Here is a 144,179-nt window from a genome sequence, read left to right as displayed (position 1 = left end):
ATAGCAAGGAAATAAGGGAAAATTTTCGTCCTCAATTCTGAGCTGTCTATTTTCTGCTGTCTAGTCTGTCCCGAGAGTTTATTCTTCATATTTCAGTTCCTCATCTCCAAGTAACTAAGCTTCACAGAAAGATCAGAATTGTTTTCAGAAATTTATCACTTTTAGTGTGCTCTTAGATGGTATATAGAACATCCTAAGATCCTAGAATAATGCCTTTGCTCTTGTGCGTTTAGTTTCTAGCTGACAGGGGCTTCCCTCCCCTTCTTTTCTTTCTGCCTAGAAAGCAGTTCAAACAATTGTAAATTTCCTCAGCCCAATACGAATAACTCTATTACATAAACACTCCTACCTATGCCACTCAACTGCTAACAGTTTAAAGAGGTCATGCAGAAGGAAACCTGTGCTTATGGTAGCTCACCATTGAATGTGCCACTTTAACCTAACCTAACCTTAAATCCAGTGTTCTGTTTCCCTCTGATGGTCATACTATCCACCTGTTTTCTTTGAGCATTTAGGGATAACAATCAGAGCAAGTCTATTAATACTAAAATAGAAAAGAAGTCATGTTTTCAGAATTATTCTTGTTTAATATTTAACAACTTATTTTAGTTCCATTATCATGTTAACTTATTCACTAAGAAAACAGGTTTGCTTTTTGTAATTTAAAACAAGTAGTACTCATTTGTACTCTACATTCCTAGTTTCCATTTTATCAGTTGTATTGCCATTTATATATCACTCTTAAAAAGTTAAGATCCTGGGTAAGTGTTCTGAAAAGTTTAGGAAAACAGTAACCCTAAATCAAGAGATTACTTCCCATGGCATCATAAGTTTTCTTCTAGCCTCAAACATCTGTAAGTTACTTCTCAGAGAGGAGGTTTACTTGAACTGCAGATAGGTGCTGGATATTGATGCTTTCTAGTCCGAGAAAGTGCCAGTTGTCGCAAGTTGGATCACTGTTCTTTTATTTTTGCCCTTGTCATATTTACAGACAAGTTCTACATTACTGACCAGACTCATTTCACTGGGACTTGAATTTGCAAAGCAACTAAAAAAGTCCAAATTGCCTGCCTGTTTACCTTTCTAGAAAGTCTTAAGCCTTTCTAGACTTTTACCCTAGACATAGTAAATATCCAAAGTATAGAATAAATTGCATTCAAATACATAAGTGCAATTTTTAAACAAAAAATATATATATTTTTCCTTCTCTTCTAGGACTATATTTTGAGCCTGAACCAATTTCTTCTACGCCCAATTATTTTCAACCCCGAGAATTTTCCAGTTGTGTTTCTCGTGAAGAGAACCCAAGCTGCCTCGACCAGATCTTTGATTCCTACCTTCAGACAGAGACACACCCAGGCCCTTCACTCAATTCCTTGCAAAATACTCCACACTATTTCCCTGACAGCTTCCAGGCTGCCCCTTTCTGCTTTAACCAGAACCTGGTAATTTATCTCAGTTCTTTACAAAATCTGATTGTTACTTACTATGGGGTAGTAATGCTTTGTAAGAAAGTTTGCATCATCTCATGAGAAATCACACAAACACTATCAACAAGGAAATTATTCAGGAAAGAAGCAGAGAACCATTTAAAACTTAATGGAGATAGAAACAGCCACACATTGCAGGGTGTACACTTTTGGATACACATGTAATTATGTGTGTGGCAATAAACTGAGGTTTCCTGGCAATATTCATTTAATGTTTTTGAACTGTAAGTTATGACATCAACTAATTGGAAATCACTGATTTAAACAATGGTCCATGGATGTCTGAGTTCTTGGACATGGAATTAAGGCTATGTCCACACAGTACCAAACTATCATTCTGGTAAGGGGTTTTTGTTTTACTTTGACATGTAACAGGCCCTATTAACTGGTTGTTTTGGTCTGGCATAGGCACAAGGACTCATTTGGGCCTCAGATGGTTAGGAAAAAAAGCCAAGTGCTACATTATTGAAAGAACTTGGATTGTATGTTCTTAATGGACCTTAGGTGCCTAAAAAATGTGTTACATAAATGGAGTAAAATTTCCATTAGTAGATACCAGTTGTTTTACATATCTTTTAGATACTTATATAGTTTTTTAAGCCTTGAAAAGTAAGTTTCTAAAGTGAATAATTTTTCTTTCAACTTGGCAGAAGTCTGTGTAGGTATCAAGACTAAATTTTAAGGGGTTAGGAAGTTAACTCCACAGAATATGCATACAGGGTGCCAATCATCCAGTTCCCTTCCAGCTTCCAAGTTAGGCTTTCTTACTAATAACTGTAAACCTTCCTAAGAGAAATAGAAGGTGTTACAGTACTCCTCAGAGGATAAGACCTTGACGCCAGTAAGAGTAGTTCCCCATCACGGAGTCTCCTGGACACGGGATCGTTGATAATGTGTGTGGTCACCTTGTCCTCCATAGCCAAGGGTGTGGAGGCACAACCACGGTGCTGCCTGCAGCATGTATTGTGGCTCACAGCAGGATTTGATGTGCAGGTGACTTGCAGAACAATGGAATTTTGTGGTTTAAGAACAAAGTATCCTCCAAAGTATGGTTATGACAAAGGAAACCAGTGAAGCAAGGTAACTTATTGTTTGGAAAGAAATAGGTAAATATAGAATGTGGTGTCATGAAATCCTGCAGTCAGCAAATAAATTACATCTGCAGACTTGGGCTGGGTTGAGTGTTATCTTGTGTTTTATCCCTAATGTTCTTACTCTGAATTAATAAATCCACTCTATTCTATCCTTTTAATCCTAAATTATCAAGCTCTTTGCTCCTTGGTTTTCATTTCTCTAGATCCCAGGATCGCCCTCAGATTCCTCCACTCTCTCTGGTTCCTTAGACTACAGTTACTCGCCGGCTCAGCTTCCTGCATGTGCTCTGGAGAATTACAATCTCCTGTCTTCTCTGGACACCAGAAACTGTGGCTATCCCTTAGAAGACTACTCCTACTCTCACCTGCCCTCACATGCCCAGCATGACTGCTTCTCCTCAGCCAGCACTTCAGTTTGCTACTGTGCATCCTGCGAGGCAGAGCACTTGGACACCATCAGAGCATCAGAGTATTTTTCCTATCCCAGCATGGACTATGTGAACTTTGCTCCTTCAGCAGTAACGACCAGCGATTTCTACAAGAGGGAAACAAACTGTGACGTCTGCTATAGTTAATAATTTAGAATATGGCATGTGTATATCTAGTTTTCTACCAAGCCAAATAATAACTCAAAATACGCAACCTGGTAGCAAAACATAACAAGCACAGCTTACATGTCACCATTTCCAGTTTTCTGATGCCAACTAATTTAGGCACTAATTTGAAGTCCACAGACCCAGTCATAGTGCCACTCCTACTTCGTATGCTTATGGTTAAAATTTTCATAGGGAACGGTCACTTGTTTAACTTTTCTGTGTAATGAACAAATTCTAATTTTTTTACTAATAAATAATTTTGTATTATTAAATATTGGCTTATTTTTAAAATTTTTCAAATGGTAGTTGCCATTTGGCTTGATTAATATCAGTTAATTCTGGAAGTCACTAATTACCCTTCAATAGTTTAATCTCATTTATTCATGAATTTAAAATTATTTTAATGTGGTGAGATGCTTCGGCTCCCGTAGGGATAGAGGGTAGACACGGCTGCTGCGAAGGCTACAAGGGGAAGTCAGCCTCACCCCTAAATGAGGTTGTCCTTGGGGCAACATCAGAGGAAGACATTCATGAATCATCAGTGTCATATCTAATATTAGTCTATGAAATGTTAAATGACCCAAAGCACATCTTAGCTATGGCAAGGTTAACCTGAAGATAATTCTCTTTGATTTCCAAAGTACTGGGCATATACATGATCTTTCCCTTGAGAGCTGCCATGTAGTTAATGATCACATTTATCATTGTTACCAGCAGAAATTTCTGAATTTCTGCCCTAGGTCCTTAAATATGCATGAGTGATCATGTTTACAGGTTGGTTTATTGGACTCACCATGTTGTTTACAGATGAATTTCAGAGTTTACTTCCTCTGATTAATCTATTTGAACAAGCTTAACCATCTTTCAAGGTGAAGAGGAGCTACTTAAGCTACCCAAACGGGATGATTCTGTTAAATCCTCTGTCTTGAGGGCAGTAAGGCACAAGGCTTCAATCCCTGCAGTGAAGCCTGGGGACATTTTCCATGTCCCAAGGTTCAGCACAAAGGCAGCAATACTGGTACCATCACCACTGGCACTGTCCACAGCTACCATTTTTAGCCCTTCCTCTGGGCCAGAATAGTCTAAGGGTTTTCTCACACATCATTTCATTTAATCTTCACAACACTGATAGCAAAGTGAGGAGTCTCTGGCTCAGAGAAGTTAAGTCACCTGCCCAGTGTCACTCAGCCATTAAGCACGAACTTTCAGGTCTGAAGATGCCAAAGTCATACTTTTAACTCTCTAATGGTGAAAAGTTTGAGCATCCATTTGTGAAAGACCATTCAAGAGTTTGTGTGATCACCCCATTAAATGCAACTTCCTCATATGCACAAAGGTGTGCCTGCATCACAACTGTAGAACTTTCCAGAAGGGCCTGACTGGCCACCACGCGACACTAAGATGCCAAGAGTAAGTTGCCAGAGTCCCTGACTCTGGGAACTGAGGGGAGAAAGCTGACCAATGCCACCAAAGTGAGCCTTTTTCTATCAGGGGCCTTTCCAAGTAACACCAATCTGATTATCCCTTCCCTGGGGGCTCCATTAAGGCTTGGGCAAATTGGACAAGTTGCAACCTCCCTCATGGAATAGCTGTGCCAGGGAAACAAAACAATTGCTGCCTTTATAAGATGCCAATAAAACTACATTTTGAATCATTCCAGTTAAATTATCTAGCTGCTCACACAGGCCAAAGTCCCATCCTCAGCAGCTGTCCCCAAAGGACAAAAAGCAGAGAACCAAAAGATGCCCAGTGGTTGGTACCAAAATATCCCTTTCCTGGATGCCATTCTTTTTTTTAACTCCCTACTCTCGACTGTCTGCCTTCTGAATCAGTTCCTTTGCAGATCTAACAGAAAGCATTTTCTACCTCCTGTTTCTTGTTCTTCCTTCAGCTGACCCTTAGTTATAGTACGCCTAAATATAGTGTGGGAAATAACTCTTAAAAGGATGTGAAACAAGGGCTAATATAACTACTGTGCATCAAAATAAATAACTCCACCTTAAATTGGTCTTTAAGATCTTTCCTCCTAGCACACGATGAAGTGGATGCACACTGTCCACCCAGTCTCTTAACTGCTGCAGCTCACAGGTAAAATATGAGCCAGTAGCATAATCTAGAGTACCTCTCATCAACATACCTGGGAAGCTGGATAAAATACAGGTGCCTATGTCGCAACATGATTTGAGAAGTGTGCAGGGTCCAGGAATCTCACTTTTAAGTGCACCTAAGTCAGTTCTGATATTAGATGGTGTTCTGTCTATGCTTGAAAAACACTCACCTACCTATTCCAAGCCTGAGTTTTTCCCCTATAGGAACTAATAGCACAGTAACAATGGCTTACATGGACTAAGCTCTTCCTATGACCCAGCCCTGTGGGCATTTATCTCATTTAATTCTCAAACAACCACACAAGGTGGCTACTATTATCATCATCTTCATTTTTGTCAATGATGAAACTGTAGCTTGGAGAGATGAAATAACTTGCCCAAGGTCACACAACCTTCAAATCAGGATCAGAGTTCTCCAACTCAGGTTGTGTTATGCCAACAGCCACGGTATATTTTCCATGCATTATATCTGGAGGAATAATCTATTTGGAATTTGACCTTTGGCCTGAAAGTCACCTGTGTATCTGTAGCCAGTTCCTCATACCACAGAGGGCTAATAAGACTGTTAAATGGGAGTTTAAGTGGCTGAATTGTTTTATCATTTAGAACTATTAGAAAGATTAATAAAATAAAATATTAATTAAATACCCGTGTGCGAGATATTACATGCCTTTAAAATGCAATCACAGGGTAAAAGAAGATGTGCTTTAAAATATTTAAAACTGGGGAGATTTCAGCTAGCATGCACATGGACTGATTTTCAGACCCTTGAGAAATCTAAATTGCGGGTCAGCCTTTTGAAGCCTGAGAGAGATAAGATGAGACAAAGTTGAAGGTAGTAAACATTTGCAAACTATTACCTCAAGCAGTGGCCTAAAGCAGTGACATCTTGGCAGCTGGCCTGAGCCCACAGGTGGACATCTGGAAGCAAGGTATAGATAAGGGTAATACTGGGACTGGAGGCAGGGACAGGAGGAGGGACTTGGAGATGGGGTGCTACCTTCTGATAGAAAATATTTTTTTAAATTATTATTCAATTTAGAAAGATCATAGCTAAGAAGAGAATCAAAACCAATGAAAAGTGTGAGAAGTATAGGTTAAATAAACACAGACCCATCATTTCCAAATCCTTGCACCCTCTGCAACCCCAGCACAACCCCTGTCAGGGCTGCTCAAGAAAGTAATTACCCTCACACTGCCTCCCTTCGCATTACAGATAAAGATATGAAGATGCCCTCCTTAGAAAATGAGATGTGGTCTGTGGCTATTTTGAAGTTCTGGGGACTATATCTTAGTGTGGCCAGACAGTGACCACAGAGCCAAGGGACTCTGCGCTTTAAAAGGCAAGGTAATTGAACCCCTTTCTTATGCTCCAATAGGCCTCTGGGTAAGACATGAGCTGGATGATGAGCAAGTCTGAGAGGACACAGATCTGCATGATAATAAAGCATCAAACACGCTCAGGACAGGAATATGTGTCCACTTAGAAAACAATTGCTCTTGCTTAATATGGCTAGAGAACATGCTGTTCATCCTTGGGAAATGTGGAAGGATGTGTGTGGTTGGTGGGGGGGTGGGCGTGGAGGGAATTCATTTGTTACCACCTTGATGATCAGGTGGAAAGAGGAGACATCTGCCCTTTAACTTGTCCGGACTGGACCTGGAGTACCAAGGTTCCCAGGCCCCCACTTCCCTCCCCATTGTGTAATTCTTAGTTGAATAAGCCAGATTTCAAGTCCTAGGATCTCCCTGATAAGGGAACTGGTGAGTCCTTAGGAGACATCAATTTGTGGATAGGTGACACTTTTCCTAAAGGAGGAATAGGGTAAGAATTTCATCATTGTTGTGCAAAGGGTATGTGCTCTGCAAGGAAGGCTCCTCAGAGGACAGGGGATCTAGACTACAGTGAGGGGCTTCCTGTGATAGGCTTAATTTGGGGGTTTTGGGCTGTGAGCACAGTCCCATTCAGCTTTATGTTTGGATTTTCTCCTCCCACATCACAACTGCTATTGGTAACCCCAACTGTTCAGTGAAGTCTGATTCCTCACAGAGCTTTGGGGGGAAGTAAGGGGACTTGAAAGGAAAGTGTGCCCTGCCCCACTCACCCCTCCCCTCTGAGGCCCAAGCAGAGCTGGCAGCACCTAGTACACAGACTCGGGCCAGGGTGGGCAGGAAGGGACCTGCAGCCAGTGAGTGGCGGCCACAGTACACATCAGAATCACAGCAGAGGGCATCAGGTGAGACGCAGCAGCCCCGAGCAGCCAGAGGGTGACAGTGCTTGGACAGAGCTTAGGTCACTCAACTAGTAACTTTAGGACAAATTAAAGGAAGTTTTACCATAGTGGGTAATAAACTTAAAAAAAGTATTACCCCTACAAGTTGAACATTTACAGAGTTTCATGAAGGGTTGAGATTAATTTGACTGGTAATATTTTGGGCTGGAAAGGGACCCAGAGATGATATAGGTTAGTGGTTCTCCACCCTGGCTGCACATTACAATCACCTGTGGAGGTTTTAAAAAACACTGACGTCCCAACCCCAGACCAATGAATCAAATCCCTGGGGTGAGAGGCATTAGGAATTTTTTAACTATTTAATTTGAAATTACAGGAAGTTGCAAAAGTAACACATGGAGTTCTATGTCCCCTTCACCTGCTTTCCTCACTAACCGACATCTGAATAGCTATGTATACAGTACACCAAAATCAGGAAGCTGACTGGTACAGTGTGTTACCTAGACTACAGATGTTACTGTTTTCATCATTTTCTCATGCACCCATTTATGTGTTGTAGGTGTCTAGGGGTTTCTATGAAATAAGCATTTGTATTTTTTTTTTTTGAGAGTGCATCTCTCATATTTATTGATCAAATGGTTGTTAACAACAATAAAATTCAGTATAGGGGGGTCAATGCTCAATGTACAATCATTAATCCATCTCAAGCCTAATTCTCGTCAGTCTCCAATCTTCTGAAGCATAACAAACAAGTTCTTACATGGTGAACGAATTCTTACATAGTGAATAAATTCTTACATGGTGAACAGTACAAGGGCATTCATCACAGATACTTTTGGTTTTGATCATGCATTATGACCTATAAACAATCAGGTCAAATATGAATATTCGTTTGATTTTTGAACTTGATTTATATGTTGATCCCACATTTCTCCTATTATTATTATTATTTTTATTTTTAATAAAATGCTGAAGTGGTAGGTAGATGCAAGATAAAGGTAGAAAACATAGTTTAGTGCTGTAAGAAGGCAAATGTAGATGATCAGATGATCAGGTGTGTGCCTATGGACTAAGTATTAATCCAGGCTAGACAAGGGCAGCAAGACATCCACGGATGCAGAAGATTTCTCTCAAAGCAGGGGGGGTGAGGTTCTGAGCCTCACCTCTGTTGATCCCCAAATTCTCACCTGATGGCCCCCCTGCGACTGTGCCTGTATTAGGTTGTTCCTCCCTTGAGGAATCTTACCCGTCTCTGGCTAACCAGTCATCTTCCGGGGCCATACAGGGAAATGTAAAGTTGGTAAGTGAGAGAGAAGCCATATTGTTTGCAAAGGTTAGCTTTTTACTTCTTTGCAGATTTATGCCCTGTGGCTTCTATGCCCAGCACTTGTCTCGAGGTATCTTTACCACCTGGAGGAATTATGATACTCGGTAAATTCGATATGAGGCACGAATTCTATTTAAGGGTTGTAATTAGGAAGGAAGAAGAAAAGCTATAGATGTAGCATATGAAGGAAACATGGGAGGATTGATTATTTCTTTGACATATCTTCTTGTATAGTACCTTAAGTATGTATAGGTTTTAAACTATTAACTAATTTGCACACACATATTAACATAATAGGAATACGGTGACATAAACAAAGCAAATCTATAATTACCATCCATCTCCAGCGAAGCCAAGAAAACCATTTAGGCACCCTAGGCATTTGTGAAAATTTGTCTATGATATGATGGATATTGTCCAACTGTACTTGAACCATCAGACAAATTAAAGCAGCCCGTTTCTGGGATCTGTTCACATCCCATATGTTCTTTTAACCATAGATAGTCTATAGTCATGAGATTTTGGAGTGCTACAACTTGCACCCCTCCCAACTCCTGGTTGAGTTCCAACAGTACAGCTCCAGTCAAATTCATTGTCTCACTGTATGCACATGCCGGCCTAGACATCTCCCTCCTCATTCCTATAGCAAGTACAGGAGACGGTGGGCTGGATGCAGCCACAACCGCAGCATCGTCCGGATACCTGTGGAGGCTTTTTGATGATCATCCCCCGGCACAAGTCCTCCAGAGAGTGCTGATGCCGGAAGCTCCTCCTCATATCGTATCTTAGTTCATTTTCTGGATATCCAAGCTAGGCCTTGATCTTCTGCATAGAAACAAACAGACCCTTTGCCCACACTTTGACATGCCCTCTATACCACTGTGCAGAACTCACTGGAGGTCAGCACACAGTAACTGCTTTTTTTTTTTTTTTTTTAATTAAGAGAAAGGAATATTATCAGAAAAGAGTACCTCCATACCTGATCATCTGACACCCTTTAAGTGATCAACATTAAGGATATTTAAAGCATGCGTTGATCTTTGATTTACCAATAGTTTTATCCTGTTAAGGAGTAATCCCCCTTTTCTTTCTTTCTTTCTTTTTTTTTTTTTTTTAATTTTTAATCTACACTTACATGAAGAATACTATGTTTACTATGCTCTCCCCTATATCAGGTCCCCCCTAACAACCACATTACGGTTACTGTCCATCAGCTTAACAAAATGTTGTAGAGTCACTGCTTGTCCTCTCTGTGTTGTGCAGCCCACCCTCCCCTTTCTCCCTCCCCCCATGCATGCTAATCTTAATACCCCCCTTCTTCTTCCCCCCCTTATCCCTCCCTGCCCACCCATCCTCCCCAGTTCCTTTCCCTTTGGTACCTGTTAGTCCATTTTTGGGTTCTGTAATTCCACTGCTGTTTTGTTCCTTCAGTTTTTCCTTTGTTCCTATACTCCTCAGATGAGTGAAATCATTTGGTATTTCTCTTTCTCCGCTTGGCTTATTTCACTGAGCATAATACTCTCCAGCTCCATCCATGTTGCTGCAAATGGTTGGATTTTTCCACTTCTTATGGCTGAGTAGTATTCCATTGTGTATATGTACCACATCTTCTTTATCCATTCATCTACCGATGGACATTTAGGTTGCTTCCAATTCTTGGCTATTGTAAATAGTGCTGCGATAAACATAGGAGTGCATCTGTCTTTCTCAAACTTGATTGCTGCGTTCCTAGGGTAAATTCCTAGGAGTGGAATTCCTGGGTCAAATGGTAGGTCTGTTTTGAGCATTTTGATGCACCTCCATACTGCTTTCCACAATGGTTGAACTAATTTACATTCCCACCAGCAGTGTAGGAGGGTTCCCCTTTCTCCACAGCCTCGCCAACATTTGTTGTTGTTTGTCTTTTGAATGGCGGCTATCCTTGCTGGTGTGAGGTGATACCTCATTGTAGTTTTAATTTGCATTTCTCTGATAATTAGCGATATGGAGCATCTTTTCATGTGTCTGTTGGCCATCTGCATTTCTTTTTTAGAGAACTGTCTGTTCTGTTCCTCTGCCCATTTTTTAATTGGGTTATTTGTTTTTTGTTTGTTGAGGCGTGTGAGCTCTTTATATATTCTGGACGTCAAGCCTTTATCGGATCTGTCATTTTCAAATATATTCTCCCATACTGTAGGGTTCCTTTTTGTTCTATTGATGGTGTCTTTCGCTGTACAGAAGCTTTTCAGCTTAATGTAGTCCCACTTGCTCATTTTTGCTGTTGTTTTCCTTGCCCGGGGAGATATGTTCAAGAAGAGATCACTCATGTTTATGTCTAAGAGGTTTTTGCCTATGTTTTTTTCCAAGAGTTTAATGGTTTCATGACTTACATTCAGGTCTTTGATCCATTTTGAGTTTACCTTTGTATATGGGGTTAGACAATGGTCCAGTTTCATTCTCCTACATGTAGCTGTCCAGTTTTGCCAGCACCATCTGTTGAAGAGACTGTCATTTTGCCATTGTATGTCCATGGCTCCTTTATCGAATATTAATTGACCATATATGTTTGGGTTAATTTCTGGGGTCTCTAATCTGTTCCACTGGTCTGTGGCTCTGTTCTTGTGCCAGTACCAAATTGTCTTGATTACTATGGCTTTGTAGTAGAGCTTGAAGTTGGGGAGTGAGATCCCCCCTACTTCATTCTTCTTTTTCAGGATTGCTTTGGCTATTCGGGGTCTTTGGTGTTTCCATATGAATTTTTGAATTATTTGTTCCAATTCATTGAAGAATGTTGCTGGTAATTTGAGAGGGATTGCATCAAATCTGTATATTGCTTTGGGCAGGATGGCCATTTTGACGATATTAATTCTTCCTAGCCATGAGCATGGGATGAGTTTCCATTTATTAGTGTCCCCTTTAATTTCTCTTAAGAGTGACTTGTAGTTTTCAGAGTATAAGTCTTTCACTTCTTTGGTTAGGTTTATTCCTAGGTATTTTATTCTTTTTGATGCAATGGTGAATGGAATTGTTTTCCTGATTTCTCTTTCTATTGATTCATTGTTAGTGTATAGGAAAGCTACAGATTTCTGTGTGTTAATTTTGTATCCTGCAACTTTGCTGTATTCCGATATCAGTTCTAGTAGTTTTGGAGTGGAGTCTTTAGGGTTTTTTACGTACAGTATTCATCTGCAAATAGTGACAGTTTAACTTCTTCTTTACCAATCTGGATTCCTTTTATTTCTTTGTTTTGTCTGATTGCCATGGCTAGGACCTCCAGTACTATGTTAAATAACAGTGGGGAGAGTGGGCATCCCTGTCTGGTTCCCGATCTCAGAGGAAATGCTTTCAGCTTCTCGCTGTTCAGTATAATGCTGGCTGTGGGTTTATCATATATGGCCTTTATTATGTTGAGGTACTTGCCCTCTATTCCCATTTTGCTGAGAGTTTTTATCATGAATGGATGTTGAATTTTGTCAAATGCTTTTTCAGCATCTATGGAGATGATCATGTGGTTTTTGTCTTTCTTTTTGTTGATGTGGTGGATGATGCTGATGGATTTTTGAATGTTGTACCATCCTTGCATCCCTGGGATGAATCCCACTTGGTCATGGTGTATGATCCTCTTGATGTATTTTTGAATCTGGTTTGCTAATATTTTGTTGAGTATTTTTGCATCTACGTTCATCAGGGATATTGGTCTGTAGTTTTCTGTTTTGGTGGGTCTGTGCCTGGTTTTGGTATTAGGGTGATGTTGGCCTCATAGAATGAGTTTGGGAGTATTCCCTCTTCTTCTATTTTGTGGAACACTTTAAGGAGAATGGGTGTTATGTCTTCTCTGTGTGTCTGATAAAATTCCGAGGTAAATCCATCCGGCCCCGGGGTTTTGTTCTTGGGTAGTTTTTTGATTACTGTTTCAATTTCTTTGCTTGTAATTGGTTTGTTTAACTTTTGTGTTTCTTCCTTGGTCAGTCTTGGGAGGTTGTATTTTTCTAGGAAGTTGTCCATTTCTTCTAGGTTTTCCAGCTTGTTGGCATATAGGTTTTCATAGTAGTCTTTAATAATTCTTTGTATTTCTGTGGAGTCTGTCGTGATTTTTCCATTCTCATTTCTGATTATGTTGATTTGTGTTGACTCTCTTTTTCTCTTAATAAGTTGGGCTAGAGGCTTATCTATTTTGTTTATTTTCTCAAAGAACCAGCTCTTGGTTTCGTTGATTTTTGCTATTGTTTTATTCTTCTCAATTTTGTTTATTTCTTCTCTGATCTTTATTATGTCCCTCCTTCTGCTGACTTTAGGCCTCATTTGTTCTTCTTTTTCCAGTTTTAATAATTGTGATGTTAGACTATTCATTTGGGATGGTTCTTCCTTCTTCAAGTGTGCCGCATTTGTATTTTTTTAAAAACTTTCCCAGAAGACCCAAATGTACAGTCAGGTCTGAGAGAGAGTGGTTTTGTTCAACAAATCCGCATTCCACAGGCAAGGAAACTGGGTGCAGCGTAGGTGAGTGACTTGTCCCAGGACACCCCCAGCTCTCAGTGAGGAAGACAGAAGACTTCCCTGAACAGAGTTGCTACAGGTCGACAATGTGCTGCTGAAAAAGAGCTGATTGTCTGAGGGTTGGAGCAAAAGATGGAAAGGGTATGTGGCTAACTTAGAGTCACGTTAAGGGGCAACACAAAATGTAACCGTTGGTAGCCCTTCCGACTTTATAAGATCGTTCAACAACATTTCTAAAGATTCATTGACGGTATGGATGTTGGTCAATAATATGCCTCGCCACACTTCATTATTACTGTCAGAGAATTTCGGCCTGAGGGAACGCAGATCTGGCAGCGCGTGGAACTCGTGTTCTTTGACTTCCTCTCCATGCGGCTTTTGCCTCCTGTTGCCAAGGGGCTTTCGGTGGCTGGGAACGCAGAGTCAGGCCGGTTAGAGTGACTACTGCTGCGCTCTCCCCAAAGAACAGTGTGCAGGCAGGTGGGGGAGCCCACTCACTTCCTGTGGGGGTGGTGTCTTCACTTTATGTGCTTTCTGGCCTGATTAGGCCACAGAAATGTTTCCCCCTTCTCCCAGAGCCGCCTGGTCCTGTGCAGGAGGCCCTGCACTGCCCTCTCTGTCGGACGTGGTCCGCCCGGCCTTTACCTGCAGCTGGAAAATAGAGTGAGGACACCCATCTAGACTTTAAGCGCAGTCCGGGCCCAGGGCAGCCACGGCGGCCGGAGGGTCTCCGGAGAAGGCGCGCCGAGCAGAGCTCGCCGCCCCTGGCTCGGCCTCTCGCCTCGCGGCGCCCCGGGAACCGCGCGGTAGCCCCTGGTGCAGCCGGCCTGAGCTGGCTTCCAGCAGCCAGGCCGTTCACGACCGGCGTGGCTCTGCCACAGGCCCAGTGGGCGGAACCGAACGTGGTCTGCGGAGAATCTTCCTGCAGCTTCTTGAAACTCCTTCAGGAGTTTACGCACTCATGCGCAGCCAAGGCTTGTGAATAAGAAAATGAAAAGGCCGCACTCTCTCCGCCCCCAGCATTTTGGAGGTGCTCGGGGGAGGACGGACCAAAGCTCCGACAGGCTTGGCGCGCCTTCCCTGCGGCTTTGCCTCCTGCTCGGCAGGAGTGGCTGGGGAAGGACCCCCGCCCAGGAGCAGCCTGTGTGCCGCCCGCACCCAGCGCTGGCACTGGGCCGCCCGCGGGCCAGGGGGTCAGAGCCCGCGGTCACCCGGAGGAGGCCGTCTGCGGGGCGGGGGGGAGCGCCGTCTGGCTGGTCAGCCATGCGGGCCCGGGCCTCGGTGTTCCCGCCCACCCCCGCTGCAGGAGGAGAGCACTTTGACTCCAGTGGTTCTCCTTCATGCGGCAGGAAGCGGGCAGTGGGTGTCCAGCTGCCGGAACATTGACGCCGTCACTTCCACACAAAGTAGTACAGCCCATGCTTAAAATCTCCGGAGCCAGACGCACACGGGTTTGATTCCTGGTTCCACGATTTATTTGCTCTGTGATGTTGGACAAGTACCTTAACCTCTCTGGGCTACAATTTACTGATCAAAGCACACAAATAATTGGAGTAAAACTGCTCCTTCTGAAAACCTCTTCAAAACTGGTTTTGTCCTGAGAACAACTTGTGGAAGTTATCATCCTAGGAAGCCAGGTCATTGCATGACCAGGTCATCCAAGACCTTTCCAAATCCTCCAAGGCATTGACACAAGAGGTCTTCCTGTCTTAGAGGGGATGGGGATTGTGAGAGCACCATCAGTGGCACAGATGTCTGAGAAAAGTTGTTTCCTTCCTTTGGAAAAGACTTCACTGCTTATCTGGTTTTTATGAGGGAACTCTCTACACATTAGGAAAAACATGGTTTTCTCCAACTTCAGCTGGTCACCCCTACACAAGGAGCTCCCCAGCTATTTTGTGTCTGCTAGACAACCTTCCTACTGCTACCTCATTTGGTGCCCATAACCAGCCAACGAGGCAGGTATTGCTATCCCATTTTATAGATGAAATTCAGCTACTAAGTCAAATGCCCAACCGAGAAAATCAGAAGACCATAACTAAACTTAAATCTGTCTAATCCCATAGCCTATGTCTTTCTCCTAGAAAAGTTCCCAGATGCTTCTAGAACAGAATTCTCCTGAGGTGGGTAGTTCACACTACTGACGCACTCTTCATCCATGCTCAGCATTGTCTATCAGCAGAACAAGGGCAGCACTGACGCAGATAACAAAATGCTGAGTCGGAAAGCCACACAATAAAACATGGTGCAGAACAGAAAAAGAACAAAGAGACTTTGATCATATATGATCATGGCCTCTATGGAGAAACTGTCCCAGTATAGCTTGGTTTCAAATGATACCATGGAATTATTATTTTAAATATCCAAAAGGAAAGTCAAAAGGCCACTTTAGGAAGGATTCTTGGGAAGAGCTTGGAAGGCTGTTCCACATTAAAAAGACATTTCTTGTGCAGCTACAATATACAAAATGCTGCAACAGACACCTTGCAGGAAGAAAGGTGATTAAGATACAATCCCTGTCAACGAAACCTCATGATCCTATGTGTAATTAATTCCCTTCTATAAAATAAATCAGAAGATATGCAAAAATTGAAGTACCAAATAGAAAAATAATAGAAATACAACTAAAATACTATTCACTCTTAGTAGAAGTACTGAGAAAGTAGTTGCTATCTTTGTTCTTCTTAATGAGTGCATATAGGTGGCTAAATGCTTTTGCGGGGCTATTTTCAAAGACCTCATCCTATGGAGTGACTCAGAAAGACTCCAGAAGCTGACTGGAAACAGGTCATGCTCAGTGGATGGGATACTTGAAGTGTGCCCAGGTATTTGGTTTCATGTAAACTTGCCTGTTTAAAAGAAGTGCTTTTAAATGACCAGTTCTTATGAGTTAGTCATTGTTATTAGTTATATCATGAGCAGTTAAGTATTTTTTATTAATAAAAAGTTATGTTCCTATAGGGAAACGGATGTATTAAATTGTGAAGCAGTTATCTCTGCTTTCTACTCTTGAGAAAAATCTAAGTTCAAGCCACAGCCACAGCCAAGACTGATCCCTTCTCACTCTCATGTGCACACAAGTCACCTGAGGCTCCTGTGAGAAGGGCGATTTTGACTGAGCAGGTCTGCTGGGGCCTGGGGCCTGGCTTCTGACATGCTCCCAGTTGATGCTGGTGCTGCCCGTTTCTTGACCAAACTCTGAGCAGCAAGGGACAGAGATGCTTGTTCACCAGGTGGCAGCGACCCGAACTGTATTAATGGTATCCAGAAACGAACAGCACAGTGCATAGAACAAGTCTAATGAACTCAAACATAAAATGAAAATAAGCATCATAATCCTCTTGTGATGATTTTTTAATCTGAAAGTTCATTTAGGCTAGATTGCTTCACTACAGGGCCTGATTCCTGAGAGCTTGTAAACTTTGAGACTATAGTTTTCTTTTTGGAAGTAGTGTAACATAGAGGCTAAGAGCATGGGAGCCAACCAGAGTCATCTCATGTTTCATATTTGAATCCCTAGACATGTAAGCTTCACTAAACTACTTAGCCTTTCCTAAGCTTCAGTTTGCTCACGTGTAAAATGGTCATGACAAATAACACTTGCTTCTACAGTTGAGGCCTCAGTGAAAACGTGCATGAGCAGCTTGCCCACAGCAAGAGTGCCATTGGCACTGGCTATTGGGCGTGAAGGTTTCCGCTGACTTTCCGTGGAGACTTCCTGACCACACTCATGCATCTTTGCATTGTGATCACAAATGGTCATTGCAGTAAAGAAAATCCAAGATTTCCCCCTTTGTCTGGATAAGTAATGAGATATGTAGAATTTCATAGAGAGTAGAATGCAGCAAATTCTTTTTTATTTCAGGCAAGTGGAGTCAGAAACTTAAGTCTCATTTTTTTTTTTTTAGTTTTTCCAGCTACTAAGAATTATCATTGCCAGCAGGGGAATAAAGAAATGCAGAGAAGGGGCAGCTGTAAACTTGCGTGTTTGCTTCTGAAAAAGGGCCTGTACAGTGAAAACAAGTAGCTGTGGATATAAGCCTGGGCTGAAGACAGGACAAACCATCCAGGCCAGAGAGTAGCACCCTCAGCTACCAAAGTTGCCCAAGTAGCAACAGGAGCCAGAGGCAGAGAAGGCAGCCCAAGAGGGCCTGGGGGCGAAAGTCAGTGTGCTCCTGCCTGCTCTCTGCAGCACCGCGGGCAGATGGGGCACAGACTCACTGAGAACCGTGTTGGCAATTGTTTCCAGAAAGTCTCTGCCTGTTGCAGGTGGGGTGTCAGTTCAGGGTTCAGGGAGCCCACAGTTTTGTGAGGAGTAAGACTGTCTTTGGTAGGGACCAAAATCAATGTAGACAAAGAAAGAGAGGAAAGAGAGGACAGAAAAAGAGGAAAATTGAGGAGACAGAGGAAGTTAAAGGAAGGAAGGAAGGGAGAAAGAGAGAGAAAGGGATGAGGGGAGGAAAAGGAAAGAAGAAGAATAGTATGGTCTCTAGTCCAAGAACATGGCCCAAATGCTGATTAAAAAGAAAGAACAAATGCAAGGAGTCTGAACCCTCCCCTGCGGGATGCATCCTTACTCCTCCAGGTGAAGGGAACAAGTCACTGCATAAGTCAGGAGGAAGAGATAAGACACTCAACCAGAAAGTTGGTGGGCTTTGGCAGAATGTTGTACTGGGAAGGGCAGAATTGGGTTGCCTTTTCTTTCTTTTTTTTTTTTCGTTTGTTTATTCTTAAATTTTAATGAGCATATGAATCATTGTTAAGATGATTGTTGATTAAATAGTTCTAGGGTGGGAGTGAGCTGCATTTCTTTTTTTATTGAGGTATAATTATATTAGTTTCAGGTGTGCAACATAAGATTCAATGTTTGTATACATTGCAAAGTGATCACCACAATAAGTCTAATTAGCATTCATCACCACATAGTTAAACATATTTTTTCTGATGATGAGAACTTTTAAGATCTACTCTCTAAGCAACTTGCAAATACATAATGCAGTATCATTAACTATAGTTGCCAGGCTGCACATCACATCCCCAGGACTTATTTATTTTATAACTGGAAGTTTGTACTTTTTGATGGGTAACCTTTTCTTCAAGGCAACTTTGAGAAATTCCTGTACCCTCTATTCCTCTCACAGCCCGTGCAGCTAGGAAGATGGTGCCCACCTAGGGGTAGAGGCTGGGACTAAGTAAGAGCTGGCTCCTGAGCCCCATTCAGATGGCTCCCAAATTACCAACCAAACCACTGTGTCTCCAGCTCTGGGCCTGACTCCTGCAACCATTACTGGCATCTTTCTCCAGCCTCCTCTCCCCAAGCAGTGTGGGATTTGTACCTGAGTCTCAGCTGCAAGCTGGGTAAGCTAACATTAAGCAGAGGTCTCAGAGTACAGTGCAATCTGATTTGCAGAAATCTGCTCCTCCTGGCCTGGTGCAGGTCACTGTGCAGCCCTCTTCCTTCCTGGTGCCTCCCAGCGATTGGCCCCCTGCTGACAATTACAAGGCCAAGTGAAAGAACAGAGCTAAGGTTACATTGAAAAAAGCCATAGCTTCTCTTCCAGCCATGGTGAATTTTTCCTTCATTTGCTGAAAGAAAATAAAATTATTGTTTGAGTCACAGGTCTGCCACTTCTAAGAGGTCATTCCACTTTTCAAACTCACAGAGAGTCCTGGATGAGTCAGAGCTACCCGCTCCCTCTCGCCCAGCTCTGCGCTGTGCCCACCTGACTGGGGCACTGGGGCTGGTCAGCCGGTGTTTTGAGAACAAAGTTGATTTCAGACTGAATTGATTAAAATCAAAACTCCAGGCCAAATGGGAGTATCCTTTAGTGACTCTCCATAAAGCTAGACCCACCCTCCCAAAAAATGTCCCCACAGAAACACCTTGAAGTCCATTTTAGAGATTTTTTTGGCAATAGCTGTCCGGGGAATTTTTACAACCCACTGAAATAGCTCAATCTCTCCTATCTTCTCCATGGCAGCAGACCAATGGTGCCTCGTATAATTAGCCAACTTCTCATAAAACGTCAGAGTTTTGGCCTGAGATTGTTCTCAGAGATACACTATGCAAATATCTAGTCGGTATCACCAGAGAACAGGAATCTAGCTTAGAAAAGCACAGTGATTAGGAAGCCAAAGGGCAGGCTCAAGGTCTCAAACTGGACCACTGGCCCAGAACGTCTTTGAGAGGCCACCTGGGACCTGGCTGAGGCTTCTGACCTGGGAGTCTTGATCCCAGTGTGACACCTTCTTCTCACTCTTAGACAAATGATGCTGGATTAATCACTTAGGCGATCTGAGCATGTTTGCTCACTATATTAATAATCACAGTAATGCCAGCTTCACAAGGCTCTTGTAAATGCCAATGGAATGAAAGAGACAAAGGAATGCAGGCCTCCTGACCTGCGAAAGGGCAGAGAAATGAAGGAACTTGCCCTAGGCCACACCGTGACACGCTGCAGCTTAAACCCAGTGAGTGTGACACAGCACATACAGTGAGTTCTCTTTACACTAAGCCCTGGAGATGATGAAATAGAAATATACATGCATTTGTAGGTTTGGGTTGCTATCGTTGGGTAACATTTGAGCAAAACTCTCCTCAAGCCTACTTTCAGCTCAACAGAGACTTTTTAGGAGCAAAATTGTGTCATGACCACATAGCCCTTTCTGAGCAATCTGGTGAAGCAGTTTTTCCTCCCACTCAACTTCAGGGCAAATTCCTTCCCACAGCTTAGGATGTAAAGCTGGGGATCCCCTGAGCCTGAACAGACAAGATATAATGGCAGCCTCACAACACCCTCTTGTACTACTCATCCCTGCCCACTCCCCTTTGAGCACTATTCCAGAGTTCAGAACTCTCAATATTCCAAAAGCAGCTAAGAGCACTAAAAATAATGATTATTAATTTTATATAAAACTTGTTATTCAAAAGGAAACTCAAGGTTAGTATCTTTTTCCATCCCCATTTTATGGTAAACAAAACTGAGGCCTAGAGAGGTGAGATGACCTACCCAAGGTCATACAACCAAGAAAGATGAGCCGGGCCCAAATTCAGATCCTCTTATAAGAGGACCATGTTTATCTCAGATGCCTGACGTCCAGGTGGTGCTGAAGAGTGAGCCGCAGCCAGGCAGTCTACCCAGCACACCCACCTGCCCCCAGACTTCCAAAATGTGAGAGTGAAGAGCAAGCAGCAGCCAGGCCAAACTCGAAAATATAAAACTTGCAGGACAGGTAGCAATGCAAATGCACACAGAGTCCAAAGTGGATCTACCCTGACAGATGCCATGGCCACTTGGCCATGGAATGTGCCCAGCCCAATAAGAAGGAAAATGCCTGGCACCCTGCACAGCCAGGATACGTGTCAGATTTCACTGCCTAGCTGTGGCAAGGCAAAAGCCGAATGTGGTCTCTACCTGCCAGGACCGGCTGGCCCTGATGCCCACAGTCTGCCAGGCACAACAAGCCCACGGTGTGCCCTGAGAGGGCCTCCTCTTGCTCTAGGCAGCACTCACAATGTCTTCCTAGTGAGGCCCAGTTCCACAGTCCTATAAGGCAGTAAACCAAGGAAGAGAGCTCTCCCTTGACCTCTGCCTCTTTGCACACTTACCCCTCTTTCAAGGTCAGTCCAAGGCCATCCTCCATTGTACAGACCCCAGTGCTAATGCCAGCCCATTCTAGCTATAAGAATCAGAGAGTGCCCAGAGTCACAAGTTCAGGAAGAGGAAAAAAATCAAGATTTGAATCCACACCTGGCCCACTCCAACGCTCATGTTTTCAACCATTATCTTAATCTCAGTCACTTGGCTAGGGTCTATTCTGTTGCACCAGAGTGTTCCACAAAAACAGCCCATTAGGAATTATAGAAAAAGAAAAAATAGACAAGGCAGGACCAAAACAAGTTCTGGGAGGAGTTGCCTGGCATCTTCCTCTCTGATCCCAGATTGAGCAAAGTGTCATCCAAACGACAGCCCCCAACCCATCTCCTACTAAATTCACATACAGAAAACAATGCGTCCTATTCAAAAGCTGGGAAAAATTCCTTCTTAGAATTTTCTTCTTAAATGTTTTCCTTTTCAACACCACAGCCTAAAATTGCCACAAGGTGGAAAAGACTTGAGCAGTTTCTACCTTGCTTTTTAGTGATCAACTTTATAGCAGGATCTACCAGGAAAGTGCTGACTTTTAAGTATTAATTCCACCTGTCTGTTACAACTCAATTTAAAACTATGTGCATGTTGGCTAGAGGCCTTTGAATTCAGAAATCCCTGTGCTATAGCTCAAAAGCCAAAAAAATCAATCAAAGCCAGCCAGGACTCATTCCCAGGAGATATAACTGAAATGTACACCCCAGCAGTCTGGGGAGTTCACCTGCAGGAGACCGTCACCATTGTCTGGGTCTCAGCCAAATCTGGCCTCCCTCTCAAGATTGCCAGGCAGGGAGCCCAGCCTGGCTTTGTCAGCCTCTCTAAGCCGGGCTCCAGGCATGGGGCCAGCTCAAGGTGCTCTGCTTCTAGACTTAGGGAAGGCAGAGCTGGCTGCCAGAGGAGGTAGCCCCAGGACCCAAGTCTTAGACAGACAAGTCTTGATTCTAAGGAGGGACGTGAAAGGAGCTCCTGTTCTATGCCAAGTTTTTTGACTTATGTGCTTACTTTTAATGGAACCAACCGCCAGCTCAGAGCTCAGTGATATCAACCTCATCCTATAGATGAAGAGACCAAGAGGTAAAGCGACTTGACCAGCATCAGCAGAGTCAGGATCTGAGCCCCGGCCTGGTGGCCCCAGAGCTCACCTCATTGCACTTGGTCACCTGCCTTCGAAAGCCAGCAGGGGCAACCTGCAGACATGTGCAGGAGCACCACCTGCACATACCACAGCCAGGCAGCTCAATCGCTTCAACCTGGGTCTCAAGTCAGATGGAAAGATAACTGGGGCAGAAGGTCAGGTGAGGTGGCCTCAGGGATCACTGTCTGACTGGTTTCATGTCCTCCCAATGGCACTTGGCGTCTGGCAGCAGACACAGGGGCCAGGCACATGCCAAGCCCACGATCCAGGACAGAGGGCAGGCTCATAAAGCCCCTGAAGCCACCCAACCCCTATCTCCCTGCTGGCTGTAGAGCCCTGGGCTTTACAAGCCAGCCCCAGGCCCTGTTATCTCTCTCCAGCTCTCGGCCTGTTGAGGGCTTGGCCCACCCTGGCTTGGAGACACACAGAGGAATGCAGGTGGCCAGTCCAGCATCCCCACTGCCGCCAGCCATGCAATTTGACAAACACATGTACAGAACAAAGGCCCCCAGATAAAACTTCCTTCCTAGGTGCTGATGGTTTAATAATAGTGACCAAACCATCTGTGGCCACATGCCTTATTTTTAATAACAGAATTGAGCAAGAAAAAGGAATTAGCAAGTAGAGAGTGCCTCCTCTTTGCCAGTCACTCTGTACATAAGGTATCTCTTTCTATCCTCCCATGAATTCAGCAAGGTAATCGGTATGATAACAGCCCCATTTTATAAAGCTATATATATATACTATATTGACTATAGTAGTTAGGAGCATAAACTCTGAAGAAAGGATTGCCTGGGATCAATTTTTGGCTCCTTTTCTTACTGCTGTGCACCCTTGGGCAAGTTACTTTACCACTCTGTGCCTCAGTTTTCATACTCATCAGTTTCTGCCTGGTCTCCAGTCTGACAGTCTTCAGACTTGATCTTCATCATTGGCCCTTCTGATCTTCAGCCTGCTGGCCCACCCTGCACATCCTGGAATTGTCGCCCTCCTTAATCACAAGAGCCAATTCCTTAAAGTAGATCTCCTGCTGGACCCTAGTGGATCAGAGCCAAAGCATCTGGGTTGGATTCAGCATAGGGCCAAGGGGCAGGAGGGTCTTGCCCAGGCCTCAGGGAAGAGAGTTTGGGGAACAGTTAAGATGACCAGCTTGTCCTGGTCTGCCCAAGACTTTCTCATTTCTAGCACTCAAAGTCCCACATTCCTGGAGGCTCCCTGAGTCCTGGGCAAGCTGGGACAGTGGTCACTGTAGGTACAGTGTCCTGGAGAAATGGAGACCTGGAAACCCAGAGGATTTTCACATTCCATAGGACCCTTGGACTCACTAGCATTGCTTTAGGACTTTTTAGGGACTCAGTTTCCAATGAAGAGATTGTTGATTTCACTGTGGAAGAGACAAGCCTCCTTGGCCAAAAATGCTTAGAGCTCTTCACCCTTGCACACTATGGGCCAACCATCACCCATACTTAGAGGGACAAGCCTCTCATGCTGCAGACAAAGAGACCTACCCAAGGTTCCCTGACAACTTAACCGCAGGCTCGTCACCCACCCCTGTGCCAGAACACTGTCCACATTGATCCTGAGGGGCAGCTTAACAAGCAAATGGCCACAAGAAATGGTGTTCCTTTAAAGATGCTGATGGGCCATGCGCTGCTGGGCGTGACTGTAGAAGGGTCCTGGGGTCTGCAGGCTCCTGCTGATTAAGAACTCCCGGTGCCCAGACAGACCACCTTCCTGCGAGCAGCACCGCCCGGGTCCTGCCTCTCTGGAAGCCCTTGAGAAGGCAGTGCTCCCATGGGACTCCTCTGCCCGGTGAGTCCAGTGTGACTGCTGCCACATTCTGAGAAGGGAGGACTGACCTGGGTGTCCCAGGGTGAAAGGTGAGACAACTGAGTTACCAAGACATAACGCTTTTCTTCAGAAGCTCTCTCTCTCTCTCTCTCTGCTCTCTCTGTCCCGCTGCTCTCTCTGCTGCTCTCTCTGCTGCTCTCTCTCTCTCCATGCTTAGGCATGGTCCTGTTTTCAGCATTCCCATCTGACAGAAGACCAGCTCCGACAGGCTCCAAGGGGCCAAGGTGCTAGGGTGCTTCCCCTCAGGGGGAATCGCTGCCCTGGATCTCAGCAGGGTTTAGGAGCTGACGAAAGAGGAACTAGGCCTTAGGCAATCCTCTGACCTAAGGGAGTTGGGCATTCGAAAGGATGAGGAATGGGAGAAAGTGGTTTCAAGATGCTCATAAGGACTCAGGAGCTCTGGTTTCAGTCTGAATCTGCCGCACAAGTAGCAGGTCACCATGACAGCTTCCAAGAGACAGATATGGGACGTATGACCTCCTTCACCTCCTCTCAAGCCGAGGATTGCCAACACTGGTCCCACTTACTAAAGCCAAGAGAAGCCCACTCCCCAGGAGAGCTGGGCCCAGCCCTGGCCTTTAGGGTCAGTTATTGCTCTCCTGGTTATATTTACCTAGGTTGTCACAAGGGCCTCTGTCCCCCTGGCCTCCAGGATCACATGGTCCATGCCCAGAGTGGGACCTAGTGGGGGGCATCTCACACAGGCAAGTCCAGCACCTATTCCCCCTTTCTTCCATCACAGTCAGGGAGGGGCCTTCTGAGAGCCCATGGGCTGTTTTTGGAGTCCAGCATATCAGTCCATTGCCCTTCCTAACAAAACTTTCTGAGCCACAGAGATACTGGTCACTTGCCCAAGGCTACAATGTTAGTGGATTTCAACCCAGATTTGCCTCCAGGGACCACCACTTATTTCTACTAATTGTGAGCATTAAATTAGATAACCCAGAAACACATTAAAGTGGTTAATTAGCACAGTGTCTGGTACATTTTAAGTGTTCCATAAGCATAGGTTTTCATATAGATACTATCATCATCCAATTTTTACAAAAGATTGAGACTTAAAGCAGTTTCACAATTTTCCCAAAGTTACTCATATTAAGAGTGGGTCAGGGGCAAAATGACTCTGCCATCCTGATAGGAAAATAAAACCCACCAAATGAAAGATAACTACTTTGCTGGCATTGTCTTGACGGCCTAAAATCCTGCGTATCTGCCATAAAGAATGCTAAAGAATTTAAGGTTAAAAGTTAAGATATTTCAAGGGCAAAAACATCAAGAGCACTTTTTATGAATTTGTAATTTTCATAAAAAGGTAATGCATGTCCATGCTGTGTGAACTTCTACCTTTCCTAGGCTGGCTTATCAAGCTCAAAGTCATGGTTTGTGGCTTACAGTGCTGCTTTGAAACTGGCTGGACATTAATGCCATGTCATCTAGTCCTCTGCCACTAGGGGACAGCACCCGGGCCCAGTGCAGCTGTGAGCTTGCTCTCCCTCAAGATTTTCCAGGAAACAGCCCCGAGTCTCCCTTGTCCTTGTTTCCTTCCCATGTAACTAATCATAAGTGTCATCAAGTGCTTCATATGCACATGACCATATGTATGAGTTTTTCATGGATCATCTCAGTTAATCCCCACAACAGCCCTTTGAGTTAATGAGGTTGTTGTCTCCATTTGGCAGATGTGAACAGTGAGGCTCAGAGGAGTTGTCGCCCATGCAGCTAGAAGGCTCTAAGGCTACAGCCCAAATCTCTCACCGCCTGTTGCCTGTGTAGGTCCTATTGCTGTTTAAGCCCACTTGCTCCTGTGCTGTTCTCTTGGAGAGAGGGTACTTTCCCGAACATGTGTGTAGCAATTGTTAAAAGTTAGTCATTGGTGCAGCCACTTCGGAGAATCATTTGTCAGTGTCTATTAAAATTCCTAATCTGCATATTCTATCAGACAGCAATTCCACTTCCTCTGCTCTAGAAAAATACTCACAAAAGTTCACAAGGCATGATGTTCAAGGATCTTCATTAAAACATCATGATAATGGAAATTTGATAACAACTCAAATGTTCACCAGTAGAGCAATTAAAAAAAAAACAGAAAACAGAAAACTATGGTAAATACCCATAATATAAAATTCTAGGCAGTAGTAGAAAGGAATGGATTAATCTACATATGCTTACATAGGAAGAAAGTCAAGACAAATTGGGAAGTGAAATAAAAAGCTCCAGAATGTTGCTTATAAGTATGATTCCATGCATTAATGAACAGCAAGTGATGCTGGTGTTTTCTATGCATGTAAATATATATATATAGGACAGTGTCTGAAATATGTTAGCCAAACATAATACCCACTGAGTGAGGAAAAGTGACATAAAAAGGACACATAATAGAATCAAAGGGGATTCTATTCATATGGTTAATTTTTCACAAGAATGACATACTCATGTGTTACTTGTGCAATTATAGTAAATTTAAAATAAAACTTAATTATTTACATTAAAGAAATGGTAGCATATGGTGCTAAAGAATGCAGTGCAAACTAAAACAGATCTTGGCTTCCCTCGTGGCTTGATCGCTCAATAGCATGTAACCTTAAATAAGTTACTAATGTCTCTGTGTCTCTTTAGCCTCATCTATAAAATGAAGTTGATAAAAACACATAGTCACAAGTGTAGTAAGGAATTAAATGAAGTAATGGATAAAACACTTAACCCTTTGCCTGGAGAGTAAGTGATCACTGATGACTGGTAAATTGTATGCTTCTAAAGACCTGTGAGGAACTTTGGTTCATGTGGTGGCACTGGCAGAACTGTGCTGGGTAGCACTCGATATCCCATCACCGCTGCAGAATTCCTCTCGGAAATATCGACAGCTCATGAACTCCAACAGCCCTACATGCACACATACAAACCAAGAGAGAAGAAATGCAAAGGCAAGTAAGATCCAGTAATAAAGCTGGCTGGACAGCAAGGCTTCTGTTGAGATCAGAGGTGGTTTATGGAAGCAGGGCCTGAGGCCCAGGACTTGGCCTCAGACTGTCTAAGGTTCTATCCCCAGCACAGCAGAGCCCCTTAGCTCTGAGGGCAGGAGTTCACCCCCAGGAAGACCGAATCCCTAGAATAAGTCATTTAGAATTAGAAAAGAAGAACTAAAAGAGAGCATCTTCCTTCCTGTAGGGCCACCACTTAGTTGGCCCTACTGAGTAATGGCTGATTCCGGACAGTGGACAGAGCAGGTCAGGACCACAAAAGGCAGTCTGGGAAGGTTCTGGTGAGAAGACTTGGGGCTTTTTCACAGAGAATAAGGGCTACATTCTAGGCTCTGTCCCTCCACAAGCAGAAAGCCCCAGCAAACTATTAGAGATGTAGGAGTCTAGGAGGGAGCTACACAGTAGGGTGTATTCATCTGAATTCCTGCAACTGACTTTGGGAAAAGGGACACTGTAATCTTGCCCTTAAAGTGAGGGAGGGACTAGTACTTTACTTGACACTTAGCCAGATTCTGCAAACAGGTCCTGAGTGTTGCTTTTACAGAGCCGAATCCTTTGTATCCTGATTAAATATTGATAATAGCGCTGCCTGCCTTATCTTGACTCAATGGAACCCGGTCGCTGACGAGCTGCGCAGGGAGGAATGTACTTTGCACTCCACATGCCACAGAGTTTCTCATGAGCCATCTCTGCAAAGAAACTGCTCTAAATACATAAAATCCAAACCCATAGTCCTCGGTAAAATAGATTTTCCAAATTCTTAAACCCTAAACTAAAAGTCTCCTTTAGCTATCTGAGGTTTGAGGGTGAATAGCAGGAATGTTACCTGCAGGACTTAATAAATTACTCATTAATGGTGTCCTGCAGGTCACCTTGCAGGTGTGGGGTGGTGGAGATTGGGAGACGGAAAGGGCTGGGAGCTGATCCCCGTGCCTGAGGCTGCTGACCAGAGCCAGGCCCTTCCGGTGTGGTGCAGAAGGGCCTGCTGGCTCTCAGATTGTCAAGAATGCCAGACCCAAGAGAAAGGGCCAGCCTGAGGTGACATTTTGAAGGGGCAAAAGTTATCATCAGTCCTAGCTTGCTGTGCTCCTGGTCACAAGGGGCCTTCAGACTATTCTGTGCCATCTGGGACCCCTGGCTTTTCACTGTGTCTTCTCTGGGAACATCCCAGCTCCCTGCTCAAGACCCCTGTGTCCCTACCCACTGCTAAAGGGTCAGGTAGAATACACTATCTCCCAAGAAATGAGCAGGGAGTAGCCCCACACCCTAGGTCTCCCTGTTGACTGCGCCGAGCAGGGTCTTCCCCCAAGAACGACTTCGGATGGCAGGGATCACTATAGATAAGGAGGGTTGGATATTCAGAAGGGCTGGCTCTTGTGATTCCCTCCGATAGGGTCCCTGCTCTGTGGTAAGTCAGAGGTTTTGTTCCCACTGGCAGAGAAGTGAATCTGATCAGAAGCACAGATGCACAGGATTGAGTTTTCTGGTTAGACAGTAACTGCAACACTCTCCTGGTGGGAGATTCAATGCCATCACTTGTTCCCTTCCACCCCTCAACAAGCAGCAAATTGCCTAAGGGGATGGGGGTCCCCACATAGGAGGGAACCCTGCTCACACCCTGCTGGAGTTGCAGAGTTCAGTGAAAGGGGGGCCACATGTCTATAGAACACTGAAGATGGTTCAGGGGACAATATTTTCACATCAGATCCTGTAGGCTTCAGGGAGGAATCTCTGAGAGATCAAGTTTTCTCTCTCATTGTTATCATAGCCACCAGCCACTCAAGATGCCAGGCCTTAGGCTAAGTGCTTTGCATATATTATATTATCTCATCTTATCTTCATGACAATCCTTTGAGGACCCATTTTCTGGATGAAAAAACTAGGGCAGAGGGGCACCAAGCACCGTGTCCCTTGGTCACACAGCCTCTTATATGATAGAACCAGTATTTGAAACTAGATATATCCAACCTCATAGGCCATTTCCTAGCCAGTCACAGATCCCAGAGTGGGACTTCTGAGGTTACTATAGGATGAAATGAGCTGTGAAGTACTGTGAAGTACCTGTAAAGTACTCAGAGCAGCACCTAGCTCATAGTAAGCACTGTGCACGTGTTTACTAATTAATAAAAAGCTTTGTGGGGTCACAGGAGAAGATGACCTCGAACATCTACCAGGTCAGGAAGAAGCCTACAGATGAAAGGGGTAACATGGAACTAGACTGAAAAGCCCCTCAACTGTCTCCGCCCCTTTCAAACTCCTCACCTCACCCCTCACCCAGTGTGGAGAGAAGGAGTGAGAGTGACCTCCAGCAAAATTCTCACACGAGACATGAACAGTTCTCTGTCTCTGTGTACTTTTGCTGTCCCTGTGGCTGTAGAGGGCAAGGGTGACCTCCTGAAAGAGCTCCCAGGAATGGTCCAGTCAGCCCCCAAGCCTCAGAGGGTAACACAGCTGGAGTTTGTTTGCACTGGGATTGAGTACACTGCTTAGTCCAGGAGGTAAGTCTGCAATACGCAAACTATGTGTGACAGGATTCTCCAGAAATTACCATGCCACAGGAGAATCGCCTAACCACTTAACTCTTTCCATGCCCTTTTAGAGTGAAAACAGACACCCCTGATCAATGCAGAGTTTTCCCAGGACATGATAGCCTCATGACAGAGGGTGACTGCTCAGTACTGGTATGACAGACACACAACTCATCCAACAGGTTTGTCCATACAGTGGGTTTGAGGCCCAAATCCTGCTTTCCCAGAACTTTTGAAGGGGAATGTGTTTCCTCCAGGGGATGCTTAGGGCTCACTGAAGGTGGGAGGATTCCTTCAATGGACCTTTACGCTGACTGACCAGATGGTGGGAGTCTCTCAGAGAAGGTAGTATTTGAACTGGGCATTGAAGTTGAGACAACAGGAAAGAAAGAGGCGGGAAGGTCCACAGCTTATTTCAGGAATAGCAGTGATTGAAGTGAGGTAGACTAGGTGGCAAACAAAGGCAAAGCAACTTTTCTGTTTGAAAAATAGCTGTAACAAAGCTAGGATTATTTAATAAAATCACAAGTTCATGTCTAAGAGTTATAAAATTTGCCACTTGAACAAAAAAACAAATGAACAACAAACAAAACTTATTGTCAAAATTCCCTAGACAGATTCCCTTATGGTGGGCATTGGAAGTTTAAAAGCAAAAGGTACAAATAGAAACTTGTAACTGTTATTTGCATAGCTGAGCTCCTGTGTCCAGCTGGAGCAGCCAAGCCCCAGGAAGACCAACAGGGTGGCTGCCTGGGACTTAGACTGCTGGGTGAGAAGCAAGGAAGAGCTCCTTCAGGGAAGGTCCATCTCCCCAGGTGAATGGCAGCTTGAGACATCAGCTTCTTTTATGGCTTCCACAGAAGTAGTCATGGACTCCAAGGCCAGGCAGCCAACTAGAGATCATTGTATCCATCCTTCTGCCTCCAGGCAAACTGTATTACATGTAACATAGTAAAGACAAATAGCTGATGCTCATAACATGTGGGTCGTAGCAGCAGTGCTCACAGCCCAGCCTCTCCTCTAATACTCAGAGATCTTGATGATTCCATTCACTCTATGTGACAATATGTCACCACCTTAATAACAAAAAGCTCTTTCTTCATCGCCTACCTTGAGCCCCAGAGTGGCACTGTGAGCATCCCTGTCTTTAGATGGCAGAGAACGAGCCACCTTCCCCACATGGCTTCCCATATCTGCCCCTCAGTTCTCCTTCCACCTGATCTATGGAGAAAAGCCCATCAGGATACTCCCAAAATCCAGGCATTGGGGTAAGACAGAAACCAGGCTCTGGTGCTCACTAACCACCATGCTCTTGGGAAAATCACTCAATTCCTGTGGACTCAGTTTCATCTCTGTAAAGTGGAGGTAACATCATCATTTTCCTGTTAAGATTGATATGAAGATCAAAGAAGAGCATAGAAGCTAAATAGTTTCATAAATAATGGACTATAGATATAAAATACTGTATTTTTATTTCCACTTACAAATGAACAGCAATACCATTTAGCAAATAGTAAGCATCAGGAGGCTAATGTGGTTATATTAACATCAAATAAAATAGATTTCAAATAAACAGTATGACCAGAGATAAAGGGGGCATTTCATCATGATAAAAGCATCTATTTATAAAGAAGGCATAACAACCATAAATGTGTATGCACCTAATAACAGAGACTCAAAATACATGAATCAAAAATCAACAGGATTAAATGGAGATAAACTCACAAGCACAGAAATGTTAACATAACACCTTCCTTTCAGCAACTGATAGACTAACTAGAGAAAAATAATCAGTAAATACATAGAAGATCTAAGTAACACTCAGCTACCTTAACAAAATAAACATTTATAGAACAATACATCCAGCAATTTGCAGAATTTGGCTTTTTTTTCCCAAGAGAACAAAGAATGCTCACCAAGAAAGTCTTTTAATGTTGGTCCATAAAACAAGTTTAGATACATTTTAAAAGACTGCATTCTTACAGAATACATCCAATCACAATGAAATTAAATTGTAAAACAGTAATATTATGTTATCTAGAAAATGCCAAAATACTTGGAAATTGCACAAAACACATGTAAATAACCCATAGGCTAAAGAAGAAATAACAAGACAAATTAGAAAATATTCCTAACTGAATAATAATGAAAATACAATATATCAAAATATGTAGAAAACAGCTAAGGTAGTATTAAATGGAAATTTATCAATTTAAATATGTATATTAGGAAAGGTATTAAAAGAAAAATCAGTGACCTTAGGATATATCTTTAAAATATGGATAAAATATAATTCTCAACCAGAAGACATCATATTTCCTAGAGGACATCTGCCAATATCTGCAGACATTTTTGATGTCACAGCTGGCTAAGACAGAGTTACCTGCATCTAGAGGGTAAAGGTCGGATTTGGTTCTAAGCACACACAATGTATAGGACAGACTCCCACAACAAAGAATTACCCAGGCAAAAGTTCCAATAGTACTAAAGTTGAGAAATCCTAATTAAATGTGTCATAAATGTTTATTCCTGCAAAGAAAGCTATATGCCCAGATACTTTCACTTGTAAATTATATCAAGGATTTCAGGGAAAAATTGCCATCAATCTTATACAAACTATTATAGAAAATAGAGAATACTTCCCAACTCATTTTGTGAGACTAGCATGACCTGACACCAAAACCTGACACAGGCTTTACATGAAAAGAAAATTACAGACCAATAGCCCTCATGAACAAAGATGAAAAATTTTTACCAAAAAAAAGTTATATCATGTCCACTGAGATTTATCACAGGAATACAAGGTTAATTTAACTCTCAAAAAAACCTCTAAATGTAATTCCCATATTAACAGAATGAAGGAGAAAAACTGCATGATTACCTCAGTGGATAAAAAAATCATAAGAAAAAGTAAGCACTATTGTGACCTTTTAAACTCAGCAAATTAGAAAAAGGGTGTTTCTTCAATCTGACAAAGGGAATCCTTAAAAAACCTATAACTAATATCACACATAATGGTGAAATATTGAATGGTTTCTCTATAAGATTGGGAATAAGGCAAGTATATTGCCTCTCACCGCTTATATTCAACATTTTACTGTAGATCCTAACCTATGCAATAAAACAAGAAAAGAAAATAATCCATCAGATTGGAAAGAAAGAAGCAAAATCTCTGCTCAGACATGCATGTTTACCTATAAAATCCTAAGGACCAATAAATGAGTTAATCAAGATTTTAGGATATAAAATAAATCCATAAATGTTAATTATCTTTTTATCTAATAGTAGCAATTAGAAAATGAAATTTAAAAATACAATTGCTCTTAAAATAGCATCAAAACATAAAATACTTAGGAATAAATTTTTAAAACGTGTAGTATTAGTACACTGAAAGCTATAAAACCTTAATGAGAAAAAATTTAAAGCTCCTAAATATATGGAGAGATATAGCACATACATGAATTGGAAGGTGCAGTGTTTTAAAATGCCAATTATCTACAAATTGTTCTACAAATTTAGTGCAATCCCAATTATAATTTCACCAGGCTTTTTATTTTTGGAGGAATTGACAAGCTGTTTCTAAAATTTACATGGAAATCAAAAAGACCTAAAATATTCAAAGTACTCTTGAAAATACAACAAACTTAGACTAACATATTTGATTCCAAGATTTACTATAAAGCTACACTAATTAAGACAGAATTGTTCTGGCATAAGAATAGGTAAATGTATCTGCATATCAGAAAAGAAAGTCCAGAAATAGAATCATACTTGTATAGTCATTTAATGCCAACAGAAACATCAGAGAAATCCAGTGGAGAAAGAAAAGGCTTTTCAACCAATGTTTTAGAAACACCAAATATCCACATAGGGGAAAAAAGAAAAAGAAAATGACTCCTATCTCATACCACACCAAGAAAGTGGATCTTAGATTTCAATGTAAATCATAAAACTACCAAGCTTCAAGAAGAAAATAGGGTAATATCTTTACTACCTGGGGGTTTGACAAAGGTTTCTCAGATAGGACACAGAAATAAACACCCATAAAAGGAAAAAAGAGATACATTATACTGCATCAAATGTAAAAGTCTGTTCTCAATCAAAATAGACTATTAGAAAAATTGAATAGGCAAGCTGCAGCCTGGGGCAAAATATCCACACAATGTATATCTGACAAAGGAATTGTATTTGGAATATATAAAGAGCTCATATAACTCAATAAAAAGAAGACAAATTACCCTATTAAAAATGGGCAAAATATTTGAACAGATATTTCATAAAGAAAGATAACTGAACAATAAGTAAGTATAGGACAAAGTATTCATATCATTAGTCACCAAAGAAATGCAAATCAAAACCAAAGTGAGATACACTAAATGCTGGCAAGGATGTGGAGTAAAATGGCACAACCATTGTGGAGAAAGAACAGGCAGTTTCCTTATGAAATTAAACATACACCTACTGAATGATCCAGTAATTTAGTTCTTAGATATTTTCCTAAGACTAATAAAAACATAAGTATACAACACATGAAAAATAAGCCAACTTGCACAAGAATGTTCTTAGCAAATATATTTATGATAGCTGAAAACTGGAAACAGCCCAGGTGTCAATGTATAGGAAACTGGATAAACAAACTGTAGTATATTGGTGGAATATTACTCAGCAATAAAAAATCTACCTATATATGCAACAATACAGATGAATATAAAAAATAATATGCTGGGTGAAGAATAATTATACAAGACAGTACAAACTGTGTGATTCCATTCATGTTAATTCTACAACAGGCAATATTAATCTATGGTGAAAAAATAATGGTGGGTTAGCTCTAAGGAGGTGGTGGAGATTGAAAAGGGGCATGGGGGAATTTGGGTATCAGTAGTAATGGTTTATATCTTTTTTTTTTGGTATCTTTAATCTACAATTACATGAGCAACATTATGTTTACTAGACTCCCCCCATTGACAATAATGGTTTATATCTTGACAGAGATTTGAGTTACACAGGTGTACTCACTGAATTTGTTTCACTGTATGTAAATTTGGCCTCACAAAAAATAACAACCCTTACCTGATATCAGTCTAATATATGCACCCTAAAGTATTTAGAGGTAAGTGTACTGATATTTGCAACTCATTTTGAAATGCATCTGAATATAAGGCAGATTAAGGAAGAAATAATGGATAGATTAAATTTATGATAAACTAGAGATTAATGTTAATTGTAGAATCTAGGTAGTGCATATATGGCTATTCACTGTACAATTCCTTAAACTTTTGTGCATTTTTAAATTTTCATAATAAAATGATGGGTAGGAAAAAAAAGTAACATTGACATGTAATACCAAACTTTTGCTGGTGAATTCAAAGAATAATTCTGAGGAATTCAGCCCCTGGTAGATGTTCCTCTCTCTGCTGCTTCCCAGCTTGCCAGTCCACCTGGACCATGGATGGGGCCAACACACAGGTTCCTGATGAACTTATGTCATTGAATTAAACTTTCCCAGAAGGATATACAGGGTTTTTGGTAAGTCTGTCTGTACATTCTAATTTTAATAACTGTGGTAACTACTATGGTAGAGTTTATGACAACTACATTATTTAGGTATATGAAAGATAATCACACTTCAGACCTAAAACAGATAAAAATAAACTGCTGTAAACAGTAAGGTAAATTATTCTGCAGCCAGGAGATTCTATTTTAATTCATCTCTAAGAAAACTAAGTTGCCTTAAAATTTTGTTTTTAAAGTGTTTCTAGCATATTTGTGAGTTGTTTTTAAATTTTACAAGTTTAAGGTAAGAACTTCTAACCTCCTACTTATGAAGAAATAACATTTATGGAAGGTTTGTGGTATCTCAGACATTACATTGGACACTGTAATTATATTATCACATACATTATCCCCATTCAATCCTAGTTTGGTCTGCTCCAAACTGTTCTTTCCACAGCACTCCACTGCCTCAGATGACATAGTAATGTCATTTGACAAGTGAACGAGCCTGAGAGAAGGGTAGAAGAACAGTGGTTCACAGCTTTGGCTGCACATTGGAATCCACTGGAGAGTTCTAAAAACTCCTGAAGCTTGGTTCCCACTACCAGCAATTCTGTTTTGGTTGATCTAAGGCTCAGTCTGGACAGTAGGATCTTGAAACTCCTCAAATTATTCTACTGTACAGTCCAGATTGAGAATTGCTGTTACAGCTTCCCACCTAGTTGAATTGGGTAAACTGACACTTTGACCATATGAAAAACGTCCTTCCTCTGAGGATGTTCCCAGATGAGCTGGCATTGTCATATCAATACAGGTGTCACTTTAGAACTAGACTGAATAAAGAAAACCTTTTGTGAGAACTTGATTTTACTTTTACGGGAGAGTGTAAGGACTATGTATCTCATGCTACTACTACACATTCTCTCAAATGAGAAATAAGAGGATCATTTCTGGCAGAACCACTGGTGTTCCCAGAGCTGGTGCTGACTTAAGACACATCATGGTGGGTTCTTCAGGCCCGAGGCAGCTTCCTTCATGAAGTACCCTGAGGAGATTTTAGGGAGAACACTTGCAAGCAAGAATCTCTAATACAAACTCCAGAGTGGGGTGCATGTATCCTAGGGATTGTATGAGACAATCCATTGGGGGCACAGAAAGAAACTACTAATTTATAAGAAATTAAGATCTATTTGTATTTAATATATTGACTGAGGTGGCCATATATACCAGTTTGCCCAGGACTGAAGGATTTCCTCAAATTCAAGACTTTCAATGCCAAATCCAGCGAAGTCCCAGAAAACCAGGATGGACTGTCACCCCAGTGTGGATTAACCTGCCGCCCCCTTCGTTATGTGTGACCCGTGGTTCTGAGAGTGTCTCCAGAACAAAAGGAAGTTATACACGAGAGGAGGGGAGATGGTAGGGGTGCCCTCGTTCAGTTCATTCACTTCTATCATATTGCAACCTACGGAGGTTTACAGGATGATTGTCAGTGTGATTAGCCTTACAGACACACACCTTTACAGACAAAATGATACAATATTTATATGGAAATGAGACTTTTGTACCACAAAGAGAATCACTGATTATCTCATGGCAAAAGACTTCAAAGAACTGTCTAACTTAAAAATAAATTTTATACATATATATTTCTTAATACAAATATAATCATACTGCTTGTTGACATTTTTTTGGTTGATAAGTTGACTGTCCAAAATATGCTACCTACAGATTTTTTTTAAAACAAACAGAATTTGCATTTAATCTGGTCCATCAAGGTAAAGATGACATTTTAATGGTGCTTTTCAAAACTTATACAATAGGGAAAACACTTAGAAAGTGGAAATTTAGTAGATGTTTAGGAATGTTTCTGTCATCATGTGATATCGTTGCTAACAGCAACATGTGTGTGTCAACTACAAAAACTCTCTTATTTTCATACTTTAAAAAAAAAGGGTAGAAGTAAAATGTTTTCAGATTGTTTAAAAATTTTCCAAATACTTTGAGTGTTTTAATTTAGACTATTATATCTGAGTATATCACAAAGATTTTAAAAAGGAATGAAACATATTCAGTAACATTTCTTCTTCTAAATTATTTGTAGTTAATGAGGTCAAAGGACTTTTATACTATTAATAAATGAAATCATTAGTTAAAATATTATCTATTTTATATAATTCACTTCATCTTTAAAATTTCCATTATTGTCACTGTCTTATAATAGATATTATATTCATGGAGTAGTTCAGGGATATGATTTATAAATAACTAAATATACGTATATAAGAATGGATACTAATACTACAAAGAGATCACTAAGATAGAAAACTACTTCAAAGCACAAATCTGTAATAATTTATGCCTGCTTAGCCCAGAATTGGCAGTCAGTAATACATATTCAATAAATTCACCCTTCTCAAAGTTCACTGATGTACCATATTGCAGGATTTCCTTTTTTAAGGCTGAATAATATTCTATTGTATATGTATATCACATTTTGTTTATCTACTGAGGACATAATGCTAAGTGAAATAAGGCAGTCATAGAAGGACATGATTACACTTACATAAGATAGTTCAAATAATTGAACTCATAGGAGCAAAGGATAGAATGGTGGTAGCCAGGGGCTGGGGGGGGGGTGGGAAAAGAGGCATTACTAATCAATGGATATAACACTTCAGTTATTCAAGATGAATAAGTTCTAGAGTTCTGATGTACAGCATTGTGCCTATGTTTAACAATACATTTAAAAATCTGTTAAGAAGGAAGATCTCATGTTAAATGTTCTTACCAAAATTTTTTAATTTAATTAAATTAATTAATTTAATTTAATTTAATTAAAAAATTTTAATAAAAATAATTTCAAACCCTTACACAGAAGCCATAACTGTCCATGGAAGAACTGACAAATAGATTGTGAACAACAGCTTATAAAAGTTTCTAAGCATTCAGAAAAAACATTTGAGAAGCACCATGTGTCTGTAAGTCTAATAAAGGAGACTTTAATCAATTACAAAAATCTATATCAGTACTTCCTAAATGGAATGTAATAGAGAATCTCCCAAATTATTTCAATGCAATGGGGAACTATTGAATGCCTCAAATTTGATTTACAAATAAGTTACTACAAAATATTATCTATGATTTCTGATTTCAAGAAATTCATGTTTAGCTTTGAACATGTCTTCAAACTTCCACTTAATGATGGGTACACACTAATGTTCGGAACATTTGAGCAACTTGGTCAGTGATTATATTATTTTGTAGATGTCCAGCTTCTTCATATTTCCACATATTCATATTTCCACATACTCTCTCCCCTGTTTCATGCTGGAAATGGACAGGCTATGGATCAGAACCTGTAAAGCACCAATCTACAACAAGCTGGCCACTCTCTTCACATTGCAGACCAGGAGGGCCACACTTCTATCACAAAAGAGGCTGAGTAATGCAAAGTGCACTTTTAAAACATTTTTTCCTACATTTGAGCCTCAGTAAAGCTGGAGGAAAAAAACCCTCAATTCCTTTCCTTCCATGTCTTTTTTTCTGCCTTATGATCCTCATAGAGAATAAGAAAAAAGAAAATGGTGGTGACAGTCCAAAGTGAGCTAAGTAACTGGACATATTATTGTCTCCAAACATCTGGAAACAAAACAAGTGGCAGAATAAGCTGGATCATTAAAAATACAATTACCCTAGTAAAAATTAGCAATGAGGGCAGTGAGTTCAGAAAACCACCAGGAAAAGGAGATTCCCTTCAAACTGTTACTCACTCCAGGGACTGGTGTTAGAGGGGATTGGATGGCTTCTTGAATCTCCATTTTATTGTGATGTCTGCCCCTAGGAGATGGCTTCCTCTGCACATAGGCAGCATGTCACATGCTCCTGGGTTGAGACTAGTGGAAATGCCAGTGGTTGAACTTATCCCTGGACATGCAGCATCATGAGGATTCACTCATTTAACATGAATAACAGGAAGAACAATAGAATTAAAAAGATTTCCTTCCTCTCCTCAGATCCCTGCTCTCCTGGAGACCAAGCTCTATGGCCTTGCCTGTTCTGCTTGGGGGAACTGGCCTGCAGGCAGAGTGCAGCTGGTTTATCTTCCTTTGCAGCAGATCAAGTTGCAAAATCAGTAAGACTAGTGTAAGCGTCTTCCTATAATGACACTGCCTGACAAGAGACTGAAAACTAAGGGGGCTTTATTTGATAAGATATAAAATACTTCCGCACAGAAAAGTCTGAGCAAATCCTCATTGAAAATGTTGCCATCTTAGTAGAAAAATCCAGGAAGAAAACTAGAGGGGCTACTGCAGCTGAGACATTTTACCTCAAATAAGAAAGAATAAAATACACCATTTAAATCTTAAGAAATACTTAAAGAACTTTATTTGTTTTGGTAGTTTTTTTTGCCAATTTAAACTTATGGAGATTGTTTCTGCATGCTCTCAGATCCTCAAATAATAAGCTGGAAACTCTTGCATACGGGGTTTTTAATAGAAAACTAGGGCTTTTAAACAGGACTGAGATCCCATCTCCCTTGACTACTCACCATTGCTACCAACAGAGATGTAAGTTTGTTATCTAAAATTGGAAGCTTTTAAATCTAAAATTTAAGTCTGAATAAAAGTAACTCAAGATATCTGTATTGGGAGTTCCAGCAGATACTGAGAATATGAATCAAAATAGATTCACAGAAAAAAATCCATAAAAAAGTAACTTCTCTGGAGATTTTATATAAAATGGCAAAGAAATTGTGCCACTGAAATTGTCATTTCCCAGAAAAGTCCATTACTTCTGCATGAATTTCACAACAAATGCAGCTGCCTAACCGCGACAGTGGTGTCTATAGCAGATGATGTGCCAGCTCTTACAGCACCCAGCCACCGTCAGGAGTGAAGCACCCCCACTGACACTGTGGTCAAGACCCTGCAGATCTGAAGTTTCTCCAGTAAAAAAATAAAAATAAAAATGGTGCTTCGGGCTAAGGCCCTAGAAGATGCCAGGGAGGATGGTGCTTGGAGAGCAGGCCTTGGCTTCATGGCTTTTAAGACACTAAAGAAGCACGTGTGATAGCACTAAGCAAAGACCCCTGCCACTGCTGGGTGTTGCTGAGTCTCAGCCTCCACACAGCTCCACAGAGGGTCCTGACGTGGGAAGAAGCAGTCAGATGCTTCAATCACCCTCTTCACTAGAGCTCAGCTTTTCCTGCAAGTATGTTCAAGGAAAACAGCAAAACCACCTACTAAAGTAACAGTTTTCTTGAGTTTATTTGCCTTCTTAATAACCAAGTAATCTGGAGCTAAACCATTCCTCAGCCCCCGTTATCCCCCCAAAACCCAACCTTTCCCTCCTTTGTCCCCCACATTCCCATCCCTCCTGTCCCTGCCCCTACCCACTCTGTTCTTTTTTGTCCCCCACCCAAACCCCCATCTCGCTGAGCCCCAGGCCTTGAAACTCTGCTGCCTAGACTGTAAATCTGGCCAGTGCTCTGAACTGCAAACAAAGGAGCAGCCCTGGTGACCCACAGCTCCAGGACTCCGGCATCGGGCTGGCCCTGGAGGAATGGCAGGACCGACCTTCCTGCAGGTCACCCCACGAATCACAGAATGACAGAGGGCAGGGCTGCACTGACCCCAGGACAGCTCAGCAGGCCTGTGGCTGCGCTAAAACAGCAGGCACTCTGAAGGGGCCTTCTCCAGGGAGCAAGCATGGCAGAAATAAAAACATCTGCTTCACATATTTGCAACACTTGACATCAGTATTATCTGTAAAATCCTTGTAATTCCCACTCATAAAGGAACAAAATGGAAAAAGAAATGGGAAAGGAAAAGGAAGGGGGGAGGCTGGAATGGATGAAGGGAGGGAGGGAGGGAGAGAGGGACAAAGGAAGGAAGGAATGAAAGTCTACAGTTTTAGTTTGAATAGAAAATGTGGTAACGAAATGACTACTCCAAACAAATATGAATCTGAGGATGAATTCCAGGCTCAATTTAAAATCCCAGTTTCAGGGACAGGATTCTCGGGTGGGAGCCAGCCCTAAAAGCCTTCCACAGACAGCGGGTTGTTGAGCGTGTAGCCGTCGTTATCCTCCTCCTCCAAAAGGAGCTTGTCGATGGTCAGGGAGCTGACGGGTCTCCTGGGGTCTTCCATGTCCTGAAGGGCTGGCTCGGGGATGGAGATGGGGAACTGGACAAACTGGGGCCCGGGCAGAGCTGGGGCTGGAGGCTGGTACTGAAGGGTGGAGGTGGGCAGCGTGGACAGGGGCTGAGGCCATGGGAAATAGGTCAGGGGCGCCTGGTGCTCGGGGCCCTCCAGCTGTGGCCCCACTGTTGGTGTGGCGGCAGCTCTCGTCTGTGATGGGGAGACACAAGTTTGAGGGTTAGCAGCCCTGGGGCATCCATTGCCCATCCTTGTCCTCATGAGGGTCACTATTTCCCCCTCAACTCAGCCCTTTCCTGCTGCCTCCCTCTAAGGCGCTCCACCTCCCCCTGCTCAACGCCTCCCCAAAGGAAGAAGCAGGACTTTACCTGGAATCCTGACTCTGTCACTCACTAGCTATTTGTTTTTGCTTTATGCTATTTCCTCCATTTTCTCATCTGTAACATAGGTCACAAACAAGACTAACAGCACAGGGCTGAGTGAATTAGAGATACTTTTCCAGATTTCATTAAATATAAGATGCGTCCTGATTTCAGAGATATTAAAATGTGGGGGAAAAATGTACATCTGAAAAATCAATAAAAATACAGCATGTTTAACAGCAAGCCTGCTGTGTAGCATAGTAGCTCTATCACAAAGTGGCTGCTGTCCTGCCAGACACTAGGACAATCCTGTCCCCATAAAGCAGCTTTGGCATCCCAAGGTCCACGTGAGCCAGCATCCCTCACCTTCCAACCCCTCTGGTGGTGAATGGCACAGGGGTGCCAGGCCAGACCTGGGGACCAGGGAAGCCCTGCTCTGCTGACGGACTTGGCTTCCCTTACAGCTGCTAGAGGCTTCCAAATGCTCATCCCCTTCCACCTCTGGGCCAGGCCTCCCATGGCTCTCCCAGGGACCTCCAAAGGTCAGGAGCATTTTCTCAGGTGCACTACAAACAATACCTCTCGCCTTCTCAATGACCACCCTACAAGCCTGCAAGAGAGGCAGACCCCAAACTATCTTCCACAGCTAAGGAAGCAGGTGGAAGAGGAAGGTCCCTGCATAGAATGATGCAAGAAAGGCCCAAATCTCCCCCTGCTGCCCCTGCTGCCCCCATCATCTCTCTCTCCAGTTGCCACTCTGCCTTGAGAATAAACAATGAGAGTCATTAGGGAAGAGTTTATTTCAGTCTCTGGGATCTTTTCTGGTACCCAGATGCCTGGGAGTGGGGATGGAGCTGGGATCCTGCCATCAGATCCCAGGTGATACCTGTGCAGCTGTGCTAGTTTGAGTAGCGAGACTTCAGGGTGTTTTTCTGTAGAATGATGGAGTAGAGAAAGGGTCTCAGAGGCCTTCCAGCCTCCCAACAAAGCCTTATTATTTCAGTGTTTCAAAAATCCAAATGGGGATCCTACTTTTTAGAGTCATAAACCTGTTGAGGTCTGTCTATACTCAGGGATAGAAGTACACCAACCCTGTGCTATAATACGTCTTTATCTCCTGCTGACTAAGAATGCTGATTAGTAGCTCTAACCAACTTTGATGAGTTAATTTACAAAGTGGCAAAACAAATAAATTATTTCTTAATACATACAGTTTGATATGCAGAACCTTTCAAAGCAGAAGGTGGGGTGGCTGATGAAAGGATAAACAATGAAAAAAATCCTTGGGATTGAAATAACTGGGAACTATTATGTCCACCCCATTCTCCACCACCACCCAAGGCCCCCTGATATGGCAATGAGTTCCCAGGAAAAGGTGTTGAGCTAACTCCTTCCTGTCTACCATCTGTCAGCACCACAACTGGTTTGCTGGCAGCCAGGTGGGCCGGGTGGGGGAGGGCTCCTCAGGGCCATGCCTGGATAGTGCTTGAAGGGCTGGCGCATCAGGGCAACACTGGACCCTTGGGGGAGATGGAGGGGACATGGGGAACCAAAGCAAGCTTCACCATCAAGTAGGAGCTCTGCAACTACTCACAGGGCCCCAGCACTGCCTCCTACAGCTTTCCTTGGATGGGGGCCACATATAGCTGTACTCACAGGCCTGCTCTCCTCTGAACACTTGGGGAATTCCTATTCCTTCAGCTGGACTGGTACCATTCACATGAAACTATTTCTCTTCCTTTCTCCATTCCTGAGGTAGCAGGCCCATTCTTTCCCGTCCGGCACTTGAAGGCAACCCTTGGTTAATGTTGTGGGTCATTTTTAAGATAATCATAATAACTAACATTTCTTGAGTGCATTCTGTATGCCAGGAACTATGCTAAGCCCTAAACATGCAGGGTCCCATTTGATCCTGACATCATGTTAGTATTCCCATTTCACAGATGAGGACACTGAAGCTCAGAGAAATTACATCACTCAGCCCAAGATCACACAGGTCGTAAGTGAAGGGGTGAGGATTTGAACTTGGGCAGTCTGACACTAGAGGTGGTATGCAAAATATTATACTGCATGTGGGTCTCACTCCATCAAAAGTCATTTTCTACAAAGTTGTGTCACCTGTTGCTTAGCCTAAAAATCTTCTGGACAATCCCTTTGTTAAGTGAACTATCACCCTCTAAGTTATCTTAGATACATAGAAAGAAAATGATGGCTCTGGCATGAGACCCCACCCAGATCTCACTTTGTACTCCATTCACTGAAAGCTTAGACCTGTGAACGAGATGCCCTGCTTTTGGAGCAGCCAAGGAGGTTTAGGGAAGAGAAGGGGAGCCCTGTCCCAACCCACAGCAGCACTGGGCATGACAAGGGAGGCTATAAGCCTCCTTTGTGAAAGGTATTTTAGGTCAGTGAGGATAAAAGCAGGCCTCCCTGGTACACAGGGTAGGCTTAGATGACCTAGTTATCCTGGGAATCAATAGCAAGGAAGATCAGGGGTCAGAAAGTCAGCCCACATTCTAAAGGGTGCCCTCTGCATGAGTTGGAGCAGCAATGCCTTTGTGTGACATACCGTGACATTAGTGATGAGCGGCTGGGAGGCGTAAGTCAGCACGGAGGAGGGCCCCACTACTGTGTAGCTGGGGCACATGGGCTGCACATACATGTCAGCTGAGTAGGGGCAGCTGACAGCCTCATGGGACACATACTCAGTGTAGGGCGTCCATGGGGCCAGGGGCTGGAGGGTGGCTGGGGCGGGTTGGGAAAGCCAGCCAGCACACAGAGCCCCCTCCTCTGATACTGTGGATGCAGAGACCTCCATGTCAAGGCAGGAAGGACCTGTGGGGAGAAGGAAATTACAGGGCTGCTGGTGTCACCCAGGTGAAGGGCCTGGAGGAGGCCAGGGCTGAGGGGAGCTCTTACCCACTGTGGTGTAGGTCGCCAGGGGCTGATGTGGCAACACCACCTAAAGGGAAGAAGATAAAACCAGGATTAGTGATAAGCCATCTCCAATTAGACCTCTGCAGGATACCAGCCCAGAGAGCCCCAGAGAAGGAGAGCATAGGAGAATTTCTCTTGTTAGAACAAAACACCCAACCCATGTCCCAGCCATCACCACCTATACTTTTGAGGGATTCCTGTTTCCTTTAGCAAGAGAGTTGTGCATTTAGGGAACTGGCATTGTCCTCTTCCCATGGGGAGCCCCCAACTCACACCAGCATGTGTGTGTCACTTGCTCACTTGTGCCCTGGCAACATCTTAGTTCAACAGGTCAAGTCAGCCAGCCCATACCCCTCATTCCATGTCAAGGGACCGCGGCCTTGTTCTACTCTCCGTCCATTCTCCAGCAGCCGCACCACAGCAACGAGCTGCCTTCGTGGCCTCAGTGAGTATCCCATGGAGCAGGGAAGTACAATCTTCCCTTACCCCTTGGCTCCCCGAACCCCAGCCCACCACTGGCCACAGTGGCCCCTCACCGCAGTAGATGTGACCCCTGCCCCGCCACTGGCATGGCCACGCTTCCTCCTGAGCAGTTCCTTCACCGGCTCCTTCACACGGACGCCCTGGTATGGCCGGGGCGGGGCTGGGGCTTGTTCTGGAGCTGTGGCTGCAAGAAAGCAATGTCACTGGTGCTCATGTCCCCTCAGACAAGCCCCTGCCCCACTGTGCCCACTCTCCCCAAGGGCCTGCCTGCTCATCTAAGTCATGCCTAATGCAGGGGATCACATGAGGCTTCCTAGAATATTTCTCTCAGTGTTGTCACTCCTCCTGCCCCAAACTTTCTATGGCTCCCCTCTACCCAGGCAATTAAGGCCTGGCAGCCTAGTCTGGAATTGAAAAGTCCTCCACAGTGTGATCTCAACCATTTTTCTATCCACTTAGCACACTAACCACTATATCAACCCTGACTTTGGCCATAAGGTCTGCCTAGACTTCTCTCCATGTTCCTTGCATTTCTCACCTCCTCCTCCTTACTTGAGATTCCGTGGTCAGGATTCCCTCTCACTGTCCTCAACCCTTTGATTCTTCCTGACCCAAGACTAGTGCAGCCCTCCTGGTTGGCCACTGCAGCCCACAGAATTTGCTTCCTCCTGTACTTCCTCCTTCCTCTTAAACACTTCCAGACGTGGTTAGTATTCATTATAGGGGGCAGCAAAGGACAGCCTAAGAGCAAGGACTCTGAGTCAGGTGGCACAAGCTTCAAAACATGTTCTTGGCACATTCTAGCTCTGTGATCCTCGGCAAGTTACTGAACCTCTCTGTGCCTCTTACGGGAAATTTCTTATTGAAGGAATGTTGTAAGGAGTCACTGACACAGTAAATGGAAATTATAGCATGTGCTTAGTATAAAACTCATGCACAGAGTAAGCATTCAATAAATGTGCGGTCCTCTAGGTAATGTAAGTAATCCTTTTGGTATAAGTCTCTTATGCCCAAAACTAGATTTTAAACTTCTCAAGGTGAGATATTGTACTTTATTTCTCTATATCTTCCCAAGTAGCATGTCCATAAACAGCTCAGTAAATTATTTATTAATTAATTGGTTGGATGACTATTTAAAATGTGCGGCCATTCATCTTCCTTTGTCTCTCCTGGACCTCTGGAATGGGCTGCCATGGACGGCTCCCCAGTATTCCGTGGCCCCCAGGACACAGAACAATACCCAGTGGCTACCCCTGTGCCCTAGGCCAGAGAGTGCCCAGCCTGGCTTCTGATAGAAGCTTCCCTCTGCCTTTTGTTATCAAAGCACCACATTAAAACACAGGGCTCTTCCTGGCCTGGGAGAGCTGCCCAAAAGCAGCCATGGCTGGGCAGTGACAATCTGCCTACTCAGAAGGCCTAAAGCACAGGGCCCTGGGCCCTTGGAGGGCAGGCCTGGGTCAGCCACCAGGAGCAAGGAGCACTGGCCCTTAGGACACACGTGGGGACTCCATTATCATCCATTGATAAGGGCCCTACAGACCTGGCCTCTGAATCAAAAGCCCGGAAGCCTGGGTATACATTAAACCCGGATCCGCAATGTTGCCTAGCTGAACTTTGCTCAGTAAATACCCAGCTGATAGGATCCCAGCCCTGACTCAGCACCAGACCTCCATCTATGCTCCTGGCCCGCACATGGCCTGGCCTTGAGACCCTGCAGGCAGAGAGAGGCAGCGGGAAGAGGGAGGGGTGTCCAAGAATGCTCAGAACCCATGATGCAGAGTCAGCCCTAGACTCCATTGCATCCCAGGGAGCTTCCTCACCTGGCCAAGAAGAAGGATTGACCTGAGGGTGATACAAAATGCAGATGCCCAGGCCCTGCTCTGGGAGAGTCTGAATCTAGGGGCCTGATGTGGGCCTAGAACTCTACATTTATAAAATTCCATCCGGTTATTGTGAAGCTCTGCTGGGATTAGAACTACCAATAATTCATCCCTAATCTAATAAGAATCCCCTTCTAACAACCCAATAGGAGATTTCTTATCTTCTGTTTAGCTTACCCTGTCATAATAAGAGATCTCTACTGCTATTACTTCAAATACTTCTGGGCACTAGAAATACAGCATTGACCAAAATAAATGTGGTCCCTGTCCAAATGCTCCTTGCAGGCTAGTGGAAGAGATGAGCAATGAAACATAGGAACTTGTAAAATTCAGGCTGAATTAGGAGTGCATAGCAGAGAGCCAGCCTGTTACCTGTGCCCCAGGACCATTTGTGTGCTGTCACCTTTGTTTAAGTTGCAAAGACAATGGACGTGAGAGACAAAAATAGCTGAATTCAAATCTGGGCTATCACTTACTGGTGGAAAGGTCTCAGACGATTTATGTAACATCCCTGGGCCTCATTTCCCTCATCTGTAAAATGGGAGTGATAATTCTGTTCTTACACAGCTGTGAGGACCAGCAAATAATACACGGAAATTTCCCAAAGCCATGTCCAGCATATGGTATATGTTCAATTCAGGTTATTTTCCTTCCCCTCCATCTGCCCTTACCACCTTCCTCTGGAGAGCTCCCTCAGAAAACTCCTCTTTCTGCCTGCCTCATGCTAACAAGCACCATTTTCCTGGCATCACCTTCTAATGAAATTCAAATTCATAATTCACTTATAATTTTTCTCATCTATAAAATGAGGATCATAATGATACATACCTGGTAGGGTAATCTGAGAACTACATATAAATGTTTAAGCATTGAATAAATGTGAGCTGATACTATCATTAGTGTTAGCAGTACTGCTTGTATCCCCTTCTGACATCTGTGGTCCTCTTTAGAGTCCAGATCCTATTCCTTCAGCTATTTTTTAATGACATGTCTTGAACACCTCCAACCTTCCTTCTGGGTGTATCACTCCTGCCCAAGCTCCCTTTGCCACTCCCCCATGTGAAGGGTGATGCCCAGCACTGACCCCAGGTGTGGCCTGACAAGGCAGAGGACAGGGACACCTGCCCTCCCACACTCTGCTCACTCATTCTCAGGGTCACCCACAGCCACACCACACTGGCTTTGTTCATACCCATATCACTCAACCTACACTTGTCTCCAACTGAGTTTTCAGCTATTTGTAGGCACCAAGCACAGCCGGGACTTTATGCATCTTGGAGAAACCTGGAGGGCAGGATTATCTGGGGGCCTGAGCACTGTGTTTACTAAGCACTCTTAGTTCAGTTGGGGACCAAGAAAGGCTCAATCCCAATTGCACACATCTTAGACCAGATCATAGATAGGTATATGATGAATCACCCTCAGATTTGCATGTACACTTCCTGGGAAGGGTCCGGAGGACCCCTGATCTCACTCCCTCCCAGGAAGTGGACACATCAAACACTGGCTGCAAAGGGGCCAGCTGGGCACTTCCGGGATCCTGTCAAGCAAGGCTCCCTGCCTCCTGTTGTTTCTGAATCAATGGACAAAGAGGGCTTGGGGGAGGTGCTGTGAACAGAGGGTGTCACCATCTGATGTCTGGACTTCCTTGGAACCCACAGTGTCAACAGGTGTGCCCTGGCACAACAACCATATGGAGAGGCAGTTTCTAAGTCCCCACCTCTTCCTATTGCAGTCACAAAACTCCCACAGTTCCCAAGGATCTCCTCAGTCCCACCCATGAGTCCACAACCAGCTGCCAATGACCCCAGGTGAGTAGGCAAGAGTGAGGTGCTTCTGATAGTGTCTTTGGAAAGTGACTAAGAAATATCAAAATCAGAAGTCTGGGGACAATTCCCAAAGAATCCCAACAGCCAAGAGTACTTGCAAGTACATTTGCAGCTGGTGCCTTTCACACCAATGTTTATGAAGCAATAAACATTTCTAATTTCCCAGTAAACACTGTATTCCCTACTGCTACCAGTATGAGAAATAAGCCCACAAATACAAATTTGGGAAAGGAAAAGAAGTTTGTCTGAAGTCATGATTGTTTTGCCTTGGGGCTCCTGGATTCCTGAATTGAGCCAGCTTTGAAACAAGTAAACTAGAACACCTAGAAGAAAAATTTTAATATTATTAAATTAATTTCTTAAAACAATAATAATAAATAAGAGCCAAAGAAAATACAGCATAAAATGAAAGTAACAATATACGCAAGCAGAGAAGATGAAAGTCCAATTCCCGAAAGCAGAGCTGACCAGAGAACAGCCCTCTATCAAAGTGTAGCTCCAGGTAGCATGCCCTGACAGCCTGAAGCTTTCTCACTATTTATCCTGTGATCTGAAGGCCCTTTACGTCTCCTGTGGGCATCCAAGTGTCCATCACTGAGAAAAATCTTTCCACCTAAACACGAGCCTCTTGGCCTTCCCTGGGAATCTTCTTTTTCTGGCTGACAAGTTCAGCCATGTTGTTTTTCAACCACTTGAAGTCAATTACCAGTGGAGTTTGGGAAAAAGACCAAAACTCACTTACAGAAAAACCTATGAATTTGGCCCCAGTGAGGGTTTCCCTTTTCCAAACTGAGCAACCAAAAGGTACAAGAAGTCAGCAGAGGACATTTCAGTTCCCCCTGCCACACACCCAGGCATGCTTCACATCACAAAAATAAGAGTCCTGCAGCTGCAGCTCTGCTGGGGAGCACAGACCGTGACCAACTCAAGCCAACTGACCACCTCAGCACTCCGGCTGCACGAGGCATTGTACTCACTTTACACAAAGCTTAGGGAACGTATGGGTCCCACTGATTTAAATAAATATGACCCTCCAGTTCCTTGATGAAGGTATGATAAATATCACTGAGGCAATATGCAAAATTGTCAGCACTTGTTTATTTAATGACCACCATGCAAACCGCATTCACACCACAGTGAGAAAGCTCCTTGGCTAAGGAGGTAGGTCTCTCTGAAAAGACCCTTGTGGGGCTGACACATGCACAGGGACCAATTCACTGGTCACTGTAACTTCTCCCAGCAGCCTCTCTTCAGATGCTACTCAGGCATTATCAAGAACAGCCTCCAATATGCTCTTGAAAGAAGACTCTTTTGTCCTGGTACAGATTTCCCATGGGCCACAGGGCCAGGCAGTAAGTCGGACACCAGTTACGATGCTGCTCTAAGGAATGGGTGGGATCCAGGGGAGGCCTATGTTTCCATCATCAGGGAACTGGGAAGAGGAACCCATCTCACCCACCATGGCAATCCAGCTCTCTGTAAGTGCTTTCTACTTACAACCAACCAGCTGGATCTCAAGGCTGCAGGCAGCAAGGTCATTCTGAAGGACATAGTCTTCCTAATCCAAAAGGACACATGACACACTATGGTTCACTCCAGGGAAACACAGTAAGTGTTATTCTCTTTTGCTTCTGAATATTCAGTATTTTTTTTTAAAGAAGACTCACTAAGGAGAAATACAAATAATTTTTACTTGTAGCAAAACCAAAAACAACTAAATGAACAATAGGAATTGAAACCTAGGGTTAACAAAATTGCCCTAGCATCTAATTGAGAACAAAGTCACAAAATTGGCTGACACCTTTCACTCTAATGTAATGAATATTGTTTGTGTTCTTGGCCTAAGATAGTTGAGGACTCTTGGGAAAGTGTGGCACAGGTTGGCCAAGGAATTATTCATATCCTTAATTGAAACACTAATGAGAGTATTCTTCTTAGTGAAGATCTGGGTCAAAGTTTTCAAATTTGTTCTTTTCATTCATGGACAATGGCTGATTTTCTTTCCAAACAGGAAAAAGAACTTGGGCTTTGACCAAAGATCGGACTTGACATGCTACAGAGAACTCCCCATCCAATTTACACTAGATTTTACTTTACTTTTTCTTTTTAATGTAGGCCAGCAAAGAGATCCCATATGCACACAAATGTGGGCTTTCTATTCACTAATGTTTGAACCAAGGGGCCCTGTAGCCAGGAAATATCAACATATCACTCATATATTCTAGCAATGTGGATAACACTCAGGCAGAGATAAAAAAGACAGATGGACAAAAAAATAGCTGGACAAAAAAGTTAGTCAGAAGCTATGAGAAAGTGGAACCTCAACTGAATTACGATTTGATGTTGTTTGTAAAGCTGCTGGGGAAGCCAAAAAGGAGTAAGTCATGTGGTTCTGATGTGTAGACTGGGATGTCTCTGTCAGGAGATCTCACAGATGGTCACTGACAGTGTGCTCTCGGGTCTGGGTGGAGAAGGTGAGGGGGTAGCCAGGGGCATTTCCCCTCCCTGCACCCCGTTTCTAAGAGACTCCTTCCTATCAGCCCCCAAAGAGCTCACTGATCAACCATAGGGAGGTCACCAGGAAAAGATTGAAGTAGGGCCATAGTTATTAAGAACTGCCCCAGACCCAGGCAGGCCAAAGGGACACAGAAGGAACACCCAGATAAAGGGGCCACAGGAAGCTCCTGAAGCACAACTGGGGTGACTACAGAGAGTTGTGCAGTCTTAGAACCACAGAGCCCCAGACCAAAGCCCAGACCAAAGGGACCTGGGAACTGAGTGACCCCTATTTAAAAGAAGCCACAGTCAGCCTGTAATGGACCCCAGGTGGTCACACTCCCCTCAAATTATGTAGGTTTATGTAGAGAGCCATTTCCTTAAAGCCCCTCTCATCCACCGAGCTCCTGCCTGAGGTGCTTCCAATCTGCATTCTCAGGATTACCTGGATTGTTCCCAAAACTCTGGCTGTCTGGCTCCATAACCTTGGTCAAGGTCAAAAAATATGTCTCTAGTGCCAGAGCCTTCAGACTCTTTGTTCACAGGCTCAGCTGCTGAGGCATCCTTCTGCCAGGGGCTCAGTGCCTTTCATGCCAGTCATCCACCCTCTCTCCAAACCTCCTGCAGAACACACAGAGCACAGCAGTGTCTTTGATTCTGCTCTCTACTTCCAGAGACAGTGACTTCCACAGTTATGCCTCTTCTTCGTGGAGACTCAGGTATGTTGAAGGAATGCATGCTAGAGGTCCATGGTTTTCCTGGTCACAATCCCAGAAACTCAGACATAACCACACTCACTTTTGCAAGATGACCCTGTGATTCACAAAGTTTTGACAAAAATGTCTTCATGTGAGGCCTCATCACAACTTCTGAACTAGGCAGGGGACAGCTTCCTTTCACCTGCCACTCCCCATACCACTGGTCAGGAAAGGGATGCTCAGAGATGTAAGTGACTCGGCCAAGAACTATACTTGTAAAGAGCAGTGTCATCAACTAGACCCAGGCCTAATGATTCTAAGCTCTGTCCATTTCTGCCTCCCTGCCTGCCCGCTCCCTGCCCCGGCAAGTCCTGTTTGTTTCTCTGGGTAACACTGGAGGCCAGGCATCAGTCTCCTGCCCAGTTCCAACCCTCCTTCTCCAGCTGGAGACTGGGGCTGGGCCACCCTAATCCAGTCTCCCTTGATTGCCAGTCCCCCAAGAAACAGTGCTTCTCAGCTGAGGGAGGAGAGAAAAGTCCATGAGAAGCTTAGCAGCGGTCTGCTCACATGAAGGGTGACGAGAACTGAGAGGCCCAGACAATTCCCCGCAAAGTTTTATTTTTGGTGTTTTCGACTGAAATGACAGGGGATAGGTCTGTCTGAGAAACCAGCTGCATCTGCCCGCCTTTTACAGAAACTGGGGTCACCGGAGCGGACAGGGCTCCCATCTCACATACATCATTTCCCAAATTAGGGGACAAGAAGTGGAGATGCCCGGCAGAACACCCATTGAATAAGCACTGCTAAGCAGCATGAACCACCACGGCCCCTGCCATCACAGCCCCTTCTAGTGCAAATCAAATAAACGCATAAGCAGACCTAGAATCACACACTGCGACAGAGCTGTATCTGCCTCATAGTTGAAGGGCTCTGCCTTGTCGGGCTGGTTTCCGCTTCTGCTTGGTTCAGCAGGGCTTGAATGAGCAGAGAGCTGGAGGCTCTCCCCTTGAAAGGGGAGAGAGCAGAAGGCACGGTGGTTCTATCCCCAGTGCAGAAATGGCTCTGGTGTCAGGCTCAGCCCACACAACGAATGTAAGTCTTGCCCAAGACATACAAAACAGCCCCAGATGTTCAGGGTCCTTCCACAGCCCAGGGACCCTGGATAATCCCCAAAGATGTTTCAGCAGCTGGTCTTATTCTATCTTGGCTAATTAGCCCACTCGGAAAAGACAAGTCCAGGGAATTCAGATTCAAAGATGTAAATCAGTTAGATCCAGAGATCTAAATACTAGTCCCAAATATAACTTCCTGAGATTTATATTTGCAGGTGCTTTTGAGTCAGGTTACAATTACTCTCACTACAGTCAGAAACCCCTCTGGTGAATTTATTTCAGTTGGCAGGGGAAGAAGCATCTAATGAAACCCTAAAATTCTTGGCATTGAAAAATGGTGTTTAGGACTGAAGCTGACCGAATTTGGAAAGCCTACTACATAGTTTACTAGTGTGTCACCCTTAACAAGTCATTTAACCTGCATGTGCCTCAGTTTTCCCACTTGCTAAATGAGAATAATACCCATATCGTGGGATTAGCATGAGCATTATATGGAATTAACATAGTTAAACAAGTAGTAACAATAGATGTCCAGCAAATGGCTGTATCTCCTTTGAGCTCAGCCAAAAATCCAGGGCCCATCATTCATCAGAGAAGTAGCCCTGCTACAGTGATTCTAACTTTCTCCCATCCTGCTTCCTGATCCTGAGTATCTCTATTCTCAAAACACCCGGGGACTTCTTCTGCCAGCAAGGCCCATCTCATCCTGCCTTGATCGTGCTCCTGGAAACCATCCCTGAGGTACCTGGGTCTGGCATCAACAAGCAGCAAGAATATCCATGTTTAGGTTACAGGGAGGCCAATGATGCTGCGGAAAGACCAGTCAAAGACCTCCCCTGCGAACAGAACAAGCCTGTACAGGAGATATCAAAATCCTGGCACTGGCCTCTTACAGAGACCATGAGCTGAGTGAGAGGACCTCTTTCTTCATAAGCCACCAGAAGATTAGGTTTGGGGAAGATTTGAGTTTTTAAAGAGCAACTCCACAAAGGAGCACCTTGGAGATTTTTGGGTGGCAGACAAAGATGACATACCCTTGTTCTGACCTCAGATGTGGCCCCTGAAGGAACCTGTATCTCCTAAAAGGCAAGGACAGAGGCATGACTGAGGCCATAGTCATGGATACTTCTTCACAGGTCTAGAAAACATAAATGCATATCACATATGGGATGGAAACACAGCAGTGCACAAGGGAGGGCTCTCTGTTGGTCAGAGAAGGGAGTTCTCTGATACCTGTTAGAGTAAGGCAGACCTCTGGCTGACATATTGGGCATTGCCTCAGCTTTACTGAGAGCAGCAGGGATCAAAGGGGCAGGGGGAAAGGGGCTTATAATGAGCTCACAAGACCGTGTCAGGGGTGAACCAACCTGGGATACCCACTCCCCCACCACATGCTATACATAGCAAGGCTGCACCAGAGAGGAGATGGAGCAGAGGAGACAGACACATCTTTCCGTATTAGATTAAGACCCATAGCTTGAATCTAGAATGGCCAGTCTGATCTAGGATAGGAAACAATTATAGTTCAGCAGTTAAAGAAGAGGAACTTCAGTTGTTTATTCCTTGATGTAAGCAATGTCTAGTTTGTAATGTTATGAAAGAAAGAGACTTTTCCTGAGAGCTTTGGGCACGGACAACTTCCTTGGGGGAAAAACTCTTGAGATCCAGCATCAGCTGTACATTTGGAGTCAGACTCAGCCGCCCTCACTGTGGCTTGGGGTACAGCCTATATGGATGAAAGTAGCCCTAATAATTGATTCACGATGTGAGATATAACTGCCAGTCAACATGAACTTTTTTACTAAATCTCTGGTTTACTAACCAATGGTCTCATGATGTGGGGGATTCCCTTGTGAGGGACAATTGAAAAGCTGTGAGAATAACAAGCCTGAGAAAGAAGTCACTAGACCAGTCTTTGACACCCCTTTCTTATTCACAAGACAGCCATGTAGACAGAAAACATGACCTTCACAGCTTCAAAGCCTAATGGAGACCAAAGCTAATTTTTCTCTGATAATGAGTTCCTTACCTTGTAAGTATTTAAACCAAGGACCTGAGATCAGCTATCAGAGATCATGCTGAAGAAGTAAAGGATTGGTCCAGGTCAGCATTGTCAAGCTGATACAAAAAGAACTCTGGGACACAGTGAATGTGCCTGTAGGTGCCAGTAAAGGGAAGCAGTCAGGAGAGTCTGGGGATGAATGAGCAGTTGGAACTCCAGTATCCCATTTTTATATTTGTATCAGAGCTCTGCAATAGATTTGAATAGTAGTTTTGAATAAAAGGGGTTAAGAAAAAAATACTGTGGACAACAGTCTATATATCCTTGGATTTTCTTTCTAATGCTAATATTCACATTGAATGCCATATTTTCCATGACACCTTCCCTAATTCCTGCCTCCCCTCACTCCTGCTGATGGTACTTTGTTTCATTGATAGATTTCCCTATAGCTGGAAATAATTCTGTATTATCAGTTGGAAGCCTGCATGTACGGCATGATGAATGGACGGTTGCTTTTCCTTCTGTACCTTTCTTCCTTTACACTAGGTGACAGCAACACCAGTTCAGGGAAGACATTGGTGCTGCTGTCACCCAGTGTAAAACTTGCTCCTATTTTCAAATCTCTTGCCTCTCCTTTTTCCTTTCTTTTCTACCTCCCCAGAATTTCTCAGTCCTAGAAAGTACAAGCTTGTACTCTTCCTCTCTTCCAATTAAATTTACAATTCTTTCTAGAGGATTGAAAAATAATTCAGCTTTTCTTAAGTGCAGTCAAATCCTTTTTGGCCCCAACACCTGGCCTGAGAGTAACTCTGGGACATAATTCTTTGGCTACCTGTTCTTCCCAGAAAGTGATACTAATGAGACCATTACTAAGAAAGGAAGCAGCATATTCTTGTTTCAGTTTTCAGTATCATTTGTGCTATTTCTTGCATATGTCAGTGCCATTCTCCTCACAGCTAAATTATAAACACTTCTGTCCAATCTTGTGAATTAAAAAAACAAACACAAGTTTGCCAGTCAGTTTCAGCCTGCTGCCATCACACCTTGCAAGGCTGGTAGGAAATTATGGCCCAAGTTCCAGGTTTGGTCATAGAATGGCCACTGTAACCAACAGTGTTAGCCCTAATTACTAACCACACCACAAATGACAAGACTGGAAATATGTATCCTGCTATTTCACAAGAAATGCAGAACTCAGAGGCCATACATATTGTAATCTAAAATTAGCTGCATAACCTTTGTCCTTAAAGGAAGTGTGAGAAAAATAATAACAGTAAACTATTTTGTGTTATTGGGTGTTGACTTAATGCCACACACAGTGGTTCAACCCCTACCACACCTTATGAAGTAAGAACTGCATTCCCATCATATACATGAGGAAATGGCAGCCGAACAAGCAAAGGGACTTGCCAGCATCATACAACAAGTGAGACATTCAGTATAGGATTCAAACTCAGGTCTGCCTGCCCCAAAGGCTAAGCTTTAAGCTACTGAAGGTAAAGAAACAGCAGAGATGTCATGCTCCAATTTAGAATAAAACCTTACCCTCTCTATCTTGCTTCTCACACCTCACACACATACATGTACACATACATACACATGTATATACACATACACACATGTGGAAGGATAACCAGACTCTTCCAAAATCTAGGCAGTTCTAAACAAAGGAAGTGCCAAGGAGGCAGAAGACTTAGCCCCCAGTACAGACTGCCACACAGGGCTGTCCACTAGTGCTGCCCAGAAAAAAAGATGCACTGCATTATTGGGAGAGATTCTAGATCCCTCTCTCCCCTTTGAGCCCTCCATTGTAGCTAAAATAGCTGCCACAAAAGCCCAGTGGAGGAGGTACAGCAGCGAGGCAATGACACTACTTCCTTCAGAAAGTAAGCTGAAATACATGCATGAAACATGAGTTTTCAAAGTATGAATAGACATCTGCCAGCTGGTACACATCATTTTACCATTGGTCTTTTATCTAACATGGGAGGCCTGTGCTTTTTCCAAGAGCACCCTCCTGGACCATGTGAGTGAGGCAGGCACCATGGCAAGGAGATAGAACAGTTTTGCAAGATGACATTCAGGGTGATTTACCAACCTAATCTTTAAGCTTTAGTTTTCTCATCTATGAAATGGAGCTTAAAACAGAATCATGGAGTTTTTATGGGGAGTAAATAAGATTATACTTTCAAAGCATGGCAAAGACTAGCAGTTGTCACACCAGACATCTGTCCTGTGCTTCCTTACTAACAACCCTCACATTATGGGGGCTGGCAGTGTGCCCAGCTAAGTAAGTACACTATTCTCCCTTGCAGATAGGAATGGTCATTTTGTCAGCAGTTGTGTGTGTTGCTGGGGAGGGGCGATAATAGGGAGCCATGATCTTTTTGCCTTTCCGTGTTCTTCTTTCTTGTCCAAAACACAGATATGATGGCTGGAGCCACAATGGCAACGCAAGGGAGATAGGAATGGTCATTTTATCAGCAGTTGTGTGTGTCGCTGGGGAGGGGCAATAATAGGGAGCCATGATCTTTTCGCCTTTCCGTGTTCTTCTTTCTTGTCCAAAACACAGATGTGATTGCTGGAGCCACAGTGGCAACTATGAAGTGACCTTGAGGACAAAAGCCACATGCTAAGGGCAGCAGACCAGAAAGACAGAAGTAGCCTGGGACATTGTTGGCACTTTAAAGCCTCCAGACTGTCCTTCAGAGCCTGCTGTGGACCTTCTTTTATGTGAGAGAATATACACCACTGTCCTATTTAAATCCACATTGTTTCAGATCTCCTACTAGCAACCAAATGTAACCCAAACGGACCCAAAAGAACATCAGGTACACTGCCACTGCGTGGCCCCAAATAAGTACTTCATACCCCATAGCCGACATTTATCCATATGAAAAGGATTGTACGTGTTCTGCTTATAGTATTTTAATGTCCAAAGGCATATGAGAAATGATCGAGTTCAACCTCCAGGTCAATAGTTCTCACCTTGACAGCACAATAGAATCACCTGGGAAGCATTTGTAAATCTAATGCTCAGGGCAATTTAATGAGAACCTCTGGGTTAGGACCCAAATATTGATATTTCTTAAAGATCCCAGACTGTTCCTATGTGTAGCCAAGGTTAAAAAGCACTGTTCTATACAGATGCAAGAATTTCTTCTATTAAATTAAGGACACATGTTTGAACTGTTTATTTTTTATAAGCACTCATGAAAGCTCAGCAATTAGAGCTGGAAAAGGGTTTCAGTTAAATATAGTTTTCATGTCCCTAGCCAGGAAGAGGCAGGTCCCATCTTACAGCGGGGATACTTGGGACCCAGACTGGTCAGGTGGCTTTCTCAAGGACCCACCCCTAATTACCCGCAAGTCGAAGGTAGAATCCGTGTCTCCTGCCTGTGGGAACGCTTCGTCCCTAGCATCACACAACCAGGACACAAGAGTTTCAGGGAAGGCCACTCCAACCCAGGCAGGCCCACGCTCATCAAGTAGTTGTTACACAAAAATGAGAAAATTAGAAGGTTGCCAAGTATTTGATAAAGGTGAAAATTATGTTAAGATCAGAAATTATTAGCCAGCTTTGATTTGTCTGCCTCAAAATGAGAAATTGATGAACATTATCATTAGTGGCAAAATAAACTTCTTTAGAAAGAAGTCAGAGGGCAAAAAATACTAATGCCTGTACTTGGTAATGGGAAAGTTTAAAGGCAAAAATTTACAGAACCTCTAAGATAATTAAATGTCCAGATATTTAGCTAGGAAGTATAGACAACCTTGGTCCTTTCCATCCTCACAATGGAATAGATTTGTAGATTTGAACTGGAAGAAAGCTTTCAAAACATCTGACTCGGGAAATTTTTGAGTGTAGAAGAAGACAATGTTGGCATTTTTCTTTAGTAAATGTCGGGAGAAGGAAGTAGGTATCCACCTTGAAAATCATCTGCTCTTTTACCAATTAATCTGTGTGTTCAGTAGATGTGTGTCATTTATTTCACCTCCTTCTGTGCTCGTGAATTTGTGTCTGTCTTTTGGATCCCACTTACACTTATCAACAAGAACCACTGAATAAATAGATTAACTTGGTAAGAAATAAAGGTGCTTACTAGGCTTAATAACTAAACAGACATTGTATGTAACACAGCATAGAAATTATTAGAGGTAGTCCACAGACCTACATTACTTCTTGTTATAAGTTTGCCTGAATTTATAAAGGAGATAGTTCCAGAGTATTATATTAATGAGAATTTTACATTAAACAGACCTTAATGTATCTGTTTGTGAACCTCTGCTCTGTTCATGTCAGGAAGCAAAGGCAAATCGGCACTATTATAATTTGATAGTAAATGTTTCCTGTTCCTAAAATGCCTCCTTGGGCACTACAGCAAAGAAACACCATAGCCAAGTCTATGAGACATCAAGACAACCAGTCAATTCAAACAAAATAAGCCAAACCTGCGTTTGATGTTCCCTTGGTTTTTCCCTAACACGAATAACAATAAAAAACAGTTGTTCAATTCATTTATTTTTTAACAAGTGGTGTTGAGTTTACTATACACACTGACTCTAAGGTAGAAGTCAATAAAATAAAATTTTGATATTATGCAAGTTATTTAATCAGTTAACTGCAAGCTTTATCTCCTACTGGTGTGAGTGCAGTGCAAGCCCAGGATACTGAACAATCTAAGGCAATGAATATCCAAAGTACTACCCAAGTCATTTTAGGCCAGAGGTCAGCAAACTTTTTCTGGAAGGAGCCAGATAGTAAACATTTTGGGCTTTGCAGGCTATATGGTTTCTGTAGCACCTACTCAGCCCTCCTGTTGTAGCAGAAGAACAGACACAGCTGTATTCTGATAGAATTGTATTTACACAAACAGGTGACAGGACTGGTTTGGCACTCAGGCCATTTGCAGACTCCTGATTTAGAGCTTTGAAAAACTGTAAGATCCAAGAACATTTTGACTGTGCCTTTTTAATTACTCCAATATAAGCGTGGAAAAAGATAGACAGGCAAGAATTTAGTATAACCCTGATCACTCAAGACAGGCCGATGGAAGGTATTACAGGAGGGAAGGGCTCTCTGACCACTTTCAGGCGACTTGATGACACTGCTACATTCCCTGCTTTAGCTCTGGTTAAAACTGTGTAAAGCAGGCATTAACACCCCTATTTTCCAGATTTTTAAGTGTATGAGATGGCTAAATAAGTTGCAGAGACAGCTTTCGAACCGAGGCATGTCTCACTCCATTGCTCCTGTTGTTTCTACTTCACTGTTACTAGGTGGCCTTAACAAGGGCTTCTTGTTGAGGCGGCTGTTAGTTCTTCACATCCATGCAAGACCTGCCAGACAGAGCGAAGAACCTGGGGAGAAAATCTGCAGGTGGAGTGACTTATTTATCCAACTGGCCAGTCAAGCAAATCTTAAATCCGTGGATGGGGCTTGAAGATTTCCATTCTGTGTGCCAGTCGTGCTGAGCTAATCTGAACCAAAGCCCATGTGAACCATTCAGTCCACAAACTGGAAACATGGGCCAAGGAAGGAGGGGACAATATTCACAAAGCAAATGTTTTCTTAACCCTTTCCAGAACCCCGTAGTACAGTCATTTCAGCTCATGCCTTGAGGGTGTTTTCTGAAAAAAGAAAGTGCTTTTTTCAGCACTCTTGGTGTCTGATTTCAAACCCTGCCCTTCCATCAGGTGATTCTCAGTGGGCTGATGATTTTGCTCTATTTTTACTGGCTTTTCCCTCAGAGTCTAATCTCCCAGGTACCCTCTGCTCTAAACAAAGGTCTTAATTGGATCCAGGGTGAAGAGATGCATCCAGTGTCTGGGGCATTTCTTAATCTCCTTTAAGGTACCAAAGGAGAATTGAAAAGAACTTTGATGGTGTGCAACATGTAGAAACATTCACCCCAGTTATTTCAACACTGATCTTACAATGTGGTCTCCCTAAAGATGGAGTTTTGCTTGCACCTGACTGACCTGCAGGATGTGAGCAGGAAATACGCCTCCAATATCCCCTTTTAAAAAACTGCTTATCTCTTAGGAGAAATATAAGAAAAAATGTAGTGCATAATGACGAAGGGAGAATACCGCAGCTCATGAACACAAAGAAGCAGCCCATATCTCAGACACAGAAACAAAACCAAAGCAGTCAACATCATTTTGGTGGCATCTCAGCCTACTGAGGTATCTCTGCAGAATGGGTATTATTTTTACCCCATTTTACATATGAGAAAACTAAGGATTTTTTAAAAAGGAAAATGACTTGCCCTAAATAGGCAGGAACCAAGGCAGAAAAGCCCATCTAGAGGCTCACATAAAACCCACTGATTCAGCCTACATGTAAGGGTATATGGACACACAGCAGGCTCCAGTAAAGACATTAGTGCCCCCCTGCCCTTCAGCCACCACATAGCACTCCCATGGGGCTGGCTGCCATTAGCCTAAGAAGCTTAGGGTCTTGCTGTCTCCTCCTTCGGGACCAGTTGCATACCACCCATACTGGGATATCTATAATTATCTTTGAAGGATTCCATAACTCTCAAGTAAAAATTAAAGTACACTTCTTGTTTTTTTAAAAAAATCCGTCTCGCCATTATCAAACAACAATGAAACTTCACAGTCTGAGAAGTTTTCAAATCACTTTTCTGTACACATTAAAATGCTCAATTCCAGATAATTCAAAAAAAAGTGACTACAAGTTGTGTTTTAATCAAAGGCATATTTTCTTTCCTTTTTTTATCATTTCTTTTAAAAATGTTTTCATCTTTTTTTTTATTTTGGTACTATTAATCTATAATTACAGAAAGAACATTATGTTTACTAGGTTCCCCCCTTCACCAAGTCCCCCCCACATACCCCTTCACAGTCACTGTCCATCTGCATAGTGAGATGCTGTAAAATCACTACTTGTCTTCTCTGTGTTGCGCAGCCCTCCCCGTGCCCCCCATGCACTATACATGCTAATCGTAATGTCAAAGGCATATTTTCAGAACTTTATTTTGTAAAATAAATAAACACTCCCTAATTTATCTCTCCTATACATCTAGATTCTCTTATATTAAGTTTGCTTGAAGTAGGGTGTACCTGAATTCATTAAAAGACATTTTAAAGAGCTAAGTGACTTTAAAAAGAGCAATTTTTTGGTAATACTTCTTATTAAAGGAAATACAGAACTGAGCCTCATAAGGCTGTTGAGTTGACTTTGTTATTTCAAGAAAGGAATGTTGTAGATAATCTCTGTATGATTTCCATTATTAATAACATGAGTCTCTGTTTGGTCCCACATAATGGAAAATAAAGTTCACAGTTGTTCCATCCAACCCCCAGGATAAACACAATGTATAAAGATAAGCCCGTTGTCCCCTTGCACTGGAACACCAGCCTTGCCACCAAATGGGAAGAAGAATGATAGGAGGCAGGTCAGTGAAGCCAGTGAAGACATGCTCTACCAATCTGAGTTTCCACATCTCCCCAACGCATTAACAGAAACAATCACACCTTTGACAGAAGCTAAGTAACTAACTCAGAGAGGAGCAGGGCCCATGGAATTGAACCACAAGCTACAGGGTAGCTATTTATAAAAAGAATGCCTCTCATGTGAAGAACTCCACGCTTACCCCTCCAGGCCCCAAACCAATGTTACATCTGGCTTTCGTTTTGTGAATCATAAACTGCCCTTTTTCACCACAGTGATTCATGCACAGCAGTGGAGATTCGATGAGTTGCCCCAGCTTGGGACACCATTTCGTTCCCCTCCAGCCTGGAAAATCAGCATCACCTCTGACAGGCTGGTTTCTCCACGCGGCTCAGTCACGCCCACCTCACCCCTCCCCACCCCCTGCTTGGGGCCTGGACCCCTGTGGCCCCCATCCCCACCATCACCTGCCAGGCCGACAGGGGAGCTCCTAGCTCCTGCCGTGCTCACGTGGCTCTGACAGCCCCTGCCGGAGCACTTACGTTTTTGCCAGAGCATGGCCTGTGACAGGATGTTGCCTTTTCTCTTTGAAGCAGACAGTTTGACTTCTTTAATGTGAGACCTGGGTGTGCGTTCCTCCAGTGCAGCCACTGCTTGCTCAGAGGCTGTTTCCTCGGCCTTTTAAAGGCCCAAGTTCCCACTGCGCGGGGGCACAGCAGCGTCACATCCTCCCACCTCAGGCACGGGTGCACTTTTTCTTCAGCAAGGCTGCCTGTCACCCCACTGTGCGCACCCTCAGAGGCCCTCCGGCTGCAGGCCACTTGACTCGCAGAGCCAGCCAGCTGGATCCGAACCGCAGCGCAGCAGCAGGAGGCCGTGGACACCAGCTGCGGCCGCAGGGTGCGATGCGCCCCGCGGTGAGCTCGTGAGCGCGGGGGTTCAGGCTCGCACCTGCCCACCCCAGTGACGAGTCCAAAGCCCCCTGGAAAGCTCTGGGCTCTTGGTGGCGTCCGTTCAGGCTTTTGCCTCCCAGGACGCAAGCAGGGCTCTGTCGGCCTTGGGCCCTGCTCCGCGGGAAATGCGATTCCCAGGGGTCACTGGTTCTAAACAGGAGGAAACACCTGTAGTCTCTTCAAGCCTCACTAAACAACCCCCTCATTCTTTTAATATTGCTTTTCTGTTTATTCCATTTTGAAACACAACAGCCCCTCCCCTCGCTCCCCAGCGACTGCCAAGCTGGCCAGTTGTGGTCACACTTAAATGCGAGGGCTGCCGCTTGCGGTGGTCCTTCTGCCCACGGGGAGGAAGGCCACCTCCTCGAGGGAGAGAGAAGACTCGCGTGCTGTTCGGCTGGAGCTGCGTCCTTCAAGGGGACTTTAGGCACATACGGACGGGACAGGACCCTAGAGCGCACCCACCATTTAGCATGAAGCTTCCCAAAGGAAAACGGGGTTCACTGCCCGAAGGTGTGTGGGGTGTCCCTCCCAGCGCGGAAGCCTCCGCCGCTGTGCATCTGAAGCCCACGTGCTCATGCCCCATGACCTGAATGGTTTAGGGTCAAGGCCGCCCGGCTCGGACTCCCTCGGGCAGTGTGGGGCCCCGCCGTCCTGCCCCCACACACAGCCCAGGTGGGGTCCCGCCACGCTCCAGCTTAAGAAACCTGCTCCCTTCGGCCACAGAAGGGGAGGCACGTACGGCCCCTTGCGATCTGAGTCCCCGTTCACCTTTCCAGCCTCACCATCCGGCCATGCCCGACACTGTTCCCAGCGAGTCCTAAGGACCGCTGTGCACGCCCACACCACTTCCCTGCCTTTGACCTTGCTGTCCTCGCTTGGTGGGCTCCTCTTCCCCAGCCCCATGTTAAACCTTAACTACATTATCGAATCTAGCTACCACAACTCTGTGAGAAAACTTCTATCCCATCCACCAGAGAAACAAACACTTAGGAAATTTAATTTGTCCAATGTCACAGGACTATTAGGTGATAGGCTGGGGATCAGACTCAAGTTCATTCTACTAAAGCCAGAGCTTTAAGTAATTATATTAATAGATATTTATTAAGATGAAATCAGTGAAAGCCGAATGTCAGTCATATTTAAAACCAAGAATAGATCAAATAGAAGATTATATGCCAGGGATAAATCCATGTCCTCCAAAAAGAAGGGAGGAAGAGGACAAACCAGAGGTGCTCTGAGAAATCAGATCCTGTACAGTAGCAGAGAAAAAAATAATGTCAGTAGGCAAGTCCACCACATGGACAGCTATAACCGTGCCACCACTGACAGCCTCGGAGCTCAGGGTTCCGGCCCAGTGACTCCAGCAAAGACGCTGGGGATCAGCGACTACATGCAGGATGCATCAGGGAGCCAAAGCTCGATCAGAATGTCAGATATTTTCTGGGAAAACATTATCTGTGACTCAGAATCAAAAGTCGAACTACATGGCACAGTTCAAAAGAAGACCACGTGACTGTGTTCATTCAATACATCAAAAAGTGGAGAAAAAGAAAAAAATTCTGTTGACATCATCAAGATGTCTCCAAATACAGGTGTGCTGACACTTCAAAAAAAAATCTGATATACCAAAATCAAAACCTAAAATAATTTAGTAAACAGCACTGATCCATATTGTAAAAGAACTCATCACTTTGCAAAAATAATTTATTTCCTCATTCTTTCAACAGATATTTAAAAGTGCTCATTATGTGCCATTGCCTATACTAGGCCTTATTTGTACTTTTAGAGGATGATTAAACAAGCTTTAGTCATCCTCTTCATTCATGGTACTTTGGCATCATTAGTCCATGAAAAGACCCTCTCTTATTTACTTATTAATTCATTAGCTCATTCATACATTCATTCATTCATTCACTTTTCTCCCCATCTTCCCTGATACTCTTTTGCTTGTCCTTCCTGACCTCCATCACTTATCTACCATTCCAATTAACAGCTATTTTCATCCTGTTGATGCTGATTTTTTTATTTGAAGATATTTGTACCTGTTCTTGCAAAATATGTATTGCTTTGCACACATGGATTTTTAATTCATGTAAGTGATAAGTGATATTGTATTATAGAGCTCACACTGTTCCTTATTTTTTAATTCAGCACCATGTTAGAAGATCCATCCATGTTGCTATGTGTGCATTGAATCTGTCACTTCTAATGGCTTGAAAATATTCCATGGAATGCAAACACTGTTTTACTTAACCAGATTGTCTCCAACTTCTCCCTCCACACACACACACAAAGCATCAATGAACACTCTAAGATGCTTTTTAGAGGCATATGAAAATTTCCATGGGGTTATATATGCAGAGGTAGAATTACTAGGCCAAAGAATATAAGTGTATTTAGGTTAGTTGAATACAATCAGATTATTCTCCAGGGCTCCCACCAGAGTTCACGGGGCATCACATATTTCCACTTCACCACCAGACTTCATCCCTCTTTTTAATTTTTGCCAATTGAATAGACATAGTGATAGTTCATTGTGATTTCATTTTATATTACTAATAATAATACGTTTGAACATCTCTTCATATGTTTGTTAACTTTCTGTATTTCCTCTTCTGTAAAATGGTTGCTCATTACTTTGCCAATTTCTCTAGTGGGAATGCTGTCACTTCTTGTTAATTAGCAGGAATTGTTTGTATATTTTATGTGTGTATGACTTTAGATATTGTCCATTTTATTTGATATAAATTTCTTCTCCTAATCTGGCATGTGTTAACTTTATTCATGGTATCCTTATTTTGAATAGAAATACTTAATTTATATACATAGGCCCATCTTTGAACTCTATTTTATTTTATTGGTTTCATTTTTCTTGTACGAATATTTTAGTTTTTGTGATTATTTATTACAGTACATGTTAAAATTTTAGAGTAAGCTTATCAAGCTCTTCTAAAAAAATGTAACTGGGATTTTTATTGGCTCTTCATTGAATTTATAGATTTCTTTAAGGAGGATTTCTATCATTGTAAGAGTAATGTGGCCCAGCTACAGGTGAGATACCTTTAATCTATGGAGCTCATATCCCATGTTATTTATCAGAGATTTAAAACTTTCTCCGTGGAAGTCTAGTGCATTCTTAGATAAGTTAACTGTTATTTGTTTTATAGTTTCTGTTAATAGAGTGACTGACATCTTACTTTGTATTATATTTTCTAATTTGTTATTGATGTTACAGAAAAGGTCTAATAATATTTGTGAGTTTAACTTATTTCCAACAACCTTGCTGAACTCTCTTAGTGGTTTTAAGAGTTTGTCTATTGATTATGATGGTCTTTCTAAGAAGATGATCATCTCTTCTGAAAATAATGGCAGCTTTATCTTTTCTCTTTCAATCCTTACATCTCTTATTTCCTTTCCTTAGAGTGTTGGCCATTAAAATAAGTAGCAATGGTGAAAGCAGTTATTCTTGTCTTGCCCTTATCTTGAAGATATGATTAAGATACATTTCTAACATTAAAAAATATTATGAAAGATAAAAGATTAAAAGGGCTTATGAACACTCAAACTACAGAGGTAAAGAAAACTAATACCTATACATATTATAATGAATTTTAAAAACACCACATGCAAAGAGGAAGCTAAAAGCTTATGGAAAAAGAGTACATTAACAGCTGAGAAATAAGAATCATTGGTAGCACACTTCTCAACAGCAAAGATAGATGCAAGCAGACAGTGAAAAAAATGTTTTAAAGTATTAAAGAACATTGAACCTATAATTTAAAACCTAGCTGAACATTGAACCTATAATTTAAAACCTAGCTGAACTATCATTTAAATATTGTAACATAACAAAAATATCCTCAGACATTACTAGGCCTCATATTAAACTGCTCTTTGAGGAAGCACTCAAATGAAAAGAAAGAGCAACTAGGATAATTGCAAGAAATATGGGAACAGAAGATGGTCAAATGCCTGGGTAAAGTTTATGATAGGAATTTTCTTTAAGCTGGAAAAGAAAAAAGCAAAAACATATCAAACAGAACAAAATATCAAGACTATCAACAGGGTTACACAAGTCCAGGGACACTATTCACATATTTCATTCAATTTGTGAGTACATGTAATGTGTGCCACTGAGGAAGACCAAAGGGAAATTAAAATGTACTCATATTTCTGTTTTACAAAAGAGAAAGTATAGTTTTTGATAAATTGAAGAAATGAACAGGGAAAAGTAAACATAAATATGAATCTGAAGTAAGGGGCAACTGCGACTTACATTCTTACTACAAGAACAGATATAGAATGTTAAATAGAAGATAACTGAATCTTTCTATGGAAAATAGGAAGTATTTAAAAAAATTTAAATAGAAAATAGAAATAAAGTAACAGCATAGCTAGTAATGGCACAGTAACTACAAAAATATAAAAAGATTCAACTAACCCCCAAATGAATAGTCTAACATCACAATTATCTAAACTGGAAAAAGAAGAACAAATGAGGCCTAAAGTCAGCAGAAGGAGGGACATAATAAAGATCAGAGAAGAAATAAACAAAATGGAGAAGAATAAAACAATAGCAAAAATCAACGAAACCAAGACCTGGTTCTTCGAGAAAATAAACAAAATAGATAAGCCTCTAGCCCAAATTATTAAGAGAAAAAGAGAATCAACACAAATCAACATAATCAGAAATGAGAATGGAAAAATCACGACAGACTCCACAGAAATACAAAGAATTATTAAAGACTACTATGAAAACCTATATGCCAACAAGCTGGAAAACCTAGAAGAAATGGACAACTTCCTAGAAAAATACAACCTCCCAAGACTGACCAAGGAAGAAACACAAAAGTTAAACAAACCAATTACGAGCAAAGAAATTGAAACGGTAATCAAAAACTACCCAAGAACAAAACCCAGGGGCCGGACGGATTTACTCGGAATTTTATCAGACACACAGAGAAGACATAACACCCATTCTCCTTAAAGTGTTCCAAAAAATAGAAGAAGAGGGAATACTCCCAAACTCATTCTATGAAGCCAACATCACCCTAACACCAAAACCAGGCAAAGACCCCACCAAAAAAGAAAATTACAGACCAATATCCCTGATGAATGTAGATGCAAAAATACTCAATAAAATATTAGCAAACAGAATTCAACAGTATATCAAAAGGATCATACACCATGACTAAGTGGGATTCATCCCAGGGATGCAAGGATGGTACAACATTTGAAAATCCATCAACATCATCCACCACATCAACAAAAAGAAAGACAAAAACCACATGATCATCTCCATAGATGCTGAAAAAGCATTTGACAAAATTCAACATCCATTCATGATAAAAACTCTCAGCAAAATGGGAATAGAGGGCAAGTACCTCAACATAATAAAGGCCATATATGATAAACCCACAGCCAGCATTATACTGAACAGCGAGAAGCTGAAAGCATTTCCTCTGAGATCAGGAACCAGACAGGGATGCCCACTCTCCCCACTGTTATTTAACATAGTACTGGAGGTCCTAGCCATGGCAATCAGACAAAACAAAGAAATACAAGGAATCCAGATTGGTAAAGAAGAAGTTAAACTGTCACTATTTGCAGATGATATGATACTGTACATAAAAAAACCTAAAGACTCCACTCCAAAACTACTAGAACTGATATCAGAATACAGCAAAGTTGCAGGATACAAAATTAACACACAGAAATCTGTAGCTTTCCTATACACTAACAATGAATCAATAGAAAGAGAAATCAGGAAAACAATTCCATTCACCATTGCATCAAAAAGAATAAAATACCTAGGAATAAACCTAACCAAAGAAGTGAAAGACTTATACTCTGAAAACTACAAGTCACTCTTAAGAGAAATTAAAAGGGACACTAATAAATGGAAACTCATCCCATGCTCATGGCTAGGAAGAATTAATATCGTCAAAATGGCCATCCTGCCCAAAGCAATATACAGATTTGATGCAATCCCTCTCAAATTACCAGCAACATTCTTCAATGAATTGGAACAAATAATTCAAAAATTCATATGGAAACACCAAAGACCCCGAATAGCCAAAGCAATCCTGAAAAAGAAGAATAAAGTAGGGGGGATCTCACTCCCCAACTTCAAGCTCTACTACAAAGCCATAGTAATCAAGACAATCTGGTACTGGCACAAGAACAGAGCCACAGACAGGGGAACAGATTAGAGACTCCAGAAATTAACCCAAACATATACGGTCAATTAATATTTGATAAAGGAGCCATGGACATACAACGGCAAAATGACAGTCTCTTCAACAGATGGTGCTGGCAAAACTGGACAGCTACATGTAGGAGAATGAAACTGGACCATTGTCTAACCCCATATACAAAGGTAAACTCAAAATGGATCAAAGACCTGAATGTAAGTCATGAAACCATTAAACTCTTGGAAAAAAACATAGGCAAAAACCTCTTAGACATAAACATGAGTGACCTCTTCTTGAACATATCTCCCCGGGCAAGGAAAACAACAGCAAAAATGAGCAAGTGGGACTACATTAAGCTGAAAAGCTTCTGTACAGCGAAGGACACCATCAATAGAACAAAAAGGAACCCTACAGTATGGGAGAATATATTTGAAAATGACAGATCCGATAAAGGCTTGACGTCCAGAATATATAAAGAGCTCACACGCCTCAACAAACAAAAAACAAATAACCCAATTAAAAAATGGGCAGAGGAACTGAACAGACAGTTCTCTAAAAAAGAAATGCAGATGGCCAACAGACACATGAAAAGATGCTCCACATCGCCAATTATCAGAGAAATGCAAATTAAAACTACAATGAGGTATCACCTCACACCAGTAAGGATAGCTGCCATCCAAAAGACAAACAACAACAAATGTTGGCGAGGCTGTGGAGAAAGGGGAACCCTCCTACACTGCTGGTGGGAATGTAAATTAGTTCAACCATTGTGGAAAGCAGTATGGAGGTTCATCAAAATGCTCAAAACAGACCTACCATTTGACCCAGGAATTCCACTCCTAGGAATTTACCCTAAGAACGCAGCAATCAAGTTTGAGAAAGACAGATGCACCCCTATGTTTATCGCAGCACTATTTACAATAGCCAAGAATTGGAAGCAACCTAAATGTCCATCGGTAGATGAATGGATAAAGAAGATGTGGTATACACAATGGAATACTACTCAGCCATAAGAAGTGGAAAAATCCAACCATTTGCAGCAACATGGATGGAGCTGGAGAGTATTATGCTCAGTGAAATAAGCCAAGTGGAGAAAGAGAAATACCAAATGATTTCACTCATCTGAGGAGTATAAGAACAAAGGAAAAACTGAAGGAACAAAATGGCAGCAGAATTACAGAACCCAAAAATGGACTAACAGGTACCAAAGGGAAAGGAACTGGGGAGGATGGGTGGGCAGGGAGGGATAAGGGGGGGGAAGAAGAAGGGGGGTATTAAGATTAGCATGCATGGGGGGGAGGGAGAAGGGGGAGGGTGGGCTGCATAACACAGAGAGGACAAGTAGTGACTCTACAACATTTTGCTAAGCTGATGGACAGTAACCATAATGTGGTTGTTAGGGGGGACCTGATATAGGGGAGAGCATAGTAAACATAGTATTCTTCATGTAAGTGTAGATTAAAAATTAAAAAAAAAAAAAAAAGAAGAAAGAAAGAAAGAAAGAAAAGGGGGATTACTCCTTGAAAGGATAAAACTATTGGTAAATCAAAGATCAATGCATGCTTTAAATATCCTTAATGTTGATCACTTAAAGGGTGTCAGATGATCAGGTATGGAGGTACTCTTTTCTGATAATATTCCTTTCTCTTAATTAAAAAAAAAAAAAAAAAAGCAGTTACTGTGTGCTGACCTCCAATGAGTTCTGCACAGTGGTACAGAGGGCATGTCAAAGTGTGGGCAAAGGGTCTGTTTCTTTCTATGCAGAAGATCAAGGCCTAGCTTGGATACCCAGAAAATGAACTAAGATACGATATGAGGAGGAGCTTCCGGCATCAGAACTCTCTGGAGGACTTGTGCCGGGGGATGATCATCAAAAAGCCTCCACAGGGATCCGGACGATGCTGCGTTTGTGGCTGCATCCAGCCCACCGTCCCCTGTACTTGCCATTGGAATGAGGAGGGAGATGTCTAGGCTGGCATGTGCATACAGTGAGACAACGAATTTGACCAGATCTGTACTGTTGGGACTCAACCAGGAGTTGGGAGGGGTGCAAGTTGTAGCACTCCAAAATCTTATGACTATAGACTATCTACGGTTAAAAGAACATATGGGATGTGAACAGATCCCAGAAATGGGCTGCTTTAATTTGTCTGATTTCTCTCAGACTGTTCAAGTACAGTTGGACAATATCCATCATATCATAGACAAATTTTCACAAATGCCTAGGGTGCCTAAATGGTTTTCTTGGCTTCACTGGAGATGGATGGTAATTATAGATTTGCTTTGTTTATGTCACCGTATTCCTATTATGTTAATATGTGTGTGCAAATTAGTTAGCAGTTTAAAACCTATACATACTTAAGGTACTCTACAAGAAGATATGTCAAAGAAATAATCAATCCTCCCATGTTTTCTTCCATATGCTACCTCTATAGCTTTTCTTCTTCCTTCCTATTTACAACCCTTAAATAAAATTCGTGCCTCACATCAAATTTACCGAGTATCATAATTCCTCCAGGTGGTAAAGATACCTCGAGACAAGTGCTGGGCATAGAAGCCACAGGGCATAAATCTGCAAAGAAGTAAAAAGCTAACCTTTGCAAACAATATGGCTTCTCTCTCACTTACCAACTTTACATTTCCCTGTATGGCCCCGGAAGATGACTGGTTAGCCAGAGACGGGTAAGATTCCTCAAGGGAGGAACAACCTAAGACAGGCACAGTCGCAGGGGGGCCATCAGGTGAGAATTTGGGGATCAACAGAGGTGAGGCTCAGAACCTCACCCCCCCTGCTTTGAGAGAAATCTTCTGCATCCATGGATGTTTTGCTGCCCTTGTCTAGCTTGGATTAATACTTAGTCCATAGGCACACACCTGATCATCTGATCATCTACATTTGCCCTCTTACAGCACTAAACTATGTTTTCTACCTTTATCTTGCATCTACCTACCACTTCAGCATTTTATTAAAAATAATAATAATAATAATAATAAAGGGAGAAATGTGGGATCAACATATAAATCAAGTACAAAAATCAAACGAATATTCATATTTGACCTGATTGTTTATAGGTCATAATGCATGATCAAAACCAAAAGTTTCTGTGATGAATGCCCTTGTACTGTTCACCATGTAAGAATTTATTCACTATGTAAGAATTTGTTCACCATGTAAGAACTTGTTCGTTGTGCTTCAGAAGATTGGAGACTGACGAGAATTAGGCTTGAGATGGATTAATGATTGTACATTGAGCATTGACTCCCCTATACTGAATTTTATTGTTGTTAACAACCATTCGATCAATAAATATGAGAGATGCCCTATCAAAAAAAAAAAGGGAATAACAAATGATTCTCATCCTATTGTCTCCATATGATATCAATAAATACGAATTGGATTAAAAAAATAATAATAATACTAGCCATGACACGTGTTAGAATGCCTGAAAAGATCCCAGTAATTCCATAATTCAAAATCCAGCCATTCAAACTAGTTCCATACAATGCAGTGGTTGGCTTATCTTTTAAGCCTTTAAATCTTTAGCTTCTTCCATCTCTCTTTATACCCCTCATAACTTTTTGTGGAAGAAAATAAGGCTTTCTGCCCTGTAAAGTTTTCTAGAGTCTGGACTTTGTTCATTGTATATCCTTGGTATAATTTAACATATTACCCTGTCTCCTTTATTTCCTATAAATGAGTAGTTGAACCTAGAGTCTTCATCAGATTTCGGTTTAACTTTTTCTTTTCCTTGTGAGACAATTTTGTACATCATGTGTGTCATTCTATTTGGTTGAAGTACCAGATTATGATGTGGTCATTGCTAATCATTGCCTACGTCCATTAATTAAATGTAGGCTGCAAAGTTGTTGATACTCTAATTCTATAATTTTCTTCACTTATTGGCTGGAATACAACCATGGAAAAAGACACTTCCTCTTATTAACTATTCAGTTATCCATAGGTAAAGTTAATAAAAGAAAGAAAGAAAAAAAAAAAAGATTCAATTAACCAATTAAAAAACACAGATTCCTGGACTGGATTTCAATTCTAAAAAAGATCCAGCAATATATCTCTTAGGAATATGTGTCTCTTAAAAACAGCAGCAACAACAACAACAAAAAAGGTAGTTTGCAAATAAAGGACTGATAGAATTCTTGATTTACAACTAGATGAGGTCTCTACAAGAACAGTGTAGGCTTATTCGTAAACATAGATTCAAAAATCCTAAATAAAATCTTTGTTTTCTGAATTCAGTGGTGTACTAAGAAATAATACATGATGATGATATAATAATAACATATAATAAAGTAGGATTTATCCCAGAAATACAAGAATAGTTTTCTTAGAAACATTATCAGCAAAATTCGCCACATTAATAGATTGTAGGAGAAAAATTATGAAATTACCTCAGAGTCTAAACACTTGATAAAGTCCAATGTCTATTTGTAATTTTAAGAAGTAACTCTTAGAAAATTAGAACTACAAGGAAATTTTCTTTGCTTGGTAAAGTTTATATACCAAAGTTTATATACCAAAAATCTACAGATAACGGAGAAATTGTAGATAAATTTCCTTTAAAAACAAGTCATCCTATTGCATCTATGTAATTAATTTCCAAAGATTTTTGTCCCCAACAATTTTCAGAAACACATATTCAACAACAAATAAATAAATACATAGATTACATCATGTAACTGTACCTACTATTGTCAGGCTTTAGGGTACAGCAATGAACAAAACAAATTGTTAGCAACATATAGCAAGATATTTGGTGTTGTGTAGACAAAAAAAATCCATATGACCTTGCAATGAATGATTTCTCATCAATGCAGATATGGGTTAACTAGATCATAGAAAAATTGATGGTCTACAAGTTGAATAACTCCTAGACTATAACAATTGTCTGTGGCCCAGAAACTCAGAGCAATTTGTAGTCACATAACTAGAGAAAGATTTTTTGACCTTGAAGGTGGGGCGGGAGGGAGGGGAGGACACAAGTGTTTTAAAGGGAGGTGCTGTGTATACATATATACATTTTCCTTAGGAAACAGTCCATAGAATTCACGAGAATTCCAAGGTTAAGGGTTACTGTTTATTTTAGTAAAACACTATAATATCAAACTTTTAAATATATGAAACATAAATTGCCTAAGTGTAGCTAGAATAATAATGGGCCCCCAAGTGATAAGGGTAGTCCGTGGGCATAATATCAACTCCATTGCTGCCTACAGGCAATGTCTCATGTTTCCTTTCACACTGAGTCAGCCACCCTATTTTGTCATTCTGCTAGCAAATGATTATCATTTCATTCTTCTGTAGAATATGCCCCTGAGCAAGGCAGCAGGGCATACTGAAGAAATTATTTGGAGTCAGAAAGCCTGTTTTCAAATCCATTGCACTGTTAGTGGCCTTCAGTAAGTTGTTTAAGCTCTCCTAGTTTTAGTTTCCACCTCTTCCAAATCAAAATAATAATAATAATGATTGTTACTGCAATGATTAAATCAGTAGCCTAGTATAGAGTCCTCTACATACACTGATTTTCATTGTTTCATTCTGATCATACATAACTAAATTCCTTTTCATGTTTTTGTTCTCAAAATTCATACACACTAGGAAACCCTTCAAGCTTCACCAATTTCTATTTTTTCAAAAGAAAAGCAGGTCCTGCCACCCCTGCCAGAGAAATGGTGGGATTCAGACCATATCTCATCATTCCCACTTCCCAGCCAACATCTGCATATATGGCTGACAGTTTACATAGCAGGTCCTTATCTAGGAATGGCCTTTAAATCTTTATTGTGCCTTAAATAATTAGATGTTATGATTAAGAACAATTAAAAAGGAAATCAAATTCTTTCTGATCAAACAAAAATTTCATAGACACAAGTCAAAGAGGCCTGTATGAGTGCCAGTGTTTCTAACCTAGGGTTTTATCACATGTAACAGTCTGGTCTCTACAGCAGGCTGGAAGATGCCCAACTTTATGGCTATCTCTGAAGGCCCTCTGTTGCTAGACAGAAGGCCTATAGTCATACTGACATCATACTGACTGTTGACAGTTTTCAACACAGGCAGCTGGTAAGTGCCCATTCCCCCATTTTGCAGGGAGAAAACCAGGGCCAAGTGGCCTTAACTGCAATCTGTGGCCCAAGACCGCCATAATTAATCCAGGAAGATAGCCAAGAAAACCTAGTGGTTATTACCTTTGATTCTCCTGTTACCCTAGAGCTTTGGAAAAAAGCCTTTGAAAGAGAAAAGTTCTACAGTCTATTCTATCCACTATGTGGTCCTTCCAATGCAAAGGGATATTTTTTTCCTTACCACGGCTTGGCACCACACACTGAATAATAGGCTCAATTTGATAGCTTCATCTTTGTGCCACCAACAGCACCTACTTCCACGGTCTGCATAGTTGATGGCCACTTTCAGGAAATATCTTCCATGATACATCCACAAATGCCTATTGAACACTAACTCTGTACTCGGAATTACACTAGGTATTAGGGATACCAAGGTAAGGAAACACAGTCCCTATGCTCAAGCATTTTCACTGGTATGAAAAACCTGATTTTTTAAAATAATGGAGAGTCTTATAAGAATTCTTAGAGAGTAGTTCCCATCAATATTATGTGGGATTATTGTTATAAAGAAATATTTATGGGCTCCACCCCCAGAAAACCTGTCTTAGTAGGTCTAGAGTGGTCCACGACTTGTGGACTGTTTTTGTTTTTGTTTTTTTTAATTCAGGTGACATCACTTTGGGATTTAGGAAGCACCAACCAAAGCAATCAAAAACTAGTTCTTCCTGAGGCTCAGGACCCCCTGCTGGCAGCCTGTACCCTCACTGTCCCCCTAAGCAGAGCCCTGCCCCCATTCTTCCAGGAAGGATCCCATTTGGCGAGACTTCGCACATGCGTACTGAACCCTGCCTGGGATGGCTGCATCGCATCTGGTTGAAGACTTCCTCGACATTCCCAGCTCAAGTCACTCCCAGAGCACATCTTATGAATCACCGTCTCCCCTCTTTGCCTTCCTGGGCCAAAAGCCAAGCATCCTCCACGTGAATGTGGTGAGAGAGAGGCCCTCTGCCAAGCTCCACATCTCAGGGGGAAGCTGTCTTTCACAGTTAAGTGTGCTCTTCTCTGTGGGCTTTATTGAAGATGTCATCTGTCAGCTCATGAAGTTCCTTTCTGTTCCTAGTGTGCACCATGCCTGGATGTTGTATTTGTCCTATTCTTCTCCTGCATCTATTAAGATAGTCATATAGTTTTTCTTAACCTTTAATATGGTGAATTTATTCATTTTTAAAATTGAAAAAATGAATCCTTCCATGTTACTCAAGATCTGTTTTTCCTATCTATCCTCTTTCAGCTCTTATTTATTGAAATGCCCCCTAGAAAGCCTTAATTAAGAAGAAAAACAAAAATCTCTAACTGAAGTGTAGCATGGAAGATCCATTGTCTAGTGAAGCACATGACCACCATTTCCCAAACGCAGGAGGGAACTTGCACCATGAATGCTCTGCACCCACAGACACCTTTCTTGCAGTTCCCCCACCAAGGAATAGTGATCAGGTGATCCTATGCCCTCGCACCCATTCTGTGTGCCTGTGACTCAGACCTCACAGTCTTCCAGCCTCTCTGTGTAGTGTTAAAGGGCCTCCAAGTGACCAGAGCCCCTGAAAAACAAATTCTTTTATTTGAAAGCTTTTATTTGAAATCAGAGATGCTGTTGGCCCAAGTTCCCCTTGAGCTAACTGCTCAAAGGAGTAAAGTGAGGGGAGTTTGTCCAGTGATTGAGATGATGCTTGTCAATCATCTTTCCTTCTGAAAATGCACGAAGAGCCTCCTCCTCTTCCTCTTCCTGAAACACCAAATCCTCCAGTGACTCAGGATACTCCCCAGGGATAGTTCATGATTTGTGCCCAAACACTATGGAAATAGGAATTACAATAAAGCCAAAGTTCATTTCCTTGTGAATCAAAGGTTTAGTTTACTGCAGAAAGGAAAAGGCACCAGCCTGTCAGGACAAGTCTGTCTGTGTCCATGCCACACTGCTGCATGGCTTTCTGTCACGGTGGAGCTGTGGACAGGTGGCTATGCTGCATGTTTTGAACTGCCACATCTCTAATTTGGTGAGAAAGTGGCTTGAATGAAGACGGAAAGGAGATAGAAATAGAGATGTAGGTGGAGAAAGAAGAAAAGAGGAAAAGTAGAAGTAAAGGAGAAAGATAACTAAAAATGCTAGACATCTTGAAGGTCCAAAGGAAAAAATTCTGTCTCCGAAGACAGAGCAGTGAATTCAATCATGCAGTAACTCTGAGTTATGTGCCCACAGTAACACCAGGGAGAAACTAGTGAATGAAGTAAGCTAGCTAAGCCTGTCCTCAGTGAACCCAGAAACAAAGTCAGATACTGACAGCCAGTCAATACCTAGGTATCCATGAACCGCCGCTGGTCCAGGCAATCACTTATGAAGCATGAAATGCCTAGCACATAGTAAAGATTCTATAAATGATAGTCATTATTTGGTGTTAATATTTTTATTAACATGAAATACTATAATTTTTTTATTTGAAAGTTTTGAGTTATCTCTATCATTGTCTATAGGAGCAAATACAAAAACAATAACAGAAGCAGGGTAAGAAATGTAACAGGCACACAATTAAATACAAATTGATTGGCATGAGTACATTTTCCTAAAAAACAAATCTCCCATAGCTAATGGGTCTCACAAATAGACACAGTCACACCATGAAAAAAAGGAGTGGGGGGAGGGGATGGTGATCAGGCAGCTCCAGGAGCTCCACGCATATCTTCCAGTTCACAAAATAAGCCAATGATAGCCAAGATTCTGCACATCATTGTATGCCAGGAACCATTCTAAATACTTTCCATATATTATTTCATTTAATCCTCATAACAATGCTTTGAAGTATTAGTCTCATTTTACAGATGAGGCAACAGACAGAATGAGGTTAACAGCTAAACACACAGCTCATAAGAGCCAAGGATCCAATCTAGGCAATCTGATTCCACAGCTCTTTTTTTTTTTCCTTTTTTTAATTGAAAAATAATTAACATATAATATTAGTTTCAGGTATGCAACACAATGATTTGATATACGTATATATTGCAAAATTATCACTATAGTAAATCTAGTTAAAATCTACCACACACAGTAACAAATTTTTTTTCCTATGATGACATCTCTTATCACTATATAATTCTACCACCACAAGACAGTAAAGTCCCAGACAACAAGTCATTCATCCATCCATCCCTCTATCTATCCATTTATCTCTACATTCATTCAGCAAATATTTGTTGACTATCATTCTACTGTCATCCAATCATACTGGGCACTGAGGATATAGCAGTGAACAAGAAGAGTAAGGTTCCTGACCACATAGAGCTTAATTCTAGTGGCAGTGGAGGGTAGGTCGAGGGAAACAGCCACACATGTATCTTCACACCAGAAAAAGGAAAGCCATGGATCAGAAAGTGTTTCCCCAAGCAAACATCTTGAGGCCTCCAGACTTGTATTTCCACAGGACACATTCAGGAAAACATTTCTAAAAACCCAGCTAAGGGATACAGTTAAAAATCATCAATATCTGGCATTAAACCCAGATATTCTACATTCAGCAAACATCAACTGAACACCAGCCACTGCCTCCCAGTGGCAAAGTAGAGACTGAAATCAAGGAGGCCCAAGTTCACTCAGCTAGCAGGAAGTGGGACCGACACTGTGGTGGGCTTTCCACTCTTTCACAGGTGCCTAGGAGGGTTTAACCAGGGGATGCAGAGCCCAGAAGCAAAATGTCTGATAGGACCCAAGCATCCTTGCCTTCTTTCATTCTCCGAAAGCTGCCAGTCCCACTTTAAAAGTCTAGAACACAACTTGGACTACTTAGCTCTTTGAAACAAGGTGGTTATTTTGCACCAGGGAAGTAGCCTTCACAGGCGGATGCACGTGAAGACATGCATCTTCAGATTGCTAAGCAGTCCCAGACCTACTTCACCTCAAGTGTGGATTGCCCAATGTAGAGATGACACTAAGTTGTGGAAAGCAGAAACTTTGGCAGATGGCCTCTTCTGGTGGAAGAAGCATATGTTTCTTAGCAAAGCATCTAAGGGTTTCTTTTAGGTCCAGTATATTTGACATTATGCCTGTCATAGAATATGTGCCCAATAAAGTCTCATGGATCTGTTAATCACTGGTTCTTTTATTCTTTGTCAGAGGGTGAGAAAACCATGCAGGCATCAGCTGTACGCATTGTTGGGTTGGGAAAACCCTCAAAGTTAACTGCAGACATTAAGCCCCAGGGACCTCATTCAGTATACTAATTGATGAGTAAAATGGCTACAGTTGCCAAAATAGACTCAGACTCATTCTGTTAAGTCTTGACTCTTAAGCCAACACACACATTTTCTGTTGCTTTGAATATTTTGTAGGCTTTGAAATATATGCCAGATTTGTCTTGGGAAATGTCATGTGAATCCCATGGAGAAGAGCTTTGTCAAATGTCGCACAGAAATCTTGCTCTTTTTTTCTTTTTTCAGCCACTGGATTCATATTTCATACAACTCTGGACATGTGCAGGCCAGGATTCCTTTCTCCTGACCATCCTATAGGTGTGCATCTTCAGTAGAGTTGTGTCTAAGGCTTCTGCTATTTCTAAGGATCATAAACATCCTGGTCCTTCATTTTGTTCCATTTGGAAAGCATAGATAATAGGGAGCCATTGGAGATTTTTAAGTGAGGAGCAACAAGGTTGGAATTATGCTCCCTTAAATGTGGTTTTGGCAACAGTAGAGAGATATATTGGAGGTAGGAGAAAGGGGAGGTAGAGAGAGGGCCTTTCTAACAACTATTGCAGCAAGAATTAATGAGGTTTAACCTTGTAATTAGAGGGCTAAACATAGGCGATCTCAAGCCGCCCAGTTGTCACTGTGCCCTCTTTGTGTTCTTGGACTCTGTCACATGGCAGGCACTTGAGAAATGTTTGTTGGATTAATGAAAAGTGAATGAATCTGCAGTGATCCTCCATTTTAAAGATGAGGAAACCAGGATCCAAGAGGTGAAATCACTCACCCATGGTCATCTAGGTAGGCAAGGGCACAGGCGGGCTGGAGCATAGCCATCTAACTCCCTGTTCCAGTTGTTTTCAGACTTGATCATGCAAGAGAATCATGACTTCCAGAGTTTCTGACTTGGTAGATCCAAGATGGGGCCAGAGAACTTGCATTTCTACCAAGTTAGGGACTTGCAGCTGTCCTGGGAATCACATTTGAGAACCCTGCTTCTCCAGTTTTCCCTCCACAACACCTAGCTGTCTTGTTCATAAAACAGGCCCCAGCCTGGCTCTTTCATCATTTATTGCTTGGCTCTGAGCTCTTGGGGAATAGGCATCCCAGCCTATTCCAGCCTGTGCAACAGTGGTGAGCTTGGTGTTTGAGAGCCCAGGCTTATAAGCGAAGATCTGGGTTTGATCCTGCCTCCATTCACCCTTGGGCAAGTTACTTACCTTCTCTGGATACACATATTATAAAATTTTGTAAGGCTTAGATCAATTAATATATGTAAAACACTACAACAGTCCCTGGCAAATAGTAAGCATCTAAAAGGGATAGTTGTTACTCTTATGATGCCATGGATGGGCTTGCACCTGGCCCCAGGGAGAGTCCCGCGGTTCTGCCTGGAGCACAGAGAGGCATGGGCACATGCAACAGAGTGATGATAGATACTATCATCATGTAGTCACCTACTTTCATAAACATACATGCCAGTGTGTACAAAGATTGCTAGAACAACAGAGACCGCTGTCGGCTGATGTCATCTAGATCTCCCCCAAGCCTCCTCCTAGTCCACTGCTATCACTCTCTCTCCTGTTACTTCTCTGGACCAGGGAACCAGTTAACTAAATCACAGCTCTAGGTGACAAGGAATCACATAATCTAATCAAGGTAGCCATTATGCTCCTCCCATCTGTCAGTGGCTATGAAAGCAGCTTAGACTGATAAGATCAACCAGAGAAAATGACAGACATCAACCATTTGAACCCCTGCCCCTCCTCAGCCCTCCCAATGCCCTCAGGCAGCCTCAGCAGCTGCCTGGGCCTCTCAGTCCATAGGGATGCCTGAGAAGTACACGCTGAAACCAGGCAGTAGCGGAGTGTGGGTCTCTGGGATGTTGGCCACCCAGAGAACAGTATATTTGGAGGTCTGCTTTAACCCCAAAGTTTGATGAACTATCAGACTCATTAGAAAATTTCTTCAATAGTCACTCCCATCTCTGGGGAACAGCTGACCAGAGACTACAGAAAGAAGCCATGAGGGATGGCTCCCACATTCATAAAGTAAAACCAGAGGGTCTAAAGCCTAGCACGGGAAGGAAATGCTCTAGGAGGGAAGGACTCGTCTCCCAGTGGACAGCTTCCTCCAAGCTTGAACTGGACACTTGCCTCAGCAACACTCAACACAGGCAAGACAGGCTGATGTCTTCTAGAAGAGTCCACAGCAAAAAAAACCTTCTAGGATGGGATATATCCAGGTTCAATTCCTGGCTCTACCACTTAAAACTGTGTTACCTTAAATAGGTCACTTAACACATTTAGTATCTCAGTTTCCCCATCTGTAAAAGAGAGAAAATAATTCCTTCCCAAGCTGTAGTAGGGACCAAATCACATCCTGAATGAAAAGGAGCACCACAAAGCTGGCAATAGTAGATGTCCAACAAAGGTTGGCCGTACAATACTAAACACTCTGCAAGAAAGGCTTCAGTGGCGATGAGCCCAGAGAACCCCAGGCATGGCAGTGAAGCCAAGCCAGCAAAGTCTGGCTTTGGGAACTTGCCAGAACCAGCTCATTCCAGTGGTTCACAAGTCCTGCCTTTCCAGAAATGACATTCAAATTTATGCCAGATGTGTGGCCCACCTCCACTGCCTCCTTATTTCTACTGCTCATATCCACAGGAGCCCACCCTGAGATATCTGTGCCCATCTCCAGGCCTGCTCTGAAAGGCAGGCCTATTCCCCAAGTGACTGACACCAGGAGTGCTGGGGTCTTATGATACAGTCACTCCCACCCACCAATATACAGTTACACCTGTGTTACATATACAGCTATAACTGAATATATAACATATATATGTATAACATATATAGTTTATATCACCAATATACAGTTACATCTGTGTGGGCCCAACAGTCTTAAGACAGTGGGAGAGCCCAGGCACACTCATAAAATCATTCATCCCACACAGATACCAGTGAAAGCCTATGAGGTGTACTGTTCCCATTAGACCTCTCCCCCTTAAAAGCTGTTTCCTTAGCTCTTAGTTCCCTCAGCTCAGCAAGTATCTCCTGGATAGTGAAGCCATGAGGTGGCTAAGTCTCCCTTCCCAGGTTGGCAACCACCTTCCTAGACTGGGACGGGTGTGGGGAGCCCTCAGACACAAGCAGGAAATAAGGAAGAAGTTGGGCAGCCCAGGTGGGCTGGGGCAGGCTTCCCAGCAACTGTTCTTGCCATCCTCAAGGTGCTCAGGGGCTCGCTGCAGGTGCGGCGAGGAGCTGTGCCAGGGGAGGCTGGCTGGGACCCTGTGGCTTCCTGCCTGGGCAAACATACCTCCACAGCCCCGACGGACAGTCACCTCCGCTGAGCCCCCCAGGCAGCACACACACTAGCCCATTGTTCATGCTCCTGCCAGCAGCTCTCTGGCTCTTGCGACCCCGGCACAGCTTTGCCTGGTCTGCACATGGTGAGCAGGTTCTGGGGCTCAGCATGCCGCCCTGGTGGGTTCCACAGAGTTGGGGTGCTCAATAAGTACCTTCCCTACATTCCTTCAAGAAGGGACCAAAACAGCATGTTGTGAACAGGCCTAATTGACAAAGATTTCAAGGGATTTCATTAGATCCTTTTTTTATTAGTGAATTATTAAGCAGATCCCCAAACTATACAACTTATGAGGACCAATTGCATTGAAAACAGAGTGGGGTCCATAGGCTGTCTTTGGATCTATCCGCTCCTCTGGCTTCCCTGGCCCTCAGTCCAGACAGCGCTGCAGCACCACCATGGGCACACAGGGCTGGAAGCGCTCTACCCCGTGGAGCTCCCCGTGGCACCCGCCAAGCAGACAGTGTCTTCCTGCTGACTCTGAGACAGGCTTGCCCCACCCCATCCTCTCACACAGCCTCTCATCCTGGCCTGCAGAGGCGCACTGGTCTTCTCTCAGTCTGACCCTGACCCGACTGTTGTTGCAGGCCTGCGTCAGTGCCCCTGACCTGCAGTCTCTTCCCCACCCCCTGCCCAGGGTGATGCTAGGTGGCCACCAAACTGCAACTTGTACCTGGGACTGAGGGCAAGTCAGAGCCAAATGTACCACTCAGAGCACCTGAACCCCTGCACAAGAGCAGATTGTCTCAGTGCTAAGAGGCAAAGAGCTGAGGCTTCTGGTGGGTGTGACTTTGGAAATGACCCCTTCTGTTAGATTTAACTTCTAAACTGCCTTGACACTGGGTGATGTCCTGAGCCAGAGCACACTGATTTCCGGGGTGGCCAGCCAGTCATGAGAAGCCCATTGCACTCCCTGTGGCAGTGCCTGGGTTCTCTCCACCCTCTCAGGCCTCTTTCAAGTGGACCCCACCTGTCTTTCCACCAGGTCCACCCTTGTCCCTCTATTCTGCTGCAGCTCTGATAGGTGTGGCAGAAAACTGACCACCAATTAAGATGGAGGCATTTACTACTCCCTTATTTTTTGCCAAAAGCTAGTGTGCTTTTGTATTATGTCTGAGGTTCAGTTTACTTTCTCTAAAAATCAAGGCAAATTGAAACCACAAATGTGGGTACCACTGCTCACACCATCCCCTCTACTGCACTGTCCCCACCAGGCTTGTCCATCTACCCCCAGGATCCTTCAAAGACTTGCTCAAGACCTACATCTTCCATGAAACTACTTCTACTACTCCTTTTAGAGTATGTATGATTGCATCCTTACTTTTTGATACTTAATCAAAATTATTTGCATGAATTTTTCAACTACATTTAAATGTTTTTATTTCCATAATTCAATTGTTAGTTTCTTATGAGCAAGGGCCAAGCGATCCTGGAATTTCCCATGGTGTCCAACAATGTGTTTTATATTGCACTTTGCAAATGGCTAATGTTCAATTCTTATTAGTTGACTTACTCATGCCACTAAGTATTCCACATGTCAAATGCATATATATTCTTTGAAGATAGCTGCTGAGGATCTTCTTCATCCAAAGAAAGAAAATTAGGGCTGAAAAAGAACATAAGAGGAAATACACATTTTAATTGCATAGTTTCCTAATTCATTTCATATTTTTCCTAAGAAAACATTTACAAGTCTAATCTGTATAACAGACATCTCCTGTCTCCCAGTACCTACTCTCACCTCCTCTAATCCACTTTCTAAAATGCAGCCAAGAGATTTATTTTTTCATGCAAATCTGTCATATTCTTCCACTGCTTTAAACCCCTCTGTAGCTTCCAGTTGCCCTTAGGCCCTGGTCCAAATCCTTCATCTAACTTCCTAGGCCTTCAGGGATCTGGACTTGCTGGCCTTCTAAGCTCATTTTCTACCACATCTCTACACTCCAGGATCCTAAATAGTTGGCTTGTCATTCCTGAAACATCCACGCCAGGCTCTCGCCCTCTGTCTCTTCTCCAAGCCTTCACATAAGCTCTTCCTCTATCTAGAATGTTCTTTTTCCTAATCTTTCCTTCCCTCCCCTGCATCCTTTCACCTGGCTGATTCCTGTTCAACTTTAGTTTTCAGCTTAAACATCACTTACCCAGCGAAGACTTACCTGAACCCCAGAACTAAGATCCAAGTAACTGCCAGGTGCTCACACAGCATCCTTGCGATGTTTCCCTTTCTTTATCCATTCCTCACCTGTCTGTTTTCTCTCCCAGATTTTGAGGTTAGGGACAATGTCCCTTTTGTTCATCGGCATATCCCTGGTACCAAAAATCATGTTATTGAATAGAATCGAATGTCCCCACATTTCAGCCAAATGTTTAGTGTTAGATGAAAGAGATCTATGGCCAAATGCTTCAGGCCATGAAAGCACTGCCCTTCAAGTGAGTGCTTTGGGATCACTGTTTTGAGATTAAGTTTACAAATGAAGAAACACTGTGCAAGAGAGGTACATGGCCTTGAATTCAGTCTAGCTTAGTTTAACCAATCGATTTCTTTCTTTCCCCTACCACAACTTTATTCTCTGCCTCTGCCCTGTCTTGCTTGTGATCTGTGGCTTGTGGAGCGTGAGAGGAAGGAAGGGGGATAGTCATGACCACCAGCATAACCACCACCAACTACTACTACCCAGTATGCGATTGCCACTTTAAGAAAAATGTCCATCCCATTGGAGGAGACACTTCTAACATTGCTGATGGTCTGTGAATCTGAGACAGCTTCACTTGATTGACAAGTAACCAGAGATGGCTATATGTGTTCACAGACACGCCAACATTTATGAAATGTGGTTAAAGAGGGAACCCCTGCCCTCTACCCACACTCCCTCCACTTCTAACTAAAGTGTTCAAGTTTAGACATTGGTTCCTTTGCTTAAAGCAGTGGTTCTCAAACTTCAGTGTGTACCATCGGAATTACCTGGAAGGCTTAATAAAACAGATTTTTGGGCCCCACCACCAGAGTTTCTGATTCAGGAGATTTGCTTCAGGCCCCAAAATTTGCATTCCTAAGTCCTCGGGCAATGCCAATGCTGCTGGTCAGAGGACCACTCACTGAGGATCTCTGGCTTAAATAGGAATGTGTGTTTCCAGCCCTAGCTGTGCATGGGAATCACCGGAGGAGCTTTTTGACATTATAGACTTTGAGTGGGGCCTGGGCTTCTGTATTTATAAGTGTTCCTCAAGTGACACTGAAGCATGGCCAGGCTGAGAACCTTGCGTGAGTGTTTAGCCCTGTTGAAAGGCAATGATCCTTCTAAAAAGCTAAAACTTTGATGTGGAATCAGTGATTTAGATGCTCGTAGGAATGAGTTCCTGAGCTTTCCTGAGATATTTTAATGGAGGGAAATGGAGAAAATAATAAAGACCCTAGGCCAAGGGGGACATGCGGATGACACACAACTTAGAGAGGTAAACTGAGGCAGCAAAAACTATCTTTACTCACTTCACCAAGAGGATCATGCAGCCTGTGAAAGTCCTTTGCAGGAGAGCCCTGGACCCAATTGCAGCCACTTCTTTGCAAACTCTCACTGACTTTGGCTTTGCTTCTCGGTTTCACCAACTGGCCAAGACTCTCAGAATGGGCAATTTGAAAAGCCCCGCTGATCAGATATTCTGGCTGAAACGCTGAGTACTGCCTAGTTTCTGGCTTGGGACGGCCCTGCCCCTACCTCTCCTGCACTGTGTTGTCTGGGGTGATGGTGGACAATGCCTCCCTGAGGAGCTGATCGTTGGTGGCCTCCTTCTGCATAGGAGTTGAGTGGGACTGTAAATGTCATTTCTTTTACTGGGAGCAAATTACATATCTCACTAGTTAAGCATATTCCGTCAGATGTCTATCTCACTGCCTTTTAACCCCAGCCAAAGTGAGAGGCAGGGGCACTTTTCCAGTTTCTTCTCCAAATGCAAACTTTTGAGTTCTTACTGCTTTTTAAGGTAAGACCTCTTAGTCCTTTCATGGCTTTAAGCTGTCTCAGTGTTCTAAGATAATTTTTCTCATTGTTCCTGAGACAACAGTCTCTGAAAATAAACTCCAGATTTTTCAAAAGAGTTTCCACTTTCAAACCATAGCATCTTCATCCCAGGTAAAGCCTGGCTAAACTGGGAATGAGGCTTCCAGGCTACAGTTGAGGCTGGTGGGACTGGGGAACAGGGAAGTGGCTGCAGGATACAGGGTCCTCTTGCCACCAGGGTGGCAGATGTGAGCTGGGTCAGAGTGGAACATTTCCTTTAATCCTGTGTTGTTCTAAATATGGCCCAGATATAGGCCTTATTCCTAATCTTCAGAAAGGAATGGAAAGCCCTACTCTATGGGAAGAGCTGGGATGGGGTCAGGAGGAGATAGAACAGATTCCCTCAATTGCTGGGGAGGTCGGACAGGAATTTACAGGGAAAGAGCCCTGAGAAGCAAGAGGCCAGGTTCCCTGTGACTGCCTTGATGACCTCAGAAAAGCAGTGCCTCTTCTCTGGACCTCTGTTTCCTCATCTGTGAAGCGAGGAGGCTGAACCAAATGCCCTTCATCCCATGCAGGCACGATGTGCTGTGAGTCCACGGCCATGTGCACTGGACTCTTCCCGGGACACTCACTCTAAAATACAATGAGCAGTTGCTAACACTGCATTAAACTGAGGAAAGAAAAGATATTTTGTTTGTAGCACTGGAGTTTATTTACAAGCAACAAGAACTTCAGAATGGAGAACTTCTCCAATGAAAACACTCCTCTCTCCCTGATAAAAGTTCATGTTGAATGATGAAGGATTTCCTAAACAAAGCACTACACCAACAGATTAGATTTTTGAACTTTAACATAGCCAACTTCAACATCACTTAAAGGAGAAATTATACTATGATCTCTTCATCCCCAAGACAGGACATACAGGTGAGGAAAACTCACACAGAAAGCAAGTCTTCCTCCAGGTGGTAGTTGAATTCCCCTCCATTTGAGTGCAGACTCAGTGTCCAGCTTCTAACATGCAGATCATATAAAGGGAAATAAAATAACTACAGTGGAGAGACCTGAAGACACCCCCTTAACTAAGCAACCAAGGTCAATGTGACCAGTGAGAAGTGGCGCTGGCCCCAGGTCCCCCTGACATGATGCGATGAGAAGGACACTCCACCTCTGCGCCATCCTTCCTCCAAAACCCATGACTCTTCTCTGACACAGGGAAGCATCACCAGGCAACCCAAACTTGGGGTCATGCCCCAATGCACCTGATCAGTACTCTTCAAAAGTGTCAATGTCATAAAAAACAGAGAAAGACTGAATGTCACAGATGAGAGGAGACTAAGAAGATATGATAACTAAATGCAATAGGGTATCCTAGAATTGGATCCTGGAAAAGAAAAAAAATGTTAATGGAAAAACTGGTGAAATCCTGTAAAGGCTGTAACCTGGTTAATAGTATTGTACCAATGTTAAATTATTGATAAATGTACCATAGTTACAGTAAGATCATAATATAAGGGGAAGCTAGGCGAAGGGTATCCTGGAATGCTCTGTACTTTATTTTGCAAACCTTCTATAAAGCTAAGATTATCTCAAAAGGAAAAGCTAAAAGAAAAAAATTAACTCAGACTGTACACGGTGTGGACAAAGTCATTAATGCTGAAAATGTGTCAAGTAGTAATAAATATGGCATTTTCTTTGGATGTAAGATATGTCTTTTCAGATGTAAGATTTAAGTTTTGTATGTCATTAAACCTGAATTAACTGTCAAAAACCTTTGTCTCAATATTTATTAAACTATACTCGAATTTGTATGAGAGATTTCCTACCTTGTTCATCACTGAATCCCTATCACCCAACTCAACACAGAAAGTATGTGTTGAATGAATGACTGGATGAATGAATGATGCTATTCTGGACTTTGTGCAAGTATCAGTTTAGATAAACTGAACCCTGAATTCTTGGAACATGCCATCAAAGAAGACATATTTATATATAAATATATTTATTTTTTATTATGTATTACTTGTATATAAACCTGAGAAATCTAAGATTTATATATAAAATATGCATACATAAATATATATATTCTATATGTATATAGAATATACATACATATATATATATCAAATATATACTCACTCATATATATAATCAAAGAGAGCAAAATAACAATATTAAGCCAATCTGAGGAAAAGTGAATTTATGTCAGTAGGAATTTTTCCCCATTTTGTTCACTGCTGTATTCTCAGCACCTTGAATACACTTGGCATTAGGTGCCACTAAATAAATACTTGTTCAGTGAATGAATGGACCAAGCCTCCTGTGCAAGCCAAGGGGATGCCCTCTGGCCCCTTTCAGGTGAGTGTGTAGGAAGAGGGGGATTGCTCAGAGAAGCCGCTGGTGTCCTGGCCTCGAGGCAGGTTGGCATGTGCTGTGTTTGTGCTAAATGTTCCCCTGAGATACTTTGAGATCCTCCCACTCTGTCATCTATAGCTTCAGAATCCACATTGTGCACAAAGGTCTGACTGTGCTTTTATCCAAGGATTAAAAAAAAAGAAATACATCGGAAATGTCTTCACACGTTCGTTTCCACACTGTAATTTGTGTTGACTTGGTGAAGAAATTCAACGGAACTGAACATCCCCTCACAGAGTGGAACTTTACATGAGAGCCCCGAGCAGAACTTTCAGAATGAGTCTCTGTACTCTTCTTAATTACCAAATAAACATATCTCCAGAGAAGTGCTGTTCTTTGGGGGCCCAAGTAGTATTTACATCCATCTTCCTATGAGCTCCTAACTAGAATGTGACTTTGGACACGGACAGGTAATTTCTCTACTTCAGAAACCCTCAAAGCATAGCCACAGGTTATAAAGATGAGACACAATTATGTATGGCTGTAAAGCCAAAGGTAATTAACTCTGTGCTTTTCCTGCTGCAGAACCTCAACCTCAAATATTTCTGTTGTTCTCTCCCAGGCACTCCCATTTTAGGGACTAAAATTGGAATGAAGGATCTTCTCTTTACCATGACACTGTAATTAATGGGAAGAAGGGATTTTAGTGGACTAAGATCTCTTTTACCTGCATTGCTATTCATGGGAAAGTGGTGAGAACTCAGTAAAAAGAATCTCTCTCTGAGGTGCACCCACCAGCCATCAAGGAGGCCCCATCAGGAGCATCCAGAGGTCCCTCCAGCCAGAGCTGCCAGCCCTCCTCTCCCACCTCGGACTGAGACCGTCCAGCATTCATTCTCAGCAGGTTGGTCCCTTATCTCTGAAAACTTGCATAAAGATATTAGCTGAGTAGGGTGACAAATTAAGCCATTGTCACACTGGGGAGAGCATGGTGTTTATCAGATCATTAACCACTCATTTAAAATGTCCTAAGGGAGGTGGGAGGCATGGTGAGGTGATGATGATGGGGAGGTGAAGAATATGATGGTGCCCCTAACGATGAAGGTGCAAATGCTCATGGTGAGAGCGATGTAAGAGTGTGGGAGCAGAGCTAGTAACAGCAGAAAATCACCATTTTATTGAGATACACCGGTCACTGTGATCAGCACTCTGTATTGACTATTTCGGTCCCTCCTCACATTCATTCTTATATATCCGTCTTCCAGATAAGAAAAACTAAAGCTGAAAGAGATTAAGTCACTCAGCTAGGTGAGAAAGCCTGCCAAAGATTTAAGATAATAGATGCAACCTAAATCTCCAGAGTTGGGAAGCAGTTTCAAGATCCCTGGGGAAGTAAAAGCTCAACAGGAAGGGAGTAGAGGGCAGGGCATCTTCTGACCTAACCTCTTGGCCTCAAGTCCACTCTGCTCACACCACTGTGAGTTAATTCTCAGGAGTGACAGACCTGAAACTGGCTCCCTACCACCGCTATGAAGGGTACATGTGAAAGGACAAAGACACAGCTCGGCGATATGGCATGTACGTAAAAGAACATTAAATGGTCTTTTACATGGAATTTTCTTTTCTTCCCTGGAAGGAAGGACAGGTCACCATGTCCTTACAGAAACTTAAAACCTTGAGAAAAAAACTAGGAGATCAATGAGACACAAATAATTCATCTGCCATAGTTGCCCTGTCAATATTGAACAATTTCATGTGTTATCAAACTATTACATACTGGTATTATCTCGTCATGTCAATATATTTTTTCAGCTGTTTGATCTCTCCTGGTAGACCGCTCACTGTTTGTGGATGGAGACCATAATCCTGCTTTTTTACACATCATGCCCCCATGACCCTGCACAGTACTGGGCATGCGGTGGGTACCTGATGAGTACCAGAGATCTGGTTTATTCAGACATGTTCACTGTAGTTGGGTCAGCTACTGGGGACTCTAACGGACAGTGAGGTGTCAGAACAGTGAGAATCTAGACAGTTTGGAGTGATTATCCAACCTCCCTATAAAAACAAAGATGACCCTCTTAATATTTTTCTGCAAGCATCAGGCAAGTTTTAAGCTCCATAGCAGACTCCAGACACTTCTCCAAAAGGTAGATTCAGCTCAGTGTAAAGAATGGTCCGATTTCCCCAGGGCCAAGGAGCTCCCTGGTTCTGGGACGTGGAGGATTACCTGTGAAGGCGGAAGCAGGCATGCTTTATAAATGCACATGCTAAAATTTCATCTCAATGACAGGGCGGTTGAGCACAGACTTAAAGCCAGGTTCCCTGTGTTTGAACGCACCTGTGCTACTCACTAGCTCTGTGACTGGATGATATACTTAACCTCTCTGTGCCTCAGTTTTTCATCTGTAACATGGATATAATAACTATTTTTATTATTTATCTCATAAGATTGTTGTGCAGATATATACAAAGCACTTAGAAGAGTTCCTCAAATATGACAAATGCTGTATATATATTAGATGTTATTATTGCTATTATTTTTATTTATTATTATTAAAACATTCTGCAGATATAAGGTATCTTTATGACTTCACAATGTATGATGCTTCATTTTCTCCCAATTCATGAGACAGATTTTATTATTAGTCCTCATTTCAGATGAGAGGAAAATTAAGCTCAGAAGACTTAAGTGACTTGCTAACAAGCCGATGCTCATTTCATTACACCATTCTCATCTTCTGAGGTAGGTGGGTGCAGAGAGCAATCTTCAGATGGTGGTCAAGTCCTGCCAAGCCTGGAGTGTGGCAGGGACAGGTGGCTCAGCAAGGCCCTGCTAGCCTGAATAGGCTGTTTCCTTAAAGAGCACCTTAAGGAGTATTTCCCTTTCTTGCCTGAGCACCACGTGATCAGGTCCATGCTTGTGCCCAACATCTTACCTCTGCCCACCCCTCAAATACAGTGCCTAACTGCAAAGTGAGCCTCTGTTTTTCTTATTCTAATTAGTTCAGTGGTCATTTTGCCCCATTACAGTATGTCTGGTATATTCTAAGTGCTTTTCCCTAGGGGAAAAATAATCTGTCATGTGCTGCTAGGCTCAGATGTAGCCTATCTAGTTGGGCCAGAAATGAGCAGGTGGCCAGGTCTTTGGGAACTGGACACTGGCTGTGGGCACCTGGGCACCAGGAAGCTGGCACCTTCCCTCCTTGGACTATTAGCTACTGATGGCATCTGCTTTGCACAAGCGTTCCTAGACCACTGTAAACCTGGACAAGGTTCTGGGGAGGTTCTGAGGATGAATTGGACATGGGTAAGACATGGTGAGACCCACATCTCAGGGGTGGATGCAAAGCCCTTATACAGAGACTCTAGTACCCAAGCCAGCCAACCTCGTTTCAAATCTTGCTCTTCCACTTACTAACTTCAGATCTTCAGGCAAATTGCTAACTTCTCTGTGCCTCAGTTTCTCATCTATAAAATTTGAATAACAATTAAACCTACCTTGTCAGGATTCAAGAGTACATATAAAGCTCATACAGCAATATCTGCACAAGGTAGACATTTAATAAAAAGTAATTATCATTATTATTATCATCATATTGTATTATACATTTTATATACTATTAAACATAGTATATACTGTATATAGCATACAGTACATACAGGAAATATAGTTATACCATATAAGTATATAATATACATATATAGCAAATTATTATACATATATGTACTATTATTAAAATGCTATATATTATTTTTGGAATGTTCTGTACTAACACCAAAGAAAGCATGATTATTTCTGACAAGGTGAGTCAGAGAAAAATGTAATTATAAAACAGTATAACAGTCAGTATTTGCTGTGGGCTCAAAATATGCTAAGCTCTTCATAAGCATTATCTAAAATAATCCTCACAAAACACTATGAGTGGATAATCTTTGCCACATTTTGAATGAGTTAGCTGTCCTCAGAGAGGGTAAGTAACTTGCACAACAGCCTGTGACAGGGCCAGAATTTGCACCAGGTTGTACTAGCTCCAGAGCACACATTCTTACTCCTCCAAACACTTGACTTTTGATGCATGCAGATGAGAAGGGCAGGACAAGCGGACTGTGTCCTGATTAGGATGAGGAGGGGCACAGAGGCCTCTACAGCCAGGAAACAGCTCTGGGGCAAAAGAACTTCAGGGCAAGTGGAAGAATGCTGAAGCTCCCTCCGCACTGCACAGTACCCCCTGTGCCAGCACCAAGATCATCTCATACTGAGCCTTCCCCATCCTAGGCCTCCAACCTCATGTTGCAGCCCAGATGCAAGTCCTGGGGGACAAGTGGAAATGGCTGTGCAGAGTCACCAGAGCTGGGGCCACACCTGACAGATCGGTAGTAGGAAACAGGAAGCCATCCCCTCTCCTCTTCTCTCTCTTACATTTGCCCACTTCCTTTTGTCTCTTGGTTGGTGAGACACCAATCACCATGACCTATGCAGAGTCCCACAGACCTGACTCCCGGGCCCTGGGGGAGATTCTTTGAGGAAAAGGCCGCTATAGCACCTCAGGGAATGCTCCTAGCATGAGTGAGGGAAGGAGTAGGCTCACTGCTGGGGACACCAGCAGCTTCCAGTGATTGGCCAGATGCAGCCTGCCTCCTCCTGAAACTGTCTTCAGCATCCCACCTCCACCATCCAAGATAAGATTTCAGACAAATAGGGGATGCTGCACAGCTTGGGCATACGCAGCACAAACACAGCACTTCTGCTTTCATTCATTTCTGCCTGAGGCTGACAGGTGCAAAGAAACCCAGGGCAACCTGGATATTCTTCCCTTACCAGGACACCGGAGATAATAAAACAGGAGCCAATGAAGCCATCTTCAGAGCAACCCAAGTAAGCATTATGCATGCATTCATTTATCCAAAAAACATGTTGAGATACTCTGTGCCAGGTACTAGGCAGAGATAGAAATCAATGAAATGCCTTGTTGGGAGAATTAAATGAGTTAATATTTGTGAAGTCCTTTAGAAAAGGGCTTGGCAGATAATAAGAACCACATAAATATCATTTATTGTTGCTGTTGTTATTTTATAAAACGCCTCAGAGTGTAGAGTGTAGTGAGGGAGGCTTTCGAGTAAGCAAACATACAAGACAAGGGCATTGCTTCTGTTGTGACTGCGATGCTCAAAGGCCACTTTGTACTGTGAAGGTTACATGGTGCATCAGTGGACTGTTTGGGTTTATAGGCACAGAGTTGGGAAGGACAAATTCTCTTTCAGTTCAACCTGTCTTGGAACTACTTGATTTTTGAATACAAGAAACATGTACTCTACACTCTAAAGTTTACTGTCTGTTGTATTTGATTCAATTTGTTCTAAATTTCTTTCTTTCTAGCTTAAAATGTGTCTCATAACTCAAGTACTCCAGTGTAATAGGATAATTTCATGGTATGTTTAGCACTTGAACATCAACAGTTTTTCTGCTGGTGGTGATGATAATTATACCCATCTCACTTTTAAAAAGGATCTGAGGCATTTTATAAAATAACAACAGCAACAATAAATGACATTTATGTGGTTCTTATCATCTGCCAACCCCTTTTCTAAAGGACTTCACAAATATTGATTCATTTAATTCTCCCAACAAGCTTATGAGGAAGGTACTTCATGGGAGAGAAAACTGATTCCCAGGAGGTTAAGTGACTCACCCAAGTTCACTCAGATAGAAAATGGAAATAAAGATAGTAAAACAAAAAGACAAAATCTTTAATAACCAAGTCATAAAAGAAAGATGGCAAGTTGGAGAAACTAACTTGGTAAGAAAACACAGGGAGAAAATACTGCTAAAACTCACCACAAACTTAACTATAAGCTTCCTAACAGCCCAGGGGAAAAGACAATTGGGATGAGTTTTAGCCAAAGATGACCTCTGGCAAATTGTTAAGAGAACTTTGTGAGATTAAGCCAGAAACATTAAGGAGGATAGTCAGTGTGAGCAATGCCACTCTGGAAGGCAAACAGAAAGAAGCCATAGTCCGAGGCCGAAAGGGAAAGGAGATCAAGACACCAAAAAAATCAGCAACAGGGAAGGGCAGGTGTGAGCAGGTATGATCATTATCTCATAGGAAGATACAACCAGAACCTAGAAGGATGAGGCAGGAGGTTCCAAACACAGAGAAGGTAAAAGTCAGTGTAAACTGTAGAAACACAGCAGGGTCAGCACCTGAGAAAATAATGAAAAGGCAGGATTATGATCATAAGACAGTAAGTACCTTGCTATTCACAAACTGTGGTCCTTGGACCAGAAGCATATGCATCAATGGGGAACTTGCCAGAAATGTAGAATTTCAGGCCCTACCCAGTTATACTGAGCCAGAATCTGCATTTTTTAACAAGATTCTCAGGTGATTTGAATGTATATGTAAGTTTGGAAGGCACTTTTAGCATAGACCTTAGTGAATTTCCACATAGCAATAGATTCTGGACACACACCAGCTGCCTAACACTCACAATCCTTCTTGATCCTCACCATTATCATAACAATAAAGATGACCTTTTTGTACCCACTTTACAGGGGTGGAAACTGAGGCCCACAGTCACAGTCACACACCTAATGAGTAGCAGAGCTTGGATTTGTTCCCAAACCAATTTGCTTCAAATTCAATGCCTTTCTTTTGATAATTCAGTGGGAATCCATCTTAGGGCCTGAGAAAAGAGTGTCCTGGCCAAGACAATAGCAAGGAAGCTGCTGCTGGCATCCACTCTGTATCAAAGTGTGCACAGTGAGCAGTGGAGGAAGGGCCCTGCACTGGGGTGGGAGGAAGGGCAGGTGTGAGCAGGTGTGATCGTTATCTTGTGGGAAGATACAACCAGGACCTCCTGAGAGTGTGGCAAAGTTGGTCCTGAACCCATTTTAGAAAACAAGTTCTGACGTTAGCACAGGGGACATGTTGCAGTCGCTCCAGCCAGGACATGCTGCCCTGTTCTGAGCAGCCCCTGCCCTTCCCCAGCTCACCCAGCTGCAGCGGCATGTTATCCTCTTGTTTTGTTGATTTGGTGAAATGTCAGTGTGGGAGCAAACTGAGTGAATGTGTCTCATTTGCGAGTTAGTCATGTGTCACCTGTAACCGCCCTTGTGTGTGATTTATGTGAGTGTGTGTGTTATATGCTATTTCATTTTTCCTTTATTTGTAGTTGGTCTCCCTACTCAATTTTTACTAAGCTCCATGGGGGCTGGGACTGTCTTATATTTAACTGGATTCCCCAGAGCAAAGGCAGACCCACAGCGTGTGTTCATCGAGCTTTGGGTGACGGAGGGCCTCTCCTAGAGAGCGAAAGCAGCCCGGCCTCTCCCTGGTCCTTGAGGCCCCTCCTGGGAGACCAGCAGGTGGAGGTGATGAGTCCTGATGGCTAAGTGGGTTCACCTGCACGGGGGGGGCCTGCCAGTGCCTTCCGTGCCCAGCCTCCCCATGGGGGCCCAGGGATTCCCTGTCACCCTTCACCTCCCCCTTTCATCTCCGTGGGAAATGGCAACTTCACCGCATGTGGGTGTGCAGTGTGAAGGTACTGCGTGGTGTTCTAGTCCAGGCAGCTGTTTGGCTGGGTTGTTTTCCTGCCCCTTCCTGAGGAGATAAGATCTGGACAGGCGTGTGGTTCTCGCCCACCGACCCTCAAAGGCAGCAAGCACAGGACGTTCCCATTTCTCAGGGGCCTCATCAGAACCACACCCCATTTCAACAGCTGAGAGATCAGAGATCAGATCACTTGAAAGCAGCAGCAGAGAAAAATGCAGCTTCCCAGAGCCCAGAGTGAGAGCAGTGCCTCTGAGCTCCCCTTTCTTCTCGGCAGGACTCCAGGCAAAACTGATTTGCATGAGCTGCCAACTAGGTACCTCACAGAGGGAGACTCAAGCCTGGGGTTGCCAGAGACGCTGCCACCTCCCCCAGCGCTGGCAGCGAGGACACGGGTGCCTAGAGGCCTGACTCTGCAAGCCTCTGGGGGGCCTGTGGGGAGGGTAGCAGGCTAATCTGGAAAGACAGTGAAATAGAAGTCATACATTCTTAAGAGAGAGAAGCAGCTAAAAAGAATAAATGGCTATGTGCACAAACCCTGCTGGCTAACTGGATGTGAAATGGGGTTCCCGTTGCAAGATGCCCTGTGATGTGTACCAACTCCCCTGGAATCCAGACGGAAGCAGAGGTGGTAACCGCCTGCCTGGCCCAAGCAGAGTGCAGAGTTGCTCCTGCTCAGCAACGCCCTGCGACTAGTTGGCTGACTGCTAGCATGTTCTGCCAGTCTGTGAGGAGCGACCCCAGGCTCCGAGCGTCCCCTCTTCTGCCGAGGTGCCTCCTCTTTCATTCCGACTCAGACTCCCTTGTTGTGTAAGCAGTCACTCTGACGCTGATGTTACCGAAAAATCAGAGTGTAAGAGACAGCACTGTGTAGGTGACTTGCAAGGATACAGGCCCAAAGAATTAGAAATGTTTGCCTTTAATTTAAAAAGAACCATGCCCTCTGACTTTAGGTCCCCGTGGTCAGGCTGAGAGGAGAGAGAGAGGGGTTGGGATTCCTTACGTATCTCGTTCACAATGGCAGCTGTTCAAAAGGGAGTTTGGGATGGCTTGTATCTCCATATGACCTAGGGATGACCTCTCTGTATGGTATTCCTGTGATTACCATTAGAATAATCACATTCTTGTGATCAAGAAGCTGACCACAAGCCTCCCAAGACACAGGCACACGAAGCACATAGGAGAACCTGGTTCCATGGCCGTCTCCCTGGTCACAGAGCCAGAAGGCGCAGACGTGGCAGTCCTTGCAGCTGAGGGGGGGATGTCCCAGGAAGCTCTTGAGGGTGTCAGCGTGCACAGAGCTTGCCATGTGTTAGTTTGATCTTGAGAGGACCCAGACCTGGTGCAGCTTGAGTGGGCCTACATTTGGGCAGAGCCCTGAGTCTGAACCAGCTTTTTATAGACTGAGAGGTTAACTACAAGGACTTGACCTCAGCAAAATGTTATCAACTCTGATGGAAGGATTAAAAATGAAGTTAACTAGCCATTCAGAGTAGGTCTCTGCCAGTCACTGCCTCGCATGGCTGCCTCTGCTCCTCTTCCTCTTCCTCTTCCTCTTCCTGTCTTCTCTTTGCTGATCTGGACTCAGCTTGGTATTCTTGTCACAAGGTCATTGCCCAGGTGAGCTCAGCGTGGCGTGAAACAAAACAGCTCTTCTGAAGGCATCGCACAGTCCACACTGGGGGCAGACAAGTCTTCACAGTCGCCTGTCCTCTGACAAGTGGGCTCTTTCAGTTCCGTATTGCAAAGCCAGGCAGAAAGGGTTTTAATCTAAGCTCTTGGAGCTCTAGGATAAGGAGCATGAGCTGCCTGAATCCTTTGGGTGTTGGGCCATCTGCCCCTACTTCCTCATAATACTTTCTGGGGGTTGACTACTCAACTGTAAAAGATGTCTGAGCACAGTTTGTTTTCAAAAGTCTTGTATGTTTGTTATTTTTTGAACTTCAGTTTTAGATTCCTTTGGGTGTTCTCCAGAGGAGAGGCACACTGATTCAGCGTCGACCATTCTCTCCCCCGTGCTCTCCTCCCCACTGCCCGTAGGCTTGAATCCGTGCTGCAGCAGCTGCCAGTCCTTGCATCTGAGGCATTTTCATGTTCTTTGGCTGCAGGGAGTATTTTATAAACACACTGCCTGGGAACTTAGGGGCTTTCCTCTCTCCGGGAAACAGCTGTGAGGAGCTTGACCAATGTCTACTTTGTGGAGAGTGAGATGTCACCTCTGATCATGCATGTGGGGCAGGTGCACTGGCTGGGTTCCTATTGTTATGCCTGAGGATTCTCCCTGAGAAGCAAAGAAGGGAAGCCTGTTATGCTCTCTTCCCTCACCTCCAGTTTGATTGCTCATAAATGACTTTGCATACTACAAAACCCCTTATCTGCTCATCTTCATGCTGTCTGCCAGTAGCACCTTCCAACGTCTGATTGCTGAGGGCCTCTAAGGTCACAGATCATGGAATCATAAAGCTGAGTGGCACTTTAAGAGGGTCATTTACCCAGCAAACAAACTGAGCAGTTACTATGTGCAAAGCACTGTCCTAGATTTCATGGGTAAAGAAAAGTGAGCAAGATGAAGGCTCTACCCCCATGGAAGCAACAGACTTTCAGCTCTGCCATTACTTCCATGAAGCCTTCCATGGCCTCCTTAAGCAAGCTTAGATTGTCTTCCTTTGTGGTCCTAAATTCCTCTGCTGATTATCATGGCATCTACTATACTGCAGTGAAATGATCTTCATGAATTTCTCCCCATAGCATGTGAGCTTCTGGAGGGCAGGGCCAACCATGCTAGGTGACACTGAGATTCTGCAGCTCATATCATAAAGTTTTCACAATGGGGAAATAAGAAAAGAAATGCTCTCATATTAGCCAGCAATAATGGTAGCTATTTAGCTAACTACAAAAAAAAAGATGAGGTCAGTGGTTGCCTAAAGAAGAAAGAACCAGCAAAGCCAGAGAGATACCACTAATCTTGAGAGCCCAAGAAGCTTGTCAAAATGGCACTATCTAATCTACTGCTTGTTTCTTCTGCAAAATTCGCGCTTCTTCAAATTTTCGCTGCTATGTCTAGAGGAGGTTGTGTTAGTTTGCTAAGGCTGCTATAACAAGGCACCACAGAATGGGTGGTTTAAACAACAGAAATTTATTTTCTCATAATTCTGGAGGCTAGGTGTCAGTAGGGTTGGTTTCTTCTGAGGGCCGTTCTCCTTGGCTTGCAAATGACCACCTTCTGTTCTTTGACTTCACATGGTCCTTTTGCATGCCTGTCTCCTGATCTCCTCTTCTTATATGGATACCACTCGTGTTGAGTTAGGGTCTGTGTATATGGCCTCACTTCACCTTAATTACATGTTTAAGACTCCTTCTGAACTGCTAGAGGTTAAGACTTCAACATATAAATTGGGGGGAAGAGGGGGACACAATTCAGCCTATAACAGAGGTCAACACTGGTGATCATAGAAGCACTAGGGAGTTCCTGATAAAAGTCATATCCAATCAGTCCAGGAACTAAGTAAGAAACAGTCCTGTGACTACCTCCCTTCTCAGCTCACTTACAGCCCTGGACATTCAAAGCTACATCCAGCACTAGTAGCTAAATGTAACCCCATTTTGCCACCCCTCCTAGCCGTGTGCCATCATCCCTTCCCTGCCCCACAGCGCTGGCACCACCTGCGGCTTCTCTATAAGAGCCAAAGGCAAGAAAAGTGTCAGGTGGAAGAAACAAAGAAATATATTCCCCTTGGGATTAGGATGGCAAATTATATCCATGGAGGCAATTTCCAAGGAAACATGTTGGCTTGTTTCCCAACGTCGTAAGCAGAACATAGAGAAAAGATCCAAATGCCCTGGCTAGATGGAGGACAGCCAAGCCACCCACAAAAACTGGAAGTGGATTGCTGACTGCCAGGCAGAGCAGAGCCATGGTATGCTAGACAGGAAGCAGGATGGTGCAGAAAGAGAGGCCTGGCAGCAGGACAGCCTTCCGCTCAGCATGGCCCTTGCTGTTGACTTGTGTAGGGCCATGAATTTTCAGAAGCCTCTGTTCCAGGGTTGTTCTTCATGGCTGGGTGCCAGTTGGCTAAATGTCATGTTGGAATACAGTACAGGATGTAAGCTTCCAGATGAACTGCCTCATTGTAAAGAGACTTGGCTTAGTTTGGCTAAACAATACCAACAAGGAGGTAGGGGGAAGAGGGAGTAGGTTGCTGACTCAGCAGAGGGGAACCCAAGGACAGGCAGGTGAGGGAGTGGCTGGGAATGGCGCATGCCCACTACAGGCAACTGGAGTGTCCTAGAGATGCTCAGAGCTCAGCCAAGAAGATGCAGTCCAATTATCTAGAGGAAAGAAAGCTCTCAAGCAAGCTTCTCAGCTGCCCCTGAGCCAGGTCTTAAGATGCAAAGTCCTGGAGGGCCTGCAAAAACCAAATGCTGACTTCTCAAGGAGATACTAAAGTTTCTTCCAAAACCATCCCAAGCAGGCCGGATGACTTTCTGCTCAATCTCATCCTGAAATTAAGTCTATGACAGGGTAGACCAAGCTAAGAAACCTAGCTCTGGACCTGTAACCCAGGAGATAATAGCCAATAACCTCCCCTGGCCGAGGTAGCCTTCTGGCCTTTGCCTGGAGAAAGCCACATTTTTCACACAAAGACCAGAAGGCTAAGAACCAGAAGAAGGCAGCAGGCATGACCTACCTTAGTGGAGACTGCCTGGGGGAGGCAAAACAGGAGGAGATGAGACTAGTGATCATCTCATGAGAGCTAAGCCTCAAAAATCACAGAAGTTAACCCACCTATAGATTTCCTCTTTAAAGGATAAGATAGGACAGCATCTGCACAATCCGGGTCAGAAGTCTGCCTGCCTGAAGGTGGAAGAGGTTCCACTGGCAGATTGGTGGACCCATTGATTCATCCAGCACATATTTGTTGAGGATCTAATTTGTGCCAGGCACTGTGCTGGATGGTAAACAGGATAAATTCATAGGCACTGCCCTCATGAAGCTTACATTCTACCAGAGGGAAGAGAATATAATCAATTACACAATGTATTTACAACTGATGCAAATGCTACCAGGGGCTTTGAGAGAGCATGATAAGACCTAGTCTGAGAAGTCTGGGAAGATTTCCATGGAGTGACACCTGGGCTCTGAAGGATGAGCAGGAATTACCTAGACCAAAGGATGGGATGGAGGTAGGTGAGAACATGCCAAGAAAAAAGGAGCAACGTATGCAAAGGCCTTGAGGTTGGGGAAAAGCATAACAGAATCAAGAAACTAAGAGGTCCTGAGTGGCTGGAGTCCAAAGAATGATGTGAAAGGGATCCAAACAGCATCTTTTTCCAGGAGGTCTTATTTGGGGCTTTGCAGACATCCTAAAGGGTTTTGATTTTTATCTATAGTAGCGGGGAGCCATAGAAGGGCTCTGGGGAGGGAGGGATGACATAAGGTATGCCTACCTGAGTGTTCAGGCCTTCTCCCGTCTTACCTAGTATTACCTAGATGCAGATGGGGAAACTTGACCTTGTTTCTGGGTCCATCATGCTCTGAAAACTCTAATCTGGACAATTCAGGAGGGTTACTCAAACTAGTCAATCGATTTGCAAAGATAAAGTTTATGCTTGCACTTGTATGTGCAGAAAGGCAGGACACCCCTGTGAGCAACTCTGGGGCTACACATTAAATGACATCTGTACTGCAGAGGGTCCAGGCCACCCCATTTGCAGAAAAGAGGCTGGCTCCACCATCAGTGTTGCACACTATGGTTTACAAAAGGGGTGGGGGGAGGTGGCAGTGATTTTTCATGGTACCATTGAGAGCTCACAAGACTTCCAGAGCATAGAGGCTGCTGGGTGTGTTCAGCCTCTCCATCCCTGAAACTCTGTGGTTCACTGCAAATTTCATCACAAACAGGAAGATGAGTCCTTCTCCATTCACCCAAAGGGAATATAAGCCGTCAGTCTGGTAGGATTCTCTTAAACAGGTCCAAGCCAGACAGTCTCATCTTCTGACCCCAAAGAGGAGGGATGCAGGGAAGGTCGTCTAGTCCCAGAGACCTTCAGAAAGGAGTCCATCCACTCCCACTGAGCCAGCCACCCTCACTGGCACCCCAATATCAATCTTAATGTCTGAGGCACAGATTTGTCTCAGAAGTCACCCATAAGGATAGAGGGGCTGTGCATGAGACCACACTGCCCCCTTCTGCAGGACTTCTTCCCCACTTGCCCATGAGAAATGGCTCCTGGGCTCCACTTCTCACACCTCCCAGGTCCCCTCCTGCTCCAGAGCCTGTGTTCACATCAGCAATCTCCTCTCACACACACACAGACCTAAATGTCCACAGGCTTCCCAGGGCCTCATCTAGCATGCAGAGTCATTCCATGGCCTCACGCGAGAGGAAAAAGGCAGTTCCCATCTGTTCCTGAGACCTCCTGCAGGAGATGGACATTTCTGCTGCTCACACTCTCCTGCCACCCAGAGAGTCCTGGACACACACTCATGCAAATGTTTGCATGGCCATCACAAGCCACAGGCTGGCGCAGAAGGTGACTCCCTGTATTTATCCTTACCTGTTCCCAGTCTGAGGCTAGGGGCTAGGTGCATGGAGACAGTCAACATGAATCAAGAGGGATCTGTTACCACTTGGAAACACTCTCACATAGCACCTCTCTGCCTTTGGGTGCAGTAGATCCGCCAGGGCAGGGCACCTCCCTGAGTGCCTCTCAGTGAGCATGGACATACACGAGGCACCCACACAGGGCCTGCTCTGGAGCTCTAGGTGCTGTGTCAGGCCCCTGTGGTGGCTAGTCCCTGCACACAGCCCTGTGCAAGAGGAGGGCAGTTGCAGATAGGTGCCTAAGTTAGGACATGTGTGCATTTCTATGTGTGCATTTCTTTGTGTGCTTAACCTGAGCACCCTTCCAACCTCTGGGGACCAGGCACAGTGGATTTCCACTTCTTTCCCAACTGAGGGTCCTGCAGCCCTTAACTCTTGACCTAGCTACTCTTCAGCACACCTTTACAGAAAACAACTCTGGTTGGCCACTCTTCAAGCCCCTCCTTGACAGACCCTCGCCCCAGTTGCAGCAAGAGGCACCGCAGGGACAGAGCTCCCCCTACTGACAGCTTGCTGTAGTGGACCAGGAAGCAGTGTGATGAGTCTCTCCCCTAGCCACAGGTGTGTGAAATTAGGTCCTTGGAATAACTTAGAGTTCCCTCTCAACCCACTCGTCCCAAATAAGGTCAACATTATCTGGGAGATCTTGAGAAGGACAGCCCGTTATATAAATGCCAGGGCTTCCCAGACAACACGGAGCTTCAAGGAGAACTTAAAATAACATCCAGGACAGGCCCTTAATCCAGCACTGGGCCAGACTGATGGGATGTGTTCCAGAGTCCTCACTGCACCAGGCTCAAAGAATCATGTGCACCAGCTGATTCAGTCAAGCACCCATGCCAATCACCACCCAGAGAGCCGCTCTGCCTGTCTCCAGAGAGCTGGAATTGTTTGACACTCTGCCCAGCTCTTACAACACAGGCAGACTAGACACATGCCCACAACTTCTTAGGGATCTGTTAGTGTCCCCCATCAAGATGAGTGACTATATAAGACTATATAACACACTTGGCTCTCAGAGCATCACGGCCTTCACTGTCTCATGCGGCCCTCCACACCACTACAGTCTTCCATAAAGCAGATGCTGTCAGACAAGGACACTGAGGCATGGAGAGGTGAAGGGAAATGCCAGGATAGAAGTCCCATCCCTCCTGTGTGCTCTCACTATCATGAGGGACTGAGAGCCCACAGGATGAAGGGCACTAGAAGTGAGGACATCTCTGAGGCCTGCGCTCCCCTGAGACCCTGCCTGAAGAAGAGAGAGCCAAGTTCCCCAGAGAGACCTTCCCCTGATTTTCACTGCCTTAGAACTACCAACGTTAAGCCAGAGTCTTAATGGAGAAGCGAAATAGGCAAAGGGAATCAGCACAGGTGCATAGACTCAGCCAGCCTCTGCTGTCCTGGCCTTCACAATGAAATGCATCTCTGGAAACACCCAGGAGAGCGGTCAGCCAGGGCAGTGCTGGCAGGCCTCATGGGTTAAGCTTCTGGGCATCTCCCATCTGCAGCCTGAGTTCCTACAATCACTGCCTCCACTTGGCATGGGATTTATTTACCTTGATGTAATTTTTGCTATAAAACAACAAATGCTAATTTACTCACATTAATAGAGTTGCTTAATCAATCCCAGCAGTAGCACAAATGAATGCTAATTTGCCTCAAAGTCATTAATCATTAAAACTATAAGGTTCTCTGCTTACTAATCAACCAGGCTTATAAATAAGGGCAAAAAAATTAGACATTCACTTATTAATTCAATGAATTGTATCTAGTACCTCCCAAAGGAAGATACTGTATTAGGTATTTGAAAAGAGGAATTAAAAAGATCTTGCCCTCAAATAGCTCAAAACCTTAGTAGAACAAGATCTGAGAAGTCCTCAAACTAAGGCAAACTATGCCGAGTGCCCCAGGAGAGTACAAGCTGCCACAGCAGTTCAGAGAAGGGGTGATCATGTCTGGGGAATCATGGAGGGCTTCATGAAAGAGGCAAGATTTGAACTGGGCCTTGAAAAAGGAAAAAAACGCAGAGATGGTAGGTCAGGCAGTCCAGGGAGAACATGTGTAATGGTGGAGGTGAGAAAATTAAGGGTATTTTTGGGAGGCAGTGAAGATTCCTGGTAGACAGTAGCAGCATTTGTAGATATACTTAACAAGCATTGCTGAGGCCTTGGTGCATGCCAGACCGTGTGCTCTATGCGCACTCTGTGCTGATCACAGGGATACGCCAGTAAGACACAGCGCACAAGGTCTCTGACCCCACGGAGCTCACGGTCCCTCCAAGGGGAAGACCACAAAGGAAGACTGGAGAAGCCCCATTGTCACCCTTCTAAGTAGTCTAGTCTTCCAGGTTGGTACTGGGAAGTTAGCAACAGTTTCTAATATTGCAAGGTTCTGATCAGGGCCTTTTGGAAGACTAATCTAGCCCAGATATAAAGCAAACTTAAGAAGAAAGGGGGAAAGAATTTAAGTCCTGTTAGAAAGATATTATATTAGCTTAGGTGAGAAATAACGACCCAAACCAGGGCAATAGGGAGGGAAGGAAGTGAAGGTCTGCATGGGAGAGACTCCACCCGCGTAAACTCCCGTCCGGGAACCGCCCGCACAGGGAGGGCAAGTCGAGGAGGGGTCTAGCTGGCCTGGGCTCTGGGACCTGACGGCTCCGAGGATGAGGGGACGCTGTGCAGACCTGGGATGCCAAGAGGGATGCACTGGGACGCGAAAGGAGGCGGCGAGCTCATGGGGGTCGCGCCCAGGGTCTCGCCCTATGGAAGCAGGGGTGTCCCTTCAGTGAGACGAGAACAGCCGGGGAGCCATGAGGACAGGGCCTGTAGGGAGCGGGGGTTAGGTGACAGCACTGCACGCGAGGGCCACGCTGTGAACGGTTACACAGCCTCACGACCCACACCTGTTATTCTCTCTTGATTTCTCCAAAGCTCCTTGGAAAGGCACTTGTTCTTCCAAAAGCCATAGTTTCTCCCCCAGAAGACAATGCCATAGGGACTACAGCTGAAATCTGTGTGGCGAATATGGTGGGGCTATCAAGGGGGGTAGGCGGTCTAGAGGCGCCATCGCGCGGCCTTGCGGCTCCCCTAGGCTCCGTCCCTGACAGTGATTTCCCTCCGCGCTCCAGACACCCGAAGACCTGGATTCGCCGGTTTCCCGCCAGAGCCCAGCCTTTCCTGGATTCCAGATGATGACCACTAGTGTCGTCAAACAAACTAGATCAGAAGTCACCCTCTCGCCAGCACCCTGGGCCTCTTATCTGCCCTGCATCACACCGCATCAGAAGCAGGCAGGCCCAGGCAGGTCTGATGGGGCAGCTTCCGGGCTGCGGGGGGGAAAGCTGTCATCTCCCAGAGTTCACTCAAAGGGCACGTGTCCTGACAAAGCACGTTGTCTGGGACCTGACAGGTGGCATGATTACAACATTTCTCAAGTTTGCAGCAGCCAAGTGGAAACACCTTAGACTTGAAATCGCACCACCAAAGTCTCAAAACAGAATGAAAATCAGTTTCTCATGGAGACCTAGAAATGTCTCTGTGGAAGAGTTTCTTCATATATGGGAAAAACAGTCACTGCTGCTTCCATTTTTCTACTGGAACATCTCTTTTCTCTCTTAATGCCATTAAACAAAACCCCAGCAAGTAGAGCCACTAAATTGAAAAATAATCATCCAATGAGTACTTTTGTACTCATATGCAGCCCTGGAGAATAGAGGAAAAGTGAGATCCATTCACAAAAAGATTATCCTCCTTCTGAAGAAAGCTAGCCACATTATGGACCTCTTTAAGCTGTGAAATTGAGCAGGATCCTCCAGGAGAGGCTGAGAGAGATGGTCTACAGCAGGCAAGGAGAGCTACTGCCACCGCCACTCACGGGCATCGCCGATGACCCAGATGTCAGGCCTCTGCTCACAGCTTGCAAAGGGTTGCTCTTATCTTACCCAGTCAGTATATGGCTAACTCCATAAAAAGGGCAGAAGAATAGAGAGGGATCTTTTTCTAATAAATATTCTTTTGCAGCTAATCCACCCTTTATAACTGTCAGGCTCAGTGGGGCTGGCAGTGAGCCCATCAGATAAGAATGCAGCTGTGACCTGAGAAATGTGAGAAGAGGAGCAGATTAATAAAGATGGAAAACATGTTTGGTAACTGCGCCTGAGGGAAGTCCTCAGAGGGATACCCTGGTCGCTCAGGGACCCCAAAACCAATGCCACCCAGAAGTTGCCACCACCCCTTGGGGATAGAGGTCAGGTGTGTGGGCCCTGAAGGCAGGCAGCTGATTTCTCTAGCTTTTGCCCAAACATTTGTTCCCTGACCGTTCCTGAGGAGGATTAATGAAAAATGGCAACAGAGTGGCAGGTGCATCATATCACAAGGTACATGCTTTTGGTGTCCTCCACCCCAGTGTCAGGCGAGGACACATGCCACTCTGCCTGGGAGCAGCCCAGGACAGTAGCAGGCCCCCCTCCCACTCTCTGATGATTCCCCAGCAAGAGGCCCTGGCTGACAATGAAACTGTAAAGAGAGGGATTTGACTAATGGCCATAGGTTCCTAACCAAGAGAGATGACAAGTGTCCTGCCAATACATGGGTTAGATGGAGATATCAGGACAGAAAATTTCAGAGTTAGGTCTGCCCTGAACACCCTGTGTTTTGTATGAAAGACCAAGTATACAATAGAAATACTGGTCTAAGAAAAGTGCTACGACAAGGACTGCTACCTAGAGCAAAAGGAAGAAGATGAAGAAATTGAGGTGCTTGTTTATGCCTCTGTCCATGTCTCCAGTTTCCCTCACTCTGTCATGATCTATGATTATATCCTAAAGAAATATCTCCCCCAAACCAGAGCCCAGGATTTCTTCAAGCCCTACCAAATGGTGTCTAATGCTTGTCCTTGCATCCCTATCCTGTGAGCCTACGCAGGTTCTGCTGACACACAGAGCTTTTCAGAGCCTCCAACTGCAGATGCCCCCTCTCTCCCCAGGAAGAGCTGGGGACTGCAGGCTTGGGCCCCACAGTCACCAGTGGGGGACAGCAGACCAGTGGGAGACCTGGAGAGGATAGTCAGGCATCCACAGTGCTGTTTATTCCCAGTTAAACTTTGGCCCTGAGGCCCAGAGCACCGGGACACAAAGTCCAACATTATATCCTTTCTTTTCAATCCCCTCTCTCTGCTGTCCAGCCATTTTCACCTTGTAGGCACTCCAGTCCCAGGCCATCAGCCGTGTGGAGCAGTTTGGAGAAGGGTGAGTGCCAAGCATTTTCTCTGCTCCCTGAGAAGCCAGTGTGAGAAGCAGCAACAACCCCAGAGCAGCCAAGCCCTGATACCCATGAAGACACCGCAAGGGGCTAAGGAAGAGCAGGTCCAGTGATGGACCACTGAATAATTAGGCAGAACTACAAATCTGTATTAGACCACTTACTATGTCCCAAGCACTGTTTGAAACCTTTCCTATTCATAAATTTGTCAGACTTCACAACAACCTGCTCATTTGTATTGAGACAAAGTCACGTAACATTAAAATTCACTATTTTAAGGAGTACAGTTATGTGACTTGCAGTACATTTACAATGTTGTGCAACCATGGCCCCATTTAATTCCAGAACATTTGTATCATGCCCCCAGAAGAAACCTTGTATCTTTAAGCCCTTACTCACAAGAACCTACATTTGAGATAGCTCCCTCTATTGGCAAAGTTTAAAGTCCTGTTCAACTGGAGGGAGAAATGCTGAAGAGCCCAGCCACTACTGCAGAGCAGGGAGTGGAAGGCACACGTGCTGAAAGGCAATAGATGGATAACTGGCACATCACTCCAATTTCACACTTGAAGAAATAGAGCATGGAGGTGAAGTAACTTTCTGCAGGTCACAAAGTAACTGGGGAGGTCAGGGTGTCTTGCTCCAAAATGAGGTAGACACTTTTTTTGGGAAGATAAAGGCTGAGAAGATGCTTCATTTCTTCTCAGTAATAATACAGATAAGGTTCCTGCATATTTGATAACCAAATCTGAAGATACTAGGAAAAAAGGAATATTTTGGAGTTTTGAACCAGAAAATTGAATGGAAGCACTCAAGAAGGTAGTAAGCTTGTGACATTCATTAGCTGTAAGAGGCATAATTAGGCCAAGAATTTCACTCAAAAATAACAAGCATTTGCTGAATGAAGTACCCGGCAAGGCCCAGTGAAAAATATGAAGAAGCAACTCCCTGTCTTCAGTTCTCCTTCAGCTGGTTCCACTTAATTTCTCCTGTCTTCCCAAATGTATTCTCCATCCAGGTCCCGACACACATCCCACTGTCTTTAAGCGTCACTTGGTCTTTCCTGGCTCTGTGCCATTGTTGTTTTATTTTGTTTTCCATCTACAGAGCATTCTCCTCTCAATTTATGTAATCCTATCCCTTATGATTAGTGCAGGCCTCAGTGATCTCTTTCTCCTAAATGCAGAAAACACATATGACAATAGTTAACCCTTAAGGAGCCCTTGCTATGCATCATGCACTGGGCTGAGCACTTCTCAGTGCACAACCTCATTTAATCCTCACAAAATAACCCAGATGAGGAAACTGAGGCCTGGAGAGGTTAAATAACTTACACAAAGTCACACAAGCACTAACTGGCAAAAACAAGGTCAGAATCCTGGTCTTTGTGATTCCAGAACCTAATCTCTTAACCACCATACTAAAGGGCCTCTCACTGAGCCTGGCCATCACAATGTAGCCTTCATCATAGGCAGCTAACGTTTTTTCCAAATTGTTCCACACCTACTGGCCTTTCCTTCCTAGCAGATTATAAACACCTCTATGACATGTATAAAAGTAGTTTAGAACAATGCCTCACATACACAGGTTAGTTCTCTGCTTTTCTTCGGTGCCCACATGGTGTCTGTGTCAGAGAGGAAATGGTTCTATATACAGAAGCAGAAATTAACAGCCTTATCTGAAGTGAGGAATGATCCTTGTACTTTGACACAGAGAATAAAGAAGGACAAGAGCTTCAGTTTTGCATGGTAAGGTCAGCTGGGAGTAGGCTAATATGGGGCAAGAATGACATATTGCTTGGTGGCTTGCCTAGAATACCAGGTTCAGCATTAATGTTGGCCTAATAATAATAACAATAACTCCCACTTTTTAGAGCCCTTGACATGTGTTAGGCTCTGTACTAAGCACTAAATTTACAGTATCTCATGCATTCACATACCAAGCCTACAAGGCAGGTACTGGTATTATCACTGCTTTATAGATGAGGAAGTCAAGGCTCAGAAAAGTAATTTTCCTAAAGGTTCATAGCTGCTAAATGGTAGTTTGAATTCAAACCCAGGGCTTCCTGATTCCCAAACAGAGGGAAGGGGAGGACCCCCATAACCTATTTAGGGAACAGCACATCTGACCTAAGTTCGGATATTCAACATTTCATATTATAAATATTCACTATCTATAAGCAAAGGGTAATTGATTTGCATAAGATGTGGCCCCTGCTGGCTTATAATTTAGACAAGCAGACAAATAAAGGGAAAGAAGCAGGATGCAAGACAACACTGAGGCTGGACAACAATGGAATGGGTGCCCTGTGATGAGGGGACAGCAAAAGCACTGGAAGTATAGGTATGGTGCTAATTAAATGACATCTCAGTTTCCTTCTGACACTAATTTTCCATGTTCCACGATTCTGTTAATTGCCCAAAAGTCAACTGGAAATGTAAGAAGGTATCTCTAGCAGAGTTCAGAGGTGATGACACATAGTTTCTAGCCATCAGCATGGAAGTAGTAGTTGTAAGGAGTTGCCAATGGAGAACATGGAAAGGGATCAGAGCTGAAGCCCCAAAACAGAGGAGAAAAGGAACTGAGAGATGGATCCAAGCAGGCTCTGTCAGAGAGGAGACAGAAAATGACACCTGAGGGTGGGAAGCCAGAGAAAGAATGGCTCTGTGCCAAGCAGTAAACACGTAGAGTACCTAGCATTCATTCCTCTGACATTCTATCCATTCAACAAACATCCACTGAGAATTGCAGTGTGCCGGGCCCTGCTTCAGGAGTCAGAGAGCAGTGAACTCATAAGGATATCCTGGCTCTCAGGGAGATGACACTCTTGGAGAATACTTATAAGGAAGACATTTCATGATGGGATGACATGGAAGAATGTAGATCATGGTCTGTATGCCCAGATCACTCAAAGCTGTACTATGGATACCAAACAAACACATGACAAGCTAAATTGCAATTCAATATTTAAGTAAGATGTAAATAACAGGCATGAGAGAAGGCAGCAAGGCAAATAAAGTTTTGTTCCATCAAGTAGAAGAGATATGAATGTATCTGGAGGCAGGGAAGTATGCTTACCAAGTTTAATTCTATACTGTTTTATGCTATTTAAAAAATTAATTTTCTTATTCCTCAACAAAAGAATCTTATTGCAGCTACTTTTCAAATAACATACCTGTCTCTCCTAGAAGTAGTTCTGAAAGCACTTGTCATCTCAGCTGAGCCTAGCTGGGCAGACTCTGCCTGGGAGGGAAGACAGGAAGGAGATGATATACAGAATTCCTTCATAAACCAGTCTTTATTGTTTGCAATGAGAAAAGGATATAAACAGTCATAAATTGTACATCAAAGATTGAGGGGACCTTAAAGATCATCTGTCTGGTCTCCTTATTTTACAAATGAAGAAACTGAGACATAGGGGTGTGAAATAGTTTGTCCGTGGTGAATAGTGCCATCAGCCAATTCCAATCCAAATTCCCTAGCCATCCCTCTTCCTCCAGATAGAGAAAGGATACAGAAGGAAAGGGAGGCAGGGAATCTGTGAGGTCCTCCTCAGCCCAAGTCCTGGACCACATCTTCATCCACTCCCTACCTCCTACCCCTGTTCACCTCTCACTCTTCCTGCCTCGCTCTTATTCCATCAGCCATTCCAACTCTGGCTGCAGAATAAGAGGATCTCACCTGGCAGATCTCTCCAGTTCAGACCTCATCTGGTCCTGGGACTCTCCAGTGAGATGCAGCTCAGAAAGGCTGGTGCAGCCTTTTCCAGGACTGCCTAGTTCTGACCAGAACTCTGAAGTGTAGAAGTATAAACCCTGGAGGATCCAAAACCCATCTCAGTTTCTCAAAGCAAACAGAGACAAGGGCACCAGGCCACAGGCAATGGCAAAAGACCTCTTTAATGGTTCTCTCTGGAATGTACCAGCACCAGCACCACCCAGTGTTGGGACATAAACCCAGAAACCCAGCCCTGGTCTCCACTGAGCCAAAGGAAGCTCAAAGCCTTACTCTGCTCTCAAGGGCTCACACCTGGGATGAGAAAAATATGTAAGGGTAGTTTTGGAGAACACAGGGCTTCTTGCAGGGTGGTGGGTGAGCCCCCACCAACACCATGGGTGGGAAAGGGATGAAGCACTCTTGTTTCCCTGGAGGCTGCACCCTACCCTGCGGGGAGCAGCTCTAGAAATAACACTGGAGGACGTGGCTCAGAGCCACAGGAGCATATAGCTCAGGTTCTATTTCTCCTTTATAAATGGAGGCAGGCAAGGAAAGGAATTCTTTAGCTGAGTTAACACAATACTTCTGGTCCATCCCACCAGGCTTGGCCCTGGGAAGAGCAAACAAACTGCCTGCCCTGTCCTGATAGGTTTGTGGCCACTGGCCGCCAGCTGCCACTCACTGTGCTAAAGTGTGGATGCAGGATAAGGGCAGGGAAGCTGAGGCCCAAGACAGCAGGGACGTTACAGAAGATCTGTGGTCCAGCCTCAAACCCTGGCAAGGCCAGGGCCCATCAGATGTAACTCTGTACCCCACGCCCCATCCTGTGCCATCCCATTTCCCACTTTCCTAACTGACCCAGGCCCCAGAACGCAGTCTTAAGTCCAGGGATTCTTCCCCATTAGCCCCATAAGGTGGAAGACTTCCCAAACGCCATCTACCCAGGCTGTGGGTCTCCCTGACTGATGTGGACACGTTCTGCATGTCATAAGCCATGAATAAGCACCTGTGATCCAAGGGGACAGCCGCAGAAGTAAAACATGAATGATGACCAGCATTCTTACAATATTCTGCAGCTTACAAAGCATTTTTTTACAGATATTATTTCCACTCTCCTAACCACCCTCTAAGTTAAGCATTATCATCTCCCCATTTTACAGATGTGCAAGCAAGAGGCTCAGAGAGGTATTCACTGGAGCTGCAAAGTCAATGTTGAACCGGAACTACCTGTAGCTCCATAGCACATTAATCCATCAGTACAAACCCAGCAGCCTGACCATCAGTATTGGTTATCAGTAGAATGGGTAAGATCTAACTCTGGCTTTGCAACCTCTGGCTTTTCAAACATGGCAGCTGAATGAATGAGGCTCTCACCTGGCAGTCTGGGGGTGGCAGGCAGATGTGGATACAGGCCTCGCCTGAACCCTGCACTCCCAGGCAGCCAGCCCAAGCCACAGAGCAGGAGCACTGCGGAGGCCCCGCCCTGCAGGCAGGTGCCCCTCACCTCTGCACGGCCTGGCCCCTCCCCCACTGCGCACTACAGGCCGGCGCCCTCCTCACGCTGTTTGTTTTGCTCAGCGTTTCCGTTGGCTCTCACGTGGGTGTTTGTTGTGTTCTCCTGCAGATGGCAGACAGCGTGCCCCCCCCCCCGCCCCCCCCGTCCCGCCATCACCCCGCCCAAGGGCTGTGTAGAAAGCAGGCGAAGCAAGACAGAACAAAAACCTAGCAGGTGAACAGCCCTGTCTGCCTGTGTCTTTTATCCCACCCAAGCCCAGACAATATCTTCATCAAATTCTTTTCAACTCCCCCATCATCAGGGGCTCTTTATGCCTGGCTCCCATCCATCTGGAACCCCTGATTCTTCCCCTTTCTCACAGAAACCTCTGCTTCTCTGACAGGGCCAAGGACACACAGTTGCAAAGAGCAATTTGGTTTGGGTTTGGTTTTTGGGTTTGGGGGATTTTTGGCTTCCACTCGTTACAACTCCTCAGGTCCCAGGGACACTGTGCTCACACAGACTTCCAGCAAAAGGAGAGGAGTGTGCAGCCCTGGGGAGGGGGGACGCGAATCCCCCCATGGAGCATGGTTCTCATCTCCCAGTGCTCAGAGCTCCCTTCAGCAAAGGGCCCAGGGACCCTCAGCTTCCTACTGCCCCCGAGAGGCCCCTCCAGAAGCCAAGGTGCTCCTATGGAGACTAGAATGGAGGGTGCTGGAGAAGGACAGATGTTTTTTACACTTTTGTTTTAAAAGATGGTGGTTTTTAAAATCAATGTTTCTCATTCCAAATCTCATTGCTCCCATCTGGCCCAAGAGCTGTGCTCAGCTCGGTGACTGGTGTCTGTCCCTCTGGGAATACGCTGGGCCAGTGCTAATGAGCTAGCTACTGTGGGGTAAGGGGTTGGCAAACCACTGACTGTCCTCACTGCCCATGCCTGAGGTTAGAGCTCGGACCCCATGTGCCTACGACCACCCCCTGAACCCCTCCTCCCACAGTCCAGCAACTCAGGAAACCAGGCCCGGCTCCCTAGTTTGCATCCTGTAGTCTCTTACCTGATCCTACATGCTGCCCAGTTTTTCAGATTGATGGCTTGGCTACCAAGCCTTCCTGGGACTTCTTTTCAGCTCTGGTCATGTCTCAGGTGATCTCCATCAGAAACACATCTTACAAGCCCCATCTCACTCCACCCTCATGCTTGCTCAGAACTGCAGGACCCCAGCCAAGCCATAGCCTCCCAGGAGGGAGGAATTGATAGCTACTCCTCCTGACCCTTGCTGGACAATATTTTATGCCCACCTGGAATAGGGCATCGGATATATCCAAGCTCTTCTATCAAGGACCAGAAGCAGCTGAAGATACTGTACAGGGAAAAGGCAAAGGAGGATGCCAGGGCACCCACTGAGCCATCAGCAGGAGGGACCCAGAAATCTCTGGAGCCACCCCCTGGCTGTTATACAGTTCTTCAGATGCCAACACAGGATCCCAGACTCCCTACATATGTTTGCGGGTTAGACCACAGACTATAATTTGTCCAGGCCAAATTCTAGTACTAAAAGAGACTTGGGTCCTGGTATGCAGAACCTGCCTGCTCAGTCCTCAGGGACATAGTGTGACCCAGTGCACACTGCCAGCCTGCACCCTATACCCTCCAACACAAATCCCTGGCCTCACACAGCACCCCCACTGCAACTTCCCTGTCTTGGCCTCCAGACCTTCAAGAACTGCTCTTTGAAGACTTCTTCATTGACCCTTCCTAACTGAAGCCAAGCAGTCTCTCAGGGCATTTCTCCCAGTGCTTACCAAATTCCACAAGGTAGTGTAGTTATCTGGGTACATATCTTGTCTGTAAACTCCTGAACAACAGAACTATCTTATTAATCTCTGTTCTCACCAACAGCCCACAGCTCCCTACCCCTAGCACCTGGCACTATACCATGCACAGAGCAAACATTAAGCGTTTTCTGGATCAATAAATCCAGGATAATCCCTCCACCAAGTCCTTCTGACTGGCCACTAGCTAATGGTTGATGGAAGAAAAAAATAAAAAGAAAGAAAACCAAAACCTGCCCCCATCTCCTTGGCAACCACATATATTACTCTAAGTTTAAAAGAGAGAATGCTAAAGAATGCCTTAGGTGACACGGTCAGAGGGCCTCTGGATTGGCTCTCCCCCATCCTTACTGGATGTTGTCCTGAATATCCAGTTATACTTTCCTGGTGGCCCTTCTGTCCCTGCACTCCTAACCATCTAGCAGAAATCCCTGGTTGACATTTTAAATACTTTTTCAAAATCCCAATTTCCTGAACTGAAGGGAAAACAGGTTTCCCTGCCTGGGAAGCTGGGTGCTACCTGGCCAGCACATGTGGCTGTCCCCTTCCCACATGCCCACCCTGGGCAGTGGCCAGCTAAGCCTCTGTGGTCAGGACCCCGGGTAAGGCCTCCCAGTGATTTGCATATAATCACACACAATGCCAGGCACAACAAAGCCACTCCACCCAGCAGAGCCTTCTCAGCTGAGTTTAAGGTTTAATCCTCTCAATACAAAAGTTTCTGCTTTGCTTTGGGCAGGTTCTGGGACTCTTACTGATGCTAAACAAATAATTGCCCTTTGTCCCCCTGCAGAGGCTTTGCCCTGTGCATTGTGGCTGCACAGGCCCCAGTGGCTGTGGTTTACGGGCCAGGCCTGCACCTGCACTGTTCGTGTGAGATCACCAGGCACTTACCAGAGCTCTCTAAAGAGAGCGAAGCACAGCCACCAGCAAAGCCAGGGGACTGCTTGAATCCCTCAGCCAGACGCTAGCTCTAGGCTTCTTGTACTCCTTCCCTTAGGCCCCTGTTCTTCTGGGCAGGAAACACTCACCCCACACCCTCCTCCCAAAATTCAACCCCTCTTTATTAGTTTTCCAAGTTGGTCTTCTCCCCTGTCCAACAACGTTCACCTCCTCATACCTGCCCTCCAGACTCAGCCGGCCTCTCACCCTTTGGCCCACCATCTGGAGTCATTCTGTAGGCCATCACGTCAACACTTCATCAGATCGGCCCAAGCAGAGAGCCTCCAGGCGGGTTCAGAGAGATGTTCAGAGCCCCTGGCCTTGGCTCCGGCCCTTCTTCCAGGTCACTTTGCACATGAACCAGAATCCCCTGGCTTAGGAAGTCAGTGATCGGACAGGCGGCCTTGATGGGGGGTGCCTGGCTGCCTTGGTTATGCCTTGGTTATCTATTGCTGTGTAATAACCCCAAACCTAGAAGCATAAAACAGCAGTCATTTATTATATCTCACAATGTTCAGAAATTTGTTCAGGATCCAAATGGGCAATTCTTCTGCTGTGTGTGCTACAACTGGGGCCACTCTATGGTATTCAACTGGCAGAGGGGCTGATCTGGAGGTCTAAGAGGGTTTCCTGTTCAGGTCCTGTGCCTTAGTAGGTGTGGCCAGTGGGCTTAGCTCCACAGGAACTGTTAACCAAAAGGCCTATACGTGGCCTCTCTGACCTGGCAGTCTCAGGATAATGGGATTTCTTACATAGCAGATCAAAAGTTTCAGAGAGAATGTTCTAAAAGAGCTGAGCAGACACTGGAAGACTTCATATAACCTAGGCCCAGAAGTCCTAGAATCTCATTTATGTCACATCTTATTGGTCAATCAGATTCAAGAGGGGGGAATTTTCAGACATTTTTAACCTACCACAGATGAAAAGTTCTTATCAGGAGCCACCAGCCCCCACAGCCAGTACAGGAGCAATGTCCTGAACCCAAGGGCTGAATAGCCTAGCCTTGCAAATAGGCTTCACTCCCATTCTTTTCCCAGAGACTCAAACACCTCCTCGCCTGGTGCAGCACCCCCAACTGGCCCGTGCTTGGCCTGCATCTCACTGTCATGGATGCTGGCAGGGCCTTTGGTTTTTCTTGGCTGCTACCAGAACTAGAACTGCCCTTTTCAGGTTGTTGCTCACAGATGGCTTTAGATGGAAGATAGGGAAGTTTGAATCCATGTTTGTAAGTGCTAAGATGCTGTCCCTAGGTGGGGGGTGCTCCGCACTTCAAGCCCTGCCTCCAGCAGTGAATCTGTGCTGCGGGAAAGGGCTGTCACATCACCACTGCTCTAAGGCTCTCTGGGAGTCAGAGGCAGGCCCTGGGGGTGAGCAGGCAGCTGAATGGCAGGGGGAGGTTTCTATCTGCCACACCACTTAGGTGTTGAATCACATGAGCATCAAGCAGCGCAGGTCATACAGGCTCTGGCAGACCCATCCAGCCCAAACCGGAGGCACCTTCTCTGGCCTCGGGCTGAGAATGGTGTGTCTGGCAGGGCAGTCTTTGCCACAGGAACAACTTGTACAGGGTCATGCAGACCAGAGCTACACACAGATCTTTTTTATTTTCCAAATTTTGTTATGAAATACTTAAGTCATACAAAAAGAAATTATGAATACAAAATTAAACACCATGCAACCACCCCCAACTTAGGAAATAAAATGTTACCAATACTTACTATGTTCAGTGAAATAAGCCAAGCAGAGAAAGACAAGTACCAAATGATTTCCCTCATTTTGGAGTATAATGACAAAGCATAACTGAAGGAACAAAACAGCAGCAGACTCACAGACTCTAAGAAGGGACTAGCAGTTACCAAAGGGGATAGTGGGGGAGGGAGGGAGAAGGGGATTGTGGGGTGTTATGGTGTGGGGGGTCACTGGAAAGACAGTGCAGTGCAGAGAAGACAAGTAGTGACTCTGTGACATCTTACTATACTGATGGACAGTGACTGCAGTGGGGTATGGGGGACTTGATGATATGGGTGAATGTAGAAACCACATTGTTTTTCTTGTGGAACCTTCATAAGAGTGTATATCAATGATACCTTAATAAAATAAATAAATAAATAAATAAATTCATAATGGCACCACTAAAAAAATAATGTTAGCAATACTGTTGAAATTCTCTGGGCCAGGTATTTTCAGGGCTCTGGAGAGATGCGGAGAGAACAAGGTCCACTCATTTCTGCCTGGGGAGGGCAGAAGCACTGATGGGGAAAAGGGAACCTCAGTGTGAGCAGTCACTGCTCTGTTCAGAAGGGGTCCACTTACTGGGACCCCAGTCAAATGAGATATTTTATAAATCTTCAAATAGAGTATAGAGAAAGTAGAACACTCCTTCCTTCCTTCAATTCTCAGCTCAGAGACTTCCCAGGTCCCACAGCCTGAATTAGTCATTAGTTCCTTAGGGATTCCTTAGAGATTGACTTTTATATCTTTATGTCCACCTACCTCCCATACTTGACTGTAAACTCTATGACTGTATGTTATTGGTTTTTGTTTCTCACAAAATTCCTGTGTGGAATCAAGACTCTGTTATTGACTTGAATGTGTGATTATTTCTTGGGAGACTCCCATGGTCAATGGGCAGGAGACAGGAGACTTAACAGAAAGGGGAAAGGAAAAGTGGGTTGTAAAATAAGAGACCAGAGCACAGCTGGCACCTCTTGGTTTGAAATGCCATTCTCCCATAAAAGGAACCAGGGCTCCTCAGAAAAATTGCTGATTCTAAGACCGGGGAGGGAAATAAATTTGATGAGCCTAGGGAATCCTATAATGCCAGAAATAAAGGAAATTCTTTTGAAAAACCAAAACCCCAGTGGTGGGTTATATCAAAAGACAGAAGGGCCAACTGAAAGAGCTCCCAGTGGCCAACACTGGTTCATTTTTAGCAAAAATAAAACAAACTTTCAACCCAAAGTATGAAATCAATATCCATGAGTCCATACTGATATAAATAAATAATTAAATAACTATGGGTGGAAACCAATGTCCGTGCAGAAGAATCCTGTATATTCTATGTAGATACTTCACCTTCAGGGAGGGGGAGCATAGCTCCCTCTAAATGTGGGCTGTACCTAATGACTTCTTTCCAAGGAGCACAGTATGAAAGGAGAAAAACAAGAGTGATTCTACAATGGAGAAACCTGACGAACACGCCATCGTCCAGGAGACCAGAGCCCACAGCAGCAGCGACCTGCCCCGGAGAGAGTGGGCAGCCTCCGCAGGTGCGATGCACACAGGGGCGATGCACACAGTAGCCCTGTCTCTACGGTTTTCCTCCCAAAACCCTGACTCCAGTCCCACCACTAGAAAAACATTAGACAAATCCCAGTGGAGGGGCGACCAGCAATGTACATGATGAACACCCCTCAAAAGGGCCGGAGCCATCAAAGGACAAGGAAAGTCTGGGAAAAGGCCACAACTGAGAAAAGCCTAATGGGGCATGACAGCTAAATGTGACTCGGGGCCCTGGGACAGGAAGGGGCAGCATTAGCTGATGATAATGCTCACTGATGAGCTTCATGACTCCTTACGACACATCATACTAATGCAAGATGTTAATCACAGAGGAAAACGGGCAGAAGATACATGGAAACTGTACTATCTTGGCCATTTTTCTGTAAATCTAAAACTGTTCTGAAGAATTTATCCAAGAAAAAAAATCAGCACGTCCCAGGAAAGCTTAAATACACCTATAAAAGCAGAGGGGGTGAGGGAAGATACAGAAAGGACTTCAGACCTGTAGAAGTGCCCTACCCTGTCTGGACCAGTGAAGGGGAGGGTAAAATCCCAGCTGAGAGGTCCAGACCAGGCAGGGGGCACAGCCGGGGGCCTCAAAGAGGGCAGCTTAGGAGAGCTGGGGAGACAGCTCGAGGACCTGGAAGCAGAAAATCAGCAAGTGTGTCTACAGGGAGAGACAGAAAGAGACTAGGCCTCAAGAAGCCTCAAACTGGATAAACACTTAGCCACACGGGAGAGTCTTTAAAACAGTACTGGTGCCAGGGAGGGATTGAAAAGACAGGGTGAGACTGCAAAACCACCTTTACATACATTTTTTAAGTGCATACACATAATGCTCATTTTGCAAGAACACACACAAACACATGTTAAATTTATCAGAATGATTGTCAATGAGGAGATGGAAATGAGAATACATGGGGGAAAGTAAATGAATAAAATAGGAGAGGGGTCCTACCTAGACTAGCAATGAAAATGTGGCATGAACTCAGTATGATTAACTCAAAGCATGACCCTGAGGGATGTGTGTGTGTGTGTGTGTGTATGTGTGTGTGTTTGTGTATGTGTGGCAACAGGACAGCCAGAAGACATAATGGAATAAGATTTTCTTCAAACCTGGAGGAAAGGCAGAAGAGAAGGAGACAGTGGAAAGGGAGAGTCCCATGACCGAGGAAGGAGGCAGGCGGACACAGCGTCTCGGGTGAGTGGGGGTTTCCCTGTGGGCAGAGGGGTGAGGGGAGGGTCATAACAGAGTGAACTGTCAACCACGGAGGCTTGTTTTGGAAAGTGGCTTGCCCATCAAACAGGATGTTCAGATATAAGCTTTAAGGAGCAGGCAGAAACAAGCATCAGCTAGGAAAAAGGAGAAGCAGTGGCAAAGAGGAGAGAACGGGAGCTCAGAGCAAAGTCCAAGGCTCCAGTCATGGTGTCATGGGGCTTTGGACACTTGCCCCACTTCTGCCAGCAACATGTGAAAATCCTTTAACCTCTGGAGACTCAGTGCCCTCATCTTTAAAGTGAGGGGTTGGAATTGGTTTCTAAACTCCCTTCTTGGTTTCACGAATTAATGCAATTTGTGATTAACAACAGGAGGAGGACTGAGTTGCATTACATGACAGGGGCTGGTTCATACGGTGCTCAGTCATTTCTCTCCTGCTCCCGTTGTTTATCATGCCAACAAAATTCAGGGTATGTTCTCTCTCTCTGCCCTCTCTGCATGCAGTCTATTGCACAACTTAGCACTAGGTCCTACATCTTTTATTGGGTCCTCAGCTCTCACATATGTGTCCCATGAGAGCGCAGTCCACTCGTGTCTGCTGCTTCTTTTGTATTCCAACAGGCCTGGGCCAAAGAGAGGTTCATTATAAACTGTCACACTCTAGGCCCAAAATATCCCCAATGACTAAAGACTCTGAGGCCAGATATCCCAGTAGAGAACAAGGATCAGATTTTTCAAGCAAACTTTGATATGAGGAGCAATCTTAACTTTTTTTCCCTCTTTTCCAGTTTATTATTCTTAGAAATCTGATCCAGTTAGCTGACCTTATGGGAATTTTCCATCTTGTCTTGTTGACCCAGAAAAGTCACATCCCTTCTCTGGGCCTTAGTTTCCTCATCTGCAAAGTGAGGAGGCTGAAGGACATACCCTGAGGGCCCCTGGCCAGCTTGAATGCTCTCTGCCCACTGGAGTATTCTGATTCTGTTCAGGGCCTCAGGATCCTCCTACCAGCTACAACGTCACCGTCCCATATTCACCAGATAGAAAGTAACTGTCAAGCTTGATTTAACAGCAGGAAAGGGAATGACACAAGCTGCTCGCTGCGGCTGTAATAGATACAGGCGGAAGAGAGTCCAGAAGGTTATAGAACTTCCCATAAATCTTAAAGCAGGAGGAAGCTTCAAAGAGGAAGGAAGGTTGATGGGATGAACCCCTATTCTACCACCTGGGAAATTTATATAATTGATATGGGAAGATGATGTTTGGGAGCCAGAATACCTGGGTTCTATCCCTGACTTCATTTCCTATTAATGGTATGATCTTAGGCATCTTAAGTATAAACATAACCTCTTTGAGCCTGTATTTCTTGTGTTATAAGATAGGGTTAATTGCAATATCTACTGCTAAGATTGTTGCACCAGAAAAGATGGTGCATGTCAAAGTTCCTTACAAACCTTACTTCTAAATCATGGTGAGCACAGCCTGCTTCATATATAAGTAGCCAGTTCTGCATGAGAACTTGTTGGAGATGCAGTCTTGGGCCCCACCCTAGATCACCTGTAGTAGTAAGCCACAATCTGCTTTTTAGGGACTCAAACACTCACTAACAAGAAAACAAATAACTGTTTAAAAATGGTCAAAGGACCTGAATTGACATTTCTCAAAAGAAGACATACAAATGGCTAATAGATATATGAAAAGATGCTCAACGTTACTAATCATCAGGTAAATACAAATCAGAACCACAATGAGGTATCATCTCACACCTGCTATGATGGCTATTATAAAAAAGACAAAAGATAACCAGTGATGGCAAGGATGTGGAGAAATGGGAAGCTTGTGCACCATCAGTGGGAATGTAAAGTGGTACAGACATTATAGAAAACAGTATAGAGGTTCCTCAAAAAATTAAAAACACAACTATAATATGATCCAGCAATCCCACATCTGGGTATATATCCAAAGGAAATGATGTGAGTATGTTGAAGAGACAGCTCCACCCCCATGTTCACTGCAGTGTTAGTCACAGTAGCCAAGACATGGAGACAGACCTGGATGGATGGACGGAAAAGATGTGGGGTGCATATATACATTACATATTACACACACACACACACACACCCCTTGCCACTGTTATTTCCCTGTATTTCAGCTTCCTCCATGGGAACCCCTCCCAGCCATGTCCTGTATGCTCACAGTGCCACCTTCTGGAAAGACCAGGGCACGACAACTGAGCCCGTGAGAACAAAGGGGCTGACAGGGGTGCTGTGCAGGACAGGGGGGCACTCACAGGCCTGGAGAACCCTGCACAAAAGTGATTTTGCCAGAAGACAGTACCCTTTGCTTTTCAAGGTGGTAATCACTAGCCATGTAGGGCTATTGAGCACTTGAAATGTGGCTAGTCCAAATCAAGACATGCTGTAAGTATAAAAAAATTTTAAACAGCACGACAAAAAATACATATATAATATTATTAATTTTTATATTGATTACATGTTAAGGTATTATTTTAGATACATTGAATTAAATAAAAATAATTATTTAAATTAATGTCACCTGTTTTTTCTTTTATACTGTAGCTACTAGAAAATTAAACATATATATGGAACTCACATTATATTTCTGTTGGACAGCAATGAGGCAAGCTGTTTTTCAGAATATGGGATCCCAGGGATCTTAATTTCTTCCCCCTCATATATGTGTCTACAAGGAGCCTTTATTTCCACACCCAACGATTCTTCTGGCCTCAGCACCACAAACACATCCAACAATCTTTCAGGGCTTATAGCACATTCTTGTAGGTATCACCAGCTCCAGAAGAAAACCAGGTACCTAGTAAGTACACAATAAATATCTGTGGAATAAATGAATGACAAGTGAAGTGCCCTTAAGCAGAACAACACCTTGTTTTGAATAGGTAGGTCTCTTTTTAGAAGCAACCAAGTCACTTATATGTAGAATCAAAAAAAAGAAGTCAGACTCACAGAAACAGAGAGTAGAATGGTGGTTACCAGGGAAAATTTGGTAAATTGTATGGGACAAACCAAATCAGACACATCATTCATTACATTCAAAACCAAGCCTAATTATAGTCATGCAACAAGTGTTCTTAAGCCTCTCCCAACTCAGTACTATTTAAACTTAGAGTCAGAGGTTTCATTTACAAGCTGTAAACTGCACTGTTCTCTTTCCTCCCAGCCACAGTTCACCCATTAGCACTTCTCTTAGCACTTTATGGCTCTCTAAGAGCTTCCTCACCTATTAGGTTGACTGATTTTCACAATTCCGTGAAGAAAGTCAAGTAGTAGTATTTATTATCATTTTTTTGCAAATGATAAGTCAACTGATTATCCAATTCCCAAAGGTAATTAACAAGGCCAGGACTACATCCCCTCCACCACCTGCTACTTGCTTTATCCATTGTATCACATGGCTATTCCAAAGGCTCATTAGTTATTTTACAGTTTCCAGGTATTTTGTGTATGTGTGTTCTTTAAGAGCACTTGACTAGTTGTGTGAATTTATTAAAACCTTCCATCTTTCTGGCCTCAATCTTCTTATCTGTAAATTGGAAGGATAGAACTAAATGCTGTCTAAGGTCCTTTCCAGTGCTGAAATCATATGGCTCTCTGAAACCTGGCTGAACGTGCACGAAAGGTGTAAGCCTTTCATTCTTTTTGCATCTCTCCTGTAGGATTTGTACATGGAGAGTGTTTAAACAAGGTTGACTGGCTTTGCTTGCAAAAAGGGGGAACTGGAATGTCACTTGCCCTCACTGAGCCCCGTTCTAGACAAACACACACACACTGGCTGCTCCAGGAAAGAAAAGGTATATGGAGAGAGGAAAAAGGCGGCAGTATTTAAGTTGTCTGGGCCAAAGTGGCCCAGAGAATCTCTATCTCAGATTTCATCTTCATGAAATATTCAATGAGTGCTTCCTGGAGCGTGAGCTGAGCAACAGAGGCTGTATTTCCTGGTATTTCTCTCTGTGTACTGATGCCTGGGCCCAGATCTCTCTATACCTCTCCCATCATTACCATGTCCTCTCCCAGTGTTTCTATCACTGAGTCTTTACTTTTTGCTTTTCTCTCTCCATCTGCAGCCCCAGAGATCTTTCTCAGTGTCTGCCCTTCCCCCACCCCTGCATGCCTGTCTCTCTCCCTGCTACTGTCGCCCCTGCCTGGTGAGGATGGTTCCCTTTGGGGGCATCCTAGGGACATGGGCCTGTGCAGCTCTCTTCTGCTTTGCCCTCCAGAGCACCACATGCCTAAAGCAGGGAGACTCTCCAGGACTGTGGGAGCGAGATGTCCGGGGCAGAAGAGCTGGACCAGCCAGGGTGCCCAGTGGGTGGGAGCTGGGGCTGAATCCGAGCCAAAGGAGTTGGGGGTAAAGTTGAGGGGTGGGGAAAGAAGTGCAGCTCTGTGGGGAGATACTGGCTTTATGACACCTGGGCTGGGCTGGGGACAGAAACTCCAAGTGGGGTCCACATAGGGTGCCTTGGGGAATCACCTGGGGACCCAGTGCCCCACAGTTGAGTCTTAGCTCTAATTACTGTGTGCCCATCACCCTACAGGTATGCTCTGTGCTGGCTCACCACCTGCTCCCTGTCCCCCTGGAACTTTCATCTCCAGAGCAGGTCCCCACAACGCTCCCTTCTGCCGCCTCTGCCCTGAGGGGTTCTTCAACCACTGGCCTGGCCAGGATGCCTGTTTTCCCTGTGGCTCTGAGGCCACCCAGCCAGAAGAGAGCAAAGACAATTGTGTCTGCCTGGGGCCTGGCCGAGTGTTCCGGGTATGTCCTCTGGCAGTACGACCCAAGCTGGCACCCATGCTGCATTTCCAGGACGGTTTTGGTCTCTCAGCAAGTTCCGCTTAGGTGTAACCTGACCCGGGATAGCTCAGGTTTCCAAAAGACTTGGGAGTAAAGTTGCCACATAAAATACAGGGTGCCCAGTTAAACTTGAATTTCAGATTAAGTTATGGATAATTCTTTAGCATAAGTATGTCTCAAATATTGAATGGAACTATGGGATAAATTGCAGAATTTCCAGACTCTCCCACCGAGCCTCACCATTTACATATCAATAGGTGTTTACCACTGCAGCCTCAAGGGCAAGGGGTGGAGAAAGGATGGCTGTTGTCTTCTCCCCTCTGTTCCTGGAACATAACTGGGCTGGTGTCTGCCAGTCACCAAGGACCCGCCAATGGGGTTCCTCCCAGAAGGGGTGGGCGGGAAGCCGAGAGCGCACCAAGGAGGCAGAGCAGGCGGTGCCTGGAGGAGTCGGAAGGGGCCAGGCCTCGCAAACTGAGTGATGGAAATGATTTCCCTTGGCTTATTTCAGTTTCACAGGAGATTAGCCCTGGGCCAGGCACACCCTCCCTCCCTCCCCGCCCCCCCCCCGGAGCTACAGGAACACATTTATACTAAAAAAGTATTCATTTATCTGAAATTCAAATTTGACTGCATTTTTATTTGCTAAAACTGATAACCCTACTCAGAAGAAAGGGCAGAATGCTGTTCACCCCCATGACCACTCCCAAAATGCACCCAACTCAAACTTTCTCTGTAAACCAAAAGGCTCGTGAATTCCGTGTTGAGCAAGAACACAAGAGCTGCAGGAACGGGCCCACCTGGGCCCAGGAGGGGCTGTGTCTGACCAGGGGCCACTGGGATGCCCACTGTGCCCACGAGGGAAGAGGCCGCCTACATGCTGCATGCACCCCTTACAGTCCCGGCCCTCCACCCACCCGTTCACTTGCCAGACCTCTCAGCTCCTCCCTAGAAACATAGAGACCTGCCCTCCACCCTCTGAAGGTAAGGGTGTTAGGGTCCAGGACTCCGGGGCTTCCCAGAGAACAAGCCACATGGACACGGAGATGAAAATCCAAGCAAAGTCTTTATTCAGCTAGCAAGCTGGGGTTGACAGCACCTCCCCTGACACGCAGGCCGAGTCCGAGCTGCCAACCCCCAAGCAACTTTAGGTATGGTTTATATGGGATTTCTACAGTCATTGCACCAGAGACCGCACATTACCCCAACCAATGAATTTGAAACACATTCTATGCTTTGGCCAATAAAATTGGAACAGGGATACACCACGTGCCTGACCTTTGCACAAGCATTCCTATGTGACTTATCACGAGTTTCGACCCCAGGGGGGTCGTTTACTTCTAGTTATTTAACTTAGGGCAGGGTCCAGGAATGTTAGCCTCCCCAGGGGGGTCGTTTACTTCTAGTTATCTAACTTGGGGCAGGGTCCAGGAATGTTAGCCTCCCGTAGTTTCTACGAAAACTGGGTGGCTTTGCCCTGTTCCCTGCATTCCTTTACAAGGGGAATGCCCGGGCAGTATCCCTGAGAAGTCTGAGTCTTTGCACAGGTGTGTGCCACACCATGGTAATAACCCTGGCCTGGGGCTCTGTGTGGGGGATGACGCTCCAGTGGAAGGTGTGGCCCCTGTGTCCACAGGGGCAGAGAGGCGGCCTACAGCTGAGCCGCCCTGAGGGCATCCCGCAGATCTCCATCACTGAAGGCCCTGGGAGTGAGGGACAGTGCCCTGAGATCCAAACCCCTGCCAAGCTGGGCCTGCCACCCGAGGAGTGCGTGGGGTATAGGCCTCAGCTCCTGGACCCACACCGTCATAGCCACTAACACCGGAGAGAAGGCCCAATTGTTGATTTAATTTCATCCCATAAAACTCGTTGAATAAGTGCTTGTAGTCATTAAAGAGGAAGGAACTGTCTTGGAAATCTTCCCACATGAGCAAGGGACAGTACCCAGAGTCATGGGTCCAGGTTGCCCCTGTCCCACAGAGTTCTTAAACCTACTCCCCCCACCACCTCCCTCTTAACCTTGTTGGAACACTCAGGGCTCAAAGAAGGCCCTGTGCTCCCCCACCTACCTGCCAGGCCAGGGTGTTGCTTACCATGTTTCAAGGGAAGACCTGACCCTGCACCTCCCCATTCTCAGGAATTTTACCTACTGGACAGGCTTTCATCACCACATGCTGTGGGCCATCCCTGCAATTTGGACCAAAGGCAGAAGGCTGTCCCTCTGTATGTAGTCAGGATGAATGGTAAGAGCGCTAGACACAGGAAGGCCTGCACCTCAGGACCACTTACAGGCAAGCCTTGTACATTCTATGGCATAAGTGTTGCCCCTGCAGGCAGAAGCTAGGAGGTGATGGGAAACACCTCCTTGAGGGTAGGCTCTCTGGAACTGCATGTGAATGACCATGAGTTGAATCCTGCCATGTGCAAATCAGGGATGGACAGCTTCTGTCCCATCCATGTACCAGGAAAAACTCTCTCCCCAGGCCCTGCAGGTTCAGTGAAATCCCCTGTCTTGCTCTAGGAATTGGCTTTCTGGGCCTGATCAGACCAGGTCATGAGCTACTGCACTCCCTCAGCCTGCCCCGCAGGGATCCTGGACTCCCCGGACAGGATGCAGGATACAGGTGAGTACCACAGCTGATACCTGTTACCTCTCTTCTCTCTCCTCCACCCTTCCCTGGTCCTGGAACCAACCTGTCTGAAGAGTGGCTGTTCTTCTCATGTTCTGAATCTTGCCCAGGAGAGTCAAGAGAAGGGTAACTGGCCTCGCCTTGGTCGCTGCACCTCAGCTCCACATGTCCTAGGGATCTTGTAGTGGCTTCCAAAATGCCACAGGCTGCCTCCAAACCAATGCTACACTTGCCTTCCTGGGAACCTGTGAGTGTCCAGAGGACACGCCCCACCACCTTCAAGGCTTGGAGAGGAAATGCTCTCTCACCCACTGTCACCTCCTAGAGACAACATACTCCCTCCTTTCTCTACTTGTATAACACACAGGGGGAATTTGACTGGGGGCTCTTCTGGGCCTGGCTGAGGTGTCTCAGCTCCAAGGCCAAAGCCCCTACCCCTTTCTGCTGCAGGTTCCAGCAGCCTGGGGTCTATGTCTTTCGTCTGAGCAGCAACTGACATTAGAAGATGGTTTGTCTATGGTAGTTTGCCTCAGGTAAAATACGAGCTCACATTTCCCCTTACTTTAAAAAATACTGCCTCACAACTGATGCCGGGGTTCTTGTTCACGAAGCCGAAGAATGAGCTTCACAAACAGTCAAGGTAGGAGAGCCAGGTACAGGCTTTTATTTAGAGATAAAGTGAAAAGACAGAGCTCCCGGCTCACGCCAGGAGGGGATAAGAGAGTTCGTAGTGGTACGTTGTCTAGGGGGTTTTATAGACAGCTGAGGATTTTTTGAGAACATGAAAAAACTTAGGGGTGGGGACTTGTTAGGTGGTCCCTGAATATTTAGAATTAACTTAACACAAGCAACTTCCTCTGATGATTTCTCTGGGAGCATATGAAACAAGGCCACCTGCTCAGCCCCCAAGGTGTGCTGAGGTATTGTTTGCTAAAGAGTCAGTTAAGAATTTCTAACTTCTCAACTTCCTGGGTATTAAAATGCACTCTTATCTTTAAGGTGGAATCCTTCTTGCCTTTTACTGTGTTGTTTATGCCTGGGCTTACTTGCTAAATTAGTTGCCCAGTTTGCAAAATCACTTCATCAGATCTGAAGGAGAAAGACAGCACATAGGCCTGGGCCTTTTAGTATGCTAAAGTGAATCTTACACATGATTATAAATGGTTAGCATAATAGAACATTGCTGCTCTTCTTTATCTGGGGAACATTAACTGATCTCACTGAAGAATGATTCTAGAGCTTAATGTTTAACATAGAGTTTTAGTAGGGGAGGTTTCCTTGCATATAGTTACACTGCTCTGACTGCAAATATCCCGCCCTGCCCCCTCCAGAGGCCCTCACCCTACTCTGACTACATCCACAGTCCCTTCCTCAATAACCATCTCAGATAGATCTCCAAGGAAGGAGATAACCTGGGCATCCCTACTGAAGTTTCAGGCTCCCTAACAGCTGTCTCTGTGGATGCCAAGCATTCGCTCTAAGCAGCGCAACATGTGATGTAACAAGGGGCAGACTGTGTGGATAAAAATACAATGTGCATCTAAGGATGTCAGAATGTCTAGCCATCCCTCACAGCCCTTTGCTTCTTTCCCCCAGCCCTCCTCCATACTGAAAACACAAACCCGAGGCCCATCCACACAGACTTTTACTCTTGTGCCTGCTTTTGGTGCCAACACTCATCCAGGTGCACAATCTTGGTCACACACAGAACTTACTATCTCAGCCTCAGCACACCTTCTAAGAGGTTATGCTGACCTAGCCCTGGAGCATGCAGACAGCAACTCACACAGATGTATCTGATGTGAATCAGCGTATGAGAGGGAACCCAGATTCTACTCCTCCAAGGTGCACACAAATATCCAGACTATTCCATTAGTGCTGACAGGCCTGGGTTCCTACACTGTCCTGGGCCATCTCTGGCAGACAGTGGGACAAAGGCGGAACAGACTTCTTCCCACGCAGTATGTCTGTATGCTTCCACCAGGGGCCGGTGTTTGGGGGAAGGGCCCTTTGCCTCCACAACTCCCAGGTATCTCATCCAAACTGGCATCACCAAGATACCCAGGCCCCTGAAGAGGTCTGACTGGCCAGGAGTGCAGGGGGAGACTGTCCTGCTCCTGGGGCTCTGCCTGCTTCTGCTGGTGAATAAAGCAGGACAAGTGAGATCTTAACCACTGTGCACGATTACCTCTCCAGTTCTGTGCACAGGGGTGCTCCGGTCCCCATTAGCAGCAGGCATTATAATAGTTGCTAAGATACAAAGTTGATGCAAGTACAGCCTCAGGCCTTCAGTGGTCAACATTTACCAGGGAGAAAATAGACAAGGAAACAAATGCCAGAGAGCATTAGGGAGCTTTGGTCCGATCGTGTCCAGGGTGCCCTGGCTGCACATAGGAGGGAGCTGACTGTTCTGCCTGGGGGACTGGAAAGCTTCATGAATGGTGTGATCCCTGAAAGTGGCTGGAAATATGCGGCTGTAAGTATACTGCTCCTGTCCTAACCAAGAGGTTGACGAGCTGGGGGGTGGAGGGTAATGGGTTTAGGAGAAGGGATAGGGTTGAGAAAGGCAGGTTATGAGCAAAGGCACAGAGACATACATCTCCTCAGGGACCAGACGTGGTCCCCTGTGACTGCAGCTCAGAGTGCAAGCACCGGATGAGGCTGCCACTGAAGAAAACAAATCATAGACAATCTCATGGGCTCTGCTAACTTTAGACTTCATCCTCTAGGCAGTGGGGATCCATTAAGAATTTTGAACCAGGGAGAAACCCTGGTAAGACCTTCATTTTCACTCTAGCAATAAGGTGGAAGATAGAGATGGATTAGAGGGGGAAATCCACTAAGAGACTGCTTGTTAGAATGGTCCAGCCAGTAAAGGAAGTGGCACTCCCCGACACAGCTGAGCAGGGGCCTTCTTCTCCTCAGAGTCTTGGGGAAGGATGCCACTCCCTCACTTCTCCCTTTCCTTCACATCACAGCATTGTGTACCCTCAGATCCAGTGTCACAGCCTGAGCTGGGCCTGGGAGGCTGCTCCCCACCCCACCTTCATGAAGCATCAGCAAGGATACAGCCTAGCTGTCTATACTTCCCCAAGAACTGGGGTGACATTGACAGGGAAGATTTACAAGGACAGCAACCTAGCAGGTGGCTCCACTCGGTCTCGCACTCCTCCCTCCTCAACACAAACAGCACTACAAGGACAGTAATTTAGGAGGTGGCTCCCCTCTGCCTTGCCCCCCTCCTCAACCCAAACAAAAACCACTCCCTTGGTTTCCCCGCTCTGCCGAGCACTGGCTCCCAAGGTTCACTCCCTAAACTCCCTCCCCCTGGCCAGCTTGCTTGCTGCATGTAAGATAAATTCTAGCCGAGATAAGCAGGCGACGAGAGGCAACAAAGGGCCAGGGAGTTTATCTGAATGCAATTCCCGGGTGATGTTCCACGGTCTGGCTAACACAGGCCAGGGAAGTCACACCAGGTCAGGGAGTGGAGGGTTATAAGGGGTTAGGATGGGGGGGAGTGGGCAAGCTATCCTAGGGGATGTGGAGAGGTATGATTGGCTAAAGGTGACATAATAGACAACTAGAAACTTTTTTTCCTTTCAAGAGGGAGGAGGCTGACATCTGGATCTTAGTTGGCACATCAGAAGGATGGAATTCAGGAAGAGCTGTCCCCTTTCCATATAAGGCATGGACCTTGGGGTCTGGTCTGTTTTCCTTTTATGGCAACTCTCTGTTCTGTTTGCATGTCCTTGTTTTTCCTTCCTCCAGCCTAACACTGCGCACATAGGAATGTTACAGATAAGGAAGCAGAAAGGTATAAATTGCTCCATTTTCCTTTGTTCAGGGCTCAGACTCTTTGGGAGATTGCTCTTCTCTGAGCCTGCTGGTGTGAAATAAAGCCTCAACACTCCAAGACCTCCAAGTGCCGCTTGTTTTTTTCCATCGGTGATCAAGTCCAGGCTTTTTTTTCAGTATTTTCTGTAACAACATCAGCGAGGAGAGGCCGATCACACCAAGACTCCAATATTCCCAGGGTTGAGGGAGGTCATGGTGAGTGACAGACTTGGGCTACAATCCCAGAGGTACCTCCAAATCCAACCAACCAGCTCTGACTTCCTTTTCTCATCTTCCTACATTAGTCATTGTTCCATTCTTTTCCATTTATTCATTCATTTGCTCAATAAATATTTATTGATTAGCTACTATATAACAGACACTGCCAAGTTCTAGGAGGACACAGTACAGAGAGGGACAGAGATATGTAAATACAAACTTTCCAAAAGAAAATATAACCATGTACAAAGTGTCCAAGTTAAGAAATGATCAGTACTACCTAGAGAAGCAAGTTGCAGAAGGCATTATGTGTCATGCTGAGGTGTTTCACCCTCTGCCTTAGCTATTCAAAGTATGGTCCTCAGAGAACAGTGACGTAATTTGTTTGTTCTTCTTAAATGTCTATATGATTATGAATTACCTAGAGGTCTTCTGATGTAATAGATCTGAGACTGGGCCTGGAATTCTGCATTTCTAAGCAGTTTCTCAGCAAAGCTCATCCAAAGATCACACTTTTAGTAGCAAGACTGCCTAGACAGTTGAGCATCTATAGGAAGAAGATACATTGAAGATTCATAAGGAAGCTCATATTTGCATTTCAGAAGAATAATACTGCTTCTCATCCTCACACAGGTGGGATCTGGCAGTCTGAGGAGCAGGTAGACCTGGAGTGGTCTGACACAGAAAGCTTCTTTGGAATCCTGCTCAGGCAGTCTCTTTCAGTGACTACCAAACTCAGTCAGACCAAGGAGGAGGTAAGTGGAGAAGCCGAAGAAGTAAGGGAACTGGAAACGGATTCATCTCTGGGAGAGCTGGTTTTGGGACATAGGGCCTAAAGCAATCCTCTGCCTACCCATAAGGAATCAGAAAAAAGGAGAGAACACAGGAGGGGAGAGAGAAGATTGCAGATTCAGTTTAGGACTGATCTCGTGAGACCTAGGGCTTCAGGTCAGTGAGAGGGAATCTACCAAGGCCACATCTGGAGTCTCTTAAATCCCCGTTCCTGGTCCTCGGTAGCCCAACTGAGTGAGTGATTTCAGGCCTACAGTTGACAGGCGTTGGGAGAAAAAAGAACATACCAGAAGTTCAAGTATTGCAATGGGGCCAGGGGTTCCCTAGGTGGAAGGTGGGTGCTGGGACTCACTAGGACCTGCCTCTGCTGGTGTTCACTTATTTATTAGTGTCTTAAGGCATTTTGTCCTCAGGAGAGTCTCCAAAAACTGGCAGCAGGGGGCACTGTGATCACAGCAGCAAAAGGATGGGCTTCCCTGGGAGCAGAGTTCACAGCAAACTCCACCCGGTTTCACAGCTCAGACACCTCTGCCTCAAACCTGTGAGAGAAGCCGGGTCTCTCCGGCGACTGTGGGGTGCTGGGTGTAGCTTCCCAGCCTCCTCTGATCCAGCATCTGGGGAGCCCCCAGAAAGAGGTTGGGCCGTGATCACACCTTTCCATCTGGTCCCTATGCCCAAACGCTACTCTCTCCCTCACGGAGGCCCAGGCCCAGCGGCCCTTTCCCACCTTTTCTATCCCCCAGGCCCGGGGTTTCAGGCCACTCCCCACTCCCGCCCCTGAGGACTTCCCACTCCTTCTGCCACAGATGCCATGGTCGCCCAGAATACTCCAGACCTCCCAGGGGAAGCTGGGTGTCCAGTCCCCAGGGCTGCCGTCTCTGTCAGCTGTAGCCTCTGCAGGCGAGCAGGCAGGGATGGCTTTGATCCCAGGCTGCTGAGGCAGCCAATGCAGAGGAAGTGGCCAGGTGGAGGGGGCACCTGTCAGGCAAGTACGCTACAAGCCATAGCCACCAACTGAAGCTCCTTTACCAAGACCTTCATGCAAGGCAGGAGCAGCAGGCCTCTTTCTGCTCAGCACTGATGGAGGCTCAGCGGCTAGTGAAGGCACAGACAGGCTCCAGGCCAGCAAAGTGCCCCCCGGCTGGGCAGAACCCAGAAGAGCATGTACCTGGTACATCGAGTCAGGCTTAGTGAGATCTGGACCCCGGGAGGGGTGAACCATGGGCTGTCAGCAGTGGTCACACCAAAGTGTCCTGTCCCATCCTTCATTGCCCCTCCCCCAGTGAACCCTCCCCCATGCCCCCGCAGGGAAGTCCCCCAGCTGGACACTGTGCTGGGCCGCCTATCCCAGGCTGTGCTGCAGGAGGGCCACTGCCGGAAGGCCTGGGGCTTCCTGGGCACTGGCCCTGGGCAGAGCTGCTGCAGCCAGGTGAGCCATGCTCAGCCTCAGCCAGGAAAGTGGGCCCTACATTCAGGCAACAGGCCCTGCAGAAACTTGAGTCCCACCCCCCATGCCCCCTGCAGGGGTAGAGTGCAGGAGAAGGGTGACAGGAAGTGGAAACCCCCAGGGTTGGGAGGAGCTTCCTGGGCAGTGCTCTGGGCCAACGTCTGTGTTGCAGACGAGGGAGCCCGAGACACAGGGAAGAGGATGATCAGAGGAAGAAACAAACAAAATCACCACAAAGAATAGCTTTACATGTCAGGTAACATTTCCTGAGAGAGAAGGCCTGACAGGGGAGCACAAAAGGCCGCGTTCCGGGAAGGCTAGACTTGCCTGGACAGGAAGAGGGAGAGAAGTATCTTCTCGGGGACTTGGTGGGCACGCTGAGTTCTGGGAGCCCCCAGCCCCATGTGTCACCCCATAGGTTGTCACCACCGTTTCCAAAGGCCCCTCCACTCGCTGCCAACCTGCAACGGGGTGGTATCTTAGTGTCACGTCTTGAATGTGGAGTCCTGCCCTGGATTCGGCAAAAGACCAGATCCCCTACGCTCAGGGAGCACTTGCTGCTGGGGTCAGGGAGGAGTCAGTGCCAACTCCTGACAGTTACCAGGCAAGGGAGCCCCTAGCCTGCCCCACAGGCCCCACGCCAGAGCGGAGCAAGTATCTGCTTCCCCGCAGCCTCAACGGGCCTTCAAGTGCCACCAAGCTCATGGTCCCTGCCCCCAGCTGTGCAATGCCGCCAGCCAGTGGCCCTGCAGGGTCCGTACCACCCGGCTACTCTGTCCACCTGCACACTGGGCGGGTGCTGCCTGAGGCTGGAAATGGGGATGTGGTCTGCAGGGAGCTGCCCTGATACCCACGTCTGACTCCAGTTCCGGTGAGACCCTGACCTCCAGGTCGCCCCGACCCGCCCGGCCCGGGGCTCACTGGGGCCCTGTGGGGCAAACCCTCCGGGCCCACAGCACTTGTAGCAGGACTATTTCCTTGGGCTGTGCGGCTGGGCGAGCAGCCGAGCAGTGAGCAGCGAGCACCTGCTGCTCACCTTCCCTGCTTCCTGCCTGCCGCAGAGAGGGCCCTGAGGGAGGCGGCTGGAGGAAGGAGCTCCGCTGGCCTGCCAAGGGCGCCTGCACCTCCCTGTCTTCCTGCCCAGGGGCCACCCGAACATCAGAAGCTGCCATCTTCCCCTGTGTGCCCTACCCGACCTGTCCTGCCACAGGCTCCCCTCCAGCCACCTGCCTACCTGTCCTGCAGCCCAGAAGGACATCACAGCTGGGGGCTCTCATGACAGACCCCATTAACTGGCATTGAGGTGCTAGTGCTGGCTGTGACTCTGCACCCTCAAACAAGGCAGTGGCTCGCTCCTGGGGGGACATACTGCAATCCCCTCACCAAGACTTTGGCCTCCCTAGAGTTGGGGGCCTCATGGAGGATCCAGTCACAGGAGGCATCCCACCAATCCTGGAAACCGGGTTGGATGAAAACAGATCTCCCAGCAGCTCCAGTGCTGTCCTCACGTCGCCTCCCCTCCCTCTCCCCACCTGGCCTGGCCTCCCAATCCCCCCTGTGCCCTCTAGAACCTCCATGTTCTGGTCCAGGCTGCAAACTACCCCCAGTCCTGTCTGTCCCCCCCTCACCCCTCCCTTACCATGCCTTTCCCTTCCGGAAGCCCAGGGGGACCTTCTCCTCCCCCAGCTCCAGCATGGTGCCCCAGGAGGGGACGGGGAGCCGAGTGGTTCTGCAATCAAAGTCAGTGGGGGTTTCCGTTCAAGAAGGAGTTTCCCTGCCTGCCACCACCATCTTCGACCCCTCTCCCTCCTCCTTCCCCTTCCTGTCCCCCACCCCACAACTCCCCATCCTCAGCCCTGTCACTCACTCTGTCCGCAGGCCCTAGTCTCCCTCAGGCCTCATCTCCCTGCACCTCTGTCTGGTCCCCTTCCTTCCCTCACCTTCTTGAGTTCCTGCCTCCAGGTCAGGGGCTTGCACTGGGTGGGCTGCAAGATGCCTCTGGGACTCTCACCCTGCCTGGTGACAGCTTTGTGGAGGCACTGAGCAGGAAGATAGTCCGGCTCTAGGGAGCTTCCTGACAGGAAGCTTCCTGACAGACATCGCCCCATATGGGAGGGTCACAGGCTCTGCTGGATGCCCATGTGCTGAGGGTCCAGAAGCAAGTGACCACAGTGCTCAATCGGTATCAGGAGAGGCCAGGGTCCAGAGCCCAGAGGCTCCTGGAGGCTCCCATCAAGGACAGGAGATAGGCACCAGCCTTGAGTCTGCACCACATCCTGCAGCAGGCTCAGAGACTGGAGAGACAGCTGGAGACAGCACGTGGCATCAAGGCTAGTGGCAGAGGATGGATACATGCCAGCCTGAGCTAAGGCTCTCACACCCTGAAATTCCAGGCCCAGAATGACCAGGTCCTCAGCCTGTCAACTCAGACACAGGACTACAGCCCCACTGGTCATGCATACTTGTGACCAAGTGGGGAGAGAAGGGACTCAATGTCTTCATGCCTGACCTCATGAATGCTTGGCTTTTAACCTCTGTCCTTTCATCTTTTGTCAATTCCACTGGGTCTTACACACTTTATATTTGCAAGGTATATATTCACTTGCTATTTCACAGGACCTCTAAACACCATACCATGTAAGACACCTGTTTTATAATTGAAGAATCTACAGGGAGTTAAGGGCCTACCCCACCCAGGGTCCCACAGCCAGTTAGCTGCACAGCCAGGCCTAGAGCCTGAGCCTCCTGAGTCCCAGCTATCTTCTCACTTTTGTTCCTGCAGCACCTTCAACTCCCCATTAGTAAACAAAGAAAAGGAGCCCACCTGACCCCTTAACTCTGCCACAGCACCAATGCAAGGAAAGGCAGGGAAAGAAAGTACAATTGGTATCTTCCTGGAGGGTCTATCACTCACTCTTTCTAGAAGCTTCTGTCCATGGTGTGACAAAAAAGAGCCAGGGTTTGGAGTCAAAACTGACCTTAGTTTGAGGGCCTGTGCCACCATTTACTAACTGTCTGATGTTGGGCAAGTTATTAAACCCCTAAAATAGTACATCCTTGAGAGACTGAGTTCTAGAACTGAATCGAATGTAATTTATATTGAGTTCTTAGGTCAAACTCTAGTACATGGTAGGTGCCCAAGAATATTTGTCCCCTTTTCTTCCACCTTTTTAGTGTGGCCTGGAAATTGTTCTCAGTTTCCCAAAATTCCTGATGCCACTTGATTCTTCCCTTCTGAATTCAAAATGCTAAGCTGGGTCCCAAAGGAAACAAGTACAATCTCTGCAGGGAAGCCTCTCTGGTGAAGGGCAGGGCCCTCGGAGCCTAGAAAAACCCTTGGTGTGGCACTTAACCCTCAACTCCTCTTCACTGTGCTCCCTGCCCCTTTGTTAGGAATGATGTGCTACCCGGCACAGAGCTGTGGGTCCCGGTCCTGTATGGGATGGAGATCTCAGACCCTGTGGGCTCAGGGCTCATGGTGCCCATCCCAGGCATGAAGAGTGATGGAAATTCTGGGGATGCCATGCCCCGGGCAGGCTCAATGGAAGATGCCAACAGCAAAGGTAGGAGAGAACTTGGGGTCTGTGAAAGCCCAAGGGAGATCAGCAATGTAACTTAGCCCCAGGAGGGAAATCCCTGCGAAGCCCAGGATGGTGTCCCCAGTACTTTCACCCATGAGCCAAAGAATGGGATCATTCTGATGCTCCCACTAGGGCTGCTGAGACTGAAACTAAACGTGCTTAGAGATTCCAGAACCCCAGGACCTCAGGTCATTTATCACCCATTGAGAAAATTAGGTCCTTTCAAAGACCAACACTACAGGGGCTCACTATCCCCTCATCTCTGGGTCCTCAGCCCCAGGAAGCCTTCTGACCTGGCTCGGAGCCCCTCAAAGGGTGAAAGGGGTCGAAGGGCTCCTTTGACTCCCTTCCAGACATGTCTCTTTCTTCCCATGACTGGCCCTCCTTTCTTTCTCACATCTCTGCTTACTAAAGCCAGCGATGGGCTTGTCATCCCACAGATCTTGTCCCAATCTCAGTTGGGGCTCATGCCATAGACACCTTGACTGGGGAACCTGGTCCTGTCGTTGCTGCTGAAGCAGATCCCTCTGCCAGAGTAGTGGTGCCCATTGTCCAGGTGCTGGAGGCTCTGCCGTGGGGAGTGAGAGATCCTGGTCTGGTACAGAGGAGGAGTTAATTCATTGCTTCATTCATTCAGCAACTGCATATCAAGTATCTTATAGGTTTCAGACACTGGCAAAGTGTTGAGTTGCTAAGACATCTGGGCAGGGCTCCTATCCTCAGGAAGCTGGCCAGCCATGGGCTTCAACGCCGACCATGGTTTATAAGGTGTTACAGGAGGACAGAGGAGGGGCATCTGTCACATGGAGGAAAGTTTAAGGAAGGCTTCTCTAAGGAGGCAACACTTGGGCTGGAACCTGATGGAGTCAGTGAAAGACCTCAGGGGACAAGGCAAAGCTGGCAGGTGCAAGAGCCCGAGTGCTCCAGGAGGACGAGGAGGGCAGGGGGCAAAGGCAGAGGGTGGGGCCGGCGGGGAAGGCAGGACGCAGACCACAAGCAGCCTCAAATGCTGGGCTACGGGCAGGAAATGTGACATGTCATGGAAGCCATTGGAGCCACTGAAGTCCAAGCAGGTATGTGATATGATCAGGTATGAATATTTTTAATACTTAAATTTAGAAAATTTGGAACAATAGAAAAAGAAAATTAATTACTCATAATCATACATTTTCTAATGTATGTAAAGAAGCAGCTCAAACTCCTTCCCCCTCCTGTTCTTCTCATTTCATCCACCACCGGTCCCCATGGAGCTCCCCTACCCAGACGCCACTACTCACCTCTCTTCCAGCCTCTCCCACCAAACTCAGCCGCTATTAACAGGTTGGCAGATCTTCTTCCAGACATTTTTATAATTATGTGCATGTGTATGTAATCAGCATTCTAGAAAGTTCCCTCTGGCAGAGGATAGATGAGAACAGGGCCAGACCGGAGCAGGAAGCCCCGTCAGGAGGTTAGTGCAGTGATTCAGCTGCTGGCACGTCCCCACGAAAGTGAAAATGATTTAGGTGCTCCGGTACATTCTCAGCCTGGTTACAGGTTCAGAAGCAAAGATGGAAATGTTATAAAAGATTCTTATCAGAAGTCAAGATTTTAAATTTTAGCCCCAACTGATAGTTTCACAGATGAATATGAAGAGGTGATGTCCCACTGCCACATGCCCTTCCCTGTGGCCTCCCAGGGGAAAGGTGGGGGCAGTGGATATGTGACTCTTGGGGGTTCCCAGTGTGAGAAGGAGGGAGTAGGGGACTGGGAGCTTGAAGAAGGTGCATGGTTATCATTTTTCCATCTACAACCAAGTCAGAGATGCCTCTTCAAGCTTAGTCATGGATGCCCAGAGGTGGGGGAAGCCCGTGTCTTGAGAAACTTTGGGGATCTTCAGCCAGACCCCAGGTTGTGGGGAAAAGTATATGAGCCCCAAACAAGCTGGATGTTGTAGCTGGACATCCCGGAGAAGGGGCTAAGAGCCCGGGAGCAGTACTGGCACCACCGAGAACAGGAAGAGGTCCAGCTCATAGAGCACCTAGGGAACCTGCGCCAGGAGCTCCTCTCTCCATCTCATCAGGGCAGAGACGCTGGGCAGCAGGTGAGCCCCAGAGGCACGAGTCCATGGCCCCCTCCCACCATCTGCCCACATGCACAGGTTCCTTCTGGAAATGTGGAGCCCCTGTCTCCCCAGTTGACTGCTCAAACAGATCCCGTCTCAGGGCTGACAGCCCGAAGACTCCCCAGCCCCAGGCAGTAGATTCCGGTCACTCCTGACTGTCCCGGCAGGATGGAGCAGAAGAAGGAGGGGCCAGTGCGAGGGACCCGGCCCAGCCCCCCCGTGCATGGCCCATGTCTCTGGGCTTCCTGTCCTGTGCAGCTGAGAGCTGCCCCAGAGACCGGTGCTGTGCCAGAGGCTGGCCGCCTGCCGGAGATGGAGGGTGAGCCAGGGACCCGAGCACTGAGCGGGGCCCAGGGTGGGGCCTGCTCTCTCAAGGTGGGAGGGCAGCCCCTGGGCCTGTCCCCAGTGCAGGAATTCCCTGGGAGGGTGCCCACACCCACAGCCGCCCCACGGGCAGTCGCTCCTGCCCTCTGAATGTGCTCGTCTCCCAGACTTCCCCTGTCTCCAACACACCGTGTCTTCTCCCTATGCCAGAGGTAGCCAATGTCATGTGGCCCTTTTCTCTGCCCCTTGCAGCAAACAAAGAAGAGTGGGAATAAGAGGCACAGGTGATGCTGGGCATACAGAAAGTCCTGCAGAGGTTAGGAGAGGCAAAGGAAAAGCTCAGGCAAGCAGTTGACTGGCCACGGGTGCAGGAGGAGGAGACGTGACCGTGGCAGAGCAGGCATCAGAGCCCACACATCTGGAACTGTCCTAGGAGGTAGGGCACATCCTTCCATACCATCAGGTGTGGCTCTTCAGGACAATGTAATATCCAGTGATAGGTGAATCCAAAGAGCAGTGGATGGGCTGGGACAGAAGCAGGAGGAAAGAGAAAGAAGGTCATTGAGGAAAGTAATCGAGGCCTCCCATGCCCTCCCATCCGCACCTCACCATTGAGTTTCAGGATGCGGTAACCTCCTTTCCCTGGGGGCCCCTGTTGAGAATTATCATGCTGCACTAGAAGTATTCAGTGGCATAACCCCTAGGAACCAGGAAAGCCATGATTCCATGTTACCAGACATCTTTTTCTCCCCATCACCATCCTAAAATTCCCGAAGGGTTTTTCCATATAAGGAATAATAAATAGTAATCAAAGTCTTACGGTAATAATAACTTGACTGATTCCAAAAGGGGAATTCCTGAAGAAGTGTGAGGAGACACAGAGAGAAAGAGGAGACCATGAGAGAGATCTTGCCCCAAAAGGGACTCCCAGTCACTTCACCAACACCACCCCTTGAAACCGAAAGTCAAAAGAGAATGTGGCCAGCCTGCCTGAAGAGTCAGGTCTGTTTCAACTCACCCATCTCCCAAGTGGAAGAGGATTCATAGGAAATGAGTCTATACTTCTCAATTGGCCATAATGCAGGCCACCGGTAAGCTCAGAGCCATGAACATCCCTAAATGTGAGCAGGAGTCAGCAAACTGCGGCCTACAGGCCAACCAGACTGCTGTCTGTCTGTGTACAGCCCACAAGCTAAGAAGGGCTTCACATTTATAAATGACTGAAAAAAAAGTCAAAGAAGAATAACATTTCTGTGGAGTACTTTATAATATGTCATGTGCTATTCTGAACCTCTGGATATGTTAGCTTATGTAATCTTTACAACAAATCATGAAAAATGTACTGTTACTCATTTTATAGATAAAGAAACAAGCCTCTCAATAGATCAAGTAGTCAGAAAAATACTGCTAATGAGGAGTTCAGTTGGAATTCAATTCCAAGGAGTCTTACCCCAGAGCCTGTGCTCTTAATTTTTTTCCCCAGAAGAAAAATTTTCCAACACTATAAAGACTGTGCAAAAGGCATGCAGCATATTCTTGTGAGTTCCCAGGAAGGCAGATCAAAGAAGCAAGGGAAGGCTTTGTAGGAGAATGAGGACACTTCTACCATAATAAGAGGGAACACTAAATTTGAACCCCACCTTTGCCTCATGGCTGGCAAAGCCTAAAATATTTACTTTCTGACCCTTTACAGAAAAAGTTTGCTGACCCCAGAACTTGACCAATCTTAGTATTAATTATGTCTCCCTTTGGGGGAAACTAAAAAGAATATGGGCAGAGGTGGCCCTCCTTTGAGAGTTCCCACCACTATTTCAACCATAATTGTCTTATAATTATATTGACTTATAATGTTGAAAGCAATTTTATATACATTGTCTGGATTACCTGTAGTATAGCAAACTCTAATTCTGTAAGACAATGGGAGATTATTAACTTCTTCTTTTAAAAATTAGGTGAGAGAACTGATGCCAAAGAAGTTAAGTGAACTTTCCCAGGGTCTTAAACCCAGACCAGAACTCAGGTCTTCTGAGTGCTAGTTCAGCATTCTTCCCTATAATATGCTACCCAAGCCTTTTTTGCCCTCTTAGGAATGAAAAGACAATAGAAAATGTTTACAGACCAACCATCAGAGACAATTTTGTGGGGAAGTAAGATTGTTAACACAGCTAACATTTGCTGTGTGCTTAGTGTGTACCAGACACTGTTCTGCATAAGTCACTCATGCTCCAAACAACCCTGTGGAACAATAGAAGGAAATCTGTTGCTATCTTTTCTGGAACCTCATTCTGTTATTCTGGCACCTCCGTGTCTATTGACTGAGATTCAGTTGCTTTTCCATGAAGACTGGCAGGAAAGCCTGAGGCACAATGCATGCAAAGCATAGGAAGATGGATGAATGGAAGGACCGATGCAAATGCGCCTTTTGCTGAGATGAATTATACTGTCATTGTTACTGCTTTTATTAATATATATTATCATACAGAAAAGTCAGTGAAATGATTATTGTTTTCTCTTGATCTCTATAGTTTCAAAAAGCTTTTTGCAGAATCTCCCAAAACCTCAGATAATGCAGAAGAAAGAGCTGCTAATGGTACAATCCACAGACCTTTCTGCCAGGGAGTTTGTGGTTTACCAGTACGGCCTCTCCGTCCTGGACCTGCTTATCCCCCAGCTTTAGGTCAGTCTGCCCTCTGGCCTTGACGCGGAGCAGCCATCCATGAAGCCAAGAAAATCAGGGCAATCAGGGAGGAGGCTTAGAGGTGCGGGGTATTCCCTAGGATTAAGCACCTGAACAGGGAACTTTCTAGTCTCTTATTTAAAGGAACTGATAGAAGTCATTTTACCCATCTAAAGTTTAATCTCTCAAATGATAGTAATATTAAGTAAAATGTATTAAGCACGTTGTACATGCCAGAAAATGTTCTACTAATTTATATGAATTAACTCACTGAATCTTCACAAATACCCTATGACATACATCCTATTTTT

At 44.8% G+C, this 144,179-nt stretch overlaps 2 protein-coding genes and 3 long non-coding RNA genes across 8 annotated transcripts in view; 3 read left to right on the top strand and 2 right to left on the bottom strand.

Annotated features, from left to right (window-relative positions):
- Positions 1 to 3,403, top strand: part of POU2AF3 (POU class 2 homeobox associating factor 3) — an 8,374-nt gene extending 4,971 nt beyond the window's left edge. For both annotated transcript variants that reach the window (XM_037026670.2, XM_073239264.1), the window contains 2 exons: positions 1,216 to 1,445; positions 2,788 to 3,403. In XM_037026670.2, coding sequence (XP_036882565.1) covers positions 1,216 to 1,445; positions 2,788 to 3,159 — 602 coding nt within the window. In that variant the 3' untranslated portion in view covers positions 3,160 to 3,403. The remainder of the gene's footprint in view (positions 1 to 1,215; positions 1,446 to 2,787) is intronic.
- A 37,500-nt stretch (positions 3,404 to 40,903) lies between these two features.
- Positions 40,904 to 63,037, bottom strand: POU2AF1 (POU class 2 homeobox associating factor 1). The gene is made up of 5 exons (XM_017675019.3): positions 62,886 to 63,037; positions 44,960 to 45,090; positions 44,406 to 44,448; positions 44,056 to 44,321; positions 40,904 to 41,316 (listed from the first exon to the last, which is right to left on the bottom strand). The coding sequence occupies exons 1-5, from the start codon at positions 62,899 to 62,901 to the stop codon at positions 41,002 to 41,004; spliced, it is 771 nt and encodes a 256-aa protein (XP_017530508.2). The 5' UTR covers positions 62,902 to 63,037; the 3' UTR covers positions 40,904 to 41,001.
- A 14,197-nt stretch (positions 63,038 to 77,234) lies between these two features.
- On the bottom strand, positions 77,235 to 114,112 carry LOC118973968 (uncharacterized). Of its 3 annotated transcripts, XR_012132865.1 has the most exons (6): positions 112,624 to 112,760; positions 112,118 to 112,185; positions 88,108 to 88,179; positions 85,327 to 85,477; positions 84,684 to 84,776; positions 77,235 to 77,425 (listed from the first exon to the last, which is right to left on the bottom strand). It is a non-coding gene; the product is annotated as an uncharacterized lncRNA (long non-coding RNA). The 3 variants fall into 3 exon arrangements; XR_012132866.1 differs by lacking the exons at positions 77,235 to 77,425; positions 112,624 to 112,760 and adding an exon at positions 114,034 to 114,112 and having other exon boundaries at positions 84,468 to 84,776; XR_012132864.1 differs by lacking the exon at positions 77,235 to 77,425 and having other exon boundaries at positions 84,468 to 84,776.
- Positions 114,113 to 131,243: 17,131 nt separating this feature from the next.
- Positions 131,244 to 134,236, top strand: LOC140850111 (uncharacterized). The gene is made up of 3 exons (XR_012132863.1): positions 131,244 to 131,366; positions 132,735 to 132,940; positions 133,577 to 134,236. It is a non-coding gene; the product is annotated as an uncharacterized lncRNA (long non-coding RNA).
- A 7,078-nt stretch (positions 134,237 to 141,314) lies between these two features.
- The window catches only part of LOC118973951 (uncharacterized), a 22,044-nt gene continuing 19,179 nt past the window's right edge, over positions 141,315 to 144,179 (top strand). Inside the window, exon 1 of the long non-coding RNA XR_005063506.2 lies at positions 141,315 to 141,627. This is a non-coding gene — a long non-coding RNA (uncharacterized lncRNA). The remainder of the gene's footprint in view (positions 141,628 to 144,179) is intronic.

The sequence above is a fragment of the Manis javanica genome, chromosome 6 (genome assembly GCF_040802235.1).
Source record: "Manis javanica isolate MJ-LG chromosome 6, MJ_LKY, whole genome shotgun sequence".
Lineage (NCBI taxonomy): Eukaryota > Metazoa > Chordata > Mammalia > Pholidota > Manidae > Manis > Manis javanica.
The sequence above is the reverse complement of the archived record's forward strand: the minus strand, read 5'-3'. Positions and strand labels throughout refer to the sequence as shown.

Coding starts and splice junctions, on each gene's coding strand:
- POU2AF1 (XM_017675019.3), bottom strand. Junction 44,322..44,405: donor GGCGACCTACACCACAGTGG/GTAAGAGCTCCC, acceptor TTCTCCCCACAG/GTCCTTCCTGCCTTGACATG. Junction 41,317..44,055: donor CGCTCATCACTAATGTCACG/GTATGTCACACA, acceptor TCCCCATCACAG/ACGAGAGCTGCCGCCACACC.